At 38.9% G+C, this 144,179-nt stretch overlaps 1 long non-coding RNA gene across 1 annotated transcript; it reads right to left on the reverse strand.

The window, feature by feature from the left end:
• Positions 1–2,464: 2,464 nt before the first annotated feature.
• On the reverse strand, positions 2,465–6,009 carry LOC145822671 (uncharacterized). Its single transcript, XR_014364318.1, has 2 exons — positions 4,791–6,009; positions 2,465–2,691 (listed from the first exon to the last, which is right to left on the reverse strand). It is a non-coding gene; the product is annotated as an uncharacterized LOC145822671 (long non-coding RNA).
• Positions 6,010–144,179: the final 138,170 nt, after the last annotated feature.

The following is a 144,179-nucleotide window of genomic DNA, read 5'->3' on the forward strand; positions in this document are numbered from 1 at the left end:
ATTTAGAAAGTACTCCAATTAAGTTAGGAGATTCATCATTTAAAGGGAAATAAACTACTAAAGAATTTTATATTTTTTTTTTGTCATAATTAAATAAAGAGTTAAGAAATTAATTCTCCATCACTAACATTTTCCAACAATGATTCATAGGATCAACAAGTTATTGCAGAAATAAACACGTATCCACATACATTCAAAGATTTGAGAAATTGGTAACAAAATTTTCATTCTCTAATTATTATTATTATTTTATTGGTAGAAAAGGAACCCAGAAAGAGAAAATTATTGCAATAAATCTAGAAACATAGAAAGCACATTCAAATTTGTACTTAATATATTGACGGAAAAGAAATATTATTTATCACTATATTTATTTCACTTACAGTGTGTATTTATACAATAAATGGCATCATATTAAAAAAAATGGAAAATTATGACCAATGAGAAGTCGCGTATGAAGTGAAAAATTTTGTTGAATTATTCTTATAAAATTATGTTTATTCAATATTTTTAATATCGTATTCTATGTTTAACTTTTATATTTTTAAACTTATTAAATTTTACAAAATGAGTAAATTAATCAACCTTGGATTCCCTTATTAATGTCCTGGTAAATATCACACTTCATAAGTATTTTTTTAATGTCTGTGTTTGCATAAATAATTTATGTGGATGTAGGTTTCTATACCTAATATAGTAATTTTTTGGGAATTTTTTGGTAATATTAAAACCCTTCTAGTGTTTCCAATACTAAGAAAGGAATATTATTAAATATAGCTCAAAAGCAGGAGGGGACCATATGGAACAATGTGAAGAATAATAATAAGACAAATTGAAAGATCCAACAACCACCTCAAACCCTACAAAAATTACTAACAATGCTATTCATGCAGCCAAATACAGACATTGTTTTGTATAGAGTTTTGTGGTGAAAGGTGGTTGAAAAAAAGATTAAAATGTCAAAAAATATTTTAAATTCAGTAAAAAGTATTTTGATTTTAATAAAAAGTATTTTGTATTTTTGAATTTTTTACTATATTCTGTTGTGTCTCAAGAGACACTTGTTAGTAAAAACACATCTATGTATTGAGTAAATATAGAGTATATTGGTGACATGTCTTAAGAAAATTTATTATAAAAATGATAATATTACAATATTACTATTTAAAATAAAATGAATATGAATGTTCTGCATAAATATTCGATTTATACAGTATTATTATTATTATTTTCTTCTTAATCACAATCATTTCATCATTTTTGATACGATCCCTACCCCATGATCAACATCACAACATTGGAGATAATGTTGTTAAAATTGAGGATTATTGGTAGGAACTTGTGTATCATATCATAAAATTAAATTGAGTATTGTAAATTTTAATTTCAATGTAAAATAAAAAAAAATTATTGATAATGATAATACATGTTAAATAATTAAAATCATTAAAAAAATGATAAATTTAATATAATATATATTCTATGTTAATATAAATTAAAGAAAATAAATACTTCTATAGAAAAAAATTTGATAGGATTGGGATCATAGTGTTACTATCCACAACTTTATGACTAGAAAATTTAGGGTAAATTACACTTACTCCTTTTTATGTTTAGTTACTATCTCATTTTGAACCTTAAACTTTATTTTTTCTCATTTTGACCCTATGTTTCAAGTTGTTCTTTTTTTTTTTTTTTTTTTTTCACTTTACTATTAAAACTAACTTTTGTTTGAAATTAGAAAGAAAATGTTACAATAATTGTCACATAATAAAAAAAAAAAAAATTATTATATTGAAATTTAAGTTTATGTCAGAAGATTGAGTTATATCTAATAAAATATTTTTATTTCACGTGATTGTCAATGTGTCATTTTTTATTTAATTTTTAACAAAAATTAACATTAGGAGTGAAGTGAAAAAAAATTGAAACATAAAGAGTTAAAGTGAGAAAAAAAAAAAAATTGTAAAAGTTAAAATGAGAAACTAACCAAATCTAAAAAGAGCAAAATGTAATTTATCCTTAAGATCCTAGTGTAATTTCAATCATTTGACTCAATTAAGAATTGTAAAGTTGTATCCAAATTGAAATAATGACAACCACGTGCAAAATTACGTATGACACATTTTTTTTCAGAACTTTGGTTGTTGGATGCACAGCCGTTATTGCTGTGCACTTAAATAGACATATTTTGATAATCTGAGTAATTTATATTTTAGAATATATCAAGTAAAATATATTTGTAAAAAATTAAATTAATCAGATATCGTTAATTCTTTCATTCACTCACATTTGTATTCAGTTTTATATTTTAAATTACAATTGTTATTTATTTTTATAAATAGATGAATGTGTAAACGATATTTGATTAATTTAATTTTTTTGTAGATATGTTTTAATTAATATATTATAAAATATGAACGATTCCAATTATCGAAATGGATCTTGAAATGAGCCAATTTAATTACACAGTAGCCGCCTCAAATCCATCTTTTCCCCCCAGTTTTTATATTTAGCACAAAATTCAAATATTATCATGCTATTACATGTTATGATTTTGCATAAAGAAAAAAACTCTCTCCGTCGAGAACTTCAGCCTAAAGATATTGTTTTAAGCAGCAGGCTTCTCACTGGTCCAAAGCAGAATGGGCCTCCGTTGGCCTATCATAATGTTCACATCGATGATTCGAACTGTTCAATATATAGGACTCGTTAAACAATGCATTTATGTAAACAATCATATTGATCAGATATCAATAGTCACTTAATCAAATCACATTTGTGTCAACGATTTTTTTTTTTAAATTATATTTATCGTTGACTTAAATATAATCTGATCAAATGACTATCAATATCCGATCATCGTAATTTTTTACAAGTATAAAGTACTCGACAAACCCTATATATTGCACGGTTTGAATTATCGATGCGGGTTCTGTGCTAGATCCGCAGAGGCCAACAACACCCTTACGTTGAAAAACTTAAAGAGAATTCTATCCCTTGTTTTAATCCTTTAGGTCACGTTTGTTTGGTTTTATAGGATGAAAGAGATTTAAGACTATGGTGAGTATGAGTAAGGAGATTATTAGTATAATAGTATTAGATTCGAGATGCATGGTAAAAAGTATTTGTTTATACACTACTGAATAGTAATATCATAGATATTATTAATATATAAAATTAATATTTTTTAATTTTTAGTATTTTTTAATATTATAATTATTTTTTTGTTGTAAAAAATATAATTTTTAATTAAAAATTATTTAAAAATCTACTAATCCACTCACTCAATTTATAATCCCAACCCTCCAATAATTTTGTTAGACCTACCACATGAGGGATTACTAGTCCAAGAGAATAGTTAATCTTCTCATTTATATCTCCAACCAAATACTTTTTAGGTGGGTTTCACAAACTATTAGTTCTTTTTTTTTGGTACAGACACAAACTATTAGTTCAATCTCTCTTCTCACAGGGCTAAACAAACATTACCTTAGATTTTATTACATAGTGCCACTTTAATTATATGAATTGTTAGGTGCTTATATATAAATAATTTATGAAACAAATTTAATTAATCTAATAATTATAGTGACATAATTTTATTATAAAATAAATAATATATTTTCATTAATGATTGAATTATGTGATTACTATATTAAAATAATCTTAATTTTTCAAAAAATAATCTAGGCACATGATACAGCAAACTATTATCAAAATAAAACTCCCAATAACCCGGTGAGACCCAAATAACACGAGCTTCTTTTTGTGCACCACAAAACATGTCAGCTCACATAATTTTTTCATTTAGATATCAACTTTCAAACAAAATTCATTTCAATAGTTGATATTTGAAAAATTAAATTTTTTTTTTAATTGTTAATATTCAAACACCTCATTTTTATTGAGCAATTTATGTTTTAAATTTTTGTTCAACAATTAATATTTGAAACAATAAACAGTGTGGACTGGGAAAAAAAAAATGATGTGCATTAGAAATAAGGATGTAAGAAAAAATAAAAAAATTGATTAAATCGTTTGAACTGGACCGAACCGATTATATTTAGTCAATTTTTTAACAAAAATCCGTCTATACGATTTTTTTAATTTTTGATTTGGTTTCAATTTAAACACCTTGTGGACTGAACTAAACCAAAACCGACCGATTCAACATATGTCATATTTATAATATATATATATATATAATCTAATAATATATTGATATTAATAAGTATAATAAATTATTAATTTTAATTCATTAAATTTTATCATCTCTATATCTAAGTTTGTAAATTTTTATTATATATAATCTTAACTCTAATTCATTATTTCTTAAAGCTTTGGTATTTTTAAAATTTTTTGATTTGTATTTTTGTTAATTTAAGAATTGAAAAATATTTATTAAATAAATGAATTAAATATGTTTAAAATAATTGACAAATAATTAATTCAATATTTTTTATATACATTAGTGACTATACTAAAAAATGGTTAAAGTTTTAAAAATCTTAAATCGATTAAACCGTAATCGAACCGAATCAAACAGTTTCAATCAGTGCGATTTGATAAGAAAAACAATCTATATCAGTACTTAAAATAATAAAATTGACATTATCAATTCAACAATTTTTACTTAAATTTCAACCGTACCAAATCGATTACATCTAATTAAAATCTGCAAATAATACTCTCTCTAATTTTTTTTTTTTTTTTTTTTTGGGTTGAATATCCCACTTTTAATCGCCAAAAAATTGATAGAAATAAACATGACATCAAGTTAAAATTACCAGAGAAGCAATCTCTCAAATCCTCCTCCTGGCTACAGCTGAGCCGTGAGTGTACTATGGGACCAAAAAGGCTTCAATCACGATCACCCACCCCATCTCACGACCCGCTACTCTCATTCGGGTTGTGTTGTCGGGTTATCTCTTCTTCCTCCTTCGCTTCTCGAGGCGCTTCCGCCGGAGCCTCGCCGCCGCCGCTTCCTGTTCCACTACTGCTCGTACTTTCCTCCGCCGGCGGCGGAGGGGGAGGCGGCGAAGGATGGTCGACCCGGCCGTCGATACATGTGGCGCATTTGGTCTCGATCCAACCTTCGAAATCGTACTGGACGTGACCCATGATCCGTCTGCCCGAACATAGTCGGCCGATCATGACAGCAATCGCACCCAAGATTGTGATCACTGCGAGAACCGCGATGACGGGTCCGACTGACCCGTATCCCGAATGAGCTGTGTAAGCTTCTTGTTGGATCTCTTGCGGCGGCGGCGGAGGTAGTGGTAGTTGCTGCTGTGGGTCTATTGGAGTAGTAGACATTTGAGTGGTTCCCAAAATCAAGTGATGTCTATAGATGCCAAAACTACGAGGTTTTGGTACTAGGGTTTAAGAGTTTTCGAATCTTTTGATTGCAAAGCAGATATGAAGTAATAAAAGTAGGCTAAAAATGAATAACACGAACTGGGTTTGTTGTAAAGTTGTGATTTTGGTAAAGTTAAGATCCTGCAGACGGGAAAAGAAAAGAAAAAAAAAAAATTCAGGCTTTAGTGGTTTACAGAGGAGAGAGAGAGAGAGCAGCCCAAACTGGGTTTGTCCTAAAGTTGTGATTTTTGTGAAGTTAGGATCCTAAAAAATACAAAAAAATACGAAGAAAGAAAAGAAAGGCATCAGTGGTTTACAGGAGAGAGAGAGAGAGAGAGAGTCGATGGAGAGAGGAAAATGTAAAGAGGTTTGTTTGCATTTGGGATTCAAAAAGAAAAAATAAAGGGTTGAAAAAGAAAAATAAAGAGGCCAGAAAATTGATCGAGCTATCGATAGAGGTGGAATGGTGATCTTTGGGGAGAGGATGAAAAAAGAAACAAATGGGGAAAGGTGGGGGATATGAGAAAATAGAGGAGAAGTGGAGGGAAAGTGGAGAGAGAGAGGAGAGGAGAGGAGAGAGAGTGTTTGACTGAATTAAGGGACTCAAGGGAGGGAGGGTATGCTGGGTTTGTGTGGGGAGCAAAACCCAAGAAGAATAAAAAGAGAGCAACTTTATGAAATAGTCATGGTTAGTTACCTTTCTAATGGACCTTTTCTGGTACTGCAAGAAACTGCGATAAAAATGATTTGACACATTTTTAAAAATGGCAATTCTAAAGCTGACGTGTTGAAAAAATTATTAGTTAATTTTACAGTATCACATAAGAATATTTTATATTAATTACAAATTTTCATATTTTTTATATTATTATCTAATTACTTAATATAAAATTATAAATTTTACCGACTACACCATTCCTGACCCATATATATGTGATATTGCCGTAAATCAACTAATAACTTCTCGACTTGTTGAGCACTTGCGCCTGCACCTGTGCCCCCCTCTCTCTCCTTCGAAAACTAACAACCTTTGGCCGTTGATTCTCTTTTCTGTTCACATCCTCCCAATTTGGTTTGTTTTTTTTTCACTTTATTTTATTTTTTTGATAAATTATATTATCCTTTTTAAATTTAATATAATTATATTATGTTATCTTAAAATCTTAATTTACATATGGGTAAAATATTAATAAATTTTAAAATATGATCTTATAAATTGTTTAATTCTTCATTTCTTCTTATAAATCCAAAAGTCTCATTAAATTAGAAATTATACAAAATGGTAGTCACTTACACATTTGATTAATTTTTGAGAGATAAAAGTAGATTTCTGCAAATGTGAAATTACACATTTGAACAGTTTGCACTATTCAGGTTTTGAATTTTCCCTCATTTTGAAACAAATCTCATATAACGTAACACTTCAATAATGTAACACTCCAACGTAACGCACTAAAAAACTCTTTAATGTATTTTTTTCAAACGTAACAACATAACACTTTAAACTTTTTCTGAACGTAATACTCTACTGTAACGCACAAAAAAATTCTTTAGTATACTTTTTCCAAACGTAACAACATAACACTTTAAACTTTTTCCAAACGTAACACTCCAATTAATGTAATTTCAAATGTAATAGTCTAATGTAACACACATAAAAATACTAAAAAACTACTTAGTATATTTTTTTTTCCAAAATGTAACACTTACAGTTTGAAATTATACATTTACTCAAAGCTTATTAAGGAATTTTTGTACTCCATTTGGAATGGTTTGAAGAATCTCACTCTTTTAGAATAGTTTGAAAAATTTCACATCATTGTTTTTGGAGTGTTACATTGGAGTATTACGTTTGAAAAAAATATACTGAGGAATTTTTTTGTATGTTATATTGGAGTGTTATACTAAGGAATTTTTTTAGATTATTACGTTTGAGTATTACAGATTGAAATTATACATTTGCGTAAAACTTACTAAAGAGTTTTTGTACTCATTTTAAAATATTTGAAGAATCTTATATCCTTTTAAAATGTTTGAAAAATCCCCATATTTCAAGTCATTTTTGTAATCTTTTTGACATGTTTGAAAAATCTTACATTTCAAGTCATTTCAAATAAAAAAGTTTCCCATATAAAAATTCATCCAAAATTTGATTTTTATAGGTTGTGTATTTTACCTTTCTACTATAAAAGAAAAAAGAAAGAAGAAGAAAACATAATAGAAATAAGGATATAATTGTAAATTTAATTTTCAAATAATATATTAAAGAGTGATTCTATTTACACACCACCAATTCTCTCAGCGCACATAATTTCTTTCGAAAAATTTATTACATCTTTATCTTTCTAGTTAATTACATTTTAACCTTCACATAAATTTCTTAATCCACACAACCCATCCTCACCAGCCCTAACCCTAACCCTAACCCTAACCCTAACCCTAACCCTAACCGTCGTCGTCGCAGCCATTACTAGCTTTAGCCAGACTTCATTCGCCATCCCTAGCTCCAACAACCTACCCCCTACCATCCCCATCTCCTCCATCCCAACTTTAACACTAAACCCTAACATTTTCTCACTGCCGTCGCTGCTAAGCCATCAACTAACAGCGTCGCCTCTCTGAATCTCCTTCAATTTGCGCTTCTTCTTTGCAAATTCCCTTTCCACTGTTATTCCCCCCATTCCAGCTCCTTTCTTTTCCTATTTCCAACTATAGCTCCTTATTCTTCTTCTTTTCTTCAAACCCTAGATCTAGAAACCCAAATCTCTCTCTCTCTCTCTCTCTTTCTCTCTCTCTCTCTCTTGCAACTATAGATCGAATAATGGAGTGGAGAAGCTGAGTCGCATTGTGGAAGGGATCTAGATGACGGGTAGCGACAGTGGGTGGCCAACAGGGATTGAAGAGGGGTGACGTGGGTAAGGGAGATACAAGTAGCACTGTTAGCGGTGTGGGAAATGGCAACGCGAGTTGCTACCGTGGTAAGGGCACGAATGGATTAGGAATGGAAATAGAAGAGGAGATGATGTCGGTCGGATGGTGGCAGTGGTAAAAAGAGATAGGATAACTGACGACAACGGGTGATGGTGGCGGTGGCGGTGGCGGTGAGGTAGAGTTAGGGTTAGGGTTTGAGAAGATGATGATATTTTGGGAATATTTGAAAATTGATGGTGTGTATTGAGTGAAAAATAGAAAATCAAAATTGGTTGTGGTGTGCAATGAGTAATTGGTATGTACTAAGAGGGTTTGTGGTGTGTAAATAGAATTACCCTATATTAAATCTACCTTTCCAAAATTAATGGGATTAATTGGTTTATAAAAAAACTTTTGGGACTAATCAGATCACCATTCCTCAAGATGAGATTTATAGGTAAATTTTCCTTTGCATAACACAATATGCTTCCATCAATCATTTATAAGTTGTATAAATTAAAATAATGATTTTTTTTGCCAAAATCTCTCAATTGGGCCTCTTTAGTGAAAAAAACAATCCCAACTTTTTAAATTTATAACCTCCCGAAGAAAAAACGCCTTCTTCATAAAGGATAAATAATTTTATTTTCACTTTTTATGGACAACCTTATGCTTAGTAACTAATTTTATATTTCAAATTTTGAAATGATATAACTTTTGATCTATATATTGGTTTTTAATAAAATTAGTATTTTTAGAACTGACCCAAAAAAAAAAAAAACTTTGAATTTAAATAAACTTTAAAAAAGTAGGAGATTTTTACAAATATAAACCTCCAACTTTGATATTCAAATAGATTGACGTTAGAGATGAATCGATGATCAATGATTATGTAGAAGATGACATTTTTGATGTGAAAACAAACGAGCAATAGAAATAGCAATGAATCTGTACCAAAATACGATAATTTTGCTTTTGAATAAGAGTTCTTCAGAAAGTGTTTTGGAAAGAAACTAAAGCAGGAATGATTTGGTGTATACAAGTCTCTGTCTCTCTATATATATGCAAGGTTATTAAAGTAAATTCACATTATATCTTAATGGAGAATGGTGTTTCCCTGGATACAATTAGCTTATGTTCTTTTTTTCACAAAAATGTTAGGCGAATGGGGTTTTGGCCAAAACTCGAAAAAAAAAAAAGACTATGAGTTTAGACAGTTTACTATATAATTTTCAATCACGCTACATCCACCGAATATGAATATACCCAAATTGCTTGAATGAGGTGGCTAGGGTTGTACCAAGTTGAGTCCCATTTGCCCTAAAAGTGGGTTTGTTTCACGCGCAAGCCAAAAACCCAAACACTCTTCTCTGCCCTCTTCTCTCTAAAGTGCGTTTGTACGCTTCTCTTTCTGCCATTTTCTCTCTCATACACTCCTCTCTCTCCCACATAGCATTGCTGAGGCAAAACACAACCAAGATCACCATTTTTTTTGGTTGTATAGAACCAAATCACATATTCATCAATCCCTTTATCAAGAGCCCAAAACACTTCAATCATCAATTGAAAAAGAAAAAAAAAAAGAAGAGATAATTTGGAATTCAGGTGTACTTTCTTGAAAAATAAAGGAATTGGATATTAAATTAACAATCACTTCAATTCTAATCTCTTTAAAGCTTTCTTTGTTTTGCACTCCAAGAGCACAACCCATTGGCCTTGTTTGCACAAAGACTCATTCTTTTTTGCAATCTAAAAGACCCAAGAGTGGAAGATCATTTTCTTCATCATTTTCGTATACACTCACTTCACGGATTTCAAATCTTTTGTGTGTGTGTGTGTGTGTATGAAGAAGGGTCACTGGAGATCGCCGGAGTTGGTTGCTTCTCTACTTGTTTCCTAGGCCACTCTTTCTTATTTCTTCTTCCCTATCTTCTTCTTCCACCTTTTCAATGCTTCAAACTTATATATATATATATATATATTTGTGATGGTAGGTGGATGGAGGGTAGAGAAGGCCGTGGTGGGTTAGGTTAGGGGTTGCTCGGGTAGGGTTTATCGGATATCGCCGGAGTTGGCTGATTCTCACTTCTCTACTTTGTCTTTTTATTTTTTTTATTTACTGATTGTAACGCCCTGAAAGTAATAACCATAAAACCATCTCACGATATTAATTAAATAACAACATATACCGAAATGATTATCTTCCATTCATATGATTCCATTATACAAAAAGTAACACATGCAATTATACATTCACAAGTCCTAACCCTGAATCTATAGCATGTGCCACAAGTTAAATATATGAAATAAAAGTTAAACAGATATATAAATGCCCTAATGGCTACAACTTTCCAAGACGATGCTTGGTTACCACAAAAGTGAGTTTAAACTCAATACAAATAAAGCCCTAGGCTTATACAAAATAATTATAATAATAACAAAAGAAGCTCTTCGCTCCAAGTCCTCCTAAGCTACTGCTTTGGCGGAGGCATATCATCAGCACCTGAAAATGGTTTTCCAAGTAAGGTGAGCCAAAGTACAATAGAGATACTCTAGCACAGTGTCTGAATATTAACAAAGCTATAAGGTGAATGCGTATGCAATGCTCGTCCCAAAACGATTTATATCTCTTTCCAAAGCCATACAATGCCAAGTTTATATCACAATTCATGAAATCATTTCCTTTATATTAGAAAATAGGGCAGTAGATACCCTCTAGGAATCTCTAGGTACTTGTCTGCAAGTAGGCTATACAAGCACTACCTGTAACGCCCTCAAAATAATACATATAAACCCACATTCTTGACATGCATAGACATAAGGAACTAAAGCATAATTTCCATTCATCAGAGTATTCATTTCAAAAGTATTACATGTTGACAACAAAAGTAAATGCCCTATGGACTTACAACTTTCCAAGTCAACACTTGGGTTCAACAAAAGAAGAGTTCTAACTATTTATACAAAATAAGCCCTTGACTTGATATACATGTAATACAAAAGAAGGTAACGACAAAAAAATCTTTCAGCCTTTAAGCCTCCCAAACTACGTCCTTGGAGGTGGCATATCACCTGAACCTGAAAATGATGTCCCATATAGGGTGAGCCAAAGCCCAGTAGAGATATACTAAACCAAATATGAGCAGTAACTAAAACAATATCATCTGATAGGGGGTTAACACTTATAAACCGATTTACAATACTTTTTAATTCAACATCAAGTACATCCATTTTCATTTCAATTTCCTTCACTTATACAGTTTCAATTCATATCCATGACTCAGAACCTGGCCAAACAATTCAATGAGACAATAACTCATATTAAAACATTTCCATACTTCACAATTCACATGAGACTTCAACTCATATTAAAACACTTCCATACTTCACAATTCACATGAGACTGCAACTCATATTAAAACACTTCCATACTTCAATTAATACACATATTTACTGCATTAATGGAGTCCATCCCCTATCTCCTCCCAAATAGGTTTGAGAGTCCATCCCCTATCTCCCCTCAAACGATGGAGTCCATCCCCTATCTCCTCCCAAACAATATACATATACAATGTATTTAAACATTTATCATTTACAATGATCAATCAATACACAAGTTCAATGTATTATTCCAAACGGCATACTCAATGACATATTCAATGTGATTAGTTTCAGTTTTCCCTAATCAACATATAGTGTCTACAATAATCAAGACTATCCTTCACTGATAGCCCAAAATAGTTATCACTAAATAGATAATAAATTTATCAACCGATAAAATATCGACATTTTCATAGGTGAGTGATTTAAATTATCCAACTACACCATTTACTCCCACAACTCCCCAATTTCATGAATTTCAACTCAATTACCCAATTTCCCCAAACTAATTGTTCAAATTAATTGATCACATTAAATTAGGGCTTTTCCTCCCTTTTTCCCAACGTTAGCCCTAAGGCTCATTTTCATTAATTTAACCACAATAATTCCATTTTTCATAATCTCATGTACACATGGATTGTAACATTTGAAAACCTCCTTTTTATAACCCCAAATCAAACCCTAACTTTTTCAAAATTACCAAACAACACCAACTAATCAAAATGATTAAAATTTATGTCAAAACTCATAGAATAGAGTAGGTTATCCCTACCTCGAAATGAAGAGGCCAAAAGGAGGAGATGAAGAAAACCCAAAGTGTTCCAAATCCTTCACTTTTCAGATTAAAGTGAAGCCCTCGCGACCCTTAATCTTTCTTACAAAGAGATTAGGGTAGAAACACTCTAGAAGTAGATGAAACCCTAGAGAGAAGGTGTGTGTAGAGAGAGAGGGAGCCGGATCTAGGGTTTGAATCAAAAGAGATGGAGAAAAAGTGAAGAAGGAGAAGCTGCTGCAAACTGAAATATAAGAGGCTCGCTCGAGCGAAGGAGTGGTCGCTCGAGCGACCAGACAAAAAGGATCCTCGCTCGAGCGTAGAAAGCCTCACTCGAGCCAACAATTCGAAGCTTCAGGTCTGCAACCCAGAGGCATGCTTGAGTGAGGAAACCCAAAACATGGTCCTCGCTTGCTCGAGCGAAGGAAAGCTCGCTCGAGCCAAGAAATGCAACTCTCAGGTCCAGAACCAGACGCAGACACAAGCTCGAGCGCAAGACTTCTCGCTCAAGCTACCAAACACATCACCCAACTCTCGCTCGAGCGAAGGAACCCTGGCTCGAGTGAAGGAACTAAAACAAAGAGCTCGCTCGAGCGACAAAATCCTTGCTCGAGCGAAGACACCAAAATCTGGACAGCAACCATTTGTTCCCAAACATAACCAACCTATTACAAACCTGCCCAACATATCCTAAAACTCAAATACAAGGAATTAAAGGACGGAAAAGAAGCATATACAACAACAAACACCCACGGAACCTAGTCTGGAATACAATAAACAGTGAAGGGAAAATCGGGATCGCTATAACCTCCCCCCTTAAAGAATTTCGTCCCTGAAATTAGTTACAAGTTTTAAAAACATGATTTCTCAATTCTCAACAATATTACAATTCAATAACCAACAACTTGACCAATTACCGGTCATCCCATCTCTATTCAAGAGGCAAATTATAACATATGTTACAACATGCATTATCAACATGCATCTCTTCGAAATTCAACAAATCTTAATATACATGCCTCACAATTCCACAACATATTCAATGTTGATGATATATTTGCATTTCTACAACACATTCAACATATACAATGCTAAATTAACTTCCATTTTCAAGGCATATTCCATAATACTTCCATAAATCAAAACATATATAATGTTTTACAACTTAAGACATATTCAATGCTCTTAAAGTTTATCAATACAACAAAATTTCGAACACAAGGTTAAACATTAACAAAAAAGTCAGGATATTTCTCACGGACTTCCAACTCGCGTTCCTAAGTGGCTTCCTCAACCCCGTGATGTTTCCACAAAACTTTTACCAAGGGTATCGTCTTGCCTCGCAAGACTTGATCCCGCCTATCCAAGACCCGCACCGATCTCTCCTCATACGAGGCATCATCATTTACCTCTTAGTCGGTCCAATCTAATACATGAGACGGATCCGGCTCGTACTTCCGAAGCATATTAACATGAAACACGTCATGCACTCCGAACAACTGCGGTGGCAAAGCTAAACGGTATGCAACCTTGCCAATCCTCTCAAGGATCTCAAAAGGGCCAATAAACCGAGGGGACAACTTCCCGCTCTTCCCAAACCTTATCAAACCCCGCCTAGGTGATATTTTCAGAAAGACGTGATCACCCATCTCAAATGACAAAGGCCTTCTCCTACGGTCGGCATAACTCTTTTGACGACTCTGGGCTATAACAAGCCTCCTACGGATAAGCTCAACTTTCTCCGTCATTTCCCACACCAACTCCAGGCCTAACAAAGGTGCATCACTCACCTCTGCCCAACAAACTGGAGATCTACATGGTCGGCCATACAAGGCCTCAAATGGTGCCATACCAATACTTGATTGAAAACTGTTATTGTAGGCAAACTCCACTAAGGGCAAGTGCCTCTCCCACGACCCACTAAAGTCAAGGACACAACCTCGAAGCATATCCTCAAGGATCTGAATGGTACGCTCGGACTGCCCGTCAGTCTGAGGATGATAAGCCGTGCTAAAGGTCAATCTAGTGCCCAAGGCACTCTGCAAACTCTGCCACAACCTAGCAGTAAAACGGGGATCCCTATCTGAGATGATCGGCACTGGGACCCCGTGCAACCTCACTATCTCCCGAATATACAAGTCGGCAAGATGATCTACCGAATCTCTCACATGCATAGGGATAAAGTGCGCCGACTTAGTCAACCGGTCTACAACCACCCAAATAGCATCACTACCCCGCTGAGTCCTCGGAAGACATACAACGAAGTCTATCGTGACATGCTCCCACTTCCACTTGGCAATAGGCAAGGGTTGCAACAAACCCACTGGCCTTTGATGTTCGGCCTTCACTTGCTGACAAGTAAGGCACTTAGACACAAAAATTGCACATCTTTCTTCATACCCCGCCACTAGAACTGGCGACCCAAATCACGATACATCTTAGTGCCTCTCGGATGCATCGCAAGGTGTGAATGGTGAAACTCTCGGTGTACCTCCTCTCGGCAAGACTCCGGCACAAACAAACAGTCTCGGTACCTCACACTTAGGTCAGGATACACAGTCAAACCCTTCTCAGCCTTCCCACTGGAGATCTTCTCCCGGAGGGATTCTACCTCAAGGTCACTCCCCTGTGCCTCTAACACTCGATTCACAAGTGTAGGCTGCGCAACTACAGAAAACAAGGCCGCAGCCTCAACAGATTCACCAGAAGCAAATCAAACTCGCCAAGTGCACCCAACATTTCCTACTCCCGGATGGCTATACAAGCTACATCACTAATGGATTTCCAGCTAAGGGCATCGTCCACAACATTGGCCCTCCCCGGATGGTAATGCAACTCGAAGTTGTAATCCTCAATAAACTCCATCCACCTCCTCTGTCTCAAATTCAAGTCTTTTTGTGTAAATAGATACTTCAGACTCTTATGATTCAAGAACATCTCGAATCTCTCACCATAAAGGTAGTGCCTCAAAATCTTCAAGGCAAAACTCACAGCTGCTAACTCTAGGTCATGTGTAGGGTAGTTCCTCTCGTGTATTTTCAACTGCCGTGAACCATAAGCTACCACTTTTCCCTCTTGCATCAACACGCAACCCAAACCCTCTCGTGAGGCATCATAATAAACTGCATAACCCAAACCTCTCTCCGGAATAATCAAAACAAGAGTGGTGGTAAGTCTAACTTTAAGTTCTTGGAACGACTTTTCATAAGTCTCACTCCATACAAATTTGACCCCTTTCCGCGTCACTCTAGTCAAAGGCGAAGCTAGCTTGGAGAAATCTTTCACAAACCGCTGGTAATACCCAGCTAATCCCAAAAAATTACGGATCTCAAAAACACTCTTAGGCTGTACCCAATCTTGCACTGCCCCTATCTTGGATGTATCAACGAACACCCCTTCCCCGGAGACTACATGGCCTAAGAATTTCACCTCTCCTAGCCAGAACTCACACTTCCCAAACTTAGTATACAGTTTATGGGCTCTAAGCAACTCCAGCACCACTCTCAAGTGTTCCTCGTGCTCTTCCTCAGAAGGTGAATAAATCAGAATGTCGTCCACGAAGACGACCACAAAGGGATCTAAGAATTCCCGAAATATCTGGTTCATCAAGTCTATAAACACTACCGGTGCATTGGTGAGTCCAAAAGGCATCACCAGAAACTCATAATGGCCATACTGCGTACGGAATGTCGTCTTCGGGATATCCTCCTCCCGGACCCTCAACTGATGGTAACCCGATCTCAAGTCTATCTTAGAGAAACAACGAGACCCTTTCAATTGGTCAAACAAATCATTAATATGAGGCATAGGGTACTTGTTCTTAACCGTAGCTCGATTCAATTTCCGATAGTCAATACAAAGTCTCAATACCCCATCTTTCTTTTTAGCAAAGAGGGCTGGTGCTCCCCATGGCGAAGTACTAGAGAGAATGAAGCCCTTATCTACCAACTCCTGGAGTTGAATCTTCAACTCACTCAATTCAGCTGGGGCAAACGATATGTTGCCGTGCTAGGCAGTAAGTCAATAGAAAAATCCACCTTTAGGTGGGGTGGCAAACTAACAAGATCCTTAGGAAAGACGTCCGAGTACTCGCAAACCACTCTGGGTAACTCAATCTGGACCTCATCACACTCACTACTCATAAAGCTAGTGAAGAGGCCACTAAACTCACTCCGCCCTCGCGGATCATACACTGGTGGCAAAACACTACCAACCCGATCCCCCAAGAAATGAAAACAATCTCCGCTCAAGGTACACACAGTAACCCTCTGGCGGTAACAATCAATAACAGCCTAGTATGACGATAACCAGTCCATACCCAAAATCACATCGAAACCCGACATAGCCATAACTATAAAAGAAAATGGAAGCCGGCAGTCGGCGACCTCTATATCACGTCCCCGACACCCTTGTTTCAAAATCAACTCACCCCCAATAGGTGATACAACACAAATAGGAGAAGCTAACTGTGCCAACTCCAACCCCAAAACAGATGCGAATGCAGCAGAAATAAAGGAATGAGATGCACCCGTATCAATCAACACATTGGCAACCGAGTTACAAAACAAAAAAGGTACCTCTCACAACCGATGGAGACGGTACAAGATCCTACGCAGTAACAGCATACACACGCCCTGAAGGTCTCTGATCTATCTGCTCACCTCTATGAGCAAAAGATTACTGTACAGACTGAGACGATGAGGCTCCTTGATTGGCCCTCGAGGCCTGAACTGACTGAGCTGGCTGATGGCTCTTAGTCTGCCTCGAACCAGATGCACTAGATGTGCCACTCAACTGCGGGCAAAACCTCTTCAGGTGCCCCGCCTGACCACACTGGTAACAAGAGAGCGGCTGGCCTCTGCCCTGACTCTTTTTCTGGGGTCGAGCCGAAGATAAAGCTGCTCTTTGTCCTCCTCCCCTCTGCGGGCAAGCTGGAGACTTGTGGCCCAGCTGACCACATTTGTAACAAGTAAAGTCTCCCTGACTGCCTCTCCCGGAACTTGAACTCGGCACTGGAAAGGTAGATCTTGCAAATGCACCATGGGACTGTTGAGGGTTAGAACCCCTCTGCCTCCTACCATCCCCCTGGCCATCCTGACTCCTCTTGGAGCCCCTCATCCTCTCCTCCTCCTCGTGCATAATAATCTCAAGATGCGCCGCAGCATCCACAAGACGTCCATACTCCCTAGTCATGGACCCCGCAACTCTAGTCTTGAGCCCGTGTCTCAACTTCTTTTCGAACTCCAGACAACGGCGTTCCTCAGACGCCACTAGCTCAGGTGCAAACCTAGATAAGCTGGTAAATGCGGCCTCAAACTCGGCCACAGGTGTATTTAGCTGTTTGAGCTGACAGAACTAATCCCTTAATTTCTCTCTGACAGCGAGAGACAGAAACTTCTCCTGAAAGGCACCAACGAAAGCTTCCCAAGTCCCTCCAATACGACCTCGCACAATCTTCCACCACTGACCCACGTCTCCCTTCAGCTGGAAAGACGCCAAGGTCACCTTCAATGCCCCGTCTTCGATGCCAAGCATCTCAAACGTCTTTGTCATCTACTCAAGCCATTCATTAGCCTTAAGTGGCTCCTTAGGATCCCCCAGAAACTCATCCGGGTTAGACCGGAAAAACTCCTTCTTCAGAAAAGAAGGCCTTGCCTCAATCACATAGGCCTGGACTTGATTCTCAGCTCTGAGAATGCCCATGGATTCCCTCAATGCTCTTGCCATCTCGCGGGCTAAGGTGCCTATGGCCTGCTGACTTACTGGCTCGGCCACATTGGCCTGACCAACACCCTCTTGCTGCGCCGAAATCTCATCCGGTATAGGCATCTCCTGCCTCCTAGGCCTACCTCGGCTACCACCACGTCCTCGTCCTGACATCCTAATAAAGGTAACAAAGAACGGTAGCACATTCACAAATGTGCCGAAGATATCTCACTTGCGTCCTAATACATGGACAACAGTAATTCATTCCACGTAAGCACATAATCACATAAGCACTTACGAATTTCATTTCCGGATAATGACAGTCCCAAGGTGTTGCTAGAGTTCCGATTAGAAACAGCATTGATCAAGTGCTTTTCCAACAGGACTCCCAGAAACCCAAGGATCCAATCGACATCCTAGAAATTAAATCCCATACCCATATAGTTACATAAGCATGTTATCACATAAGTACATAACATTACACTTAAGTCTCTAACAAGTGGGACAAACCCAATGTGGTACTAACCACTTTTCACGTACCCGAAGTATTCAAACCCGGTACGCTCTGATACCAAGTTGTAACACCCTCAAAATAATACATATAAACCCACATTCTTGACATGCATAGACATAAGGAAATAAAACATAATTTCCATTCATCAGAGTATTCATTTCAAAAGTATTACATGTTGACAACAAAAGTAAATGCCCTATGGGCTTACAGCTTTCCAAGTTAACACTTGGGTTCAACAAAAGAAGAGTTCTAACTCTTTATACAAAATAAGCCCTTGGCTTGATATACATGTAATACAAAAGAAGATAACGACAAAAAGATCTTTCGGCCTCTAAGCCTCCCAAGCTACGTCCTTGGAGGTGGCATATCACCTGACCCTGAAAATGATGTCCCACATAGGGTGAACCAAAGCCCAGTAGAGATATACTAAACCAAATATGAGCAGTAACTAAAACAATATCATCTGATAGGTGGTTAACACTTATAAACCGATTTACAATACTTTTCAATTCAACATCAAGTATATCCATTTTCATTTCAATTTCCTTCACTTATACAGTTTCAATTCATATTCATGACTCAGAACCTGGCCAAACAATTCAATGAGACAATAACTCATATTAAAACACTTATACTTCACAATTCACATGAGACTGCAACTCATATTAAAACACTTCCATACTTCAATTAATACACATATTTTCTGCATTAATGGAGTCCATCCCCTATCTCCTCCCAAATAGGTTTGAGAGTCCATCTCCTATCTCCCCTCAAATCATGGAGTACATCCCCTATCTCCTCCCAAACAATTTACATATAAAATGTATTTAAACATTTATCATTTACAATGATCAATCAATACACATATTCGATGTATTATTCCAACCGGCATACTCAATGACATATTCAATGTGATTAGTTTCAGTTTTCCCTAATCAACATACAATGTCTACAACAATCAAGACTATCCTCCACCGATAGCCCAAAACAGTTATCACTAAATAGATAATAAATTTATCAACAGATAAAATATCGACATTTTCATAGGCGAGTGATTTAAATTATCCAACTACACCATTTACTCCCATAACTCCCCAATTTCATGAATTTCAACTCAATTACCCAATTTCCCCAAATTAATTGTTCAAATTAATTGGTCACATTAAATTAGGGCTTTTCCTGCATTTTCCCCAACGTTAGCCCTAAGGCTCATTTTCATCAATTCAACCACAATAATTCCATTTTTCATAATCTCACGTACACATGGATTGTAACATTTGAAAACCTCCTTTTATAACCCCAAATCAAACCCTAACTTTTCTAAAATTACCAAAACAACACCAAGTAATCAAAATGACTAAAATTTATGTCAAAACTCATAGAATAGAGTAGGTTATCCCTACTTCGAAATGAAGAGGCCAAAAGGAGAAGATGAAGAAAACCCAAAGTGCTCCAAATCCTCCACTTTTCAGATTAAAGTGAAGTCCTCGCGACCCTCTATCTTTCTTACAAAGAGATTAGGGTAGAAACACTCTAGAAGTAGATGAAACCCTAGAGAGAAGGTGTGTGTAGAGAGAGAGGGAGCCGGATCTAGGGTTTGAACCAAAAGAGATGGAGAAAAAGTGAAGAAGGAGAAGCTGCTGCGAACTGAAATATACGAGGCTCGCTCGAGCGAAGGAGTGGTCACTCGAGCGCTTGAGCGACAAGACACAAAGGATTCTCGCTCGAGCGTAGAAAGCCTCGCTCGAGCCAACAATTCGAAGGTTTAGGTCTGCAACCCAGAAGCACGCTCGAGCGAAGAAACCCAAAACATGGTCCTTGCTCGCTCGAGCGTAAGATTTCTCGCTCGAGCCACCAGATACATCACCCAATTCCCATTTTTACCAGTACTAACCGAAAGCCTCGGCACCTAACCGCGCGGGTTTCTAGACTTTCACCAAGGACACATAGGCCAGCAATAATACCACAACCACACCCCATATCCAAATTCACCAAGGTATTTACCACTTTTTCTCAAAGCCGTATACATTTCCACTGTGTTAAATATGCAACAATGCTCAATGAAAATGGATGAGAAATTAGTTTCAATTTTTCTAATTCTCATGCAATTTTTACAACAATCATATCTATCTTCCACCGATAGCCCAAAACAGATATCTCTAAACAAATAGATCATTCCAGCAAAGATATACTTTCCAAAATTTCAAGATGGAAGTGATAATGCGTATCCACCTCCACCATCATTATCATTATTATTCTAATTTCAAAAAATCCAACATCATTTCTATTTTCTCTTTACAAAATCAAATATTCACATTTTAGGACAAAATCCCATTTCTTTATAAATCAATTCCAAGGATAAAAATTCACCATTTTATCACAACTCAATCACTTTTACAACCTCACAATCATTTCCAAGAAACCATTTTGATTGCCCCTCTTTTGATTTCAAAAACCAAAATCCTAGATTTATCAAAAATTCCCAAATTACAATTTTGTTTAGAAAAGTAAATAACTAAGTTAAAAACCATACAAAGTATGGAGAAATCCCTACCTCAAAGTTAGAAGACAAGAGAGAGATAGTGGAGAAACCTCGACGAAGCCGAGAATTGATTTTGCTCCAATCAAATGGAAGGTTTAGGTTAGCTCTACCCTTTTATCAAAGAAACTAAGGTGTAGAGATCAATGGATCTAGGTGTATTTGAAGGTAAAAGATGAGCCTTAGAGAGAGAGAGGGTCTAGATTTAGGGTTTTGAAATGTTTAGAGAGAAAGAGAGAGAGATATGAAAAAGTGACTCAAAAAGGAAGTTTTATGAACTGATATACGTGCAGACCGTTCAAGCGACCAAAACACTGCTCGAGCGACCAGACACTATAAGTGAAACTGCTCAAGTGAACAAGGTTATCGCTTGAGTGCATAGACACAAACAAAGACACTGCTCAAGCACAAGAAGCGTCGCTTGAGCGTAAATATCGAACTCTCTGTAGTTTTGCAGAAAATAACTGATTGCTCAAGTGCAAGAAGGATCGTTCCAGCTCAAAGAACACCGCTCGAGTGAAAAAACAACCTCCCAGTAATTTCGCAGACCTGCAAATATATTGAAAGTTCTCAAAGACCACTCGAGTGGCCAAAAGACCGCTTGAGCGAATTGACCAAAATCTAGGCAACAGTTATATTGAAAAACAAACTTCTGACCTGTTCTAAATGCAACAAAGACACCCAAACAACCAAACTCAATCAAGAATAAGATGAATAAGGATAAGAACAACCAAATAAGACAAGGAATCCCAGATCCAAAATAATAAACGGGTTAGGCATAAACCAGAATCATTATACTGATTTTGTTTGAGAAAGAGAAGAGAGAGAGAGGACGATTGAGGAGCTTATGAAAGGAGGGCTTTGATGGCTCCAGTATCGGTTTGATAACCTTTGATGAAGCTACCGGTTTGTTTGAGAGAGAGAATATCGCTGCCTGAGAAAGAGAGAGTGGGTTTGCATTGGCGTTTGAGAAAAAGAGGAGAGAGAGGATCGTTTGAAGCAAAGAGAGTGTAATGCCCCGAAAATAATAACAATAGATAACTCTTATAACCCACAATAGATATGCAGAAACTTACTAATCTCATTCATCTAATATCGTAAACGTTTTTGGAACTATCATTCATCATTGATCTATTTACAATATCACATAAGACGTCACATGAGTTAATACATTCAACAATCGTAGACTATGAACCTATAGCATGTGACTAATATATATATATATATATATATAAGACAACAATAAATAAATACAAGTTTATGGCTTACAAGTTTCCAAGATGATACTTGGTTACAACAAGGGTGGGTCTAGCCCAATACAAGAAAAGCCCTAGGTTTGTACAAAACACATTTACAAAATGAAATAAAATGTGCCTTTAGCTCCATAGTCCTCCCAAGCTAATCCCTTAGCAAAGGCAATCCATCAACACCTGAAAATTAGTTTTCCATATAGGGTGAGCTAAAGCCTATGCTGCTTAACAAAGCCATTTGGTGAATGCACATGAATGCTATTTACCAAAACAATACATTTTCTCTTTCAAATGAAGCAATACCATATTTACAATTCAATGGTAAATTACAAACACACTCTCTAAGGTTTGCTTAAAGTACATATTGCCCCTTGTAGTTTGAAAAAATACAAATATCTTGTTAGAATTTTTTATTTAACAGAATTAACTAAAAAAATAAAATTAATAATTGCACTCCTAAACAATAATAAAATTACCTAAATTATTAATTGAAACATATTTATAACATCATTAAAAATTATTAATTGACTCGATGATTTACTAATAAAATAGGCGATTTGTTATGAAATTAGAAAGCTTTGAGGGTGGAATATAATTTCCAGAACCATAAGGAGCGATTCGTATTTTAATCAAACCTCAGGGGGTGTATTTGTAATTTACCCTAATTCAATTGATAAACCGTTACTTCCAAAATAGAAAACAAGGCAGTGATATACATATTGGGAATCTCTAGGTACGTCTATGCTAGTAGGCTATACAATCACTACCAAAGTCATTTTACCGGTACTAATCAAAAGGATTGACACATGACTGTGTGAGTTTTTGGATTTTTACCAAGGACACACAGGCTAACATAAATAATCACAACCACACCCTTTAACCAGATTCACCAAGGTATTCACCCATTTTTCTCAAAGCAATACATTTCAATGCATAAGGATTAAATCAATTATTCAAATGAAATGCATGAGTGAATAGTTTAGTTCACCTAGTTCTCATGCAATTGTTACAATAATCAATGCTATCCTCCACCGATAACCAAAACATATATCTCTATTCAAACGATAAGTTTTTAAGAACCTGATATATCCCAAAATTTCAATATAGGAGTAACAATCACATGTTCAACTCCTCCTTTCTAACTCAACATCTATTATCACAATATCTTTCTAATAAGTCACAATTTCCCTATTCACCTTTGTAAAAAATTCAAAATCATCAATAGTTTCCATAAAACCCAACATATATTTCTTGCAATATTCATTGTTTAAAACAATTTCTTCAATTCCCAACATTATAACCCATTCCAACACTATTTCAAATAATATCTCCCAAAACCCCTATTTTGTGAACCAATTTTAAAACCCAAATCAAACCCAAAGTTTTCCAAAATCTAGTTAAATCAATTAACACGTAACGAGGGTAAGTAACATACAAAAACATTAAAGAAATCCCTAATTGAAAGCAAAGATAAGAAGGAAGAACAACCCCAAATTTGCCGGAGATGAAAGCTTGAACTTTCTAGATTAAAACGACCACCTTGACGAGCCCTACCCTTTATCCCAAATCATAACGGTGGCGAGATTCACAGATTTAGGTAGATCAAAAGTTTAAGGTAAGAAATATATATCGAGAGAGAAAAGAAATGAGTTATGAGAAGTTTAGAGAGAGAGATGATTTTGAAAAGTGAAAGAAAAAGATCTTTTCCCACAACTTTATACAAATAGACCGCTCGAGCATCAGACACATGTTGCTCAAGTGACCAAAACTAGGCTTGAGCAAAGAAACCAAACTCCTAGAAGATTATCACTGCAGAATAGATTGCTTGAGTGGCCAAAACATCGCTCGAGCGCAGAATAGAAACTCTCAGTAATTCAGATTGCAAACAGACTGCTCGAGCGAACTAAACACAACTCGAGTGAAGAGTGACCCACTCCCAGAAGTTCAGACTACAAACACAAAATATGGGAGAAACGAAAGACTGCCTGAGCAAACAACCCACCGCTTGAGTGAACCCAAGAACAAATAGACAAAATTCTCCTAGAAATACTAAGTCCCAATCTATTTAAAACATAACCTAACAAATCTCAAACTCAATTCAAATGATTCAAAGGACTATAATAGATATCAATAACACCAATAGATTTAAAACTCAGAACCATGGAATATAAAAGGATCAAGTCTTAACTTGAGCCACTATAGAGAGGGAAGACGAACACGTGGGACTTTTTGCAGTTCAGAGTTGCCACATAATTTGGGCAAATTCGGGCAGCCTATTTGGTGTGGATCAAACATTTCTCATAAATTTTTTTCTTTCAAAATTTCATATTCAACATGGTTTTTGTTTGATAGATCTTGGTGAGAGGATTTCAAAATTATCAATTTCATTAAAAACCTATATGTAAATTAAAAATTATAGTATTTTAAAGTTTTGAAATGATTTCCAAATGAAATGGTGGTTCAACGTGTTTGATGCATCTTGTGGGCTAACTGTATGAGAAGTTTGGGTAAATGTTGTAATTTCTAATGTTGAGGGACTTTAACCAAGAATTTTTTCATCAGTGTCCTTATGCCATTAAAAACTTATACAGAAGAGTCTTTGATCAAATCTCCTGTTAAAAACTGATCTTACCATCTATGTACAATAAAACTTATATTTTATTTCTAATTAGTGATATGTTTATAAATACATGCAATAGTTCTATTTATTTAGCCTTGCTTAAAAGAGAGAATAGTATAATTATATTAAATTTGTGATATATATATATATATATGTATGGGTGCTCGACCCATAAATCCAATTTCAGATTTGTTTTGTCCAAAAGTCCAGTCGCTAAATTATTAAGTCTATACGGTCCCACTTGGGAATAATCTATTTTAGTTAGCTATTTGATTTTTTACAAAAAAGATGTGTAAAAAAGTAGAGAGAGTGATGTGATAGGGTATTTTGTTTTATTGGCTATTTTAGCCCATCCCAAACACTCCTTAAGGAAATTATTAAGCCTATAAGGACACGTTTTCCAAAAATTTAATAGATGATTTCCACCATTTTCAAACACACACACTCTCTTTATTTGTACAAATTATTTGTACCATTTCAAGCTTTCTCTTTCTCTCCCCTTTCTCTCTCGAAGGTCTCGCTATGGTTCTCTATAGCTTCCGACCGGGACATCCAAACCAGGGAGTTCGAGTTCTTCAACTCTTTTTCTTACAACAATCCTTGATCATCGTTTAGGGCTCTTCTTCCGTGGCGGTGTGGTTGAGGTTGTTGAGGATTGAGCCTAGTTTCGACAATGAGATCTTTCCCCAAGGATGATGTTGTCGTCTTTCGAAATGCCATCCCTTGTGACCAAAACTCTGACCTCGATAGCCACATCCATCCCTTTCCTTTTGCTAATATCTCTAGAGTCATCTTCAACGGCAATTGTTGTTTCTCTCTTTGTTACAAACACAACATAAAACTCCACGACCCTCAGTTGAATGTCAGCTTTGATTCGGACTGTTTTGTGTTGTCAAGTCTTCTTGATTGGATCGAACTAACGAGATCTTAGCTTTGAATTTATACCTAATCGGGAACTGAGTTTCCGAGTAAGCCAATGATAGCGGAGCTGAACAATTTTTGCAAGTAATGACTAGCTTCTTCGAATTGGAACCAAAGTATGTTGAATACTATAGAAATCAAATGAGAAAGAAAGCAAGGATTATTGGTCCCTTATTTTTTCTCTCTTTGAAGGTTTTTGCAATGGAGTCATTTAAGATTGCAGGGCACAGTTTAACATGTAGTTGTGTCTTTAATTTTGATAAATAGATTCAAGCTTAGTGATAATTCAACTTTCTTCTTTCCTTGAATCACCATTGTTGTATTGAACAGATAAAATAAAATTTTAGATTCAGTTTTCTTTTTTTTGTTTAATTTTGACAGATAAGAAAAATAAGCTTGGTGAATTTTAACAGATAAAAGAAATAGGCTTGGTAAATTTTAATAGATAGATACAAATTTGAACATATAGGTTCAAAAAATTGAACAGATAAGTTAAAATAAAAATTTCAACAGATAGGTGGTAATGTCATTTTGACCAACAAATGTCCTTATCACAAAAAAAGATTTTTCCTTGAATCTAATGTCTTATATTAGGGGTCAGTATCATCCCGTTAGCCTGCCCAACCTAGCCCTGTAATGCCCCTGTAGCTTGCTTTTTGTGCTCCTTTCGGATACGATAGCTCTATAGTTCAGACTTCTGTGGTTCTGAATCTGATTTCACAAGTGCATTGTGAAATAGATAAACATAAATGAGTCAAAATCCAGCAAATCTTTTGGAAAATCAATTTTGAATCAAAATGTCAAAAATAGACTGCTTTGCCAGATTACAAAGTCGACACCTAAATATTTTTGAAAAATTTAGAAAACCCGTGACTCGTGTCAAAGGCCACTTATCCATCATCACCAAAGTGTTTTGGTTCAGGAACTTAGATATGAGAGGGGAAGGTCATGAATTGAGCACCCCTCTTACCCGATCAAAGATCGGCCTCTACTAATCATGATGTGATTCTTACATTATATGTTCTTGTTCCGATTTATTAGGCTAACTTTACTAGGTGATGCATGTAAGTATAGACTAATTTACAAAAGTTGGAATATTTGATTTCATGTTTGTTTGAAAAAAAAGTGTTTTGAATACGTGTTACTTAAAATAGTCAGTTTGTATGTACATTAATCAATTTATCCCAATTTTAGCAATTAGCCTTCATCCACAGGCATTTAAACAAGTATATCAATTAAGCACTTAGTCTCATGGAAAACATGCTTGATATGGTAACATAGACATACAATGCGATATGCTAAAACACAAAATGCTCACCTAGTACTCCAAGGCAAGCCAAACAAAGAAAAATAATTAGTAAACATGCATGCTCTTAAACTATGCAATATGACTAATGTGACGCACACATTATGTAATTTTTAATAGGCTCGGCTATGAGCATGGTATGTGATTCAATTCAAGACATGTGATAAATCACGTTTTCAACCAATGAAGTTGAAATTGACATTGGTTAGTATGATGAGCCGAACCTAAATGTACATGAGACGAGTGTATGCAAACATGGGAATGCTAAGTATATATGATGCTACCATTATAAGCGGGTAAATAAAAGGGAGAAAGAAGTGGGGGTTAGAAGACATACACAATTATTACATATTTGTTTTCGTGTAAGAGGGTCTGAATTAGTGTCCAAGTGTCCAGATTAATGGCTAACTATTACAACACCAAACGAATAAATTGAGCTAAACTAGCTATTTATTAAATATTCGAATGAATTCTAAATTAACTATCTATCTAGCCCTATTTACAACAAGGGTATGATGACGATACTAATCATAACAACAATACATGAAATTGCAACAACAATAATATTTACATCAATGATAATTATAATGATAATATTAATACAAACAACAAGGAGCCACAATGATCGCATGTATAGTGTCCAGAAGCTACTCTGTCTGCCCAAATTGCTCTGTCTCACCCTCAGCCACTACCCTTTGTTTCTGCAAAAAGCTCACTGCTTGCCAAATGTTGGGAGCTGGCCGGCCCCAAATGAGATCCAATCGGGTTCAAAAAGAGCCGGCCGTGCCCTAATTTTATGTCAAAACTGTTTTTGTGCTCTGAGGTGAGAACAGTGCAGACATAGCCCTTATAGGCTCTATTTATCCCTTCTGCACTTCTCTGTCATGGGAAATCAAGAGAAGAATGATTTCGAGTCCAAAACCACCAATAAGAACAATTTGATGGCTTGATGATTTCGAGCACATTCGGACAAAATTTAATAAATGCAATGGAAAACCACCATTCCCTCCTATCATGAAGGCTCAAAGAGGAAAGTAGACACGCACAAAGTCTTATCAACATATCATGGATTGATACGTGACAATTCTAGGAACGATGGACTCGGCATAACGTCCAGCCGAATCCAACCAACTCTAAGCATTTACTTTATGTCGGTTTCATTGATTTTTGGCATGAAAGAGAGCCTATGCCTTGACGATGAACCTCCGTAGAGATTAAGCCATTGAGCATAGGTTTCTTTCTCATGCTTTGAATAACTGTCGATCGGTTGAAGTGATTCTCAAACAAAAGAAAAAAAGAAAAAAGGGAGGTTGCAGAAATGATTGCGAAATCAATTATTAGAATGAGACTCTTCAACATAGAAATTAAACAAATAAAGCTATTAACTCAAACAAATCGGCATCTAAGGCCCAAACAACCGAAGCTATGAGGACGTACCATACGACAAGCAAATATTCCAAGCATAAACTAATTTAATAAATTAGGATAGCCCTAAACAGCCCCATATTTGCAAAAAAATAGTGGCAAAAAATTATGTTAAAAAGCATAAAAAAATTAGGAAAGAACAAGGAAATACAAGGCTAGTGAACAAGAGCAAGGAGATGTGACTAACCCCTCCATTTTTGAGACCTCAAACCATGTTTTTTTTAAGCCTTTTTTAAACTTTGAAAATCAGTTTAAAAGTCAAAGAAAAGAGTGTAAAAACAAGGGGGGTGAGCTATGAAGTAAGGTGAAAGAAATGGTGTTAAGCCTTTCTACCTTTGGTAGCTATTCAAACCCAAGTTTTAACACTTGAAATGGATCCAAAACAACACAAGGACACCCAAAATAGATAGAAAGGGATACAAATGAAAGCAAGAGAAAAAGTGATAAGCTTATACCTCTTGAAAAGGACAAGCTCTTGTTGTGAACTAAACTTGGTCTAAGCACACTCTCAAGCTTAAATTGTGATTCACAAATCTCAACCAAGGCTCTAAGGCTTTGCTCTAAGGTTGTATGTGGTCTCTAGATATGGCGTATGGATGATCAAATATCTCAAAGTTAGCTTGCACAAGAAGAAGGGGCTCTCAACTATGTTTTAGCTTCTTTGAAATTTTTTCAGCCCCTAACACTGAGATATATGCTCGTATTTATAGAATTTGAGCAAAATAGGTCAAAATATCTTCAAAAATAGACAGCTAGCTGATTCCCGCCCAGAACAGTGTTTCTCGCTAAAGAGAGCCGGCCGGCCCCCAATGGCCACGGTCGGCTCCCAATGTGGTACGCTCGGCTCTCAATGTGTTCCCCTTTTCCTCTGTTTCAAACTTAGTGTAGGGTGGCACAATGTTCAAAAATGAATTTTTGAGGTAAGAACAGTATGAATATAAAAGGTTTGGGATTGGTTTTGGAGCTTGAACTTAAATCCCTCGTTGAGAACTCAAACCACACTCAACGCAACTTTTATCTTCGAGTGCGCAGGACAAAGCGTCTAAGTCTTACGGGCGGTTAAAAATGAGGTGTTTACAACCCCGGAATAAGAGACAATAGCCCATCCATCATATTCATTAAATAACAACACATGCATAAGTAATCATCTTCCATTGATTTCCAATTGAGCTTACAAAAGAGTAACATATGCAGATATACATTCAAAAGCTTATCCTTGAATCTATAGCATATGTTACATAATAGAATGAACATCAAGCAATTAAGAAATGCCCTAAAGGCTTAAAGTTTTTTAAGACAGTGCTTGGTTACAACAAAATGGATTTAAATCAAATACAGTTAAAGCCCTAGGCTTGTACAAAATAAATACAACAGAACAAACAAAATTATGCTCTTGTTTCCAAGTCCTCTCAAGCAATTGCTTTGGTGGAGGTATATCATCAGCACCTGAAAATAATTTTCCTACATAGGGTGAGCCAAAACCCAATAGAAATAATCTAGCATAATATATGAATCTTAACAAAGATATAAGGCGATATGTAAATGCAATGCTTGTGTCCAAAACATTTTGTATCTTTTTTAAACCATGCAATGGTATGTTTATATTCCAATTCAGAAAACACTTCATTTTTAATAGAAAACAGGGCAATGAATCACAACTCTGGGAATCCCAAACAAGTACAACTTTTCACGGAAATTTTGTCCATAGGAAATCGTAAAGCTGTACCCATGTAAACTTAAGCTATACAAGCACTACTATTGCCATTTCACGGAAATTTCTTCCACGGGGTTGTCTCCCATGTATATGCTCAGTTTTTAGGACTTTCACCATGGATACACATACAAACTTATTTCAACGAGATAACAGTTGCTTCCCAGATTCACCCATCTTTTTCAAAGCAATAACATTTACAATGTGTTAAATATACAACAATTCCCAATGCAAATGAATAAGAAATTGGTTTTAATTCACCTAATCCTCAGGTAATTTCTACAACAATCAAAGCTATCCTCCATCGATAGCCCAAAACAAATATTTCTAATCAATAGAACATTCCAATAATAGTAAACATTTTCATCATTTCCAAAATGTGAGCGATATTACATATCAAACTCCACTATCATCATCAATATCCACATTCTTTCCAATCTCACAAAACCAACATCATCTTTCAATGTTTTCCAACATAAGTCAAAACTCATAGTTTTGGAACAAAACATCATTTTCTTTCAAAATCACTTTTTAGTGAAGAGGCCCATTATTTCAACATATAATAATCATCATCACATCCCCACAACCTTTTACATGGTTACATTTGAAAACCCCTCATTTGATTTCAAACCAAAACCCTAGATTTTTGTTCAAAAATCCCAAACCACAATATTGTCTTAGAAATAGCATATAACTAAGTTAAAAATCATAAGAAAGTGTGAAGAATCCCTACCTCAAGCTTAGAAGGGTGGAAGAGAAGAACTTGGAAAAACTCAACGTTGGTGAAACCACAAACCTCTTGAATCAAAAGAAAACCCTTGAGACGATCTACAATCTATTGCAAAGGACTAAGATAAGAAGGTACCTTTAGGTGAGTAGATCTGAAGATCTAAGTGAGAAAAGTTGAATTTTGAGAGAAAGAGAAAGAAGTCACTGGTAGAGAGGGAAAAAAGAAGTAACTAATAAGAGAAAAGTGCTTTTGGCTCTATTTATAGTGACCAGGTATTAATAGAATAATAGCTCCAAAGTCAAATGAAAAGAACAAGTCAAAAATTCCCAAAAAGTAGGGCCCAAGGCGAGCAAAAATTTGGAAATGACTTACAGGGGTTGACCCTCGAGATAGAGGTGTCGATACTTAAGAAGAAAAAGCTAAGACACAAATGTTGGCTGCAGACAAGGGTCGACCCTAGGAACCCATGGTGTCGACCCTATTTTTCAGTAGACAACCCAGAACAAAACAACAAGGGAAGGGTTGACTCTAGGAACTCATGGTGTCGACCCTATTTTTCAGTAGCGATTTCCAGGATTAAGCAGCAAGATAGTGTCGACACCACCCAGATTGGTGTCGACCCCAGAGGCCGACAACAAGACAAGTTTTGACACCACCAAAACTAGTGTCGAGCCCAAATTTCAGTAGGCTCACCAAGAACACAGCAACAAGGTGGTGTCGATAGCACCAAGATGAGTGTCAACCCTAGGAGCCGAACAAAACCAGAAAATGAAGGCAGTGTTGACACCACCAAGACTGGTGTCGACCTTTGAAGCCAAAACCAAACATGAAGAGAGAGAAGAATGACCGCTATGGATATGGTTTCCCAAATTCAAAAGTAATAAATGGGTCGGGTCTAAGTCTGAATCGTTATAACCTCTCCCCTTTAAGGAATTTTGTCCCCGAAATTTTAAATCAACAACAGTACCTTATTTAAACCAATTACAACAATGATAGCAATTCAATTTTATCACTATGCCCATCCACTAGTCATTCATTCTCATCATCATGTTAAACATGTGTCCATTACTGAATATACAATTCACATCTCCAAAATGTTTATATTGCATTAATATGACAAAATTTCTAATACAAGTTCAAACATCGAAAAATAGGTCTTTATACTTCTCACGGACTTCCGTCTTACATTTCCAAGTTGCTTCCTCAACCCTGTAATGTCTTCACAACACCTTTACCAAAGGAATTGTTTTGTCATCGAAGACTTGGTCTCGAGTATCTAAAACTCTAATTGGTCTTTTCTTATATGAGACATCTTCATCTATCTCTAACTCGGTCCAATCTAACACATGTGATGGATCCGGCTCGTACTTTCGAAGCATACAAATTTGAAATACGTCATGAACCCTGAAAAGCAGTGACTGTAAGGCCAAACGGTAAACTACCTTCCCAATTCGCTCTAGGATCTCAAAAGGCCTAATAAACCTAGGAGACAACTTCCCACTCTTCCCAAAACTCATCAAACCTTGTCTAGGTGATATTTTTAAGAAGACGTGATCTCTTACCTCAAAGGATAACAGTGTCCTCCTACGGTCAGCATAGCTTTTCTAACGACTCTGAGCCGCGACCAACCTCTTACGAATAAGCGCAACCTTTTCCGTCGTTTCTCAGACTAACTCAAGACTTATCATAGGTGCATCACCCACCTCGGCCCAACACATAGGAGATCTACATGGTTGGCCATACAAGGCCTCAAATGGTGCCATGCAAATACTCGATTGAAAGCTATTGTTATAGGCAAACTCCACTAAGAAAAGTGTCTCTTGTACGACCCCTTAAGGTCAAGAACACAATCCCGAAGCATATCCTCTAAGATCTAGATGGTATGCTCTGGCTGCCCGTTAGTTCGAGGATGATAGGCGGTACTAAAAGTCAACTTGATGCCCAAGGTGTTCTATAGGCCTTGCCATAACTAGGCCATAAAATGTGGATCTTTATCTAAAACAGTAGTCACAGGGACCCCATAAAGTCGAACGATGTTCCTAATATAAAGGTCAGCAAGATAATCTGCCGAGTCACTCTTGCGCATAGGTATAAAGTGCGCAAACTTAGTCAACTGATCAACTATTACCCAAGTGGCATCATAACCCCGTTTAGTCCTTGGAAGACCCACGACAAAATCCATTGTGACATGCTCCTACTTTTACTCGGCTATAGGCAAGGGTTGTAGCAAACCCGCTGGCCTATGATGCTCGGCCTTTACTTGTTGACAAGTAAAGCACCTCGATACAAACATGACTACATCCTTTTTCATTCCACTCCATTTAAACTAGTGACTAAGGTCATGATACATTTTTGTGCCTCCTGGGCGCACCGCAAAACATGAATGGTGGAACTCTCGGAGTACGTCCTCTTGACAGGACTCCGGCACGAAGTGGCGATCAAGGTAACTAACACTTGAGTCAAAATACACGTTTAATCCATTCTCTACCTTCCCACTAGATATCTTCCCCTGGAGGGTTTCTACCTCAAGGTCACCCATATGTGCTTCTATAATTCAGCTTACTGCAACTACAGTATATAAGGTAGCCAATTCAATGGACTCGCCAAGAAGCAAGTCGAACTCACCAATAGCACCTAGCATCTCCCATTCTCGGATGGCAATACACGGTACACTACTAATGATCTTTCTACTCAAGGCATCGGCCACTACATTGGCCTTCCTTAGATGATAGTGTAACTCAAAATCATAGTCCTCTATAAATTCCATCCACCTCCTTTGCCTCAAATTTAGATCTTCTTGTGAAAACAGGTACTTCAAACTCTTATGATCGGAGAATACCTCGAACCTCTCACCATACAAGTAATGTCTCCAAATCTTCACGGCAAAGATCACTGCTGCTAGCTCTAGGTCATGTGTAAGATATTTTCTCTCGTGTGTTTTCAACTGACGTGAGCCATAAGCTATTACCTTCCCCTCTTGCATCAATACATAACCCAAACATTCCCAGAATGCATCACTATGTACAGAATAACCCAAGCCCCTTTTCGGGATGATCAACACTGGAGCAGTGGTAAGTCTAACCTAAAGCTCCCATAACGACTTCTCACAAGTCTTATTTCACAGAAATTTGAGTCCCTTCCTCGTAAGCCTGGTCAATGGTGAGGCTAATTTAGAGAAATTCTTCACAAAGACAGTAATACCTGGTTAACCCCAAGAAACTACGAATCTCAAAGGTATTCTTAGATTATTCCTAATCTTGTACTGCTTCTATCTTAGAAGAGTCTACAGTCACCCCTTCCTCGAATACCATATGGCCTAAGAACTTAACTTTTTTTAATTAGAATTCACACTTCCCGAACTTAGCATACAAATTGTCGGCTCTGAGCAACTTAAGCACAACTCGCAAGTGTTTCTCGTGTTCCTCTTCAGAAGGTGAGTAGATTAGGATGTTGTCAACAAAGATGATTACAAACCAGTCTAAGAACTCACGAAAAATTTGATTAATCAAATCCATAAACAAGGCTGGTGCATTGGTCAACCTAAAAGACATCACTAGGAACTCATAATGGCCATACCACATACAGAATGCCGTTTTCTATGTATCCCCCTCTTTAACTCTCAATTGGTGATAACCCAATCTCAGGTCTATCTTAGAGAAGCAACAAGACCCCTTCAGTTGGTCAAACAAATCATCTATACGAGGTAGTGGGTACTTGTTCTTCACAGTTACTTGGTTCAATTTTCAGTAATCAATACAAAGTTGTAAAGCGCCATCCTTCTTCTTGGCAAAGAGAGTTGGTGCTCCCCAAGGCGATGTACTAGGGCGGATAAAACCCTTATCTAATAATTCCTAGAGTTGAATGTTCAACTCACTCAACTCGGTGGGTACAAACCTATAGCGTGCCATAGAAATCGGTGTCGTGCCAGACACTAAGTCAATAGAGAACTTAATCTCATGATGATGTGGTAAGCTAGTGAAATCCTCTGGAAAGACGCCCAGGTATTCATAAACAATCCTCGGTAACTCAACTAGAACCGTCTCACTCTCTACACCCAAGAATGTAGCAAGTAGGAGACTAAGCTCGCCTCGATCATGCAGATCACACACTAGCAACAAAGCTCTATCAACTCTGTCCCCCAAGAAATAAAAACAATCACTATTTGACGTATATATAGCAATCCTCTGACAGTAACAGTCTATAACAGCCTGATAAAATGGCAACCAATCCATACCCAATATAACATCAAAGCTCAACATATCAATTAACATAAATGCAAAAGGAAGTCGGTGACCGGCAACCTCTATCTCACAACCCCGATATCCTTGGTCCAATACAACCTCACCACCAACTAGTGACTCTACCGTCAGTGGAGATGCTAATCGAACCACTTCTAACCCCAATGTCGATACAAATGCAGACGAGTGTAGACACCCCATTTTTGACCGTCCTCAAGACTTGGATGTCACCGTTTGAGTACTCGGTGATCATCCATGTTCGTGTTCGTTTTGAGTTTCCGGAGGTCTCGGCTACGCGCCTTGCCTCAGGATCTCTCAACTTGACTGTTTTGTGTTTGGGCTTGCACCAAACACTTGTGTTTTGCCTTAAGGGGGCAGGGAATGGCTTATTGGCCATCCCCACACTCCACCGGTCGTGGCTTGAGGCTACCGGCTGTGTTTTGTTTCCATCGGCCAAATGTTTGGCCAGCCGGCACTCTAGATGGTCAACCGGCCATCTATTTTGGTCAAATTACACTTTTGGCCGGCCGACTACTGTGCATCTGCTTTTGCAGATTTTTTTTATGCCAGCTGTGCTAGTTGGTATACACTTTGTATGGAGGGATCTCCCTCTTGTTAGCTTGCCTTAGAAACTTTACAAGATTGGATTGTCTATAAGAGGAGGCCTCTTCTCCCTCTTTTAGGTTAGACAACTTTTTTTCCAGAGCTTTGAGTTCTAGGGTTAGGGTTTGCATATCCTCCATTTCCATATCTCTCTCTCTCTCTCTTGCTTGTGTATTAGTGTGTGTTTTGTCTTACTTTTGCACACAAACACCTAGTCTTACACCTTTTCTTGGTTACTGAGGGGCCAGAGGTCTGTTCTTGGTGTTCTTGGGTGGTTTTGAGCTCAAAGAAGCAGCTGGTCCACCATTTGTGAAGAGGGTCTTCAAGGGTAACATTCTTGCCTTTTTTATCCCATTTTTGCATAGCTTTTTTGACTACCTTGCAACTATTTTTAGACTTGGTGTATAACATATAAAAGTCTTGGTTTTGCCTACTCTAAATAGTTGTTTAGAGTGTTTTAAGCTTTGAGGTTGTTTGACCCCTCTTAAGCCTTGTTAGGCTCCATTTTTGTGCATTTTTGGTGAGCTCCGGGACCATTGTGTTTGGGCCTCCTCACCACTTAAATCTTGAGGGATTTCAGTGGTGAGGATGGTGCCTTGAGGTCCTAAGAAGGAGAGGACCATCCCCTCTCCTTGTTGTCCTTGAAAAGGGTCATTTTAGCCTCTTGAGGGAGCATCTAGTTTAGGTTCATGTTGATCATGCCTTAACTGATTTTTGTGCTTATTATGTCATAATATAGCTCTGTTTTTAGTTGGTTTAGGTACACCATGCTTGTTTAGCATACATGCCTTGTAATGCCATGTTTTGGCTTTAACATGCTTTAAGTATTGACCCTTGTTCTAGCATGGTTTTGGCCAAGCTTTGTGAATCTTTTGTGTATGTTTTAGTGTGCTTTAGCTTTGTTTTCAGTTGCTTTGGTCATGCTTAACATATTTTGTATAGTCTCTTTGCATTCTAGCTTGTAGGCCTTGAATGTGTGATGTCATGAGCATGCTTTGCTTGCTTTAATTGGTTGGTTTGGCACCTCCATTTTATGCAATTTTAGAGTTTGGTATGTTTGCCATATGTCCATGATCATCTCTTTTCAGTGTGCTTAAAAGTTGCCTTTTGATGCTTAGGAATTGGATCATGTATGCATGCATGCTTGTATGTGCATTTGGCCCCATCTCCATAGTTTATGGCCACTGTTTTAGGCTTGTTTGAGGGCTGCCTAAATTAGTTTAAGTCCATCCTTCATGTGTTATAGCATGCTTGCCTTGTGCATTGTTGCATACTTGGCCTATTACATGTTATTGCTTGCTTGAAATCATGATGCATTTGGCATGTATTTCATTGGTTAAGTTGCTTTGCATTGTTCCTATGTTTAGTCCACCTTACATGTTGTTACATGTTTGCCACTAGCATAGTTGTCACATGCCTTGCATGCTCATTTTGCATCTTTAGCCTCCATATCTAGGTTGCATTCCATTTGCATGCATGCTTCACCTCTTGAGTTGAGTATGATAGAGGTAGAGCCCCTTTGTTTGATTATGTGCATTGCATTCCATATCAAAGTGCATACTTGGTTTCTTGGGCCATCACGCATTGAAATACGCGATTGGTGGTCCGAGAATCGAGACCCATCCTCCTTTGAGTCATGAATATGATAAGGAGTGTGGTTGGTGCATACATCGCTTGAAATGCATTACCATGCTATGTTTTGCCCTCTGCTGCTGTCAAAAACAGATTCTGCAGGAAGCTTTGGCCGGCCGGCCATCTCCAGTGCCGACCGGCCATCCATCAATAGCCGATAGCTTAATTAGTGGCCGGTGACCATTCCCCTTGGCCGGTGGCCATTCCTCTTAGCCGGTGGTGTTCCACAGCACTCAGAGAAGCAACCCTGGGACTTGTGCCGTCTTCAGAGGAGGATAACAGTCAAAGCAGAGGCAACTTGTACATGACAGTGGCTTTCCGAGAGGAGTCGAACACGCATTGCATTGGGCTCTCTTCCCGAGGCTGTTTACTGCTTTCTTAGATTAGTTAATTTGCTTAACTAGTTTAATTAGTTTAATTGGTCTGTAACATTTTAATTAGCTTGTAGGTTAATTAATTGTATTATTCTTTCGGTCCCTCCGAGTGAGGGCGTATTTGTAATAAGTATGGGTGCGTGTGTGCATGTCTTCCAACCCCCACTTCTTTCTCCTTTTTACTTACCTGCTTTTGATGGTTAGTATTAGGTCATATTTAAATTAGCATACCTTATGCTATGCATGCGTGCATCCATACATTTGTCTTGCATGCACCGGGCTCGGCGCATCATACTAACTGCATTGTATTTCAATTCCAAAGTTGAATACATGTTAATTGTAGCATCGTCACATGACATCTTAGAACAACCGAGCCTATTGTAGTTGCATCTTGTATATGTTGCATTAGCCATCTTAACATGAGCTAGGATCATGCACTGATTACTAACGAGCTTTTGTTTTGGCTCGGAGTACTGGGTAAGCTTTTATGCTTTTAGCATCTTGCATGAGTGTGAGTGTTTGCCATGATAGCATGCTTACCATGAGGCTACGTGCTTACGTGTTATAACTGCCTGAATGCCTGTCGGTGAAGGTTGGGTTACTTAAATTGAAATAATGCATTGGATGCGAATTTTAAACCCACTTGAGATTGGCAAAACCATATTTTCTAAGCCCACTTGAGGGTGGCAAAATCCATGTCTTAGCCTACTCACGAGTAGCACCATCAAATCATTCTCAAATAAACAAACATGAAATGTTTTGTTCTAATTTAGGCGACTTAGTCTATACTTGTTTGCTGTGCGCATAACATAGTAATTCTAGGCTAATAATCGGAATAAGAACACATAATGCTTTCAAAACAAGATATCATGGTTAGTAGAGGCCGATCTTCGGATCGGGCAAGAGGGGGTGCTCATAGCTGATCTTCCCCAATCGTACCCAAGTTCCCGAGCCGAGGCAACTTTGGTGATGACGGACATGTGGCCTTCGACACCAAGTCAGGGTTTCCTAAATTTCCCAAAATAAAATATTTAGGTAGCGACTCTGTATCTGGCAAAGTAGTCCATGTTTGGCACTTCTTTTCTAAAAATCTGTTTTTCTCAAAACAATTTGCCGGATTTGGACTCTTTGGTTCAGATTAAGAACCGTGACAAATTTGAAAGTCCTAAACTGTAATGAACCCAATATGAAAAGAATGGGACTCATCCTCCCAGGGCATTCGGGGACGTCTACAGTTTCTGGCGACTCCGCTGGGGACTTAGAGAGCTTGACTCGAACTCATGATATCTTGTTTTGACTACACTTATGTGTTTCTTTGCATTGCATGTGCATTGGTGCGCCTAAGACACCGTGTTTGCCATCTGCTATTCCTGAGCGGTCTGCCAGAGGCTTGCCTTGTCAAGGCATGACCATAAGGTTGACCGGTTACGGGCTCTGCCAGTATGGGAACACAAATCCCGGTTATACCGGGGCACCCCTTTTGACCATTCGACCTAGTGCATATTCAGAATCCATAGTGACCATTCCAAACTAGGATAGGTTGTTTACCCGATAGGTTGTTTGAAACCGCTGCGTGCGTAGTGAAACCCTAGCTCCTGACAAAATAGAACAGGGAAACCCTACCCCAACATAGGGGTGTTTTGGCTCTCATTTACTTGCTATGTGATTTTAGAGTGTATCTCTATTGGAATGCGCATATCAGTTTGCAAGTTTAATACCAGGCCTGAGGGCATTAGTATCAGTGTTTTGGGGAATCAGTTATATCTGCGGGTATCAGACTCAGTTTCGGGGCAGTGATTTTGTGGAACAGTGATCAATAGTAGAGTACAGTTATTCAGCTATACTAGTGTCTGTTCTGATTGGTCTGAAATGCTGCGTGTTTTCTCTTTCAAGGTTCAGAGATTTAGTACAGAATAGCTAGTGTTCTCCTTCGCTGAGGCAAAGTAGATATCTGATCCGTCAATCACCGTTCAATTCAGCGGACTTATGATGACCCAAAGTTCAGAGAAAATTGTGGTTATGGCAGCCGCATTAGACCAAGGGATCATCTTGCAGGATGAGACTAATGTTGATGTATCGCATCCGCCTAGGTTGCCTGCTGCACACCCGGTCTGGACCCCCCAGTTGTATTAGGCTCGTGAGCCCACCACGTTTGAGTTAATGGGAATGATCGGCGACCTCCAGAGATCCGTGGCCGATCTGGCCTATGGAATGTTGGCTTCGCCACCAGCCACATCATATGCCGGGAATTTCATACCACAGGAGCCCCCGCTACTGGGGCGGATTGTGATCGAGCTCAGCCAACCAGAGGTTGCCTCCAGCTACAGCAATGACGTGTCAACAATAACTGGGTTCCGCTCTGATGTAGTAACCTAAACCCTCGATCAGGCTGAGGCTAGAGGTAAGAACAAAGTGGGAACAGACGCTGATCCCGTTGGACAACTGCTATGGGCAATCGAGGGTTTGAAAGCCGGGGGAATGAATAAGCAGCAGGTGTTCGCAGTCATGACTAAAGCTGTGGATGATGCTTTCCCCATTCCAACCGAAGGCAGTTCAAGCCAGGCAGAAAATCGGGATGGGCCCCTTCATGCCAAGACAATTCCTGTCATTCCCAACCCTGCACCAGGAAATGATCAGAAAGCCAAGGCAGTGCCTGCCGACCCTTTCGCTAGTGCGTCTAGCAAGAACCCTCAGACTTTGAAGTACCTGCCTCAAGGGCGCAGAGTCTTTCACGCCCTCTACATGCCTTTGTCTAGGGCATTTCAAATTTTGGCTAAAAAGGGGCATCTTAAACCCCTCGAGCCTTGGCCTCTCCCGAAGAATCTCCCTCTCTCACATGATGCTACCTTGTACTGCGCGTACCACCAACAGTCCGGCCACAACACCGATGGTTGTTTTTGCCTTCGTGATGAAGTGCAAGATTTGATCGACAACGAGGTCATCCTCCCACCTACCTCAGTAAAGTCTGTTACCGCTGAGTTGTTGGACTTCGAAGACACTACAAGTATGTGATTAGGGGTTGGACCACCTGCGGGCGGCGCTCGGTTTATTTCAAGATGTGGCATCTGGCACGCACTTTTTTGAGCACCTGCGAATGCTATTGTGTAGTTCCTGACTTGGGTGTCGAGTCAGTTCGGTGGTCTTGTTTTCAGTCTGTCTCTTTGTTTTGAGCCAGTCTTTTTGCTTAAGGGTCTATCTTGTTGTACCGAGTCAGTCCCATTGTATAGAATGTCTGGTGATTCCGGGGTTGTTGCCTCGAACACCGTTTCATTTTGTAATTATCCTTTTGTTTTCTTTTGAGTCTGTTTCTGCTGTGGAGCCAGTTGCAACCAGGAAATCTTGAATGAAATACCTGCGGCTATCATGTTTCTGTGTTTACTGCTATTTTGCGCCAGTTATGCCAGAAGCTTGAATGAAACGGTAGTGCATTCCACCTGCTCTTTTGTGCTATGAAATCATTACATTGACCTGAGTTTTTCGAAACCTTTTTGAACACTGCGGTGAAAACAAAGGGGAAGAAATTCCTCGGGATTTGCAATACTTTGATCAAATTGAGAGAAAGAAAGGCGTGCTACGCCCTTAATGAATGAAATCATGCTGGTTAACGTGAGTACTGAGAAGGACCCTGGCTTTATCCAGATTGGTTCCACACTATCTTCGGCGCGAGCAATTTATCGCTTTCTTAAAAACTTTCAAAAACAAAATATTTTGCACAGTCCTGTGAAGACCTGTGTGGAATCGCTCTTGAGATTGTGCAGCTTAGGATTGCTCTCAGCCTCGAGACTTGAGCCCTTGCTTTCAAACCTTGGACCTTGGGTTCAAACTGTTCAACGATCAACCGTGATGTGAGGCCTGTGTGGCCGGATTTGAAGCAGCCCGCGAACTAGGGGCAAGAACAGTCAGATCAAGAAGCTTGTGAAGATAGATCAGGTGCACCCCTCGAACTAGGGACAAAAATGTCAGATGTGCTCGAAGAGTCAAAGACGAAGATCGGCAAGAATGCTAAATTCCAGAAGGGAGGAAAGAAGAAAGTATCGCTGAAGGATAACCGAGTTCCTATCCACAACACTAGGGGCAAATTCAACCCCCATTAGATGGACTCCTGCATCGTCAACGAACAACAGCCGTTCTCCTGGATTCAGATGACTTCAGGATCTCAAAACCATTTGACATGGACAAAGCTACACTTTTACCCTTGAGAGGCTCGCTGGGCCGAAAACCCGAAAGGGCGACCCAGGCAAAAGTTAGAGCAAGGAAAAAAGAAGAAAAAGAATAAAAAAAGCAAAATGCAAAGAATGAAAAAAAGAAGAAGAAAAGAAATGAAAAGAAAAGAAGAACAAAGCTCGCAAGGTTGACAAGCCAGAAAGGGCGACCTTAGCAAAAGTTAGAGCGCAAAAGGAGAGGTTAATACCCGAGTGTACCTTAACCCAAACTATGTAAGGCATGATTCCCATGTTTGGGATACGTAGGTAACTTCATCCTGAAGTCCAACCGTAAAACACTTCAAATTTGATTGTGTCCATGTAATGGTTTTGATCATCTTTGCTTTCTTTGTATCCGAGAGTTCGGTTGTAATCATCGCTCTGAGGACTGATTACAATGCGCTGTGGTGCCATTTAGACAAGGGGCAACTTTCCGTTACCGTGCAATGCCATCCAGACAAGGGGCAATTTTCCATTACCTCCGATCCGAGGTTGCGCATCTCGAGAGTAAGTTCTGCGCTCGTTGAGCATAGACCACTTGAAAAAATGGTTTTTGAAAATTTTTGCTGAGGTTGACTAATTTTCTCGAAAATTATTCTATTTTCCAAAACTGGACCATTTTCTTGGACCCAAAAAGGGAAAATTTTCAGTGCTCATACCCTGATTCGCATGATTTTCAAATCAAAAGTGAACGAGTGTGCTAATCTAACTCTCGTATTGGTCAAAACTATTTTAGTAGAAAACCAAAAACGAAAAATGGTCAAAATAATGAATCAGGGGTACAGTTGAGTCAGGTGTTCTGTCTTTCCCCCCGTCATCAACTACTTGCCAGAAGGGCACTCTACCTGCTAACAAGGGCACAACTGAGGTTAACAACAAAAAGGCTGAAAGCTCTCTCAACCTCCGAGCAACAAGATATCAAACCAAGTGCGAAGCACGAATCGGAGCGGATCAAGATGCTTCGTTCCTTTGTCTGGGGCATCAACCAAACGTCACAAGAAGAACTAGCCGCTAGCTAACCGCATCGGGTGTGAACCCACAACTTCCTATTTATCCATCAACCATCTAGGGGAGGGATATAAAATGAGAGATTAAAGAATAGAGAGATGTAAGTTAAGAGAAAAGTGAACAAAAGGGTTTTGAGTGAAAAAAACCGAGCCCGAGGGCCGAGTGATGTGACAATCACAAATAAGAAAGGGTGGGAATAATACCCGAAGAAACTGGCACCTTGTGATCTGAGGTCTCTCGTCTTTGTAACACGTCTGTGTGTCGTGTCTTTTGTTTTGTCTCGATTTTTATTTGGAGTCGTTCTGAGCGTGTCTCGTCATGTTTAGGTTGTTTACCTTTTGTTTTTCGTTATTGAGTCTTTTTCACTATGGTCAGTGGTAGGCTCAATACCCGGTTGAAAACCCTTTTCTCAAATTGTTTTGTGCTCAGAGTGCTGTGCTATTCTCCACATTTATGCGAAGCATGATTTGGTTCTTTCATAAAACTGCAGGGTCCACCCCCGATAAAGTGTGAACAGAAAAACCTGGACCTATCTGAAACTTTTGGGTTCCGGATTGCGAAGCAAGAAATTTTGGAGTATTTGAATGTGCTTCAACTTCTACAAGTTCAGAATGAACTGTGTATTCAGAATGAGCAATATGCTGTTGTGGGCCATGAGTTCAGAATGAGCAGTGTTCAGAATCAGTTGTGAGCTATGTGGGCTGTATGCAGATTAAACCAAGCACTGTGTTACGAGCCGAGTATTCAGAATGAGCAGTGGTTTGTTTGAGTTGTTTTGTTGTTAGCCAGTCGGCCAAATAGATGGCTGATGGAAGTTTTTGGTGGCTGATGGACAGCCAGTGACCTTCCTTGATGGCCGGTGAGCCTCCTAAAACCTTGTTTGGGTCAGAGGTGTGGTTTGGGGCCTTCATTGCTCAAGACAGTGCAAGAAAGTGCATTTCTGAAGCTTAGCCGATCTCCGTTTCGACCTCAGACCATGTCTTCTGTGCGTGGCACCTGAATACGGGTGCGGTGTATCCTTTTTTTGTCCTTTTGTCTCTTTAAAGATTTGAAAGTTGCCCCCACATGCATTGTCTTGCACTTGCATACCTTACTTGCATTGTTTTGCATTTTAAATCGCCATGGTCTGGCGAGACCTTAAACACGTACGGTCTGGCGAGACCTTAAGCACGCTCGATCTAGGAGACCTTAAATCCTCTAAAGATGCAAGATCTTTGATTTTTGCATGCATACACACGTCGTAACAAGCACAACTTGCATTGATGTGCACTGCTCACATGCATTATCATGCATCTCAAGCAACACGCATTGTCATGCATTCGAGTCCACATGCATTACCATGCATTTCAAGCGACGCGCGTCGTCGCATATTCGAGTTCACATGCATTTCAAAAGCCGCGCGTTGTCGTACATTCCAAGATCATTTGTATTGTCATGCATCTCAAAAGCCGCGCGTTGTCGCGCGTTTCAAAATCATGCATCATCATGCATTTGCATTTCAAAAAAAAAAAAGAAGAAAAGAACAAAAACAACATGCATCATTTGCATTTCAAAAACAAAAACACAAAAAAAAAAAAAACATGCATCATTTGCATTTCAAAAAAACAAAAACAAAAAAAACAAACATGCATATGTCATGCATCATTTTAAGTATTGCATATGTCATGCATTTCATTGTAATATATTGCATATGTCATGCATTTCACTGTGAATATATCCATTCCACTGCATATTGTATATATTGCATTGTAATTTGCGTGCATTCATTGCATCACTTCCATCTAGGGTTTGCGCCTTTCCTTGTTGAGCTTGGTCTGGTATGTGCCCATACTTTTCACGTCTATACACTCATAGTTCTGTATGATCGTTCTATGTTAGACGTGGTTTGTTTGTGTCCATGCTCTTCCTAGGCAAGATACGGTTTGGCCGTAGGCCTTAATTCACTGTATCTATTCCACTGCATATTATATATATTGCATTGTAGTTTGCGTGCATTCATTGCATCACCTCCATCTATAGCTTGCGCCTTTCCGTGTTGAGCTTGGTCTGGTATGTGCCCATACTTTTCATGTCCATACACTCATAGTTCTGTATGACCGTTCTATGTTAGACGTGGTTTGTTTGTGTCCATGCCTTTCCTAGGCAAGATTTGGTTTGGCTGCATGCCATATCTTTTATATATATTACATTGTAGTGTAATTTTTTTTGCGTCCAGCATTAGGATCATTGGTCTTTCCTCAGCGGGTCATTTCCCCACTTATGTCATTCCACCCAATTACTTGTTCCCGTGGTCCGTCTATACACTCATAGTTCTGTATGACCTTTTCTATGTTAGACGGACCTGTCACCTCCATCAATCTATTAGACATTTGTGTGGTTTTGAACCGCTCATGGTTGAATCGTGATCCAATTGTTTGGCATATTGTTTACATGATTTTTACATTTGTTTTGTAATTTTGCATATCATTTGCATTACACTAGATTCAATTGCCTATCATCGCACTGTTTGTGCACCCCCTTGGTCTAAGGAGACCTTAAATCCTACATTCGCGTTGTCACGCAGCTTTCGATCGCATTGTTATGCATGTTGCTAACGATATTGTACCTGTTAAGTTGCTTTCATTTGCAAGCACGATATTGTATGTACGGTTCATTTGAAGCTGATGCAATCAGACAAACCGGGTAGGCATTGTATCCTCCGAGTGAGACGTATCGAGAATAACATGATTTTCTTACATCCTTTCTGCATTGTAGTGTAGTTTGGTGTATGCTTGCTTAAAACTGTTGCATGTTATGCTTCGTTACAGCTTTCTTTGCATGATCATAAATTATGCTCGGTTTCTTGCATTGTCAGTTGCATTTTGCCCCTGCATTCGGGCGCATATCTTTGTTGTCTTGCATGCTTTGTCTAAGTCTTCGACCTTGTAAAAAATGGGTCGTCTCTGGGCTTTGACACTCACTCCCGTCATTGTTATGACTTTCAAGTTCTGTCAAAGAGGGGCAACTGTAGACACCTCATTTTTGACCGTCCTCAAGACTTGGACGTCACCGTTTGAGCACTCGGTGATCATCCATGTTCGTGTTCGTTTTGAGTTCCCGGATGTCTCGGCTACGCGCCTTGCTTCAGGATCTCTCAACTCGACTGTTTTGTGTTTGGTCTTGCACCAAACACTTCTGTTTTGCCTTGAGGGGGGCAGGGAATGGCTTATTGGCCATCCCGACACTCCACCGGCCGTGGCTTGAGAACACCGGCTGTGTTTTGTTTCCACTGGCCAAATGTTTGGCCAACCGGCACTTTAGATGGTCGATCGGCCATCTATTTTGGTCAAATTGCATTTTTGGCCGGCCGACTACTGTGTATCTGCTTTTGCAGATTTTTTTATGCCAGCTGTGCTAGCTGGCATACACTTTGTATGGAGGAATCTCCCTCTTGTTAGCTTGCCTTGGAAGCTTTACAAGATTGGATTGTCTATAAGAGGAGGCCTCTTCTCCCTCTTTTAGGTTAGACAACTTTTTTTCCGGAGCTTTGAGTTCTGGGGTTAGGGTTTGCATATCCTCCATCTTCATATCTTTCTCTCTCTTGTGTATTAGTGTGTGTTTTGTCTTACTTTTGCACACAAACACCTAGTCTTACACCTTTTCTTGGTTGCTGAGGGGCCAGAGGTCTGTTCTTGGTGTTCTTGGGTGGTTTTGAGCTCAAAGAAGCAGCTGGTCCACCATTTGTGAAGAGGGTCTTCAAGGGTAACATTCTTGCCTTTTTTACCCCATTTTTGCATAGCTTTTTTGACTACCTTGAAACTATTTTTAGACTTGGTGTATAACATATAAAAGTCTTGGTTTTGCCTACTCTAAATAGTTGTTTAAGAGTGTTTTGAACTTTGAGGTTGTTTGACCCCTCTTAAGACTTGTTAGGCTCCATATTTATGCATTTTTGGTGAGCTCCGGGACCATTGTGTTTGGGCCTCCTCACCACTTAAATCTTGAGGGATTTCAGTGGTGAGGATGGTGCCTTGAGGTCCTAAGAAGGAGATGACCATCCCCTCTCCTTGTTGTCCTTGAAAAGGGCCATTTTAGCCTCTTGAGGGAGCATCTAGTTTAGGTTCATGTTGATCATGCCTTAACTGATTTTTGTGCTTATTATGTCATAATATAGCTCTGTTTTTAGTTGGTTTAGGTACACCATGCTTGTTTAGCATACATGCCTTGTAATGCCATGTTTTGGCCTTAACATGCTTTAAGTATTGACCCTTGTTCTAGCATGGTTTTGGCCAAGCTTTGTGAATCTTTTGTGTATGTTTTAGTGTGCTTTAGCTTTGTTTTCAGTTGCTTTGGTCATGCTTAACATATTTTGTATAGTCTCTTTGCATTCTAGCTTGTAGGCCTTGAATGTGTGATGTCATGAGCATGCTTTGCTTGCTTTAATTGGTTGGTTTGGCACCTCCATTTTATGCAATTTTAGAGTTTGGTATGTTTGCCATATGTCCATGATCATCTCTTTTAAGTGTGCTTAAAAGTTGCCTTTTGATGCTTAGGAATTGGATCATGTATGCATGCATGCTTGTATGTGCATTTGGCCCCATCTCCATAGTTTATGGCCACTGTTTTAGGCTTGTTTGAGGGCTGCCTAAATTAGTTTAAGTCCATCCTTCATGTGTTATAGCATGCTTGCCTTGTGCATTGTTGCATACTTGGCCTATTACATGTTATTGCTTGCTTGAAATCATGATGCATTTGGCATGTATTTCATTGGTTAAGTTGCTTTGCATTGTTCCTATGTTTAGTCCACCTTACATGTTGTTACATGTTTGCCACTAGCATAGTTGTCACATGCCTTGCATGCTCATTTTGCATCTTTAGCCTCCATATCTAGGTTGCATTCCATTTGCATGCATGCTTCACCTCTTGAGTTGAGTATGATAGAGGTAGAGCCCCTTTGTTTGATTATGTGCATTGCATTCCATATCAAAGTGCATACTTGGTTTCTTGGGCCATCACGCATTGAAATACGCGATTGGTGGTCCGAGAATCGAGACCCATCCTCCTTTGAGTCATGAATATGATAAGGAGTGTGGTTGGTGCATACATCGCTTGAAATGCATTACCATGCTATGTTTTGCCCTCTGCTGCTGTCAAAAACAGATTCTGCAGGAAGCTTTGGCCGGCCGGCCATCTCCAGTGCCGACCGGCCATCCATCAATAGTCGATAGCTTAATTAGTGGCCGGTGACCATTCCCCTTGGCCGGTGGCCATTCCTCTTAGCCGGTGGTGTTCCACAGCACTCAGAGAAGTAACCCTGGGACTTGTGCCGTCTTCAGAGGAGGATAACAGTCAAAGCAGAGGCAACTTGTACATGACAGTGGCTTTCCGAGAGGAGTCGAACACGCATTGCATTGGGCTCTCTTCCCGAGGCTGTTTACTGCTTTCTTAGATTAGTTAATTTGCTTAACTAGTTTAATTAGTTTAATTGGTCTGTAACATTTTAATTAGCTTGTAGGTTAATTAATTGTATTATTCTTTCGGTCCCTCCGAGTGAGGGCGTATTTGTAATAAGTATGGGTGCGTGTGTGCATGTCTTCCAACCCCCACTTCTTTCTCCTTTTTACTTACCTGCTTTTGATGGTTAGTATTAGGTCATATTTAAATTAGCATACCTTATGCTATGCATGCGTGCATCCATACATTTGTCTTGCATGCACCGGGCTCGGCGCATCATACTAACTGCATTGTATTTCAATTCCAAAGTTGAATACATGTTAATTGTAGCATCGTCACATGACATCTTAGAACAACCGAGCCTATTGTAGTTGCATCTTGTATATGTTGCATTAGCCATCTTAACATGAGCTAGGATCATGCATTGATTACTAACTAGCTTTTGTTTTGGCTCGGAGTACTGGGTAAGCTTTTATGCTTTAGCATCTTGCATGAGTGTGAGTGTTTGCCATGACAGCATGCTTACCATGAGGCTACGTGCTTACGTGTTATAACTGCTTGAATGCCTGTGGGTGAAGGTTGGGTTACTTAAATTAGAACAATGCATTGGAAGCGAATTTTAAGCCCACTTGAGAGTGGCAAAACCATATTTTCTAAGCCCACTCGAGGGTGGCAAAATCCATGTCTTAGCCTACTCACGGGTAGCACCATCAAATCATTCTCAAATAAATAAACATGAAATGTTTTGTTCCAATTTAGGCGACTTAGTCTATACTTGTTTGCTATGCGCATAACATAGTAATTCTAGGCTAATAATCGGAATAAGAACACATAATGCTTTCAAAACAAGATATCATGGTTAGTAGAGGCCGATCTTCGGATCGGGCGAGAGGGGGTGCTCATAGCTGACCTTCCCCAATCATACCCAAGTTCCCGAGCCGAAGCAACTTTGGTGATGACAGACACGTGGCCTTCGGCACCAAGTCAGGGTTTCTTAAATTTCCCAAAATAAAATATTTAGATAGCGACTCTGTATCTGGCAAAGCAGTGCATGTTTGGCACTTCTTTTCTAAAAATCTGTTTTTCTCAAAACAATTTGCCGGATTTGGACTCTTTGGTTCAAATTAAGAACCGTGACAAATTTGAGAGTCCTAAACTGTAATGAACCCAATATGAACAGAACGGGACTCAACCTCCCGGGGCGTTCGGGGACGTCTACAACGATATAAAAGAATGGGATGCACCCATATCAATCAACACATTAGCAATAGATTTACATAATAAGAAGTTACCTCTCACTACCGAAGGCGCTGGCACTAAATCTGGCCTGGTAACAGCATACACACGCCCTGTAGGTCTCTGCTTTACTTGTTCACCCCTCGGAGCATAAGTTTGGTGCATAGATTGAGCCGAAGAGGCCCCCTAATTGGCCCTCGAGGCTTGTCATAATTTGGTAGGCTGATGGCTTTGTGTCTACCTCGAACTAGACACACTAGGTGTGACACCAACTGAGGGGAAAACCTCCTCACAGGTCCTGACTGTCTACATTGATAACAGGCAGACAGCTACCCTCTCCCTTGACTCTAGCTTTGAGAATGAGCAGCAGACGGTGCAAACTATTGCCCTCCTCCTTTCTTCGGGTAAGCTGAAGACTTGTGACCCAACTGGCCATATTTAAAACAAATGGAACCTCTCTGATTACTTCTCTCTGAACCCAAACTCGGTATAAGAAAGGTGGATCTAGACTGTGTTGCGTGGGACTGTTGTGGGTTGGAACCCCTCCGCCTTTTACTATCCCAAGTCTCTCTCTAAACCTCCTGACTCCTCTACTTAGAGACCCTCATCCTCTCCTCCTTAGTTTGAATCATGGTCTCTAAACGAGCCGTTGGCTCTATAAGACGACCGTAATCCATAATCATGGACACAACCACTTTGAAAAGGAGTCTAGCCCTCAATCTCTTCTCAAACTCCAAGCAACAGCGTTCCTCCATCCCTATCAACTCTGGTGCAAACCTCGACAAGCTAGTAAAGGTAGCCTTAAACTCAGTCACCGGTGTGTTAAGCTGCTTCAACTTCAAGAACTGCTCCCTCAACTTCTTCCTAATAGTGGGAGGCAAAACCTTGTCCTGGAAGGTGTTGACAAAAGCCTCCCAAGTCACTCCTATGCATCCCTGTACAAATTTCCACCACTGACCCGCATCTCTCTTCAGCTGGAAGGATGCCAAGGTCACTCTCAACCCATCGTCCTCGATGCCTAACATCCCAAACATCTTTACCATCTTCTTGAGCCATTTATCTACTTTCAAGGGCTCTTTTAGATCCCTTATAAACTCGTCCGGATTAGACTAGAAGGACTCACTCTTCAAGAAGGACGACCTTGTCTCAGTGACATGGGCCTGGGCTTGATTCTTAGTCCTGAGAATGTCCATGGATCTCGCAAGGCTTCAGCCATTTCATTGACCAAAACATCCATGGCCTGCTGACTAACCGGTTTTGCCACATTCGCCTGACCAACTCCTTCTTCCTACACCGAAATTTCATCTAGTAATGGCACCTCCTGCCGCCTAGCCTGCCATGCCTACTACCACCACGTCCACATCCTGACATCCTAATACAGATAACACAAGAGATTAGCACATTTACAAATGTGCTGAAGCTAACTCACTCCCATCCTAATGCGATGGACAACAATTAATTCACTCCACATAAGCACATAATCACGTAAATACATACGAATTTCCTTTTTAGATAATGATCATCCCGCGACGTTGCCAGAGTTCCAGTTAAAAATAGCAGTGATCAAGTGCTCTTCTAACAAGACTTCTAGGAACTCGCTGACCTAATCAATATCTTAGAAATTAAATTCCATACCCATTTAGTCACATAGCATACCTTACATACAAATATCTCTATCAAGTAAGATAAACCCATTGTGGTAAGAACTACTCCCCACATACCTAAAGTATGCGAACTCGGTACGCTCTGATACCAAGTTATAACACCCCGAAATAAGAGACAATAACCTATCTATCATATTCATTAAATAACAACACATGAATAAGTAATCATCTTCCATTGATTTCTTATTGAGCTTGCAAAAGAGTAACATATGCAGATATACATTCACAAGCCTATCCTTGAATCTATAGCATATGTTACATGATAGAATGGACATCAAACAATTAAGAAATTTCCTAAAGGCTTATAGTTTTCCAAGACAATGCTTGGTTACAACAAAAAGATTTAAATCCAATATAGTTAAAACCCTAGGCTTGTATAAAATAAATACAACAGAACAAACAAAATAAAGCTCTTGCTTCCAAGTCCCCCCAAGCTATTGCCTTGGCGGAGGCATATCATTAGCACCTAAAAATGGTTTTCCCACATAAGGTGAGCCAAAATCCAATAGAAATAATCCAACACTGTATATGAATCTTAACAAAGATATAAGGTGATATGCAAATGCAATGCTTGTGCCCAAAACATTTTGTATCTTTTTCAAACCATGCAATGACATGTTTATATCATAATTCATAAAACACTACCTTTTAAATAGAAAACAGGGCAGTGAATCACAACTTTGGGAATCCCAAACAAGTGCAATCCTTCACGAAAATTTCATCCGAAGGAAACCGTAAACCAGCACCCATGTAAACGTAGGCTATACAAGCACTACTATTGCCATCTCACAGAAATTTCTTCCGCGGGATCGACACCCATGTATACGCTCAGTTTTTAGGACTTTTACCATGGACACACAGGTCAACTTATTTCAACGAGACAACAGTTGCTTCCCAGATTCACCCATCTTTCTCAAAGAAATAACATTTACAATGTGTTAAATATGCAACAATACTCAATGCAAATGAATAAGAAATTAGTTTTAATTCACTTAATTCTCATGCAATTTCTATAACAATCAAAGCTATCCTCCACCAATAGCCCAAACCAAATATTTCTAATCAATAGAACATTCCAATAACAGTAAACATTTTCATCATTTCTAAAATGTGAGCGATATTACATATCCAACTCCACTATCATCATCAATACCTACATTCTTTCCAATCTCACAAAACCAACATCATCTTTCAATGTTTTCTAGCACAAGTCAAAACTCATAGTTTTGGAACAAAACCTTATTTTCTTTCAAAATCACTTTTGAGTGAAGAAGCCCATTATTTTCAATATATAATAACCATCATCACATCCCCACAACCTTTTCCATGGTTCTATTTAAAAACCTCTCTTTTGATTTCTAACCAAAATCTTAGATATTTGTTCAAAAATCCCCAAACCATGATATTGTCTTTGAAATAGCATATAACTAAGTTAAAAATCATTAGAAAGTGCAAAAAATCCCTACCTCAAGCTTAGAAGGGTGGAAGAGAAGAACTCAGAAAAATTCAACATTGGTGAAACCACAAACCTCTTGGATCAAAAGAATGCCCTTAAGACGATCTGCAATCTATTTCAAAAGACCAAGAAGAGAAGGTACCTCTAAGTCAGTAGATCTAAAGATCTAAGTGAGAAAAGTTGAGTTTTCAGAGAAAGAGAGAGAAGTCACGGGTAGAGAGGGAAAATAGAAGTAACTAAGAAGAGAAAAGTGTTTTTGGATCTATTTATAGGGACTAGGTAATAATAGAATAATAGCTCTAAGGTCAATTGAAAAGAACAAGTGAAAAATCCCTAAAAAGTAGGGCCCAAGTCGAACAAAATTTTTTAAATGACTCACAAGGGTTGACTCTCGAGACAGTGGTGTCGACCCTTAAGAAGAAAAAGTTGAGACACAATTGTTGGCTGTAGACAACGGCTGACCCTAGGAACCTGTTGGGTCGACCATATTTTTCAGTAGACAACCCAGAACAAAACTGTAGAGGAAGAGTCGACCCTAGGAACTCCTGATGTCGACCATATTTTTTATTAACGATTTCCAAGATTGAGCGTCAAGATAGTGTTGACACCATCCAGACTGGTGTCGACCTCAGGGGCCAACAATAGGACAAGTGTTGACACCACCAAGACTGGTGTCGACTACAAATTTTAGTTGCCCCACCAAGAACACAGCAACAAGGTGGTGTCGCCACCACCAAGACAAGTGTCGACCCTAGGAGCAGAATAAAACAAGAAAAGAAAGCCAGTGTCGACACCACTAAGATTGGTGTCGACCCTTGAAGTGAGAGAAGAACGACTGCTACAAATATAGTTTCGTGGATTCAAAAGCAATAAATGGGTTGGGTCTAAGCCCAGATCGCTCTAAGCTCGACTCTATTTTTTAGAATTTGGGAAGGTTATTTTAGCCCGTAAAGCTGGGCTGGGCCAACATTTTCAGTCAAATATATTAATAGACTAGGCTTGGGATTTATACTTTTAACTCAACTCGGTCTACCCCGCCCCATTATTAAATTAACTAATTATTTAATTTAAAAATATATATTTTGTTAGGATTTAAACTTCATCTCTATTGATTTTATTAAAACTCATATTGCCGGTAATGTATTATTGAGTTTATTTAAGATATCCTTTAGTTTATATACAAAACACCTCAATTTATAATGATCTCAGTATATTTATTTAAGAAATATAATGTGTGCTTGGATTTAATTATGGAATGTTTTAATTTTTTTTAACATATAATCCGATGGATAGGTTTGAGATTTATAATTATTTTTTGGGCCGAGCTTGTACAGATGTAGAGGCCTAATGTTAGGGATTGGACCGGGTTTGGACAGATACAAAATCTCTTATTATATAGTATTGGCCTAGTTTGAACCCGATTGGTCCAATGATTATCCACCCCTTCCTTACACCTTCTTTAAATTGAATTTTTCACTAATTATCCCATTTAATCATATAGACTTCACACTCAGAGTTGCCCAAGACCTCAACCCTAAGCCTATTATAAATTTTAATTCAGGTTAAGCTTTAAACTTGTGTTTTAATATATATATATATATATACCATATATATAAAGAATAGCTTTACATGAAAAGAATTGTATTTTGGTCGATTCTTCCATAATTGCCCTTTTTTGTCTAGCTAAGCGTTTGTTTTGTTTTGAACCAGAGCTAAGCGTTTGTTTGATGTAAGAACTTTGGCCTGTTTTGTGGCTTCACACATGGGGTGCATCGCTTTGGCTTTTTTTATTTTTGCCTTTTACTTTTGGTATAATTACCTATCTATCGTATTTTTTGTTTTTTTTTTAATTGTTTCTTCCTTTGGTTGCTTACCATTTTGTCCTACGACTTTTGTTGGAGGGGCTAATTTGGGTAAAGACTTTTTGGTAATTATGGAAAGAGTCTCGGTCAATTTTGAAATATAATTTTTTTGTTGTTTGATAAATTATAAATACACCTTGATGTTTGTATAAAATATGAATTGCTCCTACAACTTTAGAAATTAAAAATAACCCTTGTTAGAAATTTTAATTTAATTTAATTAAAAAAATGTTAATTGATTTAATGATTTATTTATTAATAAAATAGATCATTTAATTATTGGATAAATTACACTCACACCCTATGAGGTTTCTGTTTAATACAAATCCCCCCACCATATTTGAAAAGTTACATTCTCCTTCATGAGGTTTGTAATCTCATTACAAATTGCTCTCATAGATTACTGATATCATGCCCTAAAATTTTCTAAATGACCATCTTGCCATTTTTCGTACTATTTCTTCTTCCTATCATCATGACTATATTTTACAACTTTTCATCATTAAATTCTACCTGAATATGTTTTTATTAAGTGATGATATACAAATATAAATTTTATATAGAATTTTCAAATATAATGATATAGTTTAATGGCGACCTTTCACTTTAAAACAAAACACCCATAAATATGATTTATATTTATAATAAAATCAATATCGAAACATTTTTATAATATTTTTTTGTATAAATTTTTATATATAAATATAATTTTTTACTTTTATTTCCACAATTATATCTAGATTATATCAATTTAATCTAGATATATTTAAAAAGTATAAATTTGTACAACAAAATAAGATAATGTATTGAATTTTTGTATTTATATATATATATATTTATTTGGTGAATTTAAAAAAAATCACAAATATTATACTTAAGTATATCTAGATTAGGTGTATTTAAAAAATAAAAAAATTTCTTAAAATATTAACAAAAAAATCAATAAAAATAAAAAAAATGAAAAATAAAAAAAATTATTTTTTTTGTGTGAGTTAAAGCAAAAAAGATGATTGTAAACAAAATATCTATTTCTTTATTATTTTATATGTATAAAGGCTAAGGAACAAATATGTCATTTTAATCTGATAGGGGGTAAGTGTAATTTCTCAAATGTGAGAAAGAATCTGTATTAAACAAAAATAACAGGGAGTGTCAATGTAATTTACCGTTTATTATTTGAGTATGATTTATTTATTAATAAAATGAATAATTTTTTTTTTGTATTTCAGTTTTGGGAGATTTTTTCAAAAGTCCTATTTCTGCTACTTATATACCAATTATTTCAAGGTAATTTCTAATAACCTGTTCAGTCCTACAGCTATCCAAAAGACCAAAAACTCCAATTTTAGATTTAGCATAAAAAAATAGAAGATTTATCTCGTTTGAATTAGAATTTATATATTAGGAGAAAATCTTGGAGATTAATAAATATCCTATTTAAAATCTTATTCTTTTAAAATTAGGGAAGATAATAAATATCCTACTTTCACAATTTAATAATTTGAAAATTTAAAAATAACGCAATAAAAAGTCTAAATGAGAACTAAAATGCAATGTGAATGTTCATAGCAAATAACAAATATATAACTAACCTTAAAAAAAAAAACAAAACGCATATCAAAGTACAATGTGAATGTTCACAATAAATAACAAACATATAACTAACTTTCAAAAAACTAAAACTCATATCAAAATACAATGTGAATGTTCACAGTTTATAATTAACATACAATTACAGTTAAAAAAGCTAAACTTGTACTAATATGAACATTCACATTGCAACGTGAAAACAAAACAAAAACAAAAACAAAAACAAAATTGAAAAAAGTAAAAATTGACTTTTTCGCTTGTAACAATAAATGATTGGTCAACCAACAAGCATGGTAACAAAAACAACAATATACAACAAACATTCAAAAAAAAAAAAATTTATATCAAAATATAATGTGAATGTTCACAATTTACCATTAACATATAACTATTCTCAAAAAAACTAAACTCATATTAATTTGTACATTCACAATGCAACATGAAAATACGAAATAAAATTAAAAAAAGTAAAAATCGATTATTTCGATTATTCAATGGCAATAGAAATGATTGTTCAACTAATAAGTATAGTAACAAACAATATACAACGAATCATCATCAAACAATATATATATATATATATATAAAATCACATAGTTCATATATATTGATACATTTTTTTTAGAAAAATCTATATATAATCAACTTCGACATAATACCGGTGAATAAATTACACAATATCGATGACTACACAAACCGACGAAGAGACTACGGTTTATTATAACAAGGCAAAAAACAATTGGTCATCACGGTTTACCATCATCTCTGTTGCGAGTCCATCATCATCTTATCACCGGTCTACATATACAACTAATCTTCTCTTCTAAATATTCTTCCATAGCATAAGCTTATTATAAAATAATGGTGTTAAAAGATTTTTGATAAAGTGAATCTCTTACATTGAGGCAAAGAAACACAAAGAATAATAATCTTCTATATTTATATACAATATTTTATATGTATCATAAATGAAATATATCTAATGAATGATTTTCTCTGATGTAGATATATGGTATAATATATATATATATATATATTATAATAAAAGTCTATAAGGGTAAAGTAATCCACATAATACTTCTAATATGGGATGTAACGCCTCGAAATAAATATAATAGATTATCCACGATAATAAATAAATAACAATATAAATTAGAGTATAATATCATTCCATTACTTAAAGACTTAGTTGTACAAAATGGTGATACATGCAAATATACATTCCTAAGTCCTAACCTTGAAGATATAAGGGTGAAATACATATGCAATGCCCATGTCGAAACGTTTTATATTTCTTTTCCAAAGACCATGCCATGCTCCATTTCTTCTAATATGGGATGTAACGCCTCGAAATAAATATAATAGATTATCCACGATAATAAATAAATAACAATATAAATTAGAGTATAATATCATTCCATTACTTAAAGACTTAGTTGTACAAAATGGTGATACATGCAAATATACATTCCTAAGTCCTAACCTTGAAGATATAAGGGTGAAATACATATGCAATGCCCATGTCGAAACGTTTTATATTTCTTTTCCAAAGACCATGCCATGCTCCATTTATATCACAATCCTTCAATCATGTCCTTTATAATAGAAAACAGGGAGAAATTCTCAAACCGGTACAACATTTTATGGATATTTCGTCCGTGGAAAACTGTCACACGACACCCATGTAAACATAGCCTATACAAGCACTACTATTGCCATTTCATGGATATTTCGTCCGCTGGAATCGGCACCCATGTATACGCGCTTTTTTCGGGACTTTCACCTTGGACACACATGCCAACTTAATTTGGCGATACATACCTCTTTCCCACATTCGCTCATTTTTCTTAAAATCATATACATTTGCAATGTATTAAATGAGCAATAATGTTCAATGCACATGGATGAGAAATTAGTTTCAATTCACTTAATCTTCATGTAATTTCTACAATAATCATAGCTATCTTCCACTGATAGCTTGAAACAGATATTTCTAAACAGATATAAAATCTGCAATACAGATAAACCTTTCAAAATATAAGGTGTGAGTGATAATACATATCCAACTCCACCATCCATATCTATAACCATCCAATTTCACATTTTCAACATCAATTTCATTTATTTACACAAAATAAATATTTAAGACATTTAGGGCAAAACCTTTTTTTCTTCCAAAGTTCATTCCAAGTATCAAATCAACAATTCTATCACAACTCAACCTCATTTCTAATCCCTTAACCCTTTTCAATGCATCCATTTGAAAGCCCCCCCCCCTTTTTATATTTTAAACCGAAACCCTAGGTTTGTCCAAAATTCTCCAAAATAACAAAATTGTTTTATAAAAACAAATAGCTAAGTTAAAAATTATAAAGGGTCTAGAGAATCCTAACCTTAAAGCTAGAAGACTAAGGAGAGTGTGAAGAAATCTCAAGGAAGCCAAAATCCAACTTTGCTTGAATGAAAACGAAGCTCTAAGTGAGCTCTACTTTTTTCTCAAAGGAAGTAGGGTAAAGAAATCAATGGATCCAAGTGTTTTAGAAGAGAGAATGTGAGTTTTATAGAGAGAGAGTCTCAACTAAGGGTTTTTAGAAAGTTTAGAGAGAGGGATATGAAAAAGTTAAGTAAAAAGTGTTTTTTACGGACTGATATACGCATAGTTCGCTCGAGCTCAAGAAGTAACTCTTGAGCGTCCAGACACAAAAATAATTATTGTTTGAGCGTAGGAAGTGACACTCAAGCGTAGAATACACACTCCCAGAAGTTTTATAGACAGAAGGCCAATGCTCGAGCATAATACCGCTCGAGCGCAAGAAGCTTCGGTCGAGCGAATAATAACAAGTCCCAGTAGTTTTGTAGACCTGCAAAAGTACTAAGAGTTCATAAAGCTCCCTCAAGCGCAAGAAGTGGCGCTTGAGTGTAGAAGCAAAGTTCTAGGCAACAAAGGTTTTTGAAAAACAAGGTACCAACCTGTTCCAAACACAACCAGCACATCCCAATAGCCAAACTCAAGGAGGGAAAAGAGGAATAAGACAAGAACAACAATACAAAACCATGAAACCTGAATCCCAAATATCAAATGGGTTGGGTCTTAAACTAGAATTGCTATAACCTCCTCTCCTTAAGAAATTTTGTCACCGGAATTATAAATCAAACTCTAAAACCCTGTTTAAACCAATTACAACAATGATAATCAATCAATTCCAAAATCATGACCCATCCACCGGTCATTCATTCTCATCAACATGATAAACAAGTTTTCAATACCGAATATACAATTCACATTTTCAAAACATATACAATGTTTATATTAAATTGACATAACAAAAGTTTCAATACATGCTCAAACATTAACAAATAGGTCCGGATACTTCTTACGGACTTCCAACTCACATTCCCAAGTTGCTTTCTCAACTCCGTGATGTCCCCACAGTACTTTTACCAAAGGAATTGTCTTGTCTCGCAAGACTTGGTCTCGAGTATCTAAGATTCTTATCGGTCTCTCCTCATATGAGGCATCCTCATCTACTTCTAAGTCGGTCCAATCCAACACGTGCGATGGATCCGGCTCATACTTTTGAAACATATAAATATGAAATACATCATGGACCCCGGAAAGCTGTGGCGGCAAGGCCAAGCGATAAACTACCTCTCTAATCCGCTCTAGGATTTCAAAAGGCCCAATAAATCTAGGGGATAACTTCCTACTCTTTCTAAACCTCATCAAACCCCACTTAGGTGATATTTTCAAGAAGACATGATCACCTACCTTAAAAGACAAAGGTCTCCTCCTACAGTCGACATAACTCTTTTGACGACTCTGAGCAGTAGCCATCTTTTTACGCATAAGAGCGACTTTATCAGTCATTTCCCGAACCAACTCAGGACCTATTAAAGGTGCATCACCTACCTCGACCAACACACAGGAGATCTACACTATCTTCCATACAAGGCCTCAAATGGTGCCATGCCAATACTCGATTGGAAGCTATTGTTATAGGCAAACTCCACTAAGGGTAAGTGTCTCTCCCACGACCCCTTAAAGTCAAGGACACAACCTCGAAGCATGTCCTCTAGAATTTGAATGGTGCGCTTTGATTGCTCGTAAGTTTGAGGATGATACGTGGTGCTAAAAGTCAATCTCGTGCCCAAGGCATTTTGTAGGCTCTGCCACAATCAAGTCGTGAAATGCGGATCTGTATCTGAAACAATCGTTACAGGAACCCCGTGAAGTTTCACTATATCCCTAATATAAAGGTCAGCTAGATGAACTACTGAGTCACTCACGCACATAGGTACAAAGTGCCCCGAGTTGATTAACCGGTCAACGACTACCCAAATCACATCACTACCTTATTGAGTCCTAGGAAGACCCACAACAAAATCCATCGTGACATGCTCCCACTTCTACTTAGCTATAGGCAAAGGTTGCAACAAACCCACTGGTCTCTAATGCTTAGCCTTCACTTGCTGACAAGTAAGACACCTCGAAACAAATAAGGCTACATCTCTCTTCATACCCCTCCACCAAACTGGCGACTAAGGTCATGATACATCTTTGTGCCTTCCGGATGCACCGCAAGACGTGAGTGGTAAAACTCTCGAAGTACTTCCTCTCGATAAGGCTTCGACTCGAAAAGATGATCAAGGTATCTAACACTCGAGTCAGAATATACGTTCAAGCCTTTCTCTACCTTCCCACTAGAGATATTTTTTCAGAGGGTTTCTACCTCAAGATTACTCTGCGCTTCTATCACTCGGTTGACAAGTATAGGTTGTGCAACTACTGAAAACAAGACCGTAGACTCAATAGACTCACCAAGATGCAAGTCAAACTTATCAATAGTACCCAACATCTTCCATTCTCGGATGACAATACAGGCTACACTGCTAATGGATTTTCTACTTAAGGCATCAGCCACCACATTGGTCTTTCCGAGATGTCAGTGCAACCCAAAATCATAATCTTCTATAAACTCCATCCACCTTCTTTGCCTCAAATTCAAGTCTTTCTGTGTAAACAGATATTTCAGACTCTTGTGATCAAAAAATACTTCAAACTTCTCACCATACAAATAATGCCTCCAAATCTTCAAGGCAAAGGCCACTGTTACTAACTCTAGGTCATGAGTAGGGTAGTTCCTCTCATGTGTTTTCAATTACCTTGAGCCATAAGCTACTACTTTCCCTTCTTGCATCAATACAGAACCCAAACCTTCCCGTGAAGCATCACTATACATTGACTAGCCCAAATCCCTCTTTGGGATAGTTAACACTGGAGCAGTGGTAAGTCTAACCTTTAGCTTTTTAAAAGACTTTTTATAAGTCTCACTTCACACAAATTTAATTCATTTTCTCGTCAGTCTAGTCAATGGTGAGGCTAACCTAGAGAAATCTTTCATAAATCGATAATAATACCTGGCTAACCCCAAGAAACTACGGATCTCAAAAGCTTTCTTGGGTGGCTTCCAATCTTGTACGGCTTCTATCCTGGATGAATTTACAGTCACCCCTTCTACGAATACCACATGGCTTAAGAACTTAACTTCTCTCAACCAAAACTCACAAGAGTTCCTTATGTTCCTCCTCAGAGGGTGAGTAAATCAAGATGTCGTCCACAAAGACGAGCACAAAGCGGTCTAAAAACTCATAGAAGATTCAATTCATCAAGTACATCAACATGGCTGGTGCATTGGTTAGCCCAAAAGGCATCACTAAGAACTTATAATGGCCATACTGCGTACGGAATGGCATTTTCTGCATATCCTCCTCCTTTACCCTCAACTGGTGATAACTTGATCTCAAGTCTATCATAGAAAAGTAACAAGACCCCTTCAACTGATCAAACAAATCATCTATACGAGGCATTGGGTACTTGACAGTTACCCAATTCAACTTTCGGTAATCAATACACAATCATAAAGTGCCATCCTTCTTTTTGGCAAAGAGAACCGGTGTTACCCAAGGCGAAGTACTTGGGCGAATAAAATCCTTATCTAATAATTCTCGGAGTTGAATTTTCAACTCACTCAACTCAGCAGGTGCAAACCTATACAGTGCCACAGAGATTGGTTCCGTGCTAAACACTAAGTTGATAGAGAACTCAATCTCATGATAAGGTGGTAAACTAAGGAGATCCTCAGGAAAAACATCCGGGTATTCACAAACTGCCATTGGCAATTCAACTAGGACTTCATCACTCTTACTACCCAAGAAGTTGGCAAGAAGACAACTAAGTTCACTCCGTCCACGCGGATCATACACCGGTGATAAAACTCTATTAACCCGGTCTCCCAAGAAGTAAAAACAATCACCGCTCAAGGTACATACAGTAACCTTTTAACGGTAACAATCTGTGATAGCCTGATACGATGACAACTAGTCCATACCCAATATAGCATCAGAACTCGACATGTCAATCAACACAAATGCAAAAAGAAGTCGGCGAGCGACAACCTTTATGTCACAACACCGACACCCCTGTTCCAAAACAATCTCACCACCAATAGATGACTTTACACTGAGAGGAGGTGCTAACCGAGCCAATTCTAACCCCAAAGCTGATGCAAATGAAGACGAGATAAATGAATGGGATGCATCCGTATTGATCAACACATTAGCAATAGAATTGCATAACAAGCAAGTACTTCTTACTACTGAAGGCACTAGTACTAGGTCTGGCATGGTAACAACATACACACGCCCTGTAGGCCTCTGCTCTACCTGTTTACCCTTCGGAGCATAGGTCTGATGCACTGATTAAGCCGAAGAGGCTCCTTGATTGGCCCTTAGGGCCTAAGCTGACTGCATAGGCTGGTGGCTCTGTGTCTGCCTTGAACCAGACACACCAAGTGTGCCACCCAACTAAGGGCAAAATCTCTTCATATGCTATACTTGCCCACACTAGCAACAAGTAAGCAGCTGCCCTCTCCTTTGAGAATGAGTAGTAGATGAAACAGACCATTGGCTTCCTCCCTTTTACGGGCAAGTCAGAGACTTGTGGCCCAACTGGCCACACTTAAAGTAGGTGAAATCTCCCTAACCACCTCTCCTAGAACCTGAACTCAGTATTGGAAAAGTACACCTCAGCTGTGCTCCTTGGGACTACTGTGGGAGTAGAACCCTTCCGCCTCTTACTATCCCCTTAAACATCCTGACTCCTCTTGGAGCCCTTCATCCGTTCCTCAATTATCTGCATCATGGTCTCAAGATGAGTCGCTGCCTCCACAAGGCGTCCATAATCTCTAATCATTGATCTGACCACTTTGGACATGAGTCTGGTCCTTAACCTCTTCTCGAACTCTAAACAATGATGCTCCTCTATTTTTACGAGTTCCAGTGCAAACCTCAACAGACTAGTAAATGCGGCCTTAAACTCAGCCACTGGTGTGCTCAACTGCTTGAGCTGAGACAACCGGTCCCTCAACTTCTTCCTAACAGTGGGAGGCAAAAACTTGCCTTAAAAGGCGTCGATGAAAGCCTCCCAAGTCATCCTAATGCGCCCACACACATACTTTCACCATTGACCAGCATCTCCCTTTAATTGGAAGGACGCTAAGGTCACTCTCAAACCACCATCTTCGATGCCAAGCATCTCAAATGTCTTTACCAATTGTTCGAGCCAATCATTTGCTTTCAAAGGCTCTTTAGGATCGCCAAATACTCATTTGGGTTGGATCGGAAGAACTCTTTCTTCAAGAATGATAACCTTGCCTCAACTACTTGGTCTTGGACTTGATTCTCAGCCTTGAGAATGTTCATGGATTCCCGTAATGCTCTGGCCATTTTGCGGGCTAATGCGCCCATGGCCGGCTGACTTGTCGGTTCGGCCACATTGGCCTGACCAACTCTGTCCTCTTGTGCCAGAATATCATTCGGTATCGGCACCTCCTGTCGTCTAGGCTTATTATGCCTACCACCATGACCACGTCCTGATATCCTAATAAAGGTAACAAAAGAGATTAGCACATTTACAAATGTGCCGAAGCTAACTCACTCGTGTCCTAATGTGGTGGACAATGGTAATTCACTTCACATAAGCACGTAGTCACATAAAAACATACGAACTGTCTTCCTAGATAATGATCGTCTTGCGGCATTGCCAAAGTTCCAATAAACAACAGTAATCAAGTGCTCTTCTAATAAGACTTCTAGAAACCCGTAGACCCAATCAATATTTTAGGAATTAAATCCCATACCCATATAACCACATATGCATATTATCACATAACATATCATATATACTAATGCCTCTTTTAAGCAAGACAAACCCATTGTGGTAATAACCACTTCCCACGTACCCAAAATATTCAAACCCGACACGCTCTGATACCAAGTTGTAATGCCTCGAAATAAATATAATAGACCATCCACGGAAATCAATAAGTAACAATATAAATCAAATTATAATATCCTTCCATTACATAAGACTTAGTTGTACAAAAGGGTGACACATGCAAATATACATTAATAAGTCTTAACCTTGAATTTATAGCATGTGTCAACAACAAAAGTATGAAATAAAAGTTGAACAGATAATTGAAATGCCCTGAAGGCTACAACTTTCCAATATTGTACTTGGCTATATCGTAATGGATTTAAATCCAATACAGATAAAGCCCTAGGCTAGTACAAAATAATAATAACAAGTAAACAAAATGAAGATCTTGCTTTAATCCTTCTAAGCTACTGCCTTGGTGGAGGCATCTCACCAACGCCTGAAAATGATTTTCCCCATATAGGGTGAGTCAAAGTCTAGTAGAAATAATCCAATACAATATTTGAATCTTAATAAAGATATAAGGGGGAAATGCATATGCAATGCCCATGTCAAAAAGTTTTACATTTCTTTCCAAAGACCATGCCATGCTTTATTTATATCACAATTCTCTAATCATGTTCTTTACAATAGAAAACAGGGGGAAATTCTTAAATCGGTACAACGTTTCACGGATATTTCGTCCGTTGGAAACAATCAAACAACACCCATGTAAACGTAGCCTATACAAGCACTATATTGCCATTTTATGAATATTTTGTCTGTGGGAATCGGCTCCCATGTATGCGTGCGTTTTTCGGGACTTTCACACCGGACACACAGGCCAATTTAATTTGGTGATACACACCTCTTTCCCATGTTCACCCTTTTTTTTTTCTTAGAACCATATACATTTGCAATGTATTAAATGAGCAATAATGTTCAATGCACATGGATGAGAAATTAGTTTCACTTCACCAAATCCTTATACAATTTCTACAACAATCATGGCTATCCTCCACTAATAGGCCAATATAGATATTTCTAAATAGATATAAAATCTCCAATACAGATAAACTTTTCAAAATTTAAGGCGTAAGTGATAATACATATCTGATTCTACCATCTATATCTATATCCATCCAATTTCAGATTTCTAACATCAATTTCATTTATTTATACAAAATAAATATTTGAGACATTTAAGACAAAACCTCCTTTTCTTCCAAAGTTTATTCCAAGTATCAAATCAACAATTCTATCATAACTCAACCTCATTTCCATCCCACAACCCTTTTCAGTACATCCATTTAAAAATTTCTCTTTTGATTTTAAACCAAAACCCTAGGTTTGTCCAAAATCCTCCAAAATCACAAGATTGTTTTATAAAGACAAATAGCTAAGTTAAAATCATACAAGAGTGTAGAGAATCCCTACCTCAAAGCTAGATGACTAATGGGAGAGTGGAGAAACCTCAAGGAAGCCGAAATCCAACTTTGCTTGGATGAAAACGAAGCTCTAAGTGAGCTCTACATTTTTCTCAAAGGAAGGAGGGTAGAGAAATCAATGGATCCAAGTGTTTTAGAAGAGAGAAGGTGAGTTTTAGAGAGAGAGAGAGAGTCTCAACTTAGGGTTTTTAGAAAGTTTAGAGAGAGAGAGATATGAAAAAGTGAATTAAAAAGTGATTTTTACAGACTGACATATGCGCATTCTGCTCGAGTGCAAGAAATGACGCTCGAGTGCCTAGACACAAAAATAATTGCCGCTCAAGCTGAGGAAGTGATGCTTGAGTGTAGAATACACACTCGCAGTAGTTTTATAGATAGAAGGCCAACGCTTGAGCGCAAAAAGTGTAACACCCCAACTTCCGAGCCGTTAATAAATCAAATCAATCTCATATTTAAAATTCTAACTAATTAATAACCTCAAAAATAAAAATTGGCTCCAAAATAATTACACAAATGTCTATAATTCATAATTTATAATTTATACAAATCCCCAAAAAACAATATATAGTTGTCGATCCAAAAATCTCCAACTCAATAATCCTTTAAATGCTTCAACTCCAATCGCCACAAGATTTGCTCCATACCCAAAGAATAAATTAATTCAGGAAGTATATGATATGATAGGAATAACAATGCTTGGATAAAGAATAAATTAACAAGGATCTTACAATTTACGACATGGCACAAATGATTCGATTTGAGATACCAAGCAATTTACCAAATTGCACAGACAAGCCAACTCGACATATGATAATTTATTCAAGACCAAATATCTGGTCCTACTCAGTATATGACCAGTGACCGGCCTCACCTACCTCACTCAAGCACAACTGCTTATCTGGGCTATTGGTCCAAGCTATTGGCAAGGTCTACTTGATCCATGTACGGAGCATATCCACGTCATTTAGCCGAACAAATCAACACTAACTACACAGAATTTATCAAATGACCAGAGTACTAACACGTGTCAACCGATAATGATTTCACATGATTTATCAAATGATCACAATAATCAAAAGGATTACAAATTGGAAGTAATTAAAGCAAACTCTTAGCAAAGGGATTTAAAGGAATCATATTGTATACCACCCGAATTACCTCAAATCAATCTCCTCTGTCGCCAACACTCAAATCTCGATATTTCTCTATGGATCTCCAAATTCTAAGCCATAAGTTATGTAAGGTTTCACAAAATCTACAACTCTCCTCCTCTATGAAAATGCTTAATCTCATTCTAAACACTCTTAATCTAAACTCTATATCTATATAATAAATGAAGAGAGAGAGAGAGAGAGAGAGAGAGAGAGAGAGAGAGAGAGAGATGAAGCAAAAACAAAAGGATGAAAGAAGAAGAAGAAAAATGATAGAAATAGTTGAGAGGTGAGCTCAATTTATAGATAAAGATACTTGGGAAAAAAGAAAAGGATGACTTGGGGCAAAAGAAAAGGAACTTTACTTGGTGGGCAAGAAAAATGGGTTTACTTGGAGAGAAAGGAAGATCAAAGAAATTAAAAGAAAATAAAAGATTACTTGGCATGCAAGGAATTGATGAAAAAAATAATAAAATAAAATTTATATAGTGCCCAGGAATAATAAAAAAAAATTAGAAAACAAAGGATATGAATAATAATGAGGTGGAGATAAAAAGAGATAAGATAAATAGAATAAAGAAGTTAAGTTCTTATCTAAAAATCTTATCACAAATATCTTTCACTAAAATATTAATACCTAAAAAATACGGGGTTCTACAAAAAAGGCTGCTCAAGAGCAAAAAGTTTCGCTTGAGCGATGAATAACAAGTCCTAATAGTTTTGCAGACTTGCAAAATTACTGAAAGTTCACAAAGCCCACTCAAGCATAGAAACAAAATTCTGGGCAACAATGTTTTTGAAAAAAAAGGTACCAACTTGTTTCAAACACAGCCAACACATCCCAATAGCCAAACTCAAGGAGGGAAAAGAAGAATAAAACAAGAACAACTATACAAAATCATGAAACCCGAATTCAGAATATCAAATGGGTCGGGTCTTAAACCAGAATCGCTATATGGAAAAAATGATCTATTGAAATATAAGTTCAAATGTATGAGATTAGGTAGAATACTAGAACATTTTGTGGACTTATTGAGTTATAAGTCCTCTAAATGAGATTTATAAGTAAATTTCTCTTCTTCTTCCTCTTCTTCTTCTTCTTTTAACTTTTTAGATGCAACATGATTAGATATATTTAAAAAATAAAAAATAAATTAACTAAAATATGAACAAGTTTATTAAAAATAAATAAAAATTCAAACAAAAATATACACAACTTTTTATTCAGATTTTCATTTATTTTTAGCTTTTTTTAGTTTTTTGGAATTTTACCGCCTGTTGGGCTTGCAATCTGACTTTTTGGTAATAAAAAAGACGGCAGCCTACGGTATAATAATCTATTGAATAATAATGAATTTGTAGAAAAAAATTATTAAATATTCTTTAAAAATATTATATGATATTATTTATATAGTACTCTCGATTAACAAGAATTTTAAAACACACTAATTGAGGCATCTGTATCTTTTAATTATATAATAAAAATGACTTTAGCGTATCTTACCCATAAAAATTTTAGTTACATAATTTGTTTGGAACACCATGTAATTTGTCACATGATACTTTGGGATTACTAACTAATTATTGTGATTCTAAATGTGTGCAAAATATACTTAGGTGTCGTTTGGCAAACTTGACTTTTTGGCTTTTTTGACTTTTTTAGCCTGAGACTTTTTTGTTTGTTTGGTTTTCTTGTTTGGCTTTTTGGCTTTTTTCATTAGAATGACAAAATTGCCCTTCACTTGGAAATGATGCTTTTTTGACTTTTTATTTGTATATGGGTCAATTTGGTAATTTTGCATCAAAAGTCAAGTGTTTTGTCATTTTATGGCTTTTTTTTGTCCTTATGTACTTATTTAGTCCGAATATATTTACCAAACCAAGGTTAAATATGGTACAAAATGGTCATGCATGTTCGGCAAATGACTAAAATAACTACAAAAAGTAATATTTTTTAAAATTAAAAGGCTAAAAAATGAAAAAAGTTATAGCAAAAAATTATGACATAATTTTGAAAAAAACAACAAAGATAAAAATTTAAAAAAAGGTGATTTTTTTAGCCAATAAACCAATTTTTCCAACACCAACTTAATTTATATTATCCATATAATCTTTTCATTTTTATCATTCGCCCCATGCCTTGCAGGGCCTTTTTTACCTAGTGTATATATATATATTACTTAAAACTCTAAAATTCTATAAGCTAACTTGGCTTAAACTAGCTCAAGTTGCATCCTTCTTGTTTTGTTTTTATATGGTGAGAATATATCTTTATAATAAAATATGATGGGTTTTTAAAGTATCTATGAGATAATATTAGTTAGAACAATGTAGGTTGACCTAATTAACTATTGAATGGCTCAGATTGTTTGATTCGAAATAAATTTTTCAACCAAACAATTGTTAATTTTTATTCTACACAATCACACATCAAGAAAAGAAAGAAAAAGTGAGTTGTTTCACTTATATAAAGTGAACTTTATGCTTCTATTTAATATTGTAGTGTTGTGCATATTTCAGTTAAAGACAGTTTAAATTTTAAAATAAAATTTTAAATTTAAATTAATTAATTAGTTTTTGTGTAAGTTGGTTGGTTTTTTGATCTAGCCGATTAGGCTAAACCATTTTCGATTTGATTAATTCGCTGGTTTAATCGCAATTTTAGTGGTTTATCAAAATATAGTGGTTAGATTTGTTTTATTTGAAATAAACTTCTGACCTAAACAATTATTAACTTTTATATTGGAACTAGCGAATGAGTAGTTTCACTTATATAAAGTAAGCTTTATGATCTCATTTAATATTGCAGTGTTGTCCATATTTCACTTCAATACAATTCAGATTTTAAAAGTTTCAATTAATTAATTTAGGTCAGAAGTTAAAAACTAAATTTCGGCCAAAAGACCTAAATTTGATAAAACCGCTATATTTGATAAACTAAATTTAGGTTAAAAATCTAAATTTGGGTTGGGTTGGGATGGGAGTGCCTTTAGGTACGGTTCATTCACAAGTATATATATACACTAGCGGCGTACTGTGGACACCCCATTTTTGACAGCCCGCAAGGCTCGAGTGCTTTGCTTGGTACATTCAATGATGAAAGTGGTGTTGTGAGTGGTTCGAGGCCTCAATAAAGTGACCATATTTTAAGCTCCGAAACGATACCAAACCTTACATATTCCCACTAATTATACCCAAGAAATCCATTTTTACACATTGTGCCACCCTACTGAGTCTGAAGCAGAAAAATAGGGGAACACATTGAGGACCGGTCGTGGCTATTGAAGGCCGGCCGTGCCTTAGTAGCGAGAAACACTGTTCTGGGCGAGAGCCTGCTAGCTGTCCATTTTTGAAGATATTTACGACCCATCTTGCTCAAATTCTATAAAAACAACCATATATCTCTGTTTTGAGGGTTGAAGAATTTCTAAAAGGCCTCTACACCTTCTTGAGAGCTCCTTCTTTGCCTTCTTCTTATGTAAGCAACCCTTTGAGCAATCCTATCACCTTGACTCTATATCCATACACCATATACACCTTCACACCTTAGCCTATGAACCTTGGTTGAGCCTTGAACACCATAATTCAAGCTTGAGAGTGTGTTGAGACTTAGTTTGATTCATAAGCAAAAGCTCACTTCTTTAAGAGGTATGAGCTTGTCATCCTCTCTTTTACTTCTTGTTCTATCTATTGCTATCTAGTTCTTGTAGTCTTGTGTTGTTTTGATTCTCTTTCAAGTGTTTGAGTTTGGGTTTGGAGAGCTACCAAAAGGGTAGAGAGAGTTTACACTCTTTCTACACCTTTACCTATAGCTCAAATCCTTACTTTTACACTTTTTTTCTTTGCTCTCTAAATTGATTTTTGGAGTTAAAAAAGGGCTAAAAATCATGCTTTGAGGTTTCAAAAATGGAGAGGTTAGATACCCCTCCTTGTTTTTACTTACTAGTCTTATTTTCTCTCTTTGTTGATTAGCTTTTTAGGCTCTTTTCATGCACTTTGAGCCACTGTTTTTCATCTCTTAAGGGCTGTTTTGGGGCTGTTCTAGGTTGTTTAAATAGTTCATGCTTTGATTATCTTGGTTGTTGTCTCATAAGTTTGCCTACATAGCTTGTTGTATATTGTTCTTAGCTTTTCTTTAACTAACTTCCATGTTTACGAACTTCATTTTAATAATTAACTTGCTATTCATCTCTTTCATTTGAGAATTATTTGAACCGGTTGACGATTATTCAAAACATGAACTAGCGATTTATGCTGAATGGCTTAATCTCTATGGAGGTTCATTGCCAATGGATTAGTCTCTTTTTCATGTTGAGAATCACCTTCCGTTTGACATATTTCTCACTTAGTGGACGTAATCTCTAGTGGATGTAACAATCATCTTGGACTTAATGGATTAAATGATGGTAAAGACTAATGAATTTGGCTTAAAATGAACCAACCCATATAAAGAAAATGAGTTATATTGCTTAGGGTTCGACTAGACGTTATGCCGAATCCATTGTGTCAAGGGTTGTCTTACATCAATGCATGATGTTTTGATGAATCTTGAAGCGTTTCTACCTCATTCTTTAAGTTCACTCTATGATAGGAGGGAGGGGTGATTGTTGTTCATTGCATTTATTGATTTTTGTCCAAATTGTACCCGAAATCATCAAGAAATCAACTTGCTCATTGATGGTTTTAGAAACGATTCCAACCTTCTCTCGATGCTTTCCCATGACAGAGAAGTGTGAGAGTGACAAATAGAGTTCAGAAGACTATATCTGCACTGTTTTCACTTCAAAGCACAAAACAAAATTTTACATGACATTGAGGCACGACCAGCCTTCTTTAGGCCCGACCGGGCTTCATTGAGGGCCGACCGATAATCAATGTTTGGTCAGTAGTGTATTTTGCAAAAAACAGAGGGTAGTGATTGAAGATGAAACAGAGCAAGCTTAGGCAGACAGAGTTGTTCTCGGATATTGTGCATGCAACCCTTGTGCATCCTTGCTTACATCATTATTTTCAATTAATGCTCCTTGCATTGTTATAATTAATTAATTTATTATTGTTGTTATAATTAGTCTTGTTAATTATTAGTTTTGTAATTATTATTATTGTTTATTTGTAATTGTTATAGCTAGTTAGGTTAAATAGTTAGTGTACTTATCATGATTATCCTTATTTGTATAGAGTAGTTAGCTAGTTAATTCATCACTTATTTATTCATTCAATTTTGTAATAATTAGTTTAATTTGGACTTTCAGACTTTGATTCGCACCCTCTTGCACAAGAGCAATTATGTAATAAGTTGGTGATGCCATTTGGGCTCACCAATGCACCGGCAGTTTTTATGGATTTGATGAACCGGATATTCCGGGAATTTTTAGATCGTTTTGTAGTTGTCTTTGTGGACGGCATCCTTATCTATTCACCTTCTGAGGAGAAGCACAAGGAACACTTGAGAGTGGTGCTTGAGTTGCTTAGAGCCCATAAGCTTTATGCTAAGTTTGGAAAGTGTGAGTTCTGGTTAGAAGAGGTCAAGTTCTTAGGCCATGTAGTTTCTGGGGAAGGAGTGTCTGTTAATACATCCAAGACTGAGGCAGTGCAAGATTGGGCCCAGCCTAAGAGTGTGTTTGAGATCCGCAGTTTTCTGGGGTTAGCTGGGTATTACCGTCGGTTTGTGAAAGATTTCTCCAGATTAGCTTCGCCTTTGACTAGGTTGACTCGGAAGGGAGTCAAATTTGTATGGAGTGAGACTTGTGAAAAGTCGTTCCAGGAATTGAAAGTTAGACTGACCACCGCTCCAGTATTGATTATTCCAGAGAGAGGGTTGGGTTATGCAGTCTATTGTGACGCCTCACGAGAGGGTCTGGGTTGTGTGTTAATGCAAGAAGGGAAAGTAGTTGCCTATGGCTCACGTCAGTTGAAAATTCACGAGCAAAATTACCCTACGCATGATCTAGAGTTAGCAGCTGTGATATTTGCCTTGAAGATTTGGAGGCATTATCTTTATGGTGAGAAATTTGAGGTATTCTCAGGTCATAAGAGTCTGAAATATTTGTTTACACAGAAAGACTTGAACTTGAGGCAGAGGAGGTGGATGGAATTCATAGAGGATTATGACTTTGAGTTGCATTATCATCCGGGAAAGGCCAATGTGGTGGCCGATGCCCTTAGCAGGAAACCTGTTGGTGACATAGCTAGTATAGCCATCCGAGAATGGGAGATGTTGGGTGCACTTGGGGAGTTTGATTTACTTTTGGGCGAATCCGTTGAGGCTGCGGCCTTATTTTCTATTATTGCACAGCCTACACTTGTGACTCGAGTGTTAGAGGCTCAGAGAGGTGACCTTGAGGTAGAATCTCTCCGTGAGAAAATTTCCAGTGGGAAGGTTGAGAAGGGTTTGACGGTGTATTCTGACCTGAGTGTGAGATACCGAGACCGTCTACTTGTGCCGGAGTCTTGCCGAGAGGAGGTACTCCGAGAGTTTCATCATTCACGCCTTGCGGTGCATCCGGGAGGCACTAAGATGTATCGGGATTTGGGTCGCCAGTTTTGGTGGCGGGGTATGAAGAGAGATGTGGCAGCTTTTGTATCTAAGTGCCTTACTTGTCAGCAAGTGAAGGCCAAACATCAGAGGCCAGCGGGTTTGTTGCAACCCCTGCCTATTGCCGAGTGGAAGTGGGAACACGTCACCATGGACTTCGTTGTGGGTCTTCCGAGGACTCAGCGGGGTAGTGATGCTATTTGGGTGGTTGCAGACCGGTTGACTAAGTCGGCGCACTTCATTCCGATGCGCGTGAGAGATTCGGTAGATCATCTGGCCGATTTATATATTCGGGACATAGTGAGGTTACACGGGGTCCCAGTGACAATCGTCTCAGATAGAGATCCTCGTTTGACTGCCAGGTTGTGGCAGAGTTTGCAGAGTGCCTTAGGCACTAAGTTGACCTTTAGCATGGCTTATCATCCGCAGACTGACGGGCAGTCCGAGCGTAGTATTCAGATCCTTGAGGATATGCTTCGAGGGTGTGTTCTAGACTTTAGTGGGTCGTGGGAGAGGCACTTGCCGTTGGTGGAGTTTTCCTACAACAACAGTTTCCAGTCTAGTATCGGTATGGCACCGTTTGAGGCCTTGTATGGCCGACCGTGTAGATCTCCTGTTTGTTGGGCCGAGGTGGGTGATGCACCTCTGTTGGGTCCGAAGTTGGTGAGGGAAACGACGGAGAAAGTTGAGCTTATCCGTAAGAGGCTTGTTACAGCACAGAGTCGTCAGAAATCTTATGCTGACCGTAGGAGGAGACCTTTGGTGTTTAAGGTGGGTGATCATGTCTTTCTGAAGATATCACCTTGACGGGGTTTGATGAGATTTGGGAAGAGCGGGAAGTTGTCCCCTCGGTTCATTGGTCATTTTGAGATCCTTGAGAGGATTGGCGAGGCTGCCTATCGTTTAGCTTTGCCACCGCAGCTGTCCAGAGTACATGACGTGTTCCATGTGAGTATGCTTTGGAAATATGAGCCGGATCCATCACATGTGTTGGATTGGACCGATTTAGTGGTTGATGAGGATGTCTCGTATGAGGAGAGACCGGTTCGGGTCTTGGATAGGCGGGATCAAGTTTTGTGAGGCAAAACCATCCCTTTGGTCAAAGTTTTGTGGAAACATCACGGAGTGTAGGAAGCCACTTGGGAACGTGAGTTGGAAGTTCACGAAAAATACCCGGACATGTTTATCGATTTGTAATCTTGTATTTAGATTTTGTAATATTATAGAACTTAAGAGCTTTACATATGTCTTAAGTTGTAAAACATTGAGTATGTATCGGTAAATGCGTGTATTTTGAAATTTGCTTCATTATAGAAGTTCAGTGTAACATTGCATATGTTGATTGCATTGTTAAATGTGTTGTATATATCATGCAATTGACTATGATATGGGAATTGCTAACATTGAAAGGAATAATGCATAATAGTGATGCAGGCTGAAATATATGTTGTTTTATATATTGTGAGATGCCTCTTGATAAGGAGATGAAGTGACCAGTATTGGGTCAAGTTGTTTATTATTGTTATATAATATCTTTGGGAATTGAGAAAAACCTGTTTTCAAAAATTTATGCTTAATTTCGGGGACGAAATTCTTTTAAGGGGGGGGGGGAGGTTATAGCGACCCCGGTCTTTTCCCATTTGATTATTGTATCCGGACTTGGGTTCCGTTTATTCTGTCATTATATATTTGTTGTTGTCGTCTTTTATTTTCTCATTTGGAGTTATAGGGTGTGTTGGGCAGGTTTGTTTCGGGTTGGTTGGGTTCGTAAACCAAGAGTTGCTGTCCAGTTTTTGGGTTGGTCGCTCAAGCCAGGATTTGGTCGCTCGAGCGAGGTTTGCTTTTGTGTCTTCTGGCTCGATCCAGATTTGCTTCGCTCGAGCGAGCAACTGCGTCTGGTACAGACCTGAGGGCAGTGCTTATTCGCTCGAGCGATACTTTCTTCGCTCGAGCGAGCGAGGTGTTTGTTTTCGAGTTCCTTGCTCGAGCGAGCATTCTGTCGCTCGAGCATGCTCCAGGGTTGCAGACCTGAAGCATTGCATTCTTGGCTCGAGCGAGATTTTCTTCGCTCGAGCGAGGTTTTCTTGTGTCTGGTCGCTCGAGCGACCATGTCTTCGCTCGAGCGAGCCTGTCCAGTTTATATACGCAGCAGCGGGTTTTGATCAGTCTTTTTCACATTCTTTTTGATTCCAAACCCTAGGTCCGACTTCTCTCTCTCCCTACTCACCTTCTCTCTTAGATTTGACCCACTTAGGGTGTGTTTCTACCCTAGATCCTTCATTAAAAAGATAGAGTGAGTCGAGGGCTTCCATTTAATCTGAATAGTTGGCGTCTTGGAGCACTTTGGTGTTTGGGTATCATCTCTGTCTTCTCCATTTGGGTTGTTTTCTTCGAGGTAGGGATTTCCTACTCCATTTTATAAGTTTTGTTCTAAGTTTTGGTATTTTGATATGTTGGGGTTACTTTGATAATTTTGGGAAAAACCCTAGTTGTAATAATTAATTAATTTGTATAATTAATTTAAGGGAATTGAGGAATTTGGTTAAATTCATGAAATTGGGAAATTATTGATTAAATGGTGTAGTTGGATAATTTAAATCACTCGCCTATTGAATTGTTGTTAGAGTTATTTCCAAGTCTAGAAATAACTGTTTTGGGCTATCGGTGGAGGATAGTCGTGATTGTTGTAGACAATGCATGTGGATTAGGTATAACTGAAACTAATCACATTAGTTGAGTCATTAATTTTGACTGTTGAATTAATACAGACATTATGTGTATTGATTGTGTGATGCATATGTTATGTGTTTACATACTTTGTTTTGTGTGGGAGGAGATAGGGGATGTACTCCACGGTTTAGGGGAAGATAGGGAATGGACCTCTAAACCGGATTTTGTTTGGGAGGAGATAGGGGATGGACTCCATTAGCATCACTTTTATGTGTGCTTATTTATATTGAAGTGTTTTGTTGATACAGCACTAAAATGTGTATCAAATTGGAAGTATGAAGTGTTTTGGTTTGAGCCTGAGTCTCAATTGTTTGTTGATATTGGAAGAATGTGAATTTGTTATATCTATAGTACTCTGTTGTAAGTTTGGCCAGGTTCTGAGCCATATTGAATTAATATATTGGAAAGTAAAACGAGTCTTAGATATTAATGTCATGAAACTGTATAAAGATATAACTGATTATCTTGGTTAACCAATTATTGAATGCTGTTGCTTTATTCAATGCTTATATTTGGTTTAGTATATTTCTGCTGGGCTGTGGCTCACCCTTTATGGGAACATCATTTTCAGGTTCAGGTGATAAGCTACCTCCAAGGACTTAGCTTGGGAGGGTTTGACTTCTGGATTTTGAAGAAGACTATCTTTAGTTAATTGTCTTTATTTATTAGTACATGTAAACATTCAAGCCTAGGGCTTTTCTTGTAATGAGTTAGAACTCACATTTTTGTATCCAAGTGTTGGCTTGGAAAGATGTAAGCCTGTAGGGCATTTTATTCAATGTTACATGTAATGCTTTTATTTAGTAATACTCTGATGAGTGAATTAATAAATTGTTTTCATTAAATAATGCATGTCAATGATATATATAATGGGTTTATTTTGAGGACGTTACATGAAGTTTAGTTGCTTGAATTGGGATAGTTTGATAACGTCCATTTTAAGCCCATTTTTTCGAGTGGCAAATTCATAAAACTATTTCAAATAAAACGCGAAATCAAATGTTCCAATTCTTGCAAATTAGTCTATTCCTTGTGTGCATCACATAGTAAGTTAGCCTACTAATCAGAACAAGAGCATATAATGTAAATAAAAATTACATCATGATTAGTAGAGACCGATCTTTGATCGGGCGAGTGGAGTGCTCAATTCATGACCTTCCCTTCTTGTACCTAAGTTCCTGAGCTGAGACACTTTGATGATAACGGACTAATGGCTTTTCGCACGAGTCTTGGGTTTCCTAAATTTTCCAAAAAATATTTAGGTGGTGACTCTAAAATTTGGCAAAGCAGTCCATTTTTTGGCATTTGATTGAAACATTGATTTTCCAAAAGAATTGCTGGATTTGGACTCTTTTGTGTTTTCACTGTTTCACATTGCACTTGTGAAATCAGATTCAGAACCATGGGAGTCCGAATTGTAAGGCTATTCGTCTTCCGAAAGGAGCACGAAAAGTCGAGCTACACATATCCGTGTTACACACAATTTAAACAAATTGTTGAAATTTAATTTTAAAATTAAACAATAACATAAAATTGTTTGAAATGAATAAAAAAATAATCTAGAATAAATTAAATTTTAACCATTTTAATTGGAGTTTTTCTTTATTTATTTATGGCATTAATTGTATGTTCTAGGTTTTTAATAAGAAATAAATGTTATAATTTAATTGATGGATGTGAAAAAACAGGAAGAATAAATTACAAAAATTACATTTATGATAAAATAAAAATAAATAATGTTCTATAAAATTTTTCAATTTTAGTTTGTCCTATGTCAAAGTTCGCCCAATTATACGTTAAATCATTTTGCATAAAAGTATAATTTTCCTTATAACTTTCACATAAGAATGAACAATAGTTGGATTGAGTAATTAGAGTTGAGTGAGACATGACATAGAATCCAATCAAATCGACCTTTATAGTAATTTAGTTCAAACTTAATCATTAAAACATTATCTTATATGGGATGTTTAATTACCTGATTCAGTACCTAGAACTAAATTTATTAAGTGATAAATAGTTAAGTTCATTTGATAACTATAATTGATATAATTAAAAATTTAAGTGTCTCTTAAAATGTATACTGAATCTTAAAAAAAAAAATTAAGTCATATGAAACTTATTTAATTCTGATTGAATTTATAAATATTAAATATAAGTATCGATGTACACTATTATAAATTCACTATCACCATCATGCCACAACCATGACTTCCACCATCGCCATCGCCACAGCCACTACTACAACCACCAACACCATCATGCCGCTGCCGTTGTCACCACCACCACCACTACTATTATCACCTTCAATACCATTATCAATGTTTTCATAAGCACCATGATCATTTTACTACTATTACCATCGTTATTGCAAAGTCAACCACCACCACCACCATTAACGCTATCGCTACCGTCACCACCCCCACTATGCCACCGCCACCACAGCCACCACTACCATCATACCATCACCACTACAACTACCACCACCATAACAATATAAAAATTGAAATATATAATTTTAAAAGAATAAATTTTAAATTTGATCTTATATATATCGAACAACTTATATTTAGTTCAACACTTAAATTTTTATCAAATAGTTTTATAGCCTAAAAAAATCAGCATTCAGTTTTCAATTGTCACGCATTAGATTACACGGTTTGATTCACGTGAATAAACCACTCAATGATGAACAATAGATAATAACTCTCATGCAAATGAATATAATATAATCACACAATACATGTGTTTATTCAATTTCATACATTCTTAGATACAACATCTAAGTTGAATGGATGTTCTATAACTAAAAACGTACACAGATGTTATAAATTAAATTGAACGTCCAGAGGCTTACATCATACACAAAGGGTTACAAGAATGGCACACGGCCAATAAATAACATTTAATGGCCCATGGCCTACAAATAACAGAACCACCCTGCACAGTTCCGAACACAGTTTCATGTCTTAATCCACATCCATACATGTACACGTGAGAAACATTTTTAGATACGTAGGGTGAGCATAAAGCCTAGTAGAGAATATTTGAAAAACTAAATATGCTCTACCAGCATAAATGATCATGATGCAATGCATATATACAATATGCGCAAATTCATTTTTCAAATCCATCTGATTTCTTAACAAAATCTTTTCTTTCAAATTACCAAAACCTTACGCTTAATAAAAACATTTTCCGAGTTCAAAATATCTATTTGATATGAAATCACTTTAAAAAAACCAATTATGCTATCTCAATATCAACCAGCAAATACATTGCTAAATCAAATGCGAATACATCGCTAAACAACAACAAATATATTGCTAAAACCTTTTTCAAAAACATCATTTCAAGCTAAAATGATAATAAATAAAATGAATAAATCTCCAGGGCTAGTGTTTATATGGGTAACCATACAAGTCACAATGTCATTTTTACCATTGCTAACTGGAAGGCTCGACACCTACCTCGCGAGTTTAGGTCTTTCACCATGGACACACATGCCAACTTAATTCTACTTTAACACCCCTTCATAACTTTACCACTTTATTTACTATTTTCCAATAGCACAATACGTGTGATTCAAAATATTGCCTAATTCGAGTCTTTCCAAAAAACGGTTTCAAATTCTAAAAATCCATTACATGCTCCATGATATGAATGATTTCAAATTGCCTAATCCAAAGCAATTTCTAACACATGACAATGCTATCATCCATCGATAGTTGAAATAGTTATCTCTAATGCAATAATTAATAGATAACAATACATATATATTTTTCAAAAAGAGTAACAACACCCATTTTCAAATCCCATAATCATTTCCTTTCCATCTCTTTCCAATTAAACCATTTACCAAAAATCAATCCAACTCCCAAAACAATATCATTTAGGGTTTTTCAACAAGTTGAGGCTTTTCCCTTTTTGAAATCCATATACAATTTGTATACCGAAAATAATTGTAGTAGTATAACTATAGGCCAAAACTCCCAAATTTCACAAAACCCTTAAGCCCAAAATAACATTTCTAAATCAACCAAATGACTACCAAATATAAATAACAAAATACGTCACAAATATGTTACTGAACTCATATTGAGTTAAGGAAATAGACCCTACCTTAACTCCGGAAGAGGAGAAAGCCAAAAAGTCCTAAAGGCCAACGTCGATTGAAAACACGAAGCTCTTGGATCAAAACAAAGCCCTTGATGAGATCTACAACCTTTCTTGAAGGACGAAGGTGAAAAGATGTCTCTAACCGAGTAGATCTAGAGATTTATGTGAGAAAAATTGAGTTTAGAGAGAAAGGGACAGATTCATGGCTCAAAGAGGAGAGAGAGAGAGAGAGAAGAAATGAATGAGGAAAGTGTGTTTAAGGTCTATTTATAGTGGTAGAACAATAGCCCTAAAGTGAATGAAAAGAATAAGTCAAAAACCCCCAAAAGTAGGGCCCAAACCGAACCCAAAATTCTAGAAATAAGTCATAGGAGTCAACCCCCAAGGCAGTGGTGTCGACCCTCAAGAAGAAATGCTGAGGCACTTATGTTTGCAGCAGACAAGAGGGTCAACCCCAGAACTCATGGTGTCGACCCCAAAAAACAATAGCAAGGTGGTGTCTACCCTATGAAGACTGGTGTCGACCCCAAAAATCAGTAGAGACACCAAGAGTAAGATAGCAAGGTGGTGTCGACCTCAGGAACTCATGGTGTCGACCCCAGAAGCAAAAATGAAAGAATAGCGACCGTTACAGATATGGTTTCTTGAATTCAAAAGCAATAAATGGGTCGGTCTAAATTAGGACCGCTATATCAATACTTAATTTTCAGTTTTCAGCTATCAAACACCACCTTAGTCTATGCTTAACTCATGAACCACTTTATCTATTTATTTAGTTATTAAATTGGCAAATACACATATGTTAGTATTTGTTTTTTATAATAGAATGGGTTAATTACACCAAGACCGCAATCAACTATTAACAAAAATTACTTTGTCTTTCCTCATCAATGAATTTGTACATATTGATCTGCTTAGCTATAAAAATGTAACACTTTCACCCCCTCCGGACCATCTCCAAAAAGAGTGTATTTGTATAGTTTTCAAAGTTGAGGGAGTCAATATGTACGGATTCATAGATGAGAGAGAGAATGCCATATTTATTAATAGTTAAGCGGGTCTCAGTGTGATTAACCCTAGCAAAAATAAAAAAAAATATATACATGTATATGCATATTTATTAAAAGAAATTAAACTTGGGGAAAAAATTTATATATTTATATTTAAAATTATTGTTAATTAAAACTATCTAATACTTGGTCGCCTTAAAATATAGGCCTTATTTTAGTCCTACCTTCACAAAACTAATTTATAAGTTGAATTTGGATCAAATTTTATGCCAATGATCTAAATTTTAGAAAATTGTCTTTGTAATGTCCCGAAATAAATAACATCAACCTATTTCATAACAATACTATAATTGATCAACCATTTCATATCTTCTATTCATTATATCTGTGATCATTACAAAAGGTGGCATATGTAATATATATTCACAAATCCTAGATTTTGAATCTATAACATATCCATGGATACAAGAGTTAAAAAGGAAAACAAACCAATTACAGAAATGCCCTAATGGCTACAACTTTCCAAGACGATACTTGGTTACAATAAAATGAGTTTAATCTCAGTACAAGTAAAGCCCGAGGCTTAACAAAATAATCACATCAAGAAAACAAAAAGGAAGTTTTAGGCTCCGGGTTCTCCCAAGCTATGTCTTTGGCGGAGGCATATCATCAGTACTTGAAAATTGTTTCTCACATAGGGTGAGCCAAATCCTAGTAAGATAGTATATGAATCTTAGCAAAATCATAAGGTGAATGCACATACATGCCATTTTCCAAACATTTCACGTTTTCTATCTCAAAACAATGCAATGCCAGATTATAATTCAATTCATGAAAATAATTATTTTATAATAAAAAATAGGGTAGTGGATATAACACACTTGGAATCTCTAGGTACGTGTCTGCCAATAGGCTATACATGTACTACCAAAGTTATTTTACCAATATTAACCGGAATGATCGGCACCTAACCGCGCGAGTTTCTAGACTTTCACCAAGGACACACAGGCTAACATCATAAAACCATAATCACACCCTCTAACCAGATTCACCACGGTATTCGCCCATTTTTTAAAAACCAATACATTTACAATGTTCAATGTATAATGATGATCAATGAACAATGGATGAGAAATTAGTTCAGTTCAACCAAATCCTCATGCAATGTCTACAACAATCAAAGACTATCCTCTACTGATAGTTCAAAATAGATATTTCTATCCCGTAGATAAATTCAATTCAAAATATATAATTTCATCAATTACAATGGAAGTGATAGTACATATCTAACTCTACCATCATCATCAACATAAACCTTGTTCCAATTTCACAATATCCGACATCATTTCCCATTTTCTTTCACAATTTGCAAATATTCAAAATTAGGGCAAAACCCCATTTTCTTACAAAAATCAATTCTAAGAAAAGATTTTCATAATCTCAACACTAATCTTACATAGCCATTTTCCCACAGCCATTTTCAAGAATAAATTTGGAAAACCCCTATTTTGGTTTCAACACCAAACCCTAAGTTTTACTAAAATTTCCCAGATAAGTAACCCTTTTAAAAAGGTAAATAAGTAAGCTAAAAATCAAAAAGAAATCGCTACCTCAAAGAAGAAGACATGAAGGAAAGATGGGTAGAACTTGACTCAAAACGAAGCCCTCAACATCCTCAACATTTTTCTCCAAAGGACTATGTAGACACCCCATTTTTGACCGTCCTCAAGACTTGGACGTCACCGTTTGAATATTTGGTGATTATCCTTGTTTGTGTTCGTTTGGAGTTCCCGGAGGTCTCGGCTCGCGCGCCCTACCTCAGGATCTCCGAACTCAACCGTTTAGTGTCTGGTTTTGCACCAAACACTTGCGTCTTGCCTTTGAGAGGCAGGGTAGGGCTTGTGGACCATCCACACACCCCACCGGCAGTGGCTAGAGGCCACTGGCTGGTTTCTTGCTTCTATCGGCACTTTTGTTTGCCGGTCGACACATTTTATTGCCGGTCGGCATAGTTTGTTGCCGGTCGGCACTGTTTTTTGCTGAAATGGCATTTTTGGGCAGCCGACCACTGTTCATCCACTTTATGGAGATATTTTGTGCCAGCTGTGATAGCTGGCACCAACTCTTCCCTCCTCCATACACGTGTATGGAGGGATCTCCCTCTAAGCAAGCTTGTTGTATAAGCTTTGCAAGAGGGAGTCTTATAAGAGGAGGGCCTTCCTCTTTGATCTAGGTTAGACTCTTGCAACCAAAAACCAGACCTTGGAGATATAGATACATATTATCTCTATACCTCCCTCTCTCTCCTCCTTTGTGTGTGTTTCTTAGCTCAAAAGGTGTTTTTTACCTTACTTTTGCACCATTACACACACCATCACACCTTACTCCGAGATTGAGGGACTTGGGGGGTTGTTTCTTGAGTTTTTGGACTGGTTTTGATCAAAAGAAGGAGGCTAGACCATTTGTTCTTCAAAGGTTCTTCAAGGGTGAGCATCTTGATTTATATTCCCCAAACTTGCAATTGTTTTTTACTTATCTTGCTTGCTGTTTTAGCTCTTGTGTATAACATAAAAAGGGCTTGTATTTTCCTGCTTTAGCACTTTCATTAAGGTCATTTTGTGGTTTGAGTGTAAACTCACCCTTCTAGGCCTTATTTGGTCCATTTTGGTGCCTCTTTCATAAGGTTTTGTTCACTTCAGTGTTTTGGTCCTTTGACCATTGAAAATCAGTGTATTTTCAGTATCAAAAAAGTTGGTTTGAAGTCTTGCATAGGGGAGGGACACCCCTCTCCCTTTATGGTTTTGTTTCCTTGAGTTGTGGCCCAAAAGGGTGACATGCATGCTTGCTTGGTTTTTGCTTCATTTCAGAACTTTTTGGGTGTTTTTAGGTCATGTGGGATCTCTATTTTTGGATGGATTTGTACCTCCTTGTATGCTTGTAGTACTTGCTTTGTATTGCTCTATTTTGCTTAGAAGTGCATCCCATGATTAGGCCATGATTCTTGTGTGTGTTGGCTTAGTTCCATGAAGTTTTTAATGTTGTTTTTCCATGCTAAAAATCTGTTGGTTATCCATTTGTTCATGCTTGACATGTTTGTTAGGTTTGCTTTGTATTTTGGCTTGAAAGCTTTAAGCATGTTGACCTCTAGCATGCATGGTTGTGATTACCCTCATGATTTAACACCATCTAGGACCACATTTTAGTCCAAGAATCATGTTTGTATGTGTGCATGCATGACCTCTTTTATGCCTTAAGGGTGTACCCTCTTGTGCCTAGGAATGAGCTTTAGTGCATATGCCTCGTGGGAGTCATCTTGGCTGCCATTTTAGGAGTTTTTGGAGTCCCATTTTGCATGTAAAAATTCTGTTTTTACTTGTTTTAATCATGCCATGAGAGGTCATGTTGGTGGGAGTAAGTTGTCTCCTTTTTGTGCCTTAACCTTGGGACCATAAGTTTGCTTGTTAACATGAGATGCTGTCCATCTTTTTGGGCACTTTTTGGTGCCGTCTTGGGGTGGACTAAGGTTTGTCCCTTTATGGTCCAAAGGCTCCATTGCATGCTTGTTTCATGTAAGTTGCATGATTGTTTCATTAAGCCTCATAGCATGCTAATCCCATTACCAAATTGGTCTATGTTTGCACCACATTCGCACCTTGCATGCTTGGCATTACACATTTGTCATGTTGGTTGCATAGTGCTTGTTGGGCTTTACATCTTGGTACCATGTTGCATTTTGAGCCTTGTGAGCAAAACATGCATTGCATCATTTGGCTTGGGGTGTCAAGCCAAATATGAGGGTCAAGGGACATTCATACTCCAAGTGATGCAATGTACCTTGATTCTCGGTCACCGGGGCCTTTGACTTCGACATGATAAGGCTTCGGATCTCATTTTGTTTGTTGCATGCATCCTTACATTGAGTGGCGAATTTGATCCCTTGGGTCATCATGCTCCATTGATGGCTCAAAGATCGAGGGTCGTGCTTCTTTGAGTCCAAAACATGATAAGAAGCACAACCATGCCCACATGTACCTGAGAAGCCCATGCCATGCACTGTCTGTTCTCTGTTTGCTGTCAAATTGTCTTCTGCAGGAAGTTTCTGCCGACCGGCAGAATTTAGTGCCGACCGGCAATATCTGGAGTGCCGAGGAATCCAACAAATGCTGATGGGAATTGTGAAGTGCCGGTGGGGATTCTGTCCGGCCGGTGGTGCTCTGCAGGATGCAAGGAACATGCTCCAGTACTTTGGCAATTTTCAGAAAGACATGGCAGTACAAACAGAGGCGGCAGGAGTACAGTACGGGTTTTTCGGGCGAGACGGATTCGAGCATGCATCATTCGCGCATCCCGAGGCAGAGGCTGCGGCTACCCTCTTCTTTCCTTTATCATCTTTTCCTTTAAATTAAATCAGAAATTTTGTAATAATTTTTTTCGTTTATTATTTTGGGACTGTAATATTTATTTGGGCCCTCTGAGTGAGGGCAAATCTGTAATAAGTGTGTGTGGGTGGTGTGTATGTCTTCCAATCCCCATTTCTTTCTTCCCTTTTATTTACCTGCTTATGATGGTAGATTAGGGCATTTTTGAAATTAGCATACCTTATGCTATGCATGCGTGCATCCATGCATTTGTATTGCATATATTAGGCTCGGTACATCACGCTAACCGCATTTGTATTTCAAATTCTGAACCGAATATGTGATAATTGTGCATTTCCACATACCATGTTTAGGGCTAGCCGAGCCTGCCTAGATCGCATTTTGCATGTGATGCATTAGCCACTTTTAACATGAACTAGGACATGCATGTTTGCTAAGTAGTTTACTGTTTTGGCACGGAGTACAATGTAAGTATTTTTGCTTTAACATCCAGCATGCGTGTGAATGTTGCCATAATAGTATGCTTGCCATGCGGCTAAGTGCTTACATGAGATAAACTGCTTGAATGCCTGTGGGTGGAGGTCAAATTGCTTAAATTGGGATAATGCGTTAAAATTGTGATTTTTAAGCCCACTAGATAGTGGCAAAACCATCTTTTCCAAAAGCCCACTTGAGGGTGGCAAAATCTGCATTTTAGCCTACTTGCGAGTAGCAAACCATTTTCAAAACAAACATGAAATGTTTTGTTCCAATTTGGGCGATTTGGTCTATACTTGTTTGCTGCGCGCATAACATAGTAATTCTAGGCTAACAATTGGTTTAAGAACACATAACGTTTTCAAAATTGGATATCACGGTTAGTAGAGGCCGGTCCTCGGACCGGGCGAAAGGGGGTGCTCATAGCTGACCTTCCCCGATCGTACCCAAGCTCCCGAGCCGAGACAACTCTGGTGATGACGGACTTGTGGCCTTCGGCACCGAGTCAGGGTTTCCTAAATTTCCCCATTTCAAAATATTTAGGTGGCGACTCTATATCTGGCAAAGCAGTCCATGTTTGGCACTTCTTTTCAAAAAAATCTATTTCTCAAAACGATTTGCCGGATTTGGACTCTTTGGTTCAGATTAAGAACCGTGATACAAATCGAGTCCGAACTGTAGCGAGGTCCCCCGCGGGCGCGTCTATAGTTTCTGGCGACTCTGCTGGGGAAATTTTTAGAGAGCTTGACTCAAACTCGTGATATCCTGTTTTGATTTCGCTTATATGTTTCTTTGCATTGCATGTGCATTGGTGCGCCTAGGAACACAGTGTTTGCCATCTGCCATTCCTGAACGGTCTGCCGGAGGCTTGTCTTGTCAAGGCATGTCCATAAGACTGACCGGCTATGGGCTCTGACAGCATGGGAACATAAACCCCGGTTTACCGGGGCACCCTTTTTGACCATTCGACCTAGTTCATATTCGGATCCATAGTGACCATTCCGAATTAGGACAGGCTGCTTACCCGATATTAGGTTGTTTAAGAACTGCTGTGTGCATAGTGAAACCCTAGCTCCTGACAAAATAGGACAGGGAAACCCTACCCCAATATAGGGGTGTTTTGGCTCTCTTTACTTGCTATGTGCTTTTAGAATGTATTTCTACAGGGGAATGTACATACCAGTTTGCAAGTCTGGGCGTCAGGCCTGAGGGCATCAGTATCAGTTTAAGAGAATCAGTTATCTGCGGGTATCAGGGTTCAGTGTTGACAACAGAGTTTGTTTTTGGGGAAACAGTGATCAATATCGAGGAATAGTGTGTTCGGCTCACCGACTTTGTATTTTGAATATCCAACTGTGTATTATTTGTTTATTTTATGCCGTTGTGCTGTCCAGTTGTTGGTTTATTTATTGCTTTATTTATCTTTTTGCTAGGGTAGTTTAGCATCATTGCGTCTAACCCAGTAGACATTCCCCAAGCACTCTGGATCAGAGGTCGCCGGCTCCATCGATCTGAGGATCTGATAGAAGGACAACCAGTGTACCATTCTCTACCCCCGGTTACTAAATGGAAATCAACTAGGCAGAGGACATCGGTTCAACAGTCAGTGCAAAGGGCTTCGTCTACCCCACCTGTGTACAGTAGGGATCAGGATCTCGTTTCACCCACAGAGAGGGAACGCATACCAGTAATTCAACCAGAGCAGAACAGTATGGCTAGCTTAGAGGAGATGGTGCGCCAACTTCAGGAAAGCATGAAAATGATGCAGCAGGACGCTGTCCGACAAGCAGAATTCGCCAGACAACAAGCCATAGTTATGAGTGAGCAGGCGGATTTAATTGGGAGATTGCAACATCAAACTGGGGCATCACCTTCGCAGCAAATCCTTCCTCCATTAAGGGTTCCAATACCCAAAGAGACACCAAACGCCCGGAATGTCCAAGAGGATACAGACATCCCAACAGGGCCAGCTCCCCTCCCGATTCCACCTCAACAATCCAAGGCACCCACCCCCATCAATCTATCGAATTTTCCCTTTGAGTCCGAGGTAGACCCCATGACGTTAAAAATGCACAAGCTTGAAAAGCTGTTCAAGAAATCTCAAGGTACGAAGTCCATTCCGGACATTGGAGACGGATACATCGACACAGCTGTGACGCTGCCAGATCGATTTAAGATGCCACAAATTGATCGTTTTGACGGATCTGAGGATCCCATGGTACACTTGCGACTATTTTCAGACGTCCTAAGGCCAATGGGCCTCACAAGATTACAAAAGCTGTCTTTGTTTGGCCGGACCCTGTCGGGTGTAGCGGCCGCATGGTATGCCAAGTTAGAGGACGACGTCAAGAGAAGTTGGGACGAGATGGCTGAGGCCTTCATCCTGCAGTACTCATACAATACGCAAATCGAGATCACGACCCGGGATCTCGAGACAACGAGGCAAGAACCCAAGGAAAGCTTCTCAGAATTTGTAACTAGATGGCGGGCTAAGGCTTCAATGATGACCTTGAGACCCACAGACAAAGACCAGATTCGGATGATTGTGCGCAATCTTCAGCCGAAGCTAATGCAAAAGATGATTGTAGTCCCCTTTCCCACCTTTGCTGATCTGCATGAAATGGGGGCGCAGATCGAGGACGCCTTGAGACAAGGTTGGATTGATAATGACCGGGAGCAACCCCGCAGAAATTTCAATCGTAATACTAATGCAGGCCCGAGCGGCGCTACGACTGCCAGGACCTCCGAAGTGAGTATGGTCACCACTAAACCTTCCCCAAGAAATACGGCAGCCACACCATTCTCCGGTGCGTCCGGAAGCAACTCACAAACAGCCAAATACCCTCCCAGAAACACCAGAACCTTCGCTCCACTTTATATGCCCCTGTCCAAAGCTTTGGGGGTTTTGATCAGAAAAGGGCATCTAGCCGCGGCCCTTACCTGAAAGACTGCCTGCCACCCACAATCCGGCCAAGTATTGTGCGTTCCACCAGCAGCACGGTCATGACACCGACCTATGCTTTCGTTTACGTCATGAGATTCAAGATCTCATTGATAATGGGGTGATTCTACCCCCTGAGAAACCCAATGTTACTACAAATCCTCTCCCCACACATAACCAAGTTCCACCACCCAAAAGAATCAACTTCATCTACACTGGGGTCGCATCCTACGATCCTAGTATCTATATCACACCCTCCTACTTGCCTAAACCGAAAGTTTTCCTCCATGATTGCACCGATTTGTGCATGATGGACGTCTCTATAACCCAACCCAAGCCAGTGGTGGTGACCATCGAGAACAGGAAAGAGGTTGTCAAACCAGAGTCTGCGGAGCCTGAGAATGATGTTGGGAATGCTTACAGTCCGAGTGACTACATTTCACCAGTGGGCCAAAATAGACCAAATGTCGAATTTCCAGTCGGGGGAGAGCTGTGTGTAATCCGAGGGAATAGTCCAAGACAGGAAACGGATGATTTGGCAGCCATGGAAGAGGATTTTGCCAAGTTCCAATTTTGCGATAACCAAGATCTAGAATATTCAGCCACCAACTGGTACGATAATGAAGAATCAGCGGAGGCCACGGGATGGTTAGACGATCAGCCAGATGTAATAGGGAAGTTCCAGTCAGAACAAGGCCCGGCAGGGGCGGGAATGTCCACAACGGCTGGGAGTGTCGAAGAACAGAAAACATCGCCGGAGAGCGCCGGTGTCGAGAGTTTCGCTCGGGAATGGAGCATTTTAAGTACAGGGATCAGTGAGCAATCTACTGCATTGACACAGCCAGAACAAGAGAGATTCGAGGATTCTGAGAGGATCAGGAAAGCAAAAGGCCACGTGGGGGTCGAAACCGCCACAAGTACGGAAATGGAGAATGCTGCGAGCATAGGGATAAAAGGTACTGCGAGTATCGGGACAGTTGTGCCAGAACCAGACAGATGCTTGTCAGCTGCAGATGGTATGTGGTGGGAAGACGACGATCTATGTCTTGCCCACACGGACGAGGATTGGAAAGGTAACCAACCAGATGATACCTGGTATATCGGCGAAGTCGACTACATGACTAGGAGTGGACGGTATTTCAAGCCTCCACACCTAGATCAACCAGAGGCGTCTGGAAAAGATAATGAAGCAGAGAAACAAAAGGAGAAGCAACTCGAAGACGAGGTCGTATTGAGACAATTGAAAAAGATACAAGCAGACATCTCCATCTGGGGACTGCTTATGGCTTCTCGAGTACATAGGCAGGCTGTCCTTTCGGCCATGGATAAGGCCAAACTTTCCATAGATACCACGCTCGAACAACTGGTGGGCTTAGTCTTTTCGGGAGGAAGTTCCCCAGCATTGAGTTTTTCTGACACAGAACTGCCACCCGAGGGTGCGAACCATAACAAGCCACTCTACATCTCTGTTGAGTGCAGAGATAAATGGATACCTGTGGTACTTGTCGACACGGGGTCCGCCATCAACGTCTGCTCGGTAAGGACAGCTTATGCGATTGGTTTGAAAGTCGCGGATTTTGTGCCAACGGCCCAGGTGATTCGGGCGTATGACAACACAAGCCGGGAAGTGATGGGGACAGTTAAGATTCAAACAAAGGTTGGGCCAGGACAGCACGAGATAGATTTCCATGTCTTGGAGGTTCCTGCAACGTTCAACTTGCTTTTGGGACGGCCGTGGCTGCATCAGGTAAAGGCGGTCTCCTCTACCCTACATCAAGTGGTGAAATACCCCTATAGGAAGGGAGTAGCCATTGTTTTTGGAAACTCATCAATTCATCCACCACCAGAGGTATCTACGCCTGTTCTAGAAATTGAGCACGGTATAGAAGATGTGTTCGTATCAGGTTTTACCTTGGCTGAGGCTCGGGTCGTACAGAACATCATGGCAGCTAATGAAGGGGTGTATGTCAATGCCCAAGCAGTCTATCTCATGAACAAACTCCAGCACATCCCTGGGATGGGATTAGGCAAGAGCGGCAGGAAAGGTGCCGCAGCATCGGCCGAAGTGCCACATAACCCCCATACCTTTGGTTTGGGCTACCTACCCACCAAAGAGGATTGGATAAGGAAAGGAAAGGAAATAGCCGGAAGGGCCAGGGCGAAACAGATGGGGAAGCCCTTTGACTTAATGCACCAGCCCATTCGGGGGACCCTAAACGGACGTTTTGTCCGGGAGGGGGAGGACTTTCCGTTCTGTGGTTTCCCGGAGCCGTGGCTCAACGCGGAGAAGAAGCGCGTACCGGGATTTGAGATTTTCTTTGATTTACAATTACCTGAGGATGACATCGCCGAAGGGCAGGCAGAACTATCGGCTGAGGCTGAGCAAAGTAAGGAAGTGCAGTTTGAGGACGCTGAAAACGAAATGGGGGCAGCGCTAGCGTGTCTGCTTTCAGATCCTCCGATCGAACAGAGGTGCTTGGGGGATAGCTCCTCGGTATGTGTGATTGGGAATGAAGCGGCTGCGAGCCTACCATCAGCTACTTTGGATGCGTCCATCGCACCTTCTCTCATCTGGCAATATGAAGAAGGCTTTTTATCAAGCAGCACCGGGTCAGGTAGTGAGCCGGAATCTGATTCCACTGAATCTTGTGCGTCGGAATCAGATTCCAGCTCAACTGAGTCTGAGTCCGGTATTCCCGGGGGTGATAACCCGGATGCCACAGTCCTGTCTAGGTCGTCTTTTTCATTTTCTTTTGAGTCTGTTGTAACAGAGGAATCCGACGGCTCGGAAGTATTTAATGAGAACGGTGGATGTGGTTTCGGAGTATTTTTCTGTGCCTTTGATTTATTGCTTAAATCAGGATTTTCAAAATTTTGATGAAAACGACGAGGAAGAAATTCCTCCGGTTTTGCAACGGTTAATTGATCAAGAGCAGGAAAGATTTGTTAAACCTTTAATGGATGAAATCACTACTGTGAATGTTGGTACTGAGAAGGACCCGCGGCTGGTCCAGATCGGGTCCACGTTGTCTTCTGAGGAACGCGAGCGCTTAGTCGCTTTGTTAAAAGATTTCAAAGATGTTTTCGCGTGGTCCTATAAGACATGCCTGGAATCGATCCTGAGATTGTACAGCACCGGATCCCTCTTGATCCCGAGGCCCGACCTGTCAAACAGAAGCTCAGGAGGATCCGCCCTGATTGGGCCATTAAGATCAAGGAAGAGGTCACCAAGCAGATTGATGCAGGCTTCCTGTTGGTGTCTGAGTACCCGACTTGGCTGGCCAACATTGTTCCGGTGCCGAAGAAAGACGGCAGAATTCGGGTCTGTGTAGACTTCAGAGACTTGAACAGGGCAGTCCGAAGGACGACTTTCCCCTGCCGCACATTGATGAATTAATAGATTTCACGGCAGGACACGCCTTGCTTTCGTTTATGGATGGCTTCTCAGGCTATAATCAGATAGTAATGGCACCCGAAGACTGGGAGAAGACTGCATTCACTACCCCGTGGGGTACATATTGTTATAGAGTGATGCCATTTGGGCTGAAAAACGCTGGAGCTACCTATCAACGGGCCGCAACTACAATATTGCATGATATGATCCATAAAGAGGTCGAGGTGTATGTGGACGACATGATTGTCAAGTCCAAAGAAAGAGAGGGCCACTACGCCGCCTTACAAAAATTCTTTCAGAGGATCAGAGAGTTTCGGCTGCGGCTGAATCCCTAGAAGTGTACTTTTGGTGTTACAGCAGGGAAGATGCTAGGGTTTCTGATTACGCAAAGGGGCATCGAGGTCGACCCTTCCAAAATCAAGGCCATCTTAGAAATGCCACCACCGAGGACTGAAAAGGAGGTGTGAGGCTTTCTAGGTAAAGTGCAATTCATAAGACGGTTTATCTCTAAATTAACCTTGACTTGTGAACCACTTTTTGGTCTCTTGAAGAAAGGAAAGAAATTCCAATGGGACGGCCGATGTCAATAAGCTTTTGAGCAGATCAAAGAGTATCTACAGAACCCGCCTGTGTTGTCACCGCCAGAACCGGGGAGACCGTTGATATTGTATCTTTCGGTAACTGAGACCACCATGGGCTGCATGCTCGCACAGGAGTCAAAAGACAAAGTGGAAAGGGCCATCTACTATTTGAGCAAAAAGATGCTGGATTACGAGACCCGCTACACTCCGCTCGAGAAGGCTTCCTTGGCCTTGGTATGGGCTGCCAGGAAGCTGCGGCACTACCTGTTAGCTCACTCTGTAATATTGGTTTCACGTTTGGATCCCATCAAATATCTTTTCGAGAAACCAGCACTTACGGGTAGGCTAGCTCGTTGGTTGCTATTGCTTTCCGAATTTGACTTGAAGTATGTAACACGCAAGTCGGTGAAAGGGAGAGCGGTAGCGGAATTCCTTGCCGACCATCCGGTTGAGGGGGATGAAGCGGTTGAGTACCTATTCCCAGATGAAGCCATTCTGCACATCGAAGATGAAACTTGGACGATGTACTTTGACGGAGCGTCAAACCAGTATGGGTATGGGATAGGAGTGTTGCTGATAGCGCCTGACGATTCCCGTATCCCTTTAGCATTCAAGCTCCAGTTCAGAGTCTCGAACAATGAGGCAGAGCATGAGGCATGTATTGCTGGTCTGGAAGTAGCCTTAGAACTAGGGGTAAGACGGTTGGACGTCATTGGGGACTCGAATCTTGTTGTGTCTCAAGCAAAAGGAGACTGGAAGGTCAAGGAGGAAAGGATGATAATCTACCACCAAACCTTGGATTTGTTAATTCCTCGATTTGAGAAGCTAAATTTCACCCACCTTATAAGAGAGAACAACAGGTTCGCAGATTCACTAGCAACTCTATCTTCCATGATAGACATCCCATCGGGAGTCCGGATGCGTCCAGTCATCATTGATCAGAAGTTTGCGCCAGCATACGAGTCAATTTCCGCCATAGAGGAGGCCCAAGACGACAACCCCTGGTATTACGATATTTGGAACTTCTTGGAAAAGGAGACGTATCCACTAGGGGCAAGCGCCAAGGATAAGAGGGCCATTAGAAGAATGGCTATTCAGTTCATCATCTGCGGAGGTAAGCTGTACAAAAGGGGTCATCTGGGAATGCATAAGCTCTGTGTAGAAGCTGAAGAGTCGAAGCGCCTAATGGCGGCCATCCACGGAGGGGAGTGCGGCGCGCACATGAATGGAGTAATGTTGGCCAGAAAGATCCTCAGACAGGGCTACTACTGGTCAACCATGGAGGAGGATTGTATCGGCTTTGTTCGGCGATGCCACAAGTGCCAGATCCATGCAAACCGTATGAACATCCCACCATCCAAGTTGTACAACATGACTTCCCCGTGGCCATTTTCCGTGTGGGGGATTGATGTGATTGGAGCTGTTACCCCGAAGGGGTCGAACGGACATGAATATATCCTGGTAGCGATAGATTATTTCACAAAGTGGGTCGAGGCCCAATCATACGCGGTGTTGAAGGCGTCACACGTCGCAAAGTTCATCAGAAACAACATCATCTGTCGCTACGGGGTGCCATACGAGATTATTTCGGATAACGGATCCCACTTCAAGAAAGAAGTGGTTGACTTGTTGGAGAAGTATAACGTGGCTTTTCATAAGTCATCTACATACCGGCCGCAAACCAACGGAGCAGTTGAGGCCGCCAACAAGAACATCAAGCATATACTGCGGAAAATGGTGGAGACCTACCGAGATTGGCCAGATAAGTTGCCGCTTGCTCTATGGGGCTACAGGACTTCAATTAGAACTTCAACCGGAGCAACTCCGTATTCGTTAGTTTATGGAATGGAGGCTGTTCTACCTATTGAAATTGAAGTTCCGTCTTTACGGGTATTGGCCGAGTGTCAGATAGCTGAGGCAGATTGGCAGCAGAGCAGGTTCGAGGAACTTATGCTCTTTGACGAAAGAAGGCTGAAAGCACTGTATCACGTTCAGAGTTATCAGCGCAGGATTGCTCGGGCTTTTAACAAGAAGGTTAAGTCCAGAAATCTAAAGGAAGGGGATTTGGTACTCAAAGACAACCGAGCTCCCATCCACGACCCAAGGGGCAAGTTCAAACCCAATTGGACTGGTCCTTACATCATCAAAGCTATCTGGTCAGGTGGAGCTGTGGTTCTGATGGACTTAGATGGCTTGGAATTTTCCCTACCGATCAACATGAACAAGTTGAAGAAATACTATCCTTGAGAGGCTCGCTAGGCCGAAAACCCGAAAGGGCGACCTAGGCAAAAGTTAGAGCACAAAAAATTAGAAAATATAAAAATTGAGCTCGCAAGGCTGAAAACCCACAAAGGGCGGCCTTGGCAAAAGTTAGAGCGCAAAAGGAGAGTGAAAATACTCGAGCGAACCCAAGCCGGAACTACGTAAGGCTTGATTTCCATGTTTGGGATACGTAGGCAGATTTATCCTGAAGTTCATCCATAACACTTCCCCCGATCAACTTTGTCCATTTGATCATCTCAGTCATCTTTGTTCATTAGCATCCGTTGGAATCTCCGGTGCAGTGTCACTCAGACTAGGGGCAACTTTCCGTTGCTATGCAGTGCTGCGGCGCTTTTCAGACTAGGGGCAACTTTTCAGTTGCAGGGATCTGGGGTTGTGCATCTCAAGTGACAGATCTCAGGCGTGTCCAGTTCTGATCCACATCAAAAATGTTTTTGAGAAGTTTTAATAAAAGCTGACTTTGTTCAAATAAATCTTTTTACAACATTGACCATTTTTGGACCAAAGCGGAAAATTTTCAGTGCCACAACTTTCAATTTCTTTGATTTCAAAAACAGAGTTCTCCTGCTCTTACATACAATTGAAGTTGCTTTTTATTACATTCATAAAAGAAAACTTGAAAGTACTAATAAAGCAATAAATCTGGGGCATAGTCAAGTCAGGTGTTCCTGCGCCCCCTCCCAGAGCTGGTCGAAGCTTCTGATGCCAAGCTGGGCCCAATCTGTGCTTCTTCATTGAGCCAATCCATGCACTCATCAGACAAAGTGCAACTGAAAGTAAGAGCGGGGGCCAGGAGTTCTCTCATCCTCCACGCAGTGGCCTGCCAAGCAAGCTGCGTGCCCCGGGCTGGGAATGCAGCAGGATACTCTATCCCCTCTAGCGGGCAGGTCTGATCATGACCAAATTGGCGTCGAATCCGAAATGGGAAATAGAATACACAGTGAGTGAGACCAACCAGTTGAATCCCAGTCTGCCGAGGCATATTGTAACTCATTGCCAGAAGGTTCAGCCAAGGGCACCGCCAACCAATACGGTCTGCGGACAAGTGGCACATCCAAGCGAACCACCATTCCTCATCCAAGTCATTGACTAGACGATGCCGGAAGAAGTAGCCGCGAGCTGAATATGCTGGGCAGGAGTCCACAACCTGCAGTTTGTCCATCAACCATACCTGGGGAGGGATTGAAAATGAGAGAATAAAGAATAGAGAGATGTACGAGGAGAGAAAAGTGAGAATGGGGTTTGTGAGAAAAAGATTGAGCTCGAGGGCCGAGTGATGTGAGCAATACATAAATGCGAGATTGGGTGGGAAACATTACCTGTAGTAGTAGTGGACTTCCCGCCAATCTAGACGTCTCATGACGATAAAAGGCGTCTAAGCCCATTAGCGTCTCGGCCAGAGCCATGGCAATATAGCTCTTGCCCTCCTTCAAGCCTTGGGCAACCTCAATCAACCGGATACTAACCCCTCCAGACCCTGAGACGAACAGGAAATGGGACAGCATGCACAAGCAAAGGGCATGTCGCCGGAAGCCTTGCCAGTGATGGTTGTTGCGATCACCAGCATCAGAAAATTGATTAGCCAAACTCGGAATGTCCAACATCCCGTCACCCATCAGAGACCGAGCATCGCGCATGCTGAGTCCGTACATGCGCCCTAAGGATTGGGCATGACCAAAATTAAGTTGGGGCAAGAGCTCCTCGTCGCGCTCGGACTCCATTAAGGCTCAGAAGTCTTCAAAGGTGGGACATATCTCTTGACCGGCGAAGCTAAAGACATGTGTCACCGGATTCCAAAACCTTGCCGCGGCTCGAAGAAACGGGAGGTGCAGCGGAGTACGACCCAAAGTGAATAGTGCATTTATGCCAAAACCCCGGAAATTCACCTTTTCCGAGCCATCCAAGCTAGCAATCCAAGCTGTGAGATTTTGAGCAAGAAACTCTTCCATTGGAGCAAACCAGTGTGAAAATGAGAAAAACTACGAAGTTGGGATCTTTTGTTGGAGATAAGGTTGAGTGGGGGACAGGTGTCAACATTCTGCTGATCCCCTCATTCAGTGCCGACCGGCCAAACTTTTTGTCGGCCGGCCATAATAGTTTGCCGACCAATAGATTTAATGGCCGGTAGCCATTTCTTGTAGCCGGTGGTCCCTACACCATGCCAGTGGACTTCCTTCTAGTTTTCTGAGCTGTTTATGCTAAGAATTGGGGAACTTCGCCACCTCCAACCCCTCCCCGGCAATCGGTTCTTGCAGAGCCACGCCTGTTTGCTTATCGAGCTTTTGAACATTTGCTTATCGAGTTGTATTTCGCCCTCTTTGAGCTCTTGATTTGTTTATCGAGTTGTACTCACACTTGTTTGGTTGCATCGTGTCTTTGTTTTGCTTATCGAGTTGTAAGTCGGTTCACTACCTGATTATTACGATTGCAAATTTCCAAAATGAGTTAAAATTCGTTCACATTATAGTATGATGCCCTGCGATGCGATGCACAGAAAATCCACAAATGCAACATCTTTTGAACAAAATGATTTGTTTCATTTCCATCACATGTTTTGCAAAGTGTATAACTTTGAAAAAGAATAAAACCTGCCCGAGGCAGTGCAATGTGCTTAAATTACTAGTAAAAAAGGAAAATAAAACGTAGAATGGCAGGGTAGCCAAGTATCAGAATTGATACCAGTGAAACTCCCCTTGCGGTTAACGCACCTTCCGCATCTTTGTTCGGGTCAGCCACGTCGTTGGACGCCCTCACAATACGGGAAGTCACACCTTTGAAACGTGAACCTTCGAGTTGACCTCAGGCCACAACTTCTGCGAGCAACCCTCGATGCGTGCGAAGAATGCCCCGCCCCATATCCTTTTCATGCTTTGTGAACTCCACAAATTATTTCAATTATGCTATATAATGGTACATCCTTTCTTTACTTGCGTAGACCGCATGTTTAATTTCACTACCTGCGTAGACCGCATGTTTTGATTGCGTAGACCGCATGCTTAATTTCATTACCTGCGTAGACCGCATGTTTCGATTGCGTAGACCGCATATTTAATTTCAATACCTGCGTAGACCGCATGCTTTGATTGCGTAGATCGCATGTTTAATTTCATTACCTGCGTAGACCGCATGTCTTGATTGCGTAGACCGCATGTTTAATTTCAATACCTGCGTAGACCGCGTGTCTTGATTGCGTAGACCGCATGTTTAAATTCAATACCTGCGTAGACCGCATGTTTTGCTTGCGTAGACCGCATACTTGTCAATTTCAATACCTGTGTAGACCGCATGTTTTGATTGCGTAGACCGCGTGCCTTGATTGCGTAGACCGCATATTTAATTTCATTACCTGCGTCGACCGCATGTTTTGATTGCGTAGACCGCATGTTTAATTTCATTACCTGCGTAGACCGCATGTTTTGATTGCGTAGACCGCATGTTTAATTTCATTACCTGCCTAGACCGCATGTTTTGATTGCGTAGACCGCATGTTTAACTTCATTACCTGCGTAGACCGCATGTTTTGATTGCGTAGACCGCATGTTTAATTTCAATACCTGCGTAGACCGCATGTTTTGATTGCGTAGACCGCATGTTTAATTTCAATACCAGCGTAGACCGCATGCTTGACTCACATATTCGTATTTTCACAGCATTGTTATACTCCCTACTTACTTTGCGTTGTCACGCGTTTCGAGTACACTACTTTGCATATTGCTAACGATATTGTACCTGTTAAGTTTGTTTTCTTTTCAGGCACGATATTGTATGAACGGTTCATTTGAGGCTGGTGCAACCAGACGAGCCGCACAGGTATTGTATCCTCCGAGTGAGACGTATTGAGAATTGCATAATTCTCTTACATCCTTTCTGCATTGTAGTGTAGTTTGGTGTATGCTACCTTAAAACTGTCGCATGTATGCTTCGTTACAGCTTTCTTTGCATGATCATAAGTTATGCTCGGCTCTGCATTGTCTTGCATTTCGCCCCTGCCTTCGGGCGCGTATCTTGCTTGTCTTGCATGTTTGTCTGAGTCTTCGGCCTTGTTAAAAATGGGTCGTCTCTAGGCTTTGACATTCACTCTCGTCATTGTTATGACTTTCGAGTTCTGTCAAAGAGGGGCAACTGTAGACACCCCATTTGTGACCGTCCTCAAGACTTGGACGTCACCATTTGAATACTTGGTGATTATCCTTGTTTGTGTTCGTTTGGAGTTCCCGGAGGTCTCGGCTCGCGCGCCCTACCTCAGGATCTCCGAACTCAACTGTTTAGTGTCTGGTTTTGCACCAAACACTTGCATCTTGCCTTTGAGAGGCAGGGTAGGGCTTGTGGACCATCCACACACCCCACCGGCAGTGGCTAGAGGCCACCGGCTGGTTTCTTGCTTCTATCGGCACTTTTGTTTGCCGGTCGGCACATTTTATTGCCGGTCGGCATAGTTTGTTGCCGGTCGGCACTGTTTTTTGCCGAAATGGCATTTTTGGGCAGCCGACCACTGTTCATCCACTTTATGGAGATATTTTGTGCCAGCTGTGATAGCTGGCACCAACTCTTCCCTCCTCCATACACGTGTATGGAGGGATCTCCCTCTAAGCAAGCTTGTTGTATAAGCTTTGCAAGAGGGAGTCTTATAAGAGGAGGGCCTTCCTCTTTGATCTAGGTTAGACTCTTGCAACCAAAAACCAGACCTTGGAGATATAGATACATATTATCTCTATACCTCCCTCTCTCTCCTCCTTTGTGTGTGTTTCTTAGCTCAAAAGGTGTTTTTTACCTTACTTTTGCACCATTACACACACCATCACACCTTACTCCGAGATTGAGGGACTTGGGGGGTTGTTTCTTGAGTTTTTGGACTGGTTTTGATCAAAAGAAGGAGGCTAGACCATTTGTTCTTCAAAGGTTCTTCAAGGGTGAGCATCTTGATTTATATTCCCCAAACTTGCAATTGTTTTTTACTTATCTTGCTTGCTGTTTTAGCTCTTGTGTATAACATAAAAAGGGCTTGTATTTTCCTGCTTTAGCACTTTCATTAAGGTCATTTTGTGGTTTGAGTGTAAACTCACCCTTCTAGGCCTTATTTGGTCCATTTTGGTGCCTCTTTCATAAGGTTTTGTTCACTTCAGTGTTTTGGTCCTTTGACCATTGAAAATCAGTGTATTTTCAGTATCAAAAAAGTTGGTTTGAAGTCTTGCATAGGGGAGGGACACCCCTCTCCCTTTATGGTTTTGTTTCCTTGAGTTGTGGCCCAAAAGGGTGACATGCATGCTTGCTTGGTTTTTGCTTCATTTCAGAACTTTTTGGGTGTTTTTAGGTCATGTGGGATCTCTATTTTTGGATGGATTTGTACCTCCTTGTATGCTTGTAGTACTTGCTTTGTATTGCTCTATTTTGCTTAGAAGTGCATCCCATGATTAGGCCATGATTCTTGTGTGTGTTGGCTTAGTTCCATGAAGTTTTTAATGTTGTTTTTCCATGCTAAAAATCTGTTGGTTATCCATTTGTTCATGCTTGACATGTTTGTTAGGTTTGCTTTGTATTTTGGCTTGAAAGCTTTAAGCATGTTGACCTCTAGCATGCATGGTTGTGATTACCCTCATGATTTAACACCATCTAGGACCACATTTTAGTCCAAGAATCATGTTTGTATGTGTGCATGCATGACCTCTTTTATGCCTTAAGGGTGTACCCTCTTGTGCCTAGGAATGAGCCTTAGTGCATATGCCTCGTGGGAGTCATCTTGGCTGCCATTTTAGGAGTTTTTGGAGTCCCATTTTGCATGTAAAAATTCTGTTTTTACTTGTTTTAATCATGCCATGAGAGGTCATGTTGGTGGGAGTAAGTTGTCTCCTTTTTGTGCCTTAACCTTGGGACCATAAGTTTGCTTGTTAACATGAGATGCTGTCCATCTTTTTGGGCACTTTTTGGTGCCGTCTTGGGGTGGACTAAGGTCTGTCCCTTTATGGTCCAAAGGCTCCATTGCATGCTTGTTTCATGTAAGTTGCATGATTGTTTCATTAAGCCTCATAGCATGCTAATCCCATTACCAAATTGGTCTATGTTTGCACCACATTCGCACCTTGCATGCTTGGCATTACACATTTGTCATGTTGGTTGCATAGTGCTTGTTGGGCTTTACATCTTGGTACCATGTTGCATTTTGAGCCTTGTGAGCATAACATGCATTGCATCATTTGGCTTGGGGTGTCAAGCCAAATATGAGGGTCAAGGGACATTCATACTCCAAGTGATGCAATGTACCTTGATTCTCGGTCACCGGGGCCTTTGACTTCGACATGATAAGGCTTCGGATCTCATTTTGTTTGTTGCATGCATCCTTACATTGAGTGGCGAATTTGATCCCTTGGGTCATCATGCTCCATTGATGGCTCAAAGATCGAGGGTCGTGCTTCTTTGAGTCCAAAACATGATAAGAAGCACAACCATGCCCACATGTACCTGAGAAGCCCATGCCATGCACTGTCTGTTCTCTGTTTGCTGTCAAATTGTCTTCTGCAGGAAGTTTCTGCCGACCGGCAGAATTTAGTGCCGACCGGCAATATCTGGAGTGCCGAGGAATCCAACAAATGCCGATGGGAATTGTGAAGTGCCGGTGGGGATTCTGTCCGGCCGGTGGTGCTCTGCAGGATGCAAGGAACATGCTCCAGTACTTTGGCAATTTTCAGAAAGACAAGGCAGTACAAACAGAGGCGGCAGGAGTACAGTACGGGTTTTTCGAGCGAGACGGATTCGAGCATGCATCATTCGCGCATCCCGAGGCAGAGGCTGCGGCTACCCTCTTCTTTCCTTTATCATCTTTTCCTTTAAATTAAATCAGAAATTTTGTAATAATTTTTTTCGTTTATTATTTTGGGACTGTAATATTTATTTGGGCCCTCTGAGTGAGGGCAAATCTGTAATAAGTGTGTGTGGGTGGTGTGTATGTCTTCCAATCCCCATTTCTTTCTTCCCTTTTATTTACCTGCTTATGATGGTAGATTAGGGCATTTTTGAAATTAGCATACCTTATGCTATGCATGCGTGCATCCATGCATTTGTATTGCATATATTAGGCTCGGTACATCACGCTAACCGCATTTGTACTTCAAATTCTAAACCGAATATGTGATAATTGTGCATTTCCACATACCATGTTTAGGGCTAGCCGAGCCTGCCTAGATCGCATTTTGCATGTGATGCATTAGCCACTTTTAACATGAACTAGGACATGCATGTTTGCTAACTAGTTTACTGTTTTGGCACGGAGTACAATGTAAGTATTTTTGCTTTAGCATCCAGCATGCGTGTGAATGTTGCAATAATAGTATGCTTGCCATGCGGCTAAGTGCTTACATGAGATAAACTGCTTGAATGCCTGTGGGTGGAGGTCAAATTGCTTAAATTGGGATAATGCGTTAAAACTGTGATTTTTAAGCCCACTAGATAGTGGCAAAACCATCTTTTCCAAAAGCCCACTTGAGGGTGGCAAAATCTGCATTTTAGCCTACTTGCGAGTAGCAAACCATTTTCAAAACAAACATGAAATGTTTTGTTCCAATTTGGGCGATTTGGTCTATACTTGTTTGCTGCGCGCATAACATAGTAATTCTAGGCTAACAATTGGTTTAAGAACACATAACGTTTTCAAAATTGGATATCACGGTTAGTAGAGGCCGGTCCTCGGACCGGGCGAAAGGGGGTGCTCATAGCTGACCTTCCCCGATCGTACCCAAGCTCCCGAGCCGAGACAACTCCGGTGATGACGGACTTGTGGCCTTCGGCACCGAGTCAGGGTTTCCTAAATTTCCCCATTTCAAAATATTTAGGTGGCGACTCTGTATCTGGCAAAGCAGTCCATGTTTGGCACTTCTTTTCAAAAAAATCTGTTTCTCAAAACGATTTGCCGGATTTGGACTCTTTGGTTCAGATTAAGAACCGTGATACAAATCGAGTCCGAACTGTAGCGAGGTCCCCCGCGGGTGCGTCTACAGACTAGGGTGAGAAAACTCACGGATTGAGAGTATTTGGGGCTAAAGATTAAGAACTAGAGAGAGAGAGAGAGAGTAGATCTACGATTTTGGAATGTTTAGAGAGAGAGAGAGATGAAAAAGTGATCCAAAAAGTATTGTTCTCGGACTTATATACGCGCAGACCGCTCGAGTGCATGAATGATTGCTCGAGCGACAAACACAAGAAGTGACATTGCTCGAGCAACCAAAACCACCTCTCTAGCGCACAATGACCCCTTTCTAGTAGTTCAGACCTGTAAAAGTTCACTCGAAAGCAAGAAAGAGCGCTCGAGCGAAGATTTCAAAATCCCAGTAGTTTTACACACCGTAAAAGACTGCTCGAGTGGACAAGCCAAATTTTGGGCAACAACACTTTGAAAAACTAACTTCCTAACTTGTTTCCAACACGAACAGAGCTCCCAATAGCCAAACTCAATAATCAATACGATGGAAATGAGTTGAACAATAGTCAAACATGCGGGTACTCTGATCCAAAAACAATAAATGGGTCGGGTCTAAACTACAATTGTTATAATCTCTCTCCTTAAGGAATTTTGTCCCTGGAATTTAAAATCAACTAACATTTAATGAAAATGAAACAATTCCCATATCATCCAAATTTATAATAAGGATACACCAAGTTTCTCAACATCAACCATCAAAGTTCAATCTTTCTTAAAACATATACAATGTTCATAAAGTGCAACATTTACAAAATGTTCAACATGAGTTTCAAACATCAACAAATAGGTCTGGATATTTGTCACAGACTTCTGCCTCACACTTCCAAGTCACCTTCTCAACCCTATGATGTTGCCATAACACCTTAACCAATGGGGTAGTCTTGCCTCACAAGACTAGGTCTCGAGAGTCTAAAACTCGTACCGGTCTCTCCTTATAAGAGGCATCATCATCTACCTCCAACTTGGTCCAATCTAACATGTGTGAAGGATCTAGCTCATATTTTCAAAGCATACAAATATGGAACATGTCATGAACCTTGGAAAGTTGGGGCGGCAAAGCCAAACGATAAGCTACTTCCCCAATCCACTCTAGGATTTCATAGGGCCTAAAAAATCTAGGAGATAGCTTTTCACTCTTTCCAAACCTCATCAATCCACCTCGGCAATATCTTAAAAAACACATGATCTCTTATCTCAAAAGACAACGGTCTCCTTCTATGGTCGACATAGCTCTTCTAGCGACTTTGAGCCGAAGCCAACCTCTCTACAGATCAGTGCAACCTTCTCAATTGTTTCTCGGACTAGATTAGGACCTAACATAGGTGTATCACCCACCTCGGCCCAACACACAAGAGATCTACACGGTCGGCCATACAAGACCTCAAATGGTGCCATGCTAATACTTGCCTGAAAGCTGTTATTGTAGGCAAACTTTACTAAAGGTAAATGCCTCTTTCATGACCCCTTGAAATCAAGAACACAACCCCGAAGCATGTCATCTAAGATCTAAATGGTTCGTTCGGACTGCCCATCAGTCTGAGGATGATAGGCGGTGCTAAATGTCAATCTAGTGCCCAAGGCACCTTGTAGGCTTTACCATAGTCGAGCTGTAAAACGAGGATCTCTGTTCGATATAATAGTCACAGGGATCCCATGAAGTTGAACTATGTCCCTAACATAAAGGTCATTAAGATAATCTACCGAGTCGCTCATGTGCATAGGTACAAAGTGTTCGGACTTAGTTAACCGGTCGACTATCACCCATACGACATTATTACCCCATTGAGTCCTCAGAAGACCCATAACAAAATCCATCATGACATGCTCCCACTTTTACTCAGCTATAGGTAAGGGTTGCAGCAAACCTACTGGTCGTTGATGCTTAGCCTTCACTTGTTGACAAGTAAGGCACTTTGCAGCAAACAAGGTTACGTTTCTCTTTATCCCCCTCCACCAAAACTGGCGGCTAAGGTCATGGTACATATTCGGGCCTCCCAGGTGCATCGCAAGGTGCGAATGGTGAAACTCTCAGAGTAATTCCTCCTTAGAAGATTTTGGCACAAAAAGATGGTCCAAATACCTCACACTAGGGTTAGAATACACATTCAGGCCCTTCTCCACCTTCTCACTAGTTATCTTCCCTCCGATAATCTTTATCTCATGATCACCTCGCTGTGCTTTTATAACTCAGCTAACTAATATAGGTTGTACAGCTACAGTAAACACAACGACCAACTCAACAAAATCATTAAGATGTAAGTCAAACTCACCAACAGCACCCAACATCTCCCATTCCTAGATAACAATACTAGCTACACTACTTACTGACTTCCTAGTCAAGGCGTCAGCCACAACATTGGCCTTACCCGGATAATAATGTAATTCAAAATCATAATCCTTCATAAACTCGATCCACCTCCTCTGTCTCAAATTCAAGTAATTTTGTGAAAACAGATACTTCAAACTCTTATGGTCGGAAAACACCTCGAATTTCTCACCATACAAATAATGTCTCCAAATCTTTAAGGAAAATATCACTGCCGCTAGTTCTAGGTCGTGAGTATGATAGTTTCACTCATGGGTTTTCAACTGATGCGAACTGTATGCTACTATCTTCTCCTCTTGCATTAACACACAATGCAAACCTTCCCATGTCGCATCACAATAGACTGAATAACCCAAACCCCTCTCCGAAATAATCAACACTGGAGCGGTGGTGAGTCTAATCTTAAGCTCTTGGAATGACATTTCACAAGTCTCACTCCACACAAACTTATCCCTTTTCCTCGTCAATCTAGTCAACAGTGAGGCCAATCTAGAGAAATCCTTCACAAAACGTCAATAATACCAGCTAGGCCTAAGAAAATCCAAATATCAAAGGCATTCTTAGGTTGTTCCCAATCTTGTATTGCCTCTATCTTAGAAGTGTCTAGTGTCACTCCTTCTCCAGATATCACATGGCCTAAGAATTTAACTTATTTTAACCAGAACTCGCACTTCCCAAACTTAGCATATAGACAATGGGCTCTAAGTAACTCGAGTACAACTCACAAGTATTCCTCATGTTCCTCCTTGGAGGGTGAGTAGATCAAGATATCATCAACAAAGACAACCACAAAACGATCTAGGAATTCACAAAAAAATTGATTCATCAAATCCATAAAACAAAGCCGGTGCATTGGTTAGCCCAAAAGCCATCACTAATATCGTGTACGAAATGTCATCTTCTGAATATCCTCCTCATTCATCCACAACTAGTGATAACCTGATCTCAAGTCAATCTTAGAAAAGCAACAAGACCCCTTTAGCTTGTTAAACAAATCATCAATACGAGGTATGGGTACTTTTTTTTTAACAATTACCCAGTTCAATTTCGGTAATTTATATACAGTCGTAAAGTGTCATCCTTCTTCTTAGCAAAGAGAGCCGGTGGTTCCCAAGGCGATATATTAGGGCGAATGAAGCCCTTATCTAATAACTCATAGAGTTGAATCTTTAACTTATACAACTCAGCAGATGCAAGCCTATACGGTGCCATAGAAATCGGTGTCATGGTAGGCACTAAGTCAATGGAGAACTTGATCTCCCGATGGGGTGACAAACTAGTAAGATTCTCAGGAAAAACATCCGGGTACTCACGAACTACCCTCGGCAACTCAACTCGGACCACCTCATTTTCACTACCCAAGAGAGTTGCAAGAAGACAACTAAGCTCGCCCCTACCACGAGGGTCATAGACTGGAAATAAGACCCTATCAGCTCGGTCTCCCAAAAAATAAAAACAATCACCACTCAAGGTGCACATCGTAACACTTTGACGGTAACAATCTATAACAGCTCGGTACAAGGATAACCAATCCATACCCAATATGACATCGAAACTCAACATGTCTAACAACACAAATCCAAAAGGAAGTCGGTGCCGGGTAACGTCTATCTCATAACAGCGACATCCCCAGTCCAAGTCAACCTTACCCCCAACTAGAGACTCTATCTTGAGTGGAGATGCTAATTGAGCCACCTCTAACACCAAAACTAATACGAATGCAAACGAAATGAAAGAATGTGATGCACTAGTATCAATCAACACATTACCAATTGAATTAAACAACAAAAAGTTACCTCTCAAAACAGAGGGTGCTGGCAACTGATCTGGCATAGTAACATTATACACGCCCGGTAGGTCTTTGCTCCACCTGTTCACCCTTGGAGCATAGGACAAGTAAAATGACTGAGCTGAAGAGGCTCCCTACGTGGCTCTCGAGGCCTGAGTTGACTGGGTAAGTTGATGGCTCTGTGTCTGTCTCGAACCAGACGCACCGGGTGCGCCACTTATTTGAGGATAAAACCTCCTCAATTGCCCTAATTGTCCACACTAATAATAGGTAGGCAACTGCCCTCTCTACTGACTTTGGCTCTAAGAACGAGTCGTAGACGGTGCAGCTTGTTGTCCTCTGGAGACTTGTGACCTAGCTAGCCACACTTAATGCAAGTGATTATACCCTGACCACCCTTTATTGAGCCAGAACTCGGTACATGAAAGGTGGATTTGAACTGTGCTACCTGAGACTATTGTAGGGACGAACCCCTCAGCCTTTTATAGTCTCTCATCTCTCCTTGAACCTCTTGATTCCTTTGCCTAGGGCCTTTCATCCCCTCATCCTCTGTCTAAATCACAGTCTTTAAATGAGTCACCGTCTGCACAAGATGATCGTAATCCCTAATCATGGCGCAATCATCTTATAAAAGAGCCCGGTCTTCAGTCGCTTCTCGAACTCAACACAACGACGTTCTTCCATTGCCACAAGCTCTAATGCAAACCTAGAGCGGCTAGTAAAAGCTACATCAAACTCTGCTACAGGTGTGTTCAGTTGCTTGAGCTTCAAGAACTGATCCCTTAATTTCTCCTTAGCAATGGGAGACAAGAACTTATCTTGGAAGGCGTTGACAAAGGCCTCTCAAGTCACCCCAATGTGCCCACGCGCATACTTCCACCACTGACCCGTATCTCTCTTCAGTTAGAAGGATGCCAAGGTCATTTTCAAGCCATCGTCCTCGATGCCAAGCATCTCGAACGTCTTCACCATTAACTCTAACACTTATCCACCTTTAGTGGCTCCCTAGGAACCCGCAAAAACTTATCTGGATTTGACTAGAAGAACTCCCTCTTAAGAAAAGATGACCCTGTCTTAGTAACATGGACCAGGACTTGATTCTCAGACCTGAGAATGTCCATGGATTCCCTCAAAGCACCAACCATCTCCCAGGCCAAAGTGCCTATGGCTTGGTGACCTACTGGCTCGGCCATGTTAGCCTGACCAACTCCTTCTCTTATGCTAGAATTTTATCCAGTAATGGCACCTCTTATTGCCTAGGCCTATTACGTCTACCACCGCCACGTCTACGTTCTGACATCCTAATAAAGGTAACACGACAAATTAGCACATTACAAATGTGTTGAAGCTAATTCACTCATGTTATAACGATTCCAATTTAGATCTGGCTCGTTTATTATTTTGGGATCTGGGATATCTTGTCTTGAATGGTTGTTCATATCTTTATTCATCTTATTCCTTGTTGAGTTTGGTTGTTGGAGTGTCGTTGTTGCATTTGGAATATGTTGGGAGTTGGTTTTTTTTTTTTTTAAAAGAGTCATCCAAAATTTGGCTTGTTCGCTTGAGCAAACTTTCTTGCGCTCAAGCAGTCTTTGAGACCTTCCAGTATTTTTGTAGGTCTACAAAACTATTGGGAGTGTGGTGTCCTTCGCTCGAGCGATGTTTCTTGAGCTCAAGCGGTCTTGGCTCTAGCAGTCCTTCTTGTGCTCAAGTAATTAGCCTCTGTCTACAAAACTTCTGGGCATGTGTCATTGTGTGCTCAAGCTGTAACTTGTTCACTCAAACTGTCTCACTTATTGTGTTTGGTCGCTTGAGCGGTCTGCGAGTATATCAGTCTGTAAAAGTCACTTTTTGGATTACTTTTTCATTTCTCTATCTCTAAACATTTCTAAAACCTAGATCTACTCTCCCTCTCTCTAAAACTTGCCTTTAAGCCTCAAATATGCCCTCACCCTTTGATCTCTACACCTTTGCCCTTTGGAGAAAAGATAGAGTTGGTCAAGGGCTTCGTTCTAATCTGAAAAGTTCATGTTTTCGTTGACATTGAATTTTGGGGATTTTAGGCTTTCTCCTTTTTCAGAGTTGAGGTAGGGATTTTCCTAATAGTGTGCATGTTGTTTAGCTTCATTATCTGTTATTTTTGTTAGTTATGGGTTTTCGAAAAGGTAGTTTTGGATATATATTTATTGATGTACAAATTTGGGGAAAAGACTTGTTTTCGGTTATGGTTTGGGATTTGCAACCTAGTGGTTGTTGTGTTATGAGTTTTTGAAGAAAATTGGGTTTTGAAGGATTTCTCAAAAGTTAATCAAAAACTAGGGTTTTGGGTGTTCTTTTTATGGAAAAAAAAAAGAAAGAAAAGAAATTGGAATGGTTGTAAGGTTTTAATTGAAATGAGGTTTGGTTGAGAAATGTTTGAATTATTGGAACAATACCGAGTATTATTTATTCTTTTGGAATAGTGGTTTCGTTGGAAATAATATGAACGAATTTGGGGAAATTGTATATTTTCGGTTGAGATTCACAAGACTCGTGAGGAGTGTGAATGTTGTTTGGAAATCATAAGATTTTGTATAAATCATTGGGATTCCGATTCGGTTATGATTTTGAAATATTATTACTATTGTTGTCTTTTAATTAGAGATAATTGTTTTTGGCAACCGGTAGAGGGTTGTATTGATTTGTATAGAAACTACATATAGATTAGGGAATATAAATGTTTACAAATCATACATCACATTGTGCATATCATGGATTTGTAACTGGAGATTTCACGTTTCAGAAAAATATATTATTGTTTTGAGATGCATGTATGATATTATTGAAATGGTAAATAAAATGGTGAAACTGTAAGGGGGTGTTAAAACAGAATTAAGTTGGCCTATGTGTCCATGGTGTGAGACCTAAAACCTACGCAGTAGGTGCCGAGCCTTCCAGTGAGTGTCGGTAAAAATGACATAGTGACTTGTATAGTTACTATTATGAACACTAGCCTTAGAGATTTATTCATTATATTTACCACTTGATTGTTTTGAAAGAATATGTTGATTTGGAAAGATGTTTTGGAAATCTCGCATTTTATTGTTTCAAAGAAAGAAAATGCATGTTTTACCATGACATTTCACGTGAATTCATCTTATAACGTTGTTAAGCTTCAAACATGTCATTAAGTTTATTTTTATTGGGCTTTATGCTCACCCTATGAGGGAAACCACTTTCAAGTGACCTAGTTGTAGACACCCCATTTTTGACTACCCTTAAGACTTGGGCACTTTATTTCGAACACCCGATGATGAAAGTTACATTATGCAATCTTTTGAATTCTTAGTGAAGAAATTTGGGTTCAAGCTATAATTCCAAACCTTGCACCCCATTTTGGCTAAAATATTTTAGACCTTAAAACCTTCATTTCAAAATATTTTTCCAAATGTTTCTACGATGTTCCGAGGCTCACATTTCATTTAAAACATTGCACTTTTCAGTAAGCTGAGTAAGGACACGGTGGAAATAAATGGAAGGGAGGTGAACTCTTTTAAAAATATTTAAAACATCTTATTTATTGGTTTGGAGTTGAAGGAAATAGGAGGGGAGGGAAGAAAACTAGTTTGGAGAAAGGTTAGACATCAAACCGTTAAGATAGAAATGAGTAGCCTTCACTAAATTAGGTATATCTCTTTGCACACTTAGACTTCAGATGTAAGACCACCACCATTGGAAATTAGACTTCTGAGGCTTCAATTTAGACTCAAGAATGACCTAAAACTGAGTCCGGATGAAGCAGATATGCCTGTTTGAAGTCGGCCCTGAATGTAGATGTTTTGACCCGACTGTGTCCATTTATAACTGGCCGTGCCTAATTTAAACCTGGACGGGTCTCAATGAAAATTTTTCCAGAATTACTTTTTAGGCCAGGCTATGTGTTTTTGGGCCTAGCCGTGTGTTTTGGGGCCTGGCCAGGTCTCAATGGCGAGAAACAAGATAGCTTGTGGGAATTTGCCAGCTGTTGTTTTTTGAAGATATTTTCGACCATTTTGGTTCAAATTCTATAAATAGACCCCCTATATTCAGATTTTAAGGTTAAAAGATTTTCCTAAGGGCTTTGAGAGCTAAAACCATCCTCCTTGCTTCCTTTGATCTTCAAACATTCTTGAACAATACATACACAATACATACACCATTAGAGCTTGTTCTTGAAGATTTTTGTTGAAGTTTCAAACCATATTTCATAAACTTGAGGGTGCTTTGGATTAAGTTTGATCAACAACCATACGTACTCTTTAAGGAGGTACAACTCTTATCATCTTTTTCCTTTGCTTTTGCTAATCATCTTCTTCATTTTCCTTGAGTTTGTGCACTGTTGGGGGTGACTTAAAAGGGCTAAAATGTGTGATTTAATTCAAAAAAAGTGGAGGGGTTAGACACCCCTCTTTAAGCTTGCTTATCTAGTTTGTTCTCTCTTATTTTGGTTCACTTTTTCACCTTTTTGAAGTAGCTTTAGCCACTGTTTTGGGACTATTTTGGGATTGTTTTGGGGCTGAAATATGTGATTAAAAGTCGCAAAAAGTGGAGGGGTATGGAGGGGTTAGCCACCCCTCCTTAGGCTTTGTTCCATAGCTTTTTCTTTATTCTTTTTACTTACTTTCTCTTGCTTTTACCACTATTTTCTTGGCTTAGAAACTGATTTTCAGAGTTTAAGAAAGGCTAAAAAATGGTTTGAGGTCTCAAAAATGGAGAGGTTAGCCACCTCTCGTTGCTTTTGTTCACTAGCTTTGCTTTGCCTTATTCTTGCCTACCTTTTTATGCTCTCTAGCATGATTTTTGGTCACTATTTTTTAGTATATTAGGGGCTGTTTTAAGGCTGTTGTGATTTATTTAATTAGTATATGCTTTAATATTAAGCTTGTCACATTGTAAGTCTTCACATCTAGCTTGTTATGTTGTGTGATACATGCTTTGATAGCATTTCTATGGTAAATCAAGAATCAATCTCGTAATCATGTCTGCAATCTCTCCCCTTTCTTCTTTTCTTCTTGTTAGAGAGTTATTTCAACTGGTTGATGGTTGTTCGAAATATGAGCTAGAGACCTATGCTTAATGGCTTAATCTCTATGGAGGTTCATTGCCAAAGGCATGGTTTCTCCTTCATATTTAGGAGCACCTCTTGCTTGATGTTCCTTTTGTTTAGCGGACTTAATCATCACTTTAGGCAAATGGATTAAAGAATGGACAAGACTAATGAAATTGGCTTAAAATTGAATTAACCAACATAAAGAAAATGAATAAGGTCGCTCAGGCTCGGCCAGAAGTTATGTCGAGTCTATTGTGTCAACAGTCGTCACACATCAATTCATGGTGTTTTGACGTCCCTTGAAGTGTCTCTACTTCCCTTTTTGACTTCGCTCCATGATAAGAGGGAATGATGATTGTTGTTCATTGCATTCATCGATTTTTGTCCAACTCGTGCCAGAAATCATCAAGCAATCAACTTGCTCATTGATGGTTTTGCAAATGATTTCGTCCTTCTCTCAAGACCTTCCATGACAGAGAAGGGTAGAAGGGACAAACAGGGCTCAGAAAACTCTGTTTGCACTGTTTTCACCTCAGAACACAAAAACAGAGCTTTGCATAAAATTAGGGTACGACCGGCCCAATTTGGGCCCAGCCGGACTTCATTGGGGGCTGACCGAGCCCCAATGTTTGGTAAACAGAGTGTTTTGCAGAAACAGAAGGCAGTGCCTGAAGGTGAAATAGGGCAAATTCCAAGGAAGACAGACAGAGTTGCTTCTGAAAACCGTCACTGTGCATGCAACCCTTGTTCATCCTTGCTTACATCAATGTTGTGAATTAATTATTATTGTTGTAATTAATTATTATTGTTATACTTGATTAATATTGTTGTAGCCATTGTTTATTTGTAATTGTTATAGCTTGTTAACTTAGATAGCTAGTTCATTTCTTTGGTATTCATTAGAATTTGTAATAAGTAGTTCGCTTAGCTTAATTCATTCATTTGGTTTTGTAATAGTTAGTTTATTCGGACACTTTGATACTCATTCGGACCCTTTTGCATGAGGGCAAAATTGTAATAACGCGTGTATGTCTTCCAACCCCCATTTCTTTATCTCTTTTATTTCTCCGCTTATGATGTTAGCATAGAAGCATCATGTTTATTTGGCATTTTCCACTATTTGCATCCACTTGTCTTGCATGCATGAAAGCTCGACTCATCATTCTAACTTGCATTGTTAGTTAAACACTTCTTTGAATACGTGCTTAAATCACATGTCATATTAGTAGCTGAGCCTATTACTTGCATCTTTGCATGAGTTGCATTAGTCATTTTGCATCCATAGGATCATGTATTTTCTCTAACTCTGTTGTTTCTTTTGGCTTGCCTTGGAGTACGAGGTGAGCACTTATTGTTTTAGCATACCGCATGCTGTAGACACCCCATTTTTTACCGCCCTTAAGACTTGGGCACTACTGATGGTTTACTTGGTGGAGAAAGGTGTACAAGGCAGAGGTTCAGTTTCTTCGGCAATGAGAGAGTCAAATCTCAACTTCACATCCCTTTTGGACCGAAACAATCTTGATCAAAAGATTTTGGACCTTGAAACCCTCTCTTTCAAAATTTTTTGAAAATAAAGTTCCAACGATGTTCCGACGCTCGCATTTCGTTAAATGTTGCGCTTTTCGGTTAACCGAGCAAGGACAAAGTGGAAATGAATGAAAGAGAGATGAGATCTTTGAAAAATATTTCAAAACACCTTAATTAGGGGTTTGGAGTTGAAGAAAAGAAGAGAAGGGGGAAGAAACCCAGTTGGGGGAGAAAATGGGCATGAACTGTTAAGAGAGGGACGAACAGTCCTCGCTGAATCAGGCCTATTCATTTGCATACTTGGATTTTAGCTATGAGGCCATCACCATTGGAAAGCTTACTTCCGGGGCTTCATTTTTCACTCAAGAATCTCCTAAAGCCAAGTCCGGACGGGGGAGATATGGTTGATTGAAGTAGGGCATCACTCCGGTTAGACCGAATCTGCGCGGCTTCACCAAAACAGGCATAACTTTTTGCACATGAGGAATTTTGATGCAAGCCTGGTGCCATTGGAAAGCTAACTTATGGGGCTTCAATTTGGACACCTGGCCGACCACTTTGGAATTCCCAATCACTGGCCAACCACCTTTCTTTCTGGAAGACCAATTTTTTGTCCTGAAAAACCAGAAAAAGTAGCAGGCCGACCAGAAAAGGTGGTCGGCCGATCACCTGAACCTTTTGACCTGGTCGGCTGACCAAGGAAAGTGGTCAGCCGACCACCTGAACTGGTCGGCCAGCTTTCTCCTTTTTTGTCTCAATGAGTTGAAGCCAGTTGTGCCAGCTGGAAGCCTCAGAATGCATCCTCCATTCACGTGGAGGATGTTTAAGCTAGCTTTTAAGCTTCTTGGAGAAGCTTTAGACCTTCTCCTCTATAAAGGAAAGGGCCCTCTTCCATTGCTAGGGTTCAGAACCTGTTTTGAGCATACATATACTTTCCCTCCATATCTCTATATTCCAAGCTCCAAAAACCCTTGTTCTTGGTCCCATTGCACTACACCTCCAAGCACAACACCTCCATTATCAACCTAAGCACATAGGAGCTCATTTTCAGAGGTTGGAGAGTTCCTATTTTGGTCCAGAAGCTGCTGGCCCTCTGCTCTACAAGGGTAAGACACTAGTTCCCTCTTTTGGCCCTTATTTTGCTTCATTGTTTAGACATACTTGCAAGCATTTTTGGGTTTCGTCATAAACTTAAAAAAGTTTTTTTTTGAGCTTATAAAGATGTTTGTTTAAGGTCATTTTTCTATTGGGGGTCATCTACCCCCTTGCATGCTTCATTTCCTCTTGTTTTAAGCTATGCATTAGAGCATTTGTGTTGGCCTTGGTTTGGCTTTTTAGACACTAAAATCCAGCGGATTTTTAGTGGCCAACATGTGTTTTTGAGCCTTAAAATCAGAGAGGGGTGACCCTCTCACCCCTTGTTTTGTTTACTAGCTTTCTTGGCCTTACAAAGGAGACCCTACTTGCATGTTGTGAAGGCAAATTTCAGGCCCTATTTGGTGAGTTTTAGGGTCTGCCTTAGCTCTGTCCGGAGCCCTTTTGGCCATATTTTGTGTCCCTCATGCATGTGTGGAACAAACCTCTTCAAGGCCTTTCAAAGGGACCTTTCATTGCATGCTTTATTGACCCATTTCAGGGCCTTTTTGGTGAGTTTTAGGACCCTCATAACCTCTTTCTAGAGGTGGTTTTGCCATTTTGTATGTCTATCTTATATGTGTGGAACAACCCCTTGCATGGCCTCCTAAAGAAGCACATCATTCTTGCATGCATTGACCGAGTTTCAGTGGGTTTTTGGGCATTATTTGGCATGAAATACTTCTATTTTTGGCTGGTTTGATGAGCTCTAATGTGCTTCATATAGCTGTAGTGCAAATCATGGTTCACTAGCTTACTTCGCATGCTTTGTTGACCCTTGATTTTAGCTCTTTTTGGCCTTGCCATAAACTGATTTTGTGCATATTTTGGACTGCCCTACCTTGTTTTTGGGTCTCATGGTCGAATGATGTTTGTTTTGCATGCTTGTAGTTCAATACACTTGCCTAGCTTTGAGTTTCGAGGTCCATTACATGTATATGCTGAGGCATTTTCTTGTTTTGGGGCCATTATACATCATATTTCAGAGTTTATGTGAATGCCATATTCCCTTGTTTCATACTTTTTAAATGCGTTTGAGAGTCGGGCTTGTATGCCTTGTTTTCGGACCATTGAATGAGCTTCATTTCTTTGCATTCCGAGCCATCATTTTAGGCCATTTCCCCACTGTTTCAGACCTGCCTAGGGTCTGTTTGGGGTTGGTTTTGCCATTAGTGCATCGCTTTGGGTACCTTTAGTGTAACGCACTTCACTAGTTTCGGTACCTGGGCCCTGTAGACGGCGCCCGTGGTGGGCCTCGTGCTACAGTTCGGACTCAATTTGTGTCACGGTTCTTAATCTTGAACCAAAGAGTCCAAATCCGGCAAATCGTTTTGAGAAACAGATTTTTGAAAAAGTAGTGCCAAACATGGACTGCTTTGCCAGATACAGAGTCGCCACCTAAATATTTTTAAAATGGGGAAATTTAGGAAACCCTGACTCGGTGCCGAAGGCCACATGTCCGTCATCACCGGAGTTGTCTCGGCTCGGGAGCTTGGGTACGATCGGGGAAGGTCAGCTGTGAGCACCCCCTTTCGCCCGGTCCGAAGACCGGCCTCTACTAACCATGATATCTGATTTTGAAAACTTTATGTGTTCTTATTCCGGTTATTAGCCTAGAATTACTATGTTATGCGCACAGCAAACAAGTATAGACTAGATTGCCTAATTTGGAAAGAGACATTGCATATCCGTTCGTTTTGAAAATGCTTTGAAATTTGCTACTAGCAAGTAGGCTAAAACACGGATTTCAATGAGTTCTTCCAACTCAAACAATCCAACCTTCACCCACAGGCATTCAAAACAGTTTAACACATAAGCATCTAGCCGCATGGCAAGCATACTGTCATGTTAACATTCACACACATGCGAGATGCTAAAGCGGAAATACTTACATCGTACTCTGTGCCAAAACAAAAGACTTGTTAGCAAACATGCATGATCCAAGTCCATGTTAAGTGCCTAATGCATCGCATACAAAATGTTACTAGAATAGGCTCGGCTATCCTAAACATGTTATGTGAAAATGCACAATTATCACATATTCAATTTTTGATTTGAAGTACAAATGCAATTAGCGTGATGTACCGAGCCTAATGCATGTAATACAAAATGCATGAATGCACGCATGCATAGCATAAGGTATGCTGAATTTAAACATGCCCTAATCTACCACCGTAAGCAGGTAAATAAAAGGGAAGAAAGAAGTGGGGTTGGAAGACATACACACCACCCACACACACTTATTACAGATTTACCCTCACTCGGAGGGACCGAATAAATATTACAAATTAATTAACTACGCAAGCTAATTAATATTACAAATTAACTAATTTAATTAACAAATTAAATAAATTAATTAAAGCAGGAAAACGCCTCGGGAAGCGCGCCACCATGCATGGGCTGCCTCTGTTTTCCTTCCTTTCCTCCTCTGGAGGCTGTCAAAGCCTCAGGACTGATCCCTTGGACAGAGAGGATCACCACCGGCTGATTGAAATTGCCACCGGCAGTGTGGTATGGCCATCGGCACAAAATTGAATCTGTCGGCAGAGAAAATTGTGCCGGTCGGCACATTACACTGCCGGTCGGCAGAGTATTCCTGCAGAACCTGCAACTCACAGCAACAGAGGGCAAAACAAAGCATGGCATCACAATTCAAGGCATGTATGCACCAACCATGTCCCTTATCATTGTGATGACTCAAAGAGACATGTGCCTCGGTTCTCGGACCACCAATCATGCATTTCCATGCATGATGGCCCAAAGAACCAAGTATGCAACTTTGATTTCAAATGTATGCAAACCAATCAAACAAAACTCCCAATCCCTATCACCTAAGTCAAGGGGCAAGGAATGCATGCAAGATGCAATGCAACCTAGGCATACAAGCTAAGGATGCAACATGGCATGGCAAAGCACTTATGCAAGCATACAAGCATACATATGGCAATGCAAATAAATGGAAAGATGGACTTATACATGAATTAGGCAGCTCTAAAATAGACCTAAAACAGTGGCCATAAGTGCTAAAGAGTGAGGGCTAAATGGCATGCACACACGCATGCACATAAGGACCAACACTTAAGCACAAATCAAGCAACATTCAAGCACACTTGAAAGGGACAAACATGAACAATTAGCATGCGTTATAAGCCTTGAAATCATGCTAATACATGGTGCCAAACCAAGCAACAAATCAAGCCAAACATGCACCAAATGGCCTAAGTGTTCAAAGCAAATCAATGAGGCATTGAACTACACTAAACATGACCAAACATGGCATGAAAAGAAGGACCAAAATCAGAGGTTTAGCATGTTAAAACAAAGCTAAAGGACTACTTAGATGGCATCTAAGTGACTCAAAAAACAAAGACATGCATAAACAACGAAACTTGGAGCATTGCTACACAAACTTCCAAAGCATTAAAGAGGCATGCAAGGCAACCAAACAAGCATGGAAGTGGGACTGAAATGGCATGTAGAATGATCCCAAATCACCAAAACAATGCAAAGATGGCATGCTACACATGCACATACTCAAGGCCAACAAGCCCAAATACAAAGGAGCTATATAATGCATGCTAAAATCAACCCAAATACTTATGGACAGACCTAGAACATGGCAAAATAAGCACATAATCTTCACAAGACTAAGCCTAAAACATGCTCCAACAAAGGCTAACAACCTAAGGCACATTAAGGCATAAACAAGGCATTACATGGCAACTATGCTAAACATGCATGGAGTTCCAAAACCAACTTGAAATCATGTTATATTATGGATATATAAGCATGAAAAACAAACCAAACATGCTCAACACACACTCAAGCATAGGCTTCCTTAAGAGGCCAAAATATGTCCTTTTCAAGGACAACAAGGAGAGGGGGTGGCCCTCTCCTTCTTGGGACTTTAAAGCATCATCTTCACCACTGAAATCCCTCAAGATTTCAGTGGTGAAGAGACCTCAACACCAAAATCCCGGAGCTAACACAAAATGGCTCAAAATGAGGCCTTTTGAGGCCTAAGGGTGGTCAACAACCCTCAAACAACAAAACACTCTTAATAAACAATAAAGAGGGCCTAAAAAAATAACTTTTTTATGTTATACAATAAGCACAAAAACAGCTCTAAGATAGGTATAAAATCAATGCAAGAATGGGGAAAAAAAAAGGACTAGAATCTCACCCTTGAAGACCCCTTTACAAATGGTGCTCCAATGGCCTCCTTTAGCTTGAATCCAACACCAAAATCTCAAAACAAACTCTTTAGAACCTCAGCTCCAAGAGGAAGGTGAAACACTAGGTGTTTGTGTGCAATAGTGAGACACAAAACACCTAGTGTACAAATAAGAGGGAAAGAGAGATAGAGTGTGTATCTAACACTAACCCTAGAACAAGAGCTCAACAATGGCTGCTTTTGCTCTCTAAAAATCCTAAGTCTAACCTTGTCTCTCTTTTTTTGCCTTAGAGAGAGTTCCTCTCTATATGTCTCTTGTAAAGCTTACAAGACAAGCTTTGCAAGAGGGAGATCCCTCCATACACGTGTATGGAGGGGAGCAAAAGCAATACAGCTGTCTAAAAATATCTGCAAAAGCAGATGAACAGCAATCGGCTGGCCAAAAATGCCATCTTGGCCAAAAAGAGTGCCGACCGGCACAAAATAGTGCTGACCGGCAACAAAGAGTGCCGACCGGCAAACTATATTGCCGGTGGCAGCAAAAACCAGCCGGTGGCATCTAGCCACTGCCGGTGGTGGGTGGGGATGGTCTACAAGCCCCACCCTGCCTCTCAAAGGCAAGATGCAAGTGTTTGGTGCAAAACCAGACACTAAACGGTCGAGTTCAGGGATCCTGAGGCAAGGCGCGCGGGCCGAGACTTCCGGGAACTCCAAACGAACACAAACATGGAAGATCACCGTGTGTTCAAACAGTGACGTCCAAGTCTTGAGGACGGTCAAAAATGGGGTGTCTACAGGCCCCCTAACATTCATTGTGTGACATATTTGCATGATTCGGGACCATCTTTGAAGCCATTTCAGAGCTGTATCATGTGCCATTCTATGCCATGCTTCATCCTTTGCCATGTTTTGGTAGAGTGGCATTTGATGCCTTAGGACCGGTCCATTGCATTCGTGCATGTTTACATGTATTTCGGTTGTCTCATTTTCATCATATGGCCACTAATTTGAGTGTGGCTGAGGTCCACTCATATTGGTTTAAGTCCACCTTGCATTGTGTATGCCATTTGGTTCATGTTGTTGCATGTTTGATCATCGCATTGTGTATGCTTTGATTATGCCTTTGTGTATGTCCATCTTCGTATGTGTGCATTGTGTATGCCATATAGCTCATGTGCATTGTGTATGCCATTTTAGTTCATAGCATTGCGTATGCTAGGTTGCATGTGTGCATATCATCCCTCGCATGCCAGCATGATTAGGTTGCATTGCATTTAGGGTTGCACGTTAGTCGCATTGTGTATGCCATCTCATTTCATTGTGTTTGGAGTAGGGTTAGTCCAAACACGGGAAACGAGGGGCGTTTCGTACTCAAAGTGACGAAACGTGTCTCAATTTCCGATCGCCGACACTCCAGATTACCCATGATGGAGTTTAGGCCTTGTTGTGTTTATATGTGCATTCATTTCACATTGAGTCGTGCAATTCGACTTCTCGGCCATAATGCATCGAGATGCGTGATTGGTGTTTATATGTGCATTCATTTCACATTAAGTGGCAAAACATCACGTTTTCTAAGCCCACCCGAGGATGGCAAATCCACGTCTTAGCCTACTTGTAGGTAGCACCATCAAACCATTTTCAAAATAAACAAACATGAGATGTGTTGTTCCAATTCAAGCGATCCAATCTATACTTGTATGTTGTGCGCAACACATAGTAAATCTAGGCTAATAACCAGAATAAGAACGCATAATGTTTTCAAAACTAGATATCATGGTTAGTAGAGGCCGATCTTTGATCGGGCGAGCGGGGGTGCTCACGAAGTGACCTTCCCCAATCGTACCCAAGTTCCCGAGCCGAGGCAACTTTGGTGATGACAGACACGTGGCCTTCGGCAAACGAGTCAGGGTTTCCTAAATTCCCCAAAATAAAATATTTAGGTGGCGACTCTGTATCTGGCAAAGCAGTCCATGATTGGCACTTCTTTCTAAAAATCTATTTTCCAAAACGATTTGCCAGATTTGGGCTCTTTGATGATTCATCGGTCTTGCATTGCACTCTACAAGATTAGATACAGGACCGTGACTTTTGAGTCCGAACTGTAGTGAGCCCATATGAACAAAACCGGGGGAGGGGGGAGGGGGTTCCCTCCTGGGACGTTCGGGGACGTCTACACATGCGTGTGATTGTTGTCATATCTAGCATAAATACCATGAGGATAAGTGCTTAATTGGTATAACACTTTGAATGCCTGTGGATGAAGGCTAATTGCTTGAATTGGGATAAGTTGATTAACATACATATAAACTCACATTTTCAAGTGACAAGTATTGAAAAACAAATTTTCAAACAAACACAAAAATCAAATGTTCCAATTTTTGCAAATTAATCTATACTTGTGTGTGTCACATAGTAATGCTAGTCTAATAATTGGAACAAGAGCATATAATGTGGATAAAAATCACATCATGATTAGTAGAGGCCGATCTTTGGTCGGGTGAGTGGGGTGCTCAATTCATGAGCTTTCCATTTCGTACCTAACTTCCCAAGTTGACACTTTGGTGATGACGGATAAGTGGCCTTTGGCACGAGTCTTGGGTTTCCTAAATTTTTCAAAAAATATTTAGGTGGTGACTCTAGAATCTAGCAAAGCAGTCCATTTTTTGGCATTTGATTCAAACATCGATTTTCCAAAAGAATTGTTGGATTTGGACTCTTTTTGTATTTTCACTGTTTCACATTGCACTTGTGAAATTAGATTCAGAACCACGCAAGTCTGAACTATGGGGCTAGTCGTATCCGAAAGGAGCATGAAAAGTCAAGCTACACTAGTGTGCCACTACCAAGGTGATGACCTGGGAGGATCTTAGGGCTTGAGTCTCATATTTATTGTTTTCTTTGGTTAATTGTTGTAATTTAAGCCACGAGCTTCCTTGTATTGAGTTGTGACTCATTTGTTGTAACCAGGCAAGGCCCTAGAAATTTGTAGCCTTTAAGGCATTAACTTGTAATAATTTAGTTTTATTCATTATCGATAGGATTCATGTTGTAGAACTAAAAGAATGTGTTGAGGCTTGTATTGGAAACAATGTTGTGTAACCAGATTGTTGATGTGCTCTGCATGTTTAGTAATATTATAATGGAGTACATGTCTATTTATTTTGGGGTGTTACACACGTCTTAATGCGGTGGACAACAATTAATTCACTCCACTTAAGCACTTAATCATATAAACACAAACAAATTTCCTTTCCAGATAATGACCGTCCAGCGACATTGCCAGAGTTCCAGTTAGAAATAGCAGTGATCAAGTGCTCTTCTAACAGGACTTCTAGAAACTCGTAGGCCAATCAATATCTAATAATTTAAATCCCATACCCATTTAGTTACATAAGAATGTTATCACATAGCATACTGGGTTTATTTCCATTATCATCAAACAAGAGAATCCATTGTGGTAAAAACCACATCCTACGATCGCAAAGTATTCTAACCCGATTGCTCTGATACCAAGTTGTGACGTCTCGAAATAAATAACATCAACCCATCTCATAACAATACTATAATTGATCACCCATTTCATAACTTTTATTCATTATATCTGTGATCATTACAAAAGGTGGCATATCCAATATATATTCACAAATCCTAGATTATGAATCTATAGCATATGGCATGGATATAAGAGTAAAAAAGGAAAATAAGTCAACTACAAAAATGTCCTAATGGCTACAACTTTCCAAGATGATATTTGGTTACAACAAAATGAGTTTAATCTCAATACAAGCAAAGCCTGAGCCTTAAACAAAATAATTACATCAAGAAAACAAAAAGGAAGCCTTAAGCTTCGGGTCCTCCGAAGCTAGGTCCTTGGCGGAGGCATATCATCAACACCTGAAAGTTGTTTCCCACATAGGGTGAGGCAAAGCCCAGTAGAGATACTCTTACACAGTATATGAATCTTAGCAAAATCATAGGTGAATGCACATACATGCCATTTTTTAAACATTTATGTTTTTTGTCTTAAAACAATGCAATGCCAAATTATAATTCAATTCATGAAAATAATCTTTTTATAACAGAAAACAGGGTAGTTGATACAACATATTGGGAATCTCTAGGTACGTATCTGCCAATAGGGTATACAAGCACTACCAAAGCCGTTTTACCAGTACTAACCGGAAGGATCAGCACCTAACTACGTAGGTTTCTGAACTTTCACGAAGGATACACAGACCAACATCATAAAACCACAACCACACTCCCTAACCAAATTCACCACGGTATTCACCAATTTTTCTCAAAAACCAATACATTTACAATGTTCAATGTATAATGATGCTCAAAGCACAATGGATGAGAAATTTGTTTCAGTTCAACCTAATCCTCATGTAATGTCTACAACAATCAAGACTATCCTCCACTGATAGCCCAAAACAGATATTTCTAACCCATAGATGAATTCAATTCAAAATATACAATTTCATCAATTACAATGGGAGTGATAATACATATCCAACTCCACCATCATCATCAACATAGACCTTGCTCTAATTTCACAATATCCAATATCATTTCCCATTTTCTTTCACAATTTCCAAATATTCAAAATAAGGGCAAAGCCCCATTTTCTTACAAAAATCAATTATGAGAAAAGATTTCCATAATCTTAACACAAATATCACATAGCTATTTTCCCACAATCATTTTCAAGAATCAATTTGGAAAACCCTCTTTTGATTTCAACACGAAACCCTAGGTTTTACCAAAATTTCTCAGATAAGTAACCCTTTTAAAAAGGCAAATAACTAAGCTAAAAGTCATACAAAGAGTCAAAGAAATCCCTACCTCAAAGAAGAAGACACGAAGGAAATATGGGTAGAACTTGACGGTGTCAAAAATAGTTGATGCTCTGATCAAAATAAAGCCCTCGACGTGCTCAACGTTTTTCTCCTAAGGACTAGAGTGAGGAAACTCACAGATTGAGAGTATTTGGGGCTAAAGACCAATAACTAGAGAGAGAAAGAGTAGATCTAGGGTTTTGGAATGTTTAGAATGAGAGAGAGAGAGATGAAAAAGTGATCCAAAGTATTCCTCTCGGATTGATATACACACAGATTGCTCGAGTGCAGGAATGGTTGCTTGAGCGATAGACACAACAAGTGACACCGCTTAAGTGACCAAAACCACCGCTGAAGTGTATTTTGACCCCCCTTCTAGTGGTTCAGACCTGTAAAAGTTCACTTGAGCACAAGAAAGTCCGCTTGAGCGAAGATTTCAAACTCCCAATAGTTTTAGAAATTGTAAAAGACCGCTCGAGCGTAGGAAAGGTCGCTCAAGCGAACAAGCAAAATTCTGGGCGACAACACTTTGAAAAACTAACCTCCTAACCTGTTTCAAACATAACCAAAGCTCCCAATAGCCAAACTCAATAATCAATACGATAAAAATGAGTTGAACAACAATCAAACGCACAGGTTCTCAAATCCAAAAGCAATAAATGGGTCAGGTCTAAAACAGAATCGTTATAATCTTGGCATAAAAAAAATTATCCAATGTTGGGTCAACTTAAAAAATGTGCCTTGTTCTATGTTGGACCCAACCTAAAAATTTGATTGTTCAATTAGTAAAAATAGTTGGTAATAATCAATTAAAGGCTCCTAATTTAAAGATCAAACATTTTGGTGTTATGTGATCAGTTGGCCTTGTGTTTTGGCGTACCCTTAATTTCGGGGACGAAATTCTTTAAGGGGGGGAGGTTATAGCGATCCCGATGTTCCCTGTTGTTATTGAACCGTAATCCGGACTCGGTTCCGTAGATTTGTTGTTGTTGTCTCATTCTCTTTTTTGTCCCTTACTCTTTATCTTAGAGTTTTGGGTTGTGTTAGACTTGTTGGGTTATGTTGGTTGTGTTTTAAAACTTAGAATCTTTGCCCAGTTTTTGGCCTCTCCGCTCGAGCGGGGGTTTTGGTGCTCGAGCGGGAAAATCACCTTCCCTGTACTCCCTCTGTAGTGTTGGACGCTCGAGCGTGAGGTTTGACGCTCGAGCGGGAGTTTGAGTGTGACGCTCGAGCGGGGAGTTGGACACTCGAGCGGGGACCTGTTCTGCAAAACTTCTGGATGGTGGTATACGTCGCTCGAGCGGGGGGTTTTGGCGCTCGAGCGGGAATCTGTGAGTGATGCTCGAGCGGGGAGTTCGACGCTCGAGTGGGGCGACCTGTATAACACACCGAGATTTAGCTTTTTGAATCACTTTTTTATTTCCTTTCTCTCTCTTACTTTCCCGAAAAAGCCATTGGAGAGCACCTCACTCTAAAACCTAACTTCTCTCTTAGGATTGATCTAGCTAGAGTGTTTTCCTCACCTTGGGTCTTTATAAGAAATGTGTTGATCGTCGAGGGCTTCGTTGTGATCCAAGAAATTTGGGATTTGGAGCACTTTGATTTTGGGTCATCTTCTCCATTTGAGTTCTCCATTTGAGGTAGGGATTCTCCTTGTTCTTTTTCAATACTCCGTCTATAGATAGACATGTGGTAATTTTTGTATTGCATGAAAATTGTACCATGTTGGATTTGTTTGAAAATCATGAAATAAACCTAGGGTTGGTTGTGTAGAGTATGGGTTGGCTTCATTGATTGTTGTTTTGGCTAAAATAAATATAAATTAGCATGCTGTAGTTAAATGAAGAAAAGCCCTAAATTATATTTTGGTTGAGTAAATTAAAATGGGGGTTTGTTGACCATTGTGTGTAAATCTCTGTTGTCAAAATGAGTGTGGTAGGGGTGTTAATACGTAAAGGATTAACCATGGCTTTGGAGTTGATTTTATGGAAACAAGATTAGTGGAGTTGGTTTTGTGATAACAAAAAGGAAATGGAATCATTTTTGTGAAAATGAGGGAAGTGTTTTCGAAATAAGTTTGAGAATTGGATTGTTGTATCTTGAGTGTTGACCACACATGTAGAAGTTGTATCTTTAACTACCATTTTAATATTGTTGTTGGGTTTATGATTCATGATATTTGAGTCTTTTAATAGATGTACTAACTATATGCATCTAGAGGTTTTGTCCTTGGTCATCGGTGGAGGATGACACGGTTGTGTAGAATTGTCAGGTTTGCATTTTGCCATTGATTAATTGAACATCGTATGTGATAAAGTGTTAGATACATTATATATATATATATGTATATTTGCTCGGAAGGAGATGGTCATGTGTTCTTATGCTTTAACACATTGCTGGTGTCTTGATAGTTTATGTATATGCATTATACATGTTGGTTATGCCTTGATGTGCTGTGATTGTTGGTGTTATGCCTCGCCCTGAGAATCAAAGGTATCATACCCTTCCAGCTGGCGACTGGAGAACTGACCGCGTTTAGAATCAAAGGTGTCATACCCTTCCAGTTAGCACCTGGAGAACTGACTGTGCTAATAATCAAGGGTACCATACCCCTCCAGCTAGCACCTGGTAAACTGGCTTGTTGTTATGATTGTTGAGAGGGGTGTATTGTTGGCTTACTACGCACATAGCTAGTAGAGCGAAATGGGATTGTTGTTGTTTCGTTGTAACTGAAAATATCATGGGTTTGATTGGTTACAGTTCGAAGGACTGAGTTACTCCATTGGTTGATTGTATACATGTTGGTGGGTTGTAAATTTATATTTTTACAAAGATATGCATGTATAGTTATGATAGCAGTGGAAACGAACCAAAATGTCATTTTTGTCTTTTGGAAAGTGTGGAGGAGAGCGAATGTTTTTAAGATAAACATGTTTGAAAAGGGTACATTTGAGTATGTATAGGAAATGGAAGAGGGTATCGGTCTTAGTGAAATTACTTCCTAAGTATTTGTTAATGTTATGAAAGATTGAGAATGGGGGTTAATGAAAGGAAAAAGGAAAGAAAAACCACTTGTAGTGTTTAATGAAACGGTTGTTTTCGAGAAAAGTTCATACATATTTAATTTTGTATAAACTGTCACATTACTATTCTAGTATGAGAATGAGTGTCCATGATCATAGCTATCTGTAAGTTGTTATTGTTGAGGATCATGTTGAGTTCCCTACTGGACTATATGTTCATCCCACGTTGTTGAATGTTTTTTTCAGGTGTTAAGCAGGTTGAGTTGCAAGATTGGAAACTATTTATTTACTGGCCACGGGGCCTCAGTTATGTTGGCGGAATGCCATTGTTGTAGAAGGGTTACACCCTTCTTCTTGTACCTTAAGTGATGTAAGCCCAAGGGCAATTTATTAAGTATGTTCATGTAATATTTACTTTGCATACGAATGAGAGTATTGTTAATCACTTCTACAGATTGAATGTATAAGTTTATTTCCGCATGTTATCCTTGAAATTGAATTAAGTTAATGAATTTGGTAATGACTCCGAGTAATAAAAAGTGGGGCGTGACATTGAAAGTCCTAGTTTAAAAAAAAAATGATACTAAAATATTAATATGATTTTGTAATATAAATTCTCTATCATTTGAAAATATTTAGGAATTAAGATATAGGTTATTAAGGAATGAGACTAATATCACATGTGCTTTTAATTAGACACTCTTTTTTTTTTCCACACCAACCACAAGCATATAAAATTTAAAATTTAATTATAAATATTAGTATATCTAAGTGTACAAAGAAACTACATATAGGTGTTAACAATTCCCTATATTAAGAATTTTATTTAGTGCTGAAAATATTAAATGAAAACTAAACATTTTAAAGACTCTAATATAAAAAAACAAATACTAAAATATTAATACAATTTTGTAATATAAATTTTCTATTGTTTGAAAATATTTAGGAGTTAATTTAGGAATATAAATTAAAAAAGTTAGAGTATCTATATATGGTATCAATAATATAGTTACACAATAAGGCTAACTATTTGAACATTTCGAGGAATTAATTTATGAACAAAAATTGGTGATATTTATGATATTAAAAAATGTTTAATTAGCCAATCATTTTAAGACATGTCTTTTTTTACTTTTACAATAATTCAAAATTTCTAAAAATTCACGTTGAGAATTTGGAGCTCTTACAAGGGTTCTTATTAGAAACCCTATTTTCTTCAATATATATATATATAGACTAGTAGGTGACTCGTACGATGCACTGGAATTTATTTTTAAATGAAAAATTAATTTTGAGTTTTAATGCTTTATGTATAGAAAAATTTAATAATTGAAAGCCAAATACAAACAGATTTGCTAATGGTTGATAAATTTTTTTGTCACCGTGTGTAATTTTATATAAAAGGCTCACAAAAACAATTTATTTCAAAATTATTATAAAAAAAATGTGCATTTTCAGCCTGAAATCAAATCCTCATTTGTGTTAATCAAATTTGTCAAAAATCATGAATTCCACTTATATCAAAATATATTTTAAAAAAAATAAAAATAAAAAACGACGCAAAATTCTATAATACAGAAATTATGATTTAGTTATAACTCATGATGTGTTATATTATGATATGTGTTACAAAAAAATAATATTAATTTTAATTTAATATAAATTTTAATTTAAGTTGTTTATTGTAATAATCTTAGCCTTATCATTCTATAAAAGTGTTACTTGAATACTTATATATAATAAATTTAGTTAAATTATTCGTTTATTTTTATAGTTTTGGTTCTATTGTCCTATAAAAGTGTAATATCATATGATAATTTTATATAATATATATTAAATTATAAGAAAGTAAAATAAACACTCATTTCGATATTAAAAATAATAGTTAAATTAGAAAGAGAATTAGTAATATAAAACTAAAAGTTATTCTAATTAGTTAATTATAATTTTATTTTTATATTTATTTGAAAAATAAAAATAAGTAAAAATAGAACTATACAAAATTTATTTAAAAGATTAAATATAAATATGTTGTGATTGGATTAAGACAAAAATATATAAATTAATTATGTATAATTAGTATTTATTTTTTCTTTAATATTCATTTTGAATTATTCATAAATATTGTATATAGGTATATAAAATTTACATTAAATATAAATATTTTTTAATAAATAATTTCATGTCAAATATAAAATTAAATATAAATTAATATTAAAACATCAATAAGATAGATAAAAAAATATAAAATATAAAAGAAAATTAATTTGTTCAGTGTGATGTACATAATTAAGTATATTCTATTTTATTATTTATTTATTTATTTATATGTTGAGATATTTTTTTTTCAAATATCATAATAATTAAACTAAAATATCAACTATATAAAAGAAATCTGAGAATGATAAAATTGAATTGACAATGAAAAATATATGAAAAATAAGTATTTCTCAAATAGAGTCCATATAAAATTGGTTATTGTATGAAAAATAAGAATTTCTCGAATGGAGTCCATATAAAAGTGGTTATTATAATTGAAATTGAGTTTGTGTATAACTTTATATGTAAATAGAAAAGACATGATGATGTGGTTTTTTTAGAAAAAAAAATAATAAAAGTAAGCCTTTATGATGTGCCGTATAAGAAAGGAAAAATAATACTTATATATATATATATATATGGTAAGCATTCCATAAACATGCACTACAACTAAATGAATTGAGAACTCATTTGGCAACACCATAAATAAGTTGCTTATCGAGGTGGTGTTTGATAAAATTAAAATTTGAAAATTGAAAACTAGAGATTGAAAATTAAGAATTGAAAGGTGAATACTAAATTTTTTAAGCTGAAAAACAGTTTGATAAAAATTTAAGTGTTGAACTAAAAATAAATTGTTTGATATATATAAGATCAAATTTGAAATTTATTATTTTCAAAATGTATTTTTCAATTTTTATATTGTGATGGCGGTGGCGGTGGCGGTGGCATGGTGGTGGTAGTAGCAGCGGAAGTGTTGATGCTAGCAGTGGTGGTAGCAGTAATAACATGATGGTGGTACTTATGGCAACAATAACAATAGTGATGAAGGTGGTGGCGGTGGCAGCGGTGGTAGTGGTAGCTATGGCATGGTGGTGGTGGTGGTGGTGGTGGTGGCAACAGTGGCATGATGGTGGTGGTTGTGGTGACATGATTGTGGTGGTAGCGGTAGCAATGATGACGGTGGTAGTAATAGTAGTAGTGATGTTGATGGTGGTGGCGGCAGCAGCAGCAGTGGTGGTGAGTTTATGATAGTGTATATCGATGGTAATATTTAGTATTTATAAATTCAGTTAGAATTAAGTGAGTTTATTCTGAATTAAAATTTTCTTAAATTTTAGCTTACATTTTAAGAGGCGCTTAAATTTTTAAGTAACATCAATTATGGTTGTCAAACGGACTTAATTAATTATCACTTAATACATTCAGTTTTAAGGTCTCGCTTGTCAATCATATATTTTAGCAAAAAAGTCAAAAAGTCATTATAAGTTATCACATATTCTCTTCATTTTTCTGCACATCCTTTCATAAAAAATCAAAAAATTACTACAATAGCCTTCTGACTTATTGGCTTATTTAGGTGAAATTGCATTTCTATTCCTTTACACTTCTTTTTGTAATAATAATAATAAAAAAAAAATCTTATCAGATATCTCCAAAATAACCTTGAATTATTTATATACTTTTAAAGTATTTTGTTTTCAATAGATAAGTTTGCTTTAATAAAAGGTCAAAAAGGTTACGCAATTATGTGCAAACTTAAGCAATCTCGTACGTTTCTCTTTTCTTCTCCTACTTTATAGTTTTTTTTTCCTCTCTCTAAAATAATTGAGGAAAATAATCTCACTGCCCTTACTTATTGTTAAATATAATAATTATATATTTTGTTTATCATATATATTATATTATATTCATTATCATACTTAGAATTACCATATTTAGGTTTCTCTCCTATATAAAAGAGTCTTGTATCCATTATTAAAACACTCAATACACTATTCTCTCTCTCTCTCTCTCTCTCTCTCTCTCTCTTAAATATTATAACATGGTATTAGAACTATAGATTAAGCACTTGGAGTTCTTCGCCTTATCGGCGGGCAACAACCTTGCCTTGGCCACTCGCCGAACCTCAGTCCTATCTATTGTCTCATCATAGCCTCCAAACTTTATTCAGCGTCATCAGCTTCATTCTGCTACATCTCCTAACCCCGACATCTCCGCCATTATTGTTGCCCACAAACCCATAAGCTTTACAATTTTTTAATCAAACCCATCCAAAATTTTGTCTCTCGGGTCTACACTTTCTTTCTATTCAAACGAAACAATCTATTTTTAAACTCAATCACATAGGTTTGTCCCACCAGTAGTTTTTTATATATCATTTTCTCTCTCTCTTTTTTTTTTCTTTTTTTTTTCATACACCCATGTGATTCTCTCTCTCTCTCTCTCTCTCTCTCTCTCTCTTTTGTCTCTAACAATTTTTTTTTTAATCTAATTACATTGGTTGTCCCTAATTTTAAGCCACTCTTCATCAAAATAAAATTTCTTTATACAATATTTACTTATTTGTAGAGCATCTCTCCCTTCTATTCCACTCCGTCTTACCCTCTCTTTCAACCTCAAATAAGTTTTTATATTCAAACCTATTTGAGTTTGAGGGGGTATTATATCTATGTCATGGTGAGTATGGTGATACAACATGCGAACCATCCAAGCTGGCCCCTTGGCACACTATCTAAGCCGCCCCTGGCACACCACCTAAGCCGCCCCTTTGTGCACTCCCTGAGCCGCCGCATTGGCCTATTTTGTTCCTTTCTAAGCCGTGTCCCAACGCACATGGTTCATTTCCAAGCCGCTCCCTAGCGCACATGGTTCCTTTCAAAGTTGCCCTTTTGGTGCATTTCTTCTTCTTTTGCTATCACCGTTCAACACCACGTCATAAGTTTTGTGTGTGCCACGTTTGTTGGTTCAACACTTATTCTTCTTCTACAACGGTCTGCCACGACCATAAACTGTCTCTCGACATTAGTTTGACACTATGCTTACAACGGTCTGATACGACCATAAACTATCTCCCAACATTAGCTTCGACCTCTGACATATCTCAAGCGCCGCCGTACTTCCATCCGGACTTTGCAATCTATTTGCCTCAGATCTATCCATGTTTTGTTATTTTTTTTACTTTTATTTCATGGTTTAGTTGTAGCACTTGTGCCCTTTAAACTATTAGAGAGTGCATTTAAAAACTTTATTTTCATTTTGGGAGTCGTTGGAGTTGTTGTATCTTGGTTTTAAAGGAGTACAATTTGATTTGGACTTATTGGGATTGTTCGTTCACACTCATTTTCGTTGAAAAGTTCTTTGGGAACTTGGAAACTTTGTTCTGGTGTCGACACTAGTCTTTCTGGGGGCCGACACCACCTTTCTGCCTTGCTCTTAGTGTCTCTGCTAATTTAGAGGGTTGACACCACTAGTTCCAAGAGTCGACCCTTGTCTGCTGCTGTGTTCTGGGTGCTGCTACTGAAATAAAGGGTCAACACCAATGGTTCCAAGGGTCAACCCTTGTCTGCTACACAGGTTGGTGTTTCAGCATTTCTTGTTGAGGGTCGACACCACTGTCCTGAGGGTCGACCCCTGTGAGTAAATTTTAGATTTTTTGGTCCGGTTTGGGCCCTAGTTTTTGGGAGTTTTGACTTATTTTTTTCATTGACTTTGGGGCTATTATTCTACTACTATAAATAGGCTCCAAACACACTTTCCTCATTATTTCTTTTCTCTCTCTTTCTTTTTTTTTTTTTATCTCTACACCGTGAGTCTCCCTTCTCTCCCTTCTCTCTCTCTAAACTCAACTTTTTCACTTAGTTCTTTAGATCTACTCACCTAGAGCTATCTTTTCATCTTGGTCCATTGAGAAAGATTGTAGATCTCGTCAAGGACTTCCTTTTGATCCAAGTAGTTCGTGGTTTCGTCGCCGGTGGTTTTTGAGTTATCTCCTCTTCACTTCAAGAGGTAGGGATATCTTTGCTCCTTTTTAATACCTTGTCTATAGATAGACATGTGGTAGATTTAATTGCATAAAAACCATATTCATTATGGATTTCCTTGAAAGTCATGAAAAGGGATCTAGAGTTGATATTTGTGATTGAAGTTGTTTAGTTGGTTGTTGTTTGGGTTAATTGGGGAGTAGTTTAACATGTTTATGTTGAGAGGGAAGAAAGCCCTAATTTAATATTGTTGACTTAATGAATTTAAAGGGAGGAAGTTGAATAATCTTTTGTATTTTGTTAATATGGATTGAGTAATTGTGTTAATATCTAAAAGGGAGAAGTAACCATGGTATTGGAATTGTTCGAATTAATCATGTTGAATGGGGTTCGGTTCTGGCTTTGGCATTAGGGATGTGGTTTTTAATTCAATGAAGAGATTGAATTTTTAGAAAATGATTGGAGTAGTGTGGATTGGAAAATAAGGAAATTTTTTTTTTTCTTTTTTGAAAGAAAACGAAATCATAACCCTTTGTAAATTAATAATAAACTTGGGGTCGGATTTTGAAACCTTTACATATTATTATTATTATTGGACTTAAGGTCTTGTGAGAATTAGATTGTTGTCTTACGTGTATTTAATACATATGCTTGGAGGTTTTGTCCTTGGTCATCGGTGGAGGATGACATTGTTGTGTTGAATAATATCGTGTATGTAGCACACTTGTATTATTATGCATTCTAGTATGTTCAGATGGTTGGAAATGTTCTCTCGCTGAGAATAAGAGGTACCATTATCTGTCAGCTAGCGCTTGGAGAATTGTCTGCGCTTAGAATGAGAGGTTCCAACACCTTCTAGCCAGTGCCTGGAGAACTTGGCAGAGGTACCATTACCTTCAAGCCGGTGTCTGGTAAGTTGGTAGAGGTACCATTACCTTTCAACTTGTGTCTGGAAAATTGGAATTTCATTATGGAAATGTATTTCCTTGGCTTACCGTGCTTAAGGCAGGTAGAGCATTGTTTCGTTTCTTATTTTGTTTCGGTGTATCCTTATATATCATGAGTAGGTGATGATTATGGTTGGCTGAGGTCGGGTTGTTTTATATAATAGTGTACTAATCATTGTACATCTATTGATTTCGTATTCGTATTAGAACTACATAGGCGTATTGAACAAGTTATTGAAAGTGATTCTTAACCATAGACTTAGGGCCGAGGGAATGTGATGAATGTATCAGAAGTGAACGCATGTTTGTATTGGGTGTAAATAATAAGAAGTAATTGGGTTTTATGAAAGTGTTTTGAAAACAACTAGTTATGATGTGTTATTTATAAATGGGAAATGACAAAGAAAAGTGAATTGTTTGTGTTGTTGGGCAAATTGAATGATTTTGAGAAAAGTACATGTATAAGTATATTTTAAATATAACTGGTTACATTATGTATATGATATGATTTAAATCATTCATGATCATAGCTATTTGTATATTCTTATTGCTTGGGATAATGCTGAGATCCCTACTGGACTTTATGTTCATCCCATGTTGCTAATCCTTTTTCAGGTGAACGTCGAGAAGTGTTTCAAGATCGAGGATCTTCTTTATCTATTGGCGACGGGGCCATTTATTTGTGGGTAGAATGCCATTGATGTAAAAGGGTTAAACCCTTTCTTTTCATTTAAAAGATGTAAGCCTACGAGCAATTTCTTTAATTATAACTCTTGTTGCACTCATATTGTATTCGAATGAGAGAATCTTTATTCATGTGTTCTTGTTGATGTAAAGAGTTTCCACATGTTATCTCTGGAATTGAATGTATAATAATGGTTTGGTAATAGAGTCCGAGTAATAAAAAGTGGGGCGTGACAACTTGGTATCGGAGCGAGTAGGGTTTGAATACCTTGGGTTCGTGGGGATTGGTTTTTACCGCAACGGGTTAGCCATGCTTGGTGTGGATGTTTGTATATAGTTAGGATAAACGCTAGGACTAGTCTGTTGCATTTATGTGAGCATGAGATTAAGTTTCTTGGATAGTACTTGTAGCCGGTGAACTTGCTTTGAGGTCTTATCGGAAACAGGCCTGATTAATGTGGTTTCTGATAGGAATTCCTTGAGAGTTTCGGGATGAGTGTCTATTTTTGAGGACTTGATTCGATTATGTGTTTAGATGTTTAATTGTTTATATGCAATAGAAATTGTATGTTTTGGGTGCTAAGTGTGTCTGGTAGCTTAGTAGTGGTGAGTGTGTATCTTGGGGAAGGTTGATGTGTTGAGCACTACGTTTGGTTTTTTTTTTTTTGGATTTTATAGGATGTCTACATGAGGGAATAGAGGACGGATGGGAAGTAGGAGTGTCGGTAGAAGCACAACGGTTCCTTTAGCACCTACCATTGCAGCATCAACTGTCAGCGAGGAAGTTGCTTACGAGATTATGAGAGCGGTGCAAGATGCTCTAGCTCACAATAAGGGTGACAATGGGCGTACCCTCAAGCTTACTAAGGAGTTTCTTTGCTCCAATCTACTAGAGTTTTTGGGGGAGGCTAAACCATTGGAGGCGGATGAGTGGTTGGAATAGATTACTAAGACTTTTGATATGCTTAGAGTCGAGGTTGAGGGGTTAAGGATTTCTTTAGCGACTTTCCAATTGAAAGAGGGACGTTGGGTATTGGTGGAAGTATGCTAAGGACATAGTAGGTAATGCATGGGTTTCTTTCACAGAGGTCTTTTGGGCCAAGTACTTCCCTCCTTCCGCTCGGGAAAGGTTGAGGGAATAGTTTGTTGAGTTGCACCAGGATGCTACTCCTTTGGCACAGTTTGAGATGCAGTTCACTAGATTGTCGAGATTTGCTCCAAAGTTGGTGGCAATGGAAGAGCATCGTTGTTATGAGTTTGAGAGGCGGTTGTGAGATGATATTCGGGAGAAGGTAGCTGGATCTATGTGGAAGAATTATTATGCCCTAGTTGAGGCAGTGGCCCATGTAGAGGCCATGGTTGTGTGTGTTGGTCAAGTTAGGAATGAGACCATCTCGGTAACTCCTAAGGTTCATAAGCACTCTAGATTCAGTAAGAGGTGGAGGCGAGCGCATGCTCACTCCCAGGCTCAATCCTTGTCTTTGTCAGGGGTTTTAGACTCCTCCATTGGAAGGTCTAGGGAGGTTTAGGCTTTAGGTCAGTCTCAGAATAGGGAGTCTGTTGTTTGTTTTGATTATGATCAGTTGGGCCATGTTAAACATTTATGCTCTTTGTGTGTGAATTCTTCAGGTGTTTTAGAACCTAATCGGACTCAGTCTCACCAGTCCAGTCGGGGGCGGTATCGGTACCAAAAATGGGCAGGCCAGGCTTTTAGAACCGCGCGAGGGTCGACTTTTCAACTAACACAGTAGTATTACCCTTGTAGACATCCTCGAACGTCCCGGGAGGGAATCCCTTTCTGTTCATTTGGGCTCACTACAGTTCGGACTCAATGTCACGGTCCTGTATCTAATCTCGCGGAGTGCAATGCAAGACCGATGAATCATCAAAGAGTCCAAATCCGGCAAATCGTTTTGAAAAACTGATTTTTAGAAAGAAGTGCCAAACATGGACTGCTTTGCCAGATACAGAGTCGCCACCTAAATAATTTATTTTGGGGGAATTTAGGAAACCCTGACTCGTGCCTAAGGCCACGTGTCCGTCATCACCAAAGTTGCCTCGGCTCGGAAACTTGGGTACGATTGGAGAAGGTCAGCTATGAGCACCCCCGCTCGCCCGATCAAAGATCGGCCACTACTAAACATAATATCTTGTTTTTTAAAACACATGTGTTCTTATTCTGGTTATTAGCCTAGATTTACTATGTGATGCGCACAGCAAAACAAGTATAGATCGCCTAATTTGGGATAATGTATCGCATATCCGTTTATTTTGAAAGTGGATTGAAATTTGCTACTGGTAAGTAGGCTAAAACACGGGTTTTGACGAATTATTCCAATTCAAGCAACCCAACCTTCACCCACAGACATTCAGGCAGTTAATCAACTAAGCAGATAGCCTCATGGTAAGCATGCTGTCATGGAAACACTCACACACATGCAAGGATACTAAAGCGTAAATGTTTACCTAGTACTCCAAGCCAAAATAGAAACTAGTTAGTAATCAAGTGCATGATCCTAGTTCATGTTAAGATGGTTAATGCAACACATAAAATGCAACTAGAAATAGGCTCGGCTATTCTAAGATGTCATGTGAAATGCAACTTGATACATGTATTCAAATTGGAATTGAAATACAATGTAGTTAGCATGATGCGCCGAGTCCGGTGCATGCAAGACATATGAATGAATGCAAACATGCGAGCATAAGTATGCTAATTGAAACATGTCCAAAACTAACCATCAAAGCAGGTAAGTAAAAGGGAGAAAGACGTGGGGTTAGAAAACATGCATTACACACACGCACACTTATTACAACATCGCCCTCTCTCGGAGGGTCCGAAAGAATAATACAAATTAACTAACTAACAAGCTAATTAATTATTACACAATACTTAACTAATTAAATGAATTAATTAAGCTAAGAAAGCAGTAAAGAGGCCTTGAGAAGAGGGATGAATGCATGCATGTTCGGTTTCGCTCGGATATCCATCGCCATACTCATGCTGCCTCTGTTTACACTGCTCTGCACTTCTGAAAACTGCACAAGTCTCTAGGATGTTTCTGAACCACCTTCTGAGCACTGTGGAAGGTCACCGGCCAAAAGGCAAGGCCACCGGCCATGGGAAACTGGTCATCGACCATGTGTGAGGCTCTCGGCCAACAATGCATAGCCGGCCGGCACTGAAGATGGCCGACCGGCCATCTCTTTTCACAGAATCCTGTTTTGCTGCAGCAGAGGGCAAACAGAGCATGGCAATGCATTTTCAAAGCAATGTTTGCACAACCACCCTCCTTATCATGTTTAAGACTCAAAGGAGTATGGTTTTCAACCCTCGGAGCATCAATCACACATTTCAATGCATGATGGCCAAAGAAGCCAAGTGTGCAACTTAATATGGAATGAAATGCACGAAACACATAAAGGGCCCCAACCTCTATCATGATTGATCAAGAGGCAATAGATGCACACACAATGCAATGCAACCTAGGCAAGCAAGCAAGCATGCAAATAACTCAAGTGTGCAACAAATCTAATACAACATGAGCATGTTAACATACAATATGCAATAGGCATACAACCTAAACATGTGGACATGTATAGCATGCAACAACATGTAAAATGAAACAAGCATGCAACAACATGGTGAGATGGACTTACACTAACATGGGTAGCTCTCAAGCATGCCAAAATCAGTGGCCAAATGAGATGAGAACAAGGCCCGAGATTCATGCAAACATGCACAATGTAAGGGCTCCAAGCCTAAGGCACAAAATGCAACTCTCCAAGAGCAATGCAAGCATGAAACATGGCATACAATGGCATACATTCCAGCTCTGAAATGGCATACTAAATGGCCCCAAAATGACTCTGAAGCATGCAAACACTCATGTAATGCATTGTTAAAGACTCAAACACCGAAGCTAGTGAAATGCAATACACTATAGACATGCAAAGCGATGCTCAAATGACGAAACCAACCCCAAATAGACCTGATGCAGGCCAAAATCAGTGGCAAAATGTGTTGGGATGGTGGCTCGGAATGCACAAAGATGAAGCTCATGCAATGGTCCATAAATGAGGCATACAAGCACAACTCTCAAACGCATTTAAAGAGTGATAAATGCATGTGCAAGACCATGAAACATGGATTGAAATTACACTACAAATGATGCCAAATCATTGAAATAGGCCAAGTAATGCACACTAAATGACTCAATACACAAAGCTTACAAGCAAAGATTGAACCAAAGCTATGCAAAACAAGTCATGGGTGACCAAGACAACCAAAATCAGACCTCAAGCATACCAAAACATAGATAAAATCTTCTTGAAGTCAAGCCAAAAGCATGCTAAAAAGACATGTCACAACATGACGCATGTTAGGCTATTTCATGGGATTGCATGGCAAGTGTATGTAGCATGCAAGGTCTAATCAAACCAAACCTAAAAAAAGGTATGACATGATAAAATAAGCCCAAGAACATGCTGAAATGGACACAACATAGGCTAAAATGAGATGTTACTTCAAGGAGCATACAAAGCCAGTGTATGCAATTTACACTACAAGTGTATGAGGCATGCAAGGGCCAACCAAACCAAGCAAAAAAAGATCTAAGGCATGTTAAAACTACACCAAAAATCTACTAAGATGGCCCAAAAACAGCTAGAAACACATGCTCAAACATGAGGCATACAAGACTAGTTTGCAAAATTTACACTATAAGTGTATAAACCATGCATGGAATGACCAAGATAGGCAAAAATAGTGGCATATTACAGAAAAATAACCACAAATACCAGCTAAGACATGGCCAACATGAACTTAACAAAGGTGCTCACATATGAGGCAAATATGACAAGTATTGAAGACAACAAGGAGAGGGGATGGCCCTCTCCTTCTTAGGACCTCAAAACACTACCCCCACCACTGAAATCCCTCTGGATTTCAGTGGTGAGAAGGCCAATACAAGGTGGTCCTGAAGCTCACAAAAAAGGGACAAAAATGAGGCCAAACAAGGCCTAAGAGGGGGTAAACAACCCCAAACACAAAAGTGATCTTAAACAAACTTCAAAAGTATGCAAAAAAAGAACTTCTATCAGTTATACACTAAGCTCAAAACAGCATGCAAGATAGGCTAAAAGCTTGTGCAAAAATGGAGAATAAAGAGGGAAAAGAGATTACCCTTGAAGCTCAACAAGACCATCAGCTTCTTGGACCAAAAACCAGGTCTTTTAGACCTCTCAAGACCCTCCAAGAACCTTAGTTCAATGGTGGAGGTGTATGGCTATGAGGTGTGGTGCTAAAGGCTAAGAACAAACACTTTCTAAGCCTAAATTATAGAGACAAAGAGAGATATATGCTTCTTGCCTTAAACAAATTTTTGAAACCTCTCTAGAGGAGAGGGAGGCCCTCTCTTATAGAGAAACAAGAGGGTTCAAGCTTCTTGGAGAAGCTAAAGAGGTTCAAGCGGTTCAAGCTTCCTCAAGAAACTAAAACAAAGGTTCAAAAGGTTCAAGGTTTCTCAAGAAGCTTAAAACAAGGGTTTAAAAGGTTCAAGCTTCCTCAAGAAGATAAAACAAAGGGTGCAAATCCTCCATACACGTGTATGGAGGGCAGGGTCTGTGCCACTTGGCACTAAATATCTGCATAAAGCAGATGAACAGGGTTCGGCCAGCAGAAAAGGCCGATCGACCAACACAAAAGGCCGGCTGACTAAATACATTGCCGACCGGCCATCACTTTTGGCTGGTAGCAAGAAAACAAGGCTGGTGGCCTCAAACCATGGCCGGTGAGGTGTAGGGATAGCCAACAAGCCATTCCCTGCCCTTAGAAGCAAAAACACAAGGGTTTGGTCCATGACCAAACACAAAACAGATAAGTTGAGAGATCTTGAGGCAAGGCGCGTAGCCGAAACCTCCGAGAACTCAAAACGAACACGAGCATGGATGATCATTGAGTGTTCAAATGATGACGTCCAAGTCTTGAGGACAGTCAAAAATGGGGTGTCTACAACCCTGGAGAGGGGCTTTTATATTGGAGGCTGGTGATCTAATATGTGAATCTTTTTCTTGTTGACCGGTGTACTGTTGGATGTTAAGACACCCTAATTATGTGTTGTATATGTATATATATTGTTGTTGTTTGGTTATCCTCTTGTGTTGGGGGCACGCAACGAATCTCAAACTCTCTTTTATATATATGTAGTGAGAAGTTGTTAGTAGGATCGATAATCCTAGTGTTGTTGTATACCTAATGTTAATTTGTGAGTTTGTTATGTAATGGTTTGTGAGCCTTGCTTGGTTCGGAAGTTGTCTGTTGAGAACAAAAAATCCATGGGTTATTGTGATCAGTGGAATTATGTTGTGAGAGCCGAGTTATAAGGCTTAATTATGTCGGGATTAATGAAATATGAGACTTTAGGATTTTGTAGAAATGCTAGGTTAGATGGGAATGTTTCATGGGAGTGTGAGATTTGGATTTCGGGGTAGTGAAGATGGTACTTGTGTGTGTGGTTTAGTGTTTTAGTTTTGTTGGCCAATGAGTTTGTTGTGATGATATCGACCGTGTTAATAGTAGTGTTTGTGTTGTGGTTGTTATGAGTTGGTATGGGTTTGTGGTATTATTAGATATTGTATGGAATTTATGAATGTGAGGAGAATTTAGTAGTTAGTTACGAGAGGTATTCCTTGGAAGGAAGTAAGGTTGTGTTCTCGGGTGACGAGTATGGCATTGGTGAAAATTCTTTTGTGTCTAGAATTTGGTGATTTCTGTTGACCATATTGGTCTTATGTTTGAGAGGTGAGGGAGTATTTTCCATGTAGGCATATGAGTGGTGGTTTCCTTGGAAACGATGGTGGTATGGCCAAATCTTGAGAAATTCGGTGAGATTCATGGAATATGAGGACTTGTGTGTGAAACTCCATCTTGGAGTAAATGGTGTTGGGTAGCATGTCGGTGTTTGATACCGAGTGTAAAGTTTTATTGAGTTGGTTAGTCAGTTGATTAATATCGGGATTTGGTTAACAAGTAGTCACTTTGGGAATATCTTGGGCTGGTGTGAGAGGTTATAAGGTTATGGGTGCATTAAAGCGGTTTGGCGAGCATTAAGTCTTGTGTAAGTGGTTGTGAAGCTTGTGTAAAATTTGTCTTGAATTTGTGGGAAATCCTCTAATTGCGGTAACGTATTGTGAACTCTCCGTTTTACGTGTACATTATGCCTCATGTTGTTGACAATTTGTGATGGTGGTTATGACCGAAAAAAATTGCAAGATTACAGATGTTCTTGTGCCTTGTTATGTTGATAGAACACTTGTAATTTCTATTAATTGTATTATAGATATGTTATGTTTATGTTGGTTGTGGAATCATTATAAGAGTGATGGGTGTTGTTGGGTGATGGTAGAGGTTCACCAATTGTTTTATGTGGAGAAACGAACTCGGAAAATGAAAATTTTCCTTGTGTTGTAGCCTCGGATGGCAATGTTGAACTGTAATGCTGTGGATTTAATCTAGGTGCTAATAAAGGATTTCGATGAGTGGTTTATTTGATTTAATAAAAGCTTAATCTAACAAATCATGATAATGTGAATGATTAGGTGTTCTAAGTAATGCTTTATTTTGTTGTCAGAGGATGGTTGCAAAATTTTAAGGTTTTACCTGGAAATTGAGAACGTATTTTGGTTGTGGGTGATGCAAGTTTGGGGCCTTTTTTTTTTTAAAAGAAATGTTTTTATTTATTTTTATACATACAAGAGGGAGACTTTCCAAAAAAAAAAAAAAAAAAAAAAAGGAGAAAATGTGGATTTTTTATTTATTTTTTATTTTTATGGATATGTTGCGAATAATGTCACCTTTTGTGGTCGTTTCTTAATTTCAGGGATGAAAATTCCTAAGGTGGGGAGGTTGTAGCACTTGTGTCCTTTAAACTATTGGAGAGTGTATTTAATTCCAACATTTTCATTTTAGGAGTCGTTGGAGTTGTTGTATCTTGGTTTTGAACAAGTGCAATTTAATTTGGACTTGTTAGGATTGTTCATTCACACTTGTTTTCATTGAAAAGCTCTTTGGGAACTTGGAAAATTTATTCTAGTGTCGACACTAGTCTTCCTGGGGGTCAACACCACCTTTCTGGCTTGCTCTCGTTGTCTCTGCTAGTTTAAAGGGTCGACACCACTGGTTCCAAGGGTCGATCCTTGTCTGCTGCTGTACTGAAATAAAGGGTTGACACCACTAGTTCCAAGGGTCGACCCTTGTCTGCTGCACACATTGGTGTCTCGGCATTTCTTCTTGAGGGTCGACACCATTGTCCTGAGGGTTGACCCTTGTGAGTAAATTTTAGATTTTTTGTTACGATTTGGGCCCTACATTTTGGGGGTTTTGACTTATTCTTTGCATTGACTTTGGGGCTATTATACTACTACTATAAATAGGCTTCAAACACACTTTCCTCATTATTCTTTTCTCTCTCTTTCTCTTTTTTTTTTTTTTTTATCTCTACACCATGAGTCTCCTTTCTCTCTCTCTCTAAACTCAACATTTCCACTTAGTTCTTTAGATCTACTCACCTAGAGCTATATTTTCACCTTGGTCCTTCGAGAAAGATTGTAGATCTCCTCAAGGGCTTCCTTTTGATCCAAGTAGTTTGTGGTTTCATCACCGGTGATTTCCAGCTTGTCTCCTCTTCGCTTCAAGAGGTAGGGATATCTTTGCTCCTTTTCAATACCTTGTCTATAGATAGACGTGTGGTAGATTTTATTGCATAAAAACTATATTCATTATGGATTTTCTTGAAAGTCATGAAAAGGAATTTAGGGTTGATATTTGTGATTATAGATGTTTAGTTGGCTGTTGTTTGGGTTAATTGGGGAGTAGTTTAACGTGCTTATGTTGAGAGGGAGGAAAGCCCTAATTTAATA

The sequence above is a fragment of the Camellia sinensis genome, chromosome 3 (assembly GCF_055761805.1).
Source record: "Camellia sinensis isolate YWXY chromosome 3, ASM5576180v1, whole genome shotgun sequence".
Classification (NCBI taxonomy): Eukaryota; Viridiplantae; Streptophyta; class Magnoliopsida; order Ericales; family Theaceae; genus Camellia; species Camellia sinensis.